Source organism: Pan troglodytes, chromosome 15 (assembly GCF_028858775.2).
Source record: "Pan troglodytes isolate AG18354 chromosome 15, NHGRI_mPanTro3-v2.0_pri, whole genome shotgun sequence".
NCBI classification, from domain to species: Eukaryota; Metazoa; Chordata; class Mammalia; order Primates; family Hominidae; genus Pan; species Pan troglodytes.
In genome coordinates, this window is record NC_072413.2 from 26,920,477 (window position 1) to 27,049,511 (window position 129,035).

The 129,035-nt window shown below is 37.5% G+C and overlaps 2 protein-coding genes, 1 long non-coding RNA gene and 1 pseudogene across 4 annotated transcripts; 2 read left to right on the plus strand and 2 right to left on the minus strand.

Moving 5' to 3' along the window:
* Positions 1–883: 883 nt before the first annotated feature.
* Positions 884–1,435, minus strand: LOC746338 (transcription factor BTF3-like; annotated as a pseudogene).
* A 52,813-nt stretch (positions 1,436–54,248) lies between these two features.
* On the minus strand, positions 54,249–93,277 carry LOC107968132 (uncharacterized). Of its 2 annotated transcripts, none has more exons than XR_001709073.4 (4): positions 92,736–93,277; positions 89,905–90,047; positions 57,059–57,213; positions 54,249–56,908 (listed from the first exon to the last, which is right to left on the minus strand). It is a non-coding gene; the product is annotated as an uncharacterized LOC107968132 (long non-coding RNA). The 2 variants fall into 2 exon arrangements; XR_001709074.4 differs by lacking the exon at positions 92,736–93,277 and adding an exon at positions 91,930–92,716.
* Positions 93,278–93,792: 515 nt separating this feature from the next.
* LOC107968133 (uncharacterized protein encoded by LINC01551) lies at positions 93,793–119,899 on the plus strand. Its single transcript, XM_054665932.2, has 5 exons — positions 93,793–93,828; positions 94,034–94,298; positions 100,379–100,440; positions 100,940–101,013; positions 119,499–119,899. The coding sequence occupies exons 1-5, from the start codon at positions 93,793–93,795 to the stop codon at positions 119,746–119,748; spliced, it is 687 nt and encodes a 228-aa protein (XP_054521907.2). The 3' UTR covers positions 119,749–119,899.
* On the plus strand, positions 94,316–97,249 carry FOXG1 (forkhead box G1). The gene has a single exon (XM_054665931.2). The coding sequence runs from the start codon at positions 94,860–94,862 to the stop codon at positions 96,327–96,329; it is 1,470 nt and encodes a 489-aa protein (XP_054521906.1). The 5' UTR covers positions 94,316–94,859; the 3' UTR covers positions 96,330–97,249.
* Positions 119,900–129,035: the final 9,136 nt, after the last annotated feature.

Sequence of the window (129,035 nt, forward strand, 5' to 3'; positions counted from 1 at the left end):
GCAAAAAAATACAAGTAGGAGATGAGAATGTACAGTGTGATGTGATATCTACAAGTGGATTCTGAAAGAAATAGTCCAGACTAAACAGTGCACAATCCATTAGGATGCATATATTATGGAAAGAGAGAGTTTACGAAAAAAGTAAAGTTCAGTTATAGGAATTTGTAACAAGGGCAGTACAGCTTTAACAGTTGATTATCTAAATCTCAAGCAAATAAGAGGATTTGTCTTTCATCTTTCTGCAATTCCCAAGAAGAAATCAAAGGAGCCAAAACATTGAGGTCACAAGAGCAGAAATAAAATACTGATCTAAAATAGCTACATCTAGATAGGAAACTATTACCAGAACACGTGAGGTGGTATTAGGGGGCAAAACTAAACACACCAACATGGATTTGACTCCCATTTCCTGTGATTTTGCTAGTTTAATCTTGTCAATGATCTGTCTTCTAGTTGAAATGCTATTTTGGCATTATTTCATGAGGCAGCAAGCTCCCCTACAGGAGTCTACTTTCCATGGTTTTGAAGTATAAACACTGCAATAGGAGTGTAACATCTGACTTAAATACTAAATAATTCTGAACATAATTTTATCTCATACTATTCACTTTTGTTCGAAATTTCAAATGTATGTGTTATTGTTTTCTAAAATTCATTTATATCGTTTAAAGGAGAAATGTCTGAATCTGGCTATGTTCCAGCAAATAATTTTTTTAACCTTTGTTTCAAACTTTATCCCCAGGCTTCTTCGACTTCACTAGCTGCAAAGAATGAATTGTGTATAAGCAAAAATGAAAAACACTGCAGTGTCCAAGAGGCTTGGACTTAAAAATATTCAAGGTCTAGGTTTTATCCGATCCATAAACAATTTTTTTAAAGCAGTCATAATAAAATAGCAGCTCCCAGTAACTTCTGCGAGTTTCACCTTCTTCAGGAATTGACTCAATTCAGTTTGACTCATTCTTGGAAGCCTCATCAAAATTCTCCACAAGATGTGAAACTTCATCACTATCATCCTCTCCAGTAGCAAGTGGTGCTTTTCCCCCAACAGGTTGTTTGGACAGATCTTCAGGCAGTCTCCCTTACCTAGTCAGTCTGTCTGTACCAAGCTGGTTTAAGATGCTGGGTAGCATTTCTGTCAACTGCTTTGTCTCAGCGTGGCCTGTAATGGGGAAAGCCTTCCCTGACAGAGATGCCCAAACTTCAGGGTTGTTAAAGTGAATCACTGTTCCTTGGTTTATAAACATATTCACCTCTTCAATACCAGAGATATTGTTTATCCCTAACTTCTTTAAGGAGAACTAAAGTTTTTTCTTGTCATCTGTTGTGGCTGTTCTATGAACCTTCTTCTTTCTGCGAGCAGTTCCTTTCCCACCAATACGCACTATGCCTGCAGTTTGGCGAGTTTTTCTTGGTTCATAATTGCGTCTTTCATCTTCTCGGAGCCAGTAAGGGTCTAGGTGGGGAATTAGGATGATGCTCAGGGAGTCTGGTGGACCCGCTGAGAGTAGGCGCACGCACGTGGGGATGCAAGAGGGCAGCTAGAGGGGACCAAGTATTTTTTAAACCGAATTAATTTTCAGGTAACGTTGTACGTACATGGTTTATGTTATATCCCGAGGACTCTCAGGATATAAACACCTCCTATTAGGCCCCACCTCCGAACACTGCTGCACTGGGGATTAAGTTTCAACATTAGTTTCGAAGGGTACAAAAACATTCAACCCATAGCAGCCATATACTACGATGTTCTGAGAATTGTTCCTATTTACCTTTCGTGAGCCACGCTGCTGTGGTTGAAGGGGAGTAAGGAAAATCGCCATTGTTTAACCACAAAATAAGAGCAGAACATGAGAACCAGCCTCAGAAAAGTGAGCCCTTTCACCTGAAGGCTGAGCAGTATACAAGATGAAGCTGTAAGAAACACGGGCAGGAGAGATGTGTTGTCCAGGGAGAACTGGGAAGAAAAGGATATCCGAAAGCCTGAGTATTTACCAAAAAAGAAATTGAGTTAACCTGAAAGTAGTGGCATTTTAAGCAAGTAAATGATTTGAATATGTGCGTTGAATTCTTTTGCATGCACTGACACATCTTGCCCCATTCTGGAGAAAAATGAACTAATCCATAATATTGGATTATCAAGACAAACTCACAGTAATCAGAAATCATACCCAGTAGCATGCTTTAGTAAATAATTTTAAGTCTATGTAAAATCAAGAGGTTCCAACAAAGCAAATGGAAGTCTAAATAATCAAACGCAACTCCCCAGGTTCTTCCTTCTCTTCTAGAACGTGAACCACCAGCCCAGAATACATGAGATTCAGAGAGTTCCTGACATAGCAAAAGGGTTTATATCATAAAATATGTCCAGTTTTTCACTCCAGAGTGTTGAAGAGCCTTTGTGCTATTATCCAGGAAGCCATGTCTTAGATCCTGGGTTCTACTTACTATAATCTTTAACCAGGAACATCCTGTTAAGGGCATTTAAGAGATAAAAAAAAAAGTATTTGTATATTTATTCATAGGTCCAATTGAGATTAGGTCAGGTCACCTGTTTCTTTTTTTTTTTTTTCCAAAAGATTTTCTTCTTTGCACCTGTGCAAAATAGATTGCAGGCCAGCTGCTCTAACTCTCTCCCATGCAGTAAGTAGAACTGTTGTAGAAGACTTTAAAAACAATTAATTCCTGCATTAACCCAGATTTGATTCCCCTTTCATGTGATTTTGCTAGTTTAATCTTGACAGATCTGTCCTCTAGTTTAAATACTATTTTGGCATTATTTCATGAGACAGCAAGCTCCCCTAGAGTAGTCTACTTTTCATAAAATTTCTGGGTATTTTTACGTTGATTTGAATGTATATTTTGGAAATCTTAATAATGTCCCCACATGTAAGAAAAAGATTTAAACTGACATCAAGAGACAAAGAGCATATTTAAATGGATAGAAATTCAGTAACTAATTGTTTAATTAAAACCATTTTTAAATATGCTATATTAAGGATAGAAACGTCACCCAAACAAGTACTATGAACATTTTAATACAATGTAGAAATTGGACGGCTTCTACTATCTACATACACAGGATGCATTTACTTTAAGACTATGATGATTTTAAAAGACCTATATGCTTAGAGTTGTTAAATTAAGTAAGGAGCAGTCACAAGCAAGAAAACTGACGTGTGATCCAAGAAACAGATGCTGAAAATGAACTTTAAAGTAATTAAAAGTCTCTTGTTAAATTTTAATAAAAGCATTACATTTTTCCTGCAATATTTGGAATAAGAATTATTAATTCTTGCTTTGAAACAGTTTTTTTCTTTAACAGTATTCCTTATATAATTCTACGTTGTAAATGTTAAAGAAAACTTCACTACTGCCTATTTGGCTATTTTTTGTATTTCAAAAGAATCTCTTGGGATTGCATGTTTTTGAAATATATTTGAACTTTTTTGAAATATATTTGAAAATATATTGTATTTTACCTGAATGCTTAGACTCTAATGTGAAATTATATGATGCAGGGATTTTCTTCAAAATGATCTGGGATAACATAACTCCAACAAGATTTGAAATAAGTTGATAATTATTAATGTGGTTTTGGGGTACTTGAGGTTTATCATATCATCTCTCTACTTGAGAATTTCAACTCCAACAAGATTTGAAATAAGTTGGTAATTATTAATGTGATTTATGGGTGCTTGAGGTTTATTATATCATTCCTCTACTTGAGAAATTTATGCTTGAACATTTTTATAAAAGGCTTTAAAAGTTGAAAGTGGGCTATGATTCCTGTTAGGTACTCTCTTGGTACTTTTGTACCTTCATTCTAAGAAATACCTTCACCATTTATTGCCAAGAATTTTCTTTTTCAGTTCTGATTTAACACTATAAGTTAAAAATATTTGATGAGCTGTTTATCTTGTTTATGAGATTTGGCTTTTTGGCCCATCACTCTGAGTCTCTCAATGCTATTTACAAAAAAGTAATTTCCTGAACACTTCAGGAAAGAGTTTCGGACATTCCAATTTTGTTGTTACTATTTTAGAAAAAGGAAAGAGATTTAAAAACTTGCTCAAGGTCACAAAGCAATTTGCTGTAAAAATCAGCCCAGGAAACCAAAACTTCATGGTCCTGGAAATGAGTTCTAATCATTGAAGGTTGCCTTGATTGAGACTAAATTTGAACTGTTACTTTGATTGAGACAGAATTAGATTGTAGACAGGCCCATGCTTTCCCATGCTAGTGCTCTCTTCTCTGAGATCTTTGGTATTTATGCAGTAATTCAAATGAATCACCTCCAAATTTAAATTGAAAACGTGCTTGGCAAGAACAACAGCTTTATGGATCCATGCAGAAACTTTCTGGGAGTGTTCTCTATCAGTCATAGTCCTATGACTCATATCAGTCATCGTGAGTAATGCCTGTCAAAGTCACCACTGTAGACCCTGGCTGAAAAATCAATGCTATGCACCCTAGTGTGGTAAGTTGCAGCGGTTAATGAGATTGATGTTGTCATATCCATGAGAACAGTTAAGCTCTTACAATTATTTTTAGACCTAATAGGAAGAGTATTTCGTATTCTGGTAGCCATAATTATTCTCTAATAAATAAATGACCAAACTCTGAGTCTATATATTAAGCTTTGACTGAAATACATATTTTTCAGGGCTGATTTCAAGGTCATTTCATTAAATTAGATTTCCCAGGGGAACAGAATGTCAATGTACTGCCCTGAAAAAAAGGTTGAGATATTAAATGTGTTTACATTTCCCCTTTTGCCCTTGATTAACAAAATGTAGTACAGAACATTTTGATTTAAAGTTCATAGTTCATCCAAGGTTCATAATCATGAAATTATTTCATACCTCACTCTGAAAAAGTAAAATGAAATGGTAATTGTCATTCTTATTTAAACAATGTGTTAGATTTTGTGCTGTGTAACAAATTATCACAAACTTAAAGGCTTATAACAGCACCAATTTATTAGTTCACAGTTCTGTAAGTCAGAGGTCCCTCTCAGCATGGTCAGGTTCTCTGCTCAGAATGTCACAAGGCTGAAATCAAGGTATCAGCCAGACTGAGTACTTGTCTGAGGATCTGGGAAAAATCTCATTTCATGGTCATTCTTTGTGTAGACAAAATTCACCTCCTTGCTGTTGTAGGAGTCAGGACCCATTTTCTTGCTTGCTATCAGCTAGAGCCATTCTCAGCTCCCTGAACCTGCCAACATTCCTCGCCACATAACCTCTTTCACCTCCAAGTCAACAGCTATGGGTCAAATCCTTTCATGCTTTGTATCTCTAATTTCATCTTCTGTGACTAGCCAAAGAAAAGGCTCTGCTTTTAAAGAGCTCAATTGATTAAATCTGACCCACATGGGTAATCGCTCCATTTTAAGATCAACTGATTTGGGACTCAGTATGACTGCTTATGACAAATGGTACTGTATATAGATTTAGAACAGTACAAATCTAATTGATTACTGTAAATACAGCCTACAACTACTAAGTACTATCTGTAATGAAGACTATGATAATGGTCCTCCAGATCTCTGTGATATTAATACTATATTTATTATAAGAATTTCTAATTTACTCCTGAAATGAAAATAAATCTGATTGTTTTATTACTATCATTCTCCTTTCTAATTATAGGAAGTTTTTTTTCTGAAAAAGTATTAGATAAACTCAAGGTCTATCATGACTCAAAGATCCTTTGACTTATCAAAGTGGCTCAAAAATAATCATATTTTAAAACTGTCATTTTTATTGTGTTTGTATTGATTAGTGGCAGACATAGTTACACATGTAATAATATCTAAGATGAAATGGCATATCATCATAAAAATTCTTGCCCTTAAGAAATAATGCATTTTCTAGAAAACAAGGTTTTTACCAGGTCCAAAGGAACTAAGTTTTGCATAAGAAAAAAAAATTATTTCATAATTTCTGTATATATTAGAATTTGGTCACGAAAAGTGGTAGGCAAAACTCATTGAGGAGCTGGACCAGAAAAGGTAGATCTAAAATCAAATACAAAATGATTGGTTGAAATGAGTCTGAAATCCAGGGTCTCAAGCCAAGACAGAGATAACACCCAAGATGCCAAATCAATGAATCAGAACCAATATCCAAAGATACAGAATGTGCCAACACCTAGTTAAAAATAGAGTCTGCATACCAGTAAGGCTTCAAAAGCAAGGATCTTGACTGCGTATAAAAAGAGTAATATTATAAAACCATAAATCAGTTTATTCTTAAATTCTTCAAAATCTCCCTATTGTACTTAGAATAAAATTCAGGTTTCTTGATGTATCTATCAGGATTCAGTTGGTAGAATAAGAACCACTCTATAAATATGTTCTGTAAGGATTTAATTTAGGAATCAGGAGTTTACACAACTGTTTCAGGAGCTGGGGCTGCATGAGTCAAAGGAGCTGCCATTAGAGGATGGCGGCTGACACCAAAGCATGGAACACTAATATTCTCAGGAAACTTTGTTCATTGCCTTGAACAAAATGCACTAAATTTTTTTATATTGATCTCATATTCCAAGACCCTGCTAAACATGTTAATCAGTTATAGTCATTATTTGAGTGGTTTTCTACATAAGACATCATATCATCGGAGAATAAAGACAGTTTTATTTCTTCCTTTTCAATGTATTTAGTACCAACCTCAAACGTTACTTGCTTTATGAGTCAGTCCACTTTTTATATAAAGGGCCAGGTAGTTAGTATTTTTGTTTTTGCAAACCATACATTCTCTATCACAACTACTTTGCTGTTCAACTTAGCTGCTGTATTGCAAACGCCACTATGTAAACAAAAGGGTTTAACCAAGATACAAAGTAAATATTTACAAAAACAGTGACAGACCAGATTGGATCCATAGGATATAGTTAGTTGACTCCTAACTTATTGCACCCACTAAAATCTTATTAAATGTTGAATAAAAAGGGGGAAAAGGTGAAAATCTTCATTTCTAATTTTAGGAGGAAAGAATTTAGTCTTTTACTAGTAAATATGAAATTAATTGTAGGTTTTTGGCAGGTGTCTTTTATTGGGTTGAGGAAGTTCCCTAGTCTTCCAAGTTTGCTGAGAGATTTTTGTTGTTGTTGTTGTTAATGGGTGTTGGATTTTTTAAAACTTTTTCTGTGTCTAATGAAATAATAACATGTTTTTTGTCTTTTATTCTACTAATATATTGTATCAAATAAATTGATTTTTGGATTTTAAACTAAACTTGAATGCTGAGATAAGTCCCATTTAATCATAGTATATCATCTTTTTTTAATATGCTGATAGATTTGGTTTCTAATATTTTGTTGAGAGATTTTGGTCTGTGATTTTCTTTTCTGTAACGTCTCTCTCTGCCTTTGGGAGCACAATAATAAAACATGGCAGAATGAGTTGGGATGTGAAGTTTGTGAAGAATTGGTAAAATTTTTCTTTACATATTTGATATAAATAACCAGTAAGGCATCTGGACCTGGGAATTTATTTGAAAGAGGATTTATAATTACTAAGTCAATCTTTAATTGTTATGAGTTTATTCAAATTTTCTATTTCTTCTTGTGTTAGATTTAGTAATTTCTGTCTTTTTAGGAGTTTTTCCATTTCATCAAAACTTATATATTCATAATGTCCTTTATAGCCTATTTAATTTCCATAGGATTCTATGTCCCTTTTTCATTCCTAATTTTGTCAGTTTCTGTCTTCGGTCATTTATTTTCTTGATTACTCTAACTAAAGTTTAACAATTTTATCTTTTCGAATTTTGGTTTTATTAATTATCCCTATTACTGTTCCGTATCCTATTTTATGGTTCTAATTCATACTAGTCTGTATCATTGCATTCCTTGTACTTGATTTGGGTTAAATTCATGCCTTTTACCTAGTTTCTTAGGGGCAGACAAATTATTGATTTGAATTTTTTTCTTTACTGATATATAAGGTGTTTCAAGCTATAAATTTCTCTAAGCACTGGTTTAATCATATCAATTAAATTTTGTGTTTTTATCTTCATTTAGGTCAAAATATTTTCTATTTTACCTTGTGATTAATTCTCTGACTCATGAGTTACCTAAAAATGTTTATAATTTTACAATATCTAGCAATTTCCCCAATATTTTATTTTGTTGATTACTAATTTGATCCTAATGTGTTCATTTGATTTGAGACCTTATTACTGAGATTTGTTTTAGGGTCTAGTATATGGGCTATTGTGAAGGGTGATCTACATGTATTTTGAAAGAATGGTTATTATCTTGTCAATCTATGGAGTAATATATAATTTGAGTTGCCAAGATTGTTGAAAATGTTGATCAGATTTTCTGTATACTTTCTGATTTTTGCCCAGTATTCTATATTAATTTTCAGATTTAGGAATTAAATTATCCAACAATTATTATTGAATTCTGTATTTCTCTTTTTAATTATATTTGTGCTTTACTTAGTTTGGGGCTATCTTGTTAAGTGTGTATACACTTATAATTGTTATGTCTTTAAAATATATTGGCCATTTATCATTAGGTAATATCCTTCTCTGTCACTAGTAATATTCTTGTCTTAATGTCTATGTTGTCTAATATAAAAATAGCCACTCCAGTTCTTTTATGGTGACTGTTTAGATAGTGGATTTTTGTCTTTTTCCGTTCTTTTACTTTCTACCTATTTGTGTTTTTAAATCTATTATGTGCCTCTCCTACACAGCACATAGTTGGATCCTGATTTTTTTATTCAGGATGACAATCTCTGCCTTCGAACGTGAGTTCTCAGCCCATTCACATGTAATGTAATTATTAATATGGTTGGATTTATTTATTTATTTATTTTTGTTATTATTACTTTTTGAGACAAGATCTAACTCTGTCACCCAGGCTAGAGTGCAGTGGTGTCACCACTGCTCTCTGCAACCGCCACCTCCCAGAATCAAGTTATCCTCCTTCCTTAGCCTCTCAAGTAGCTGGGACTACAGGCTATGCCACCACACCCAGCTAATTTGTGTATTTTTTGGTAGAGACAGGGTTTCACCATGTTGGCCAGGCTGGTCTCAAACTCCTGAGCTCAAGTAATTCACCCACCTCAGACTCCAAAAAGCTGGGATTACAGGTGTGAGCCACCACTCCTGACCTGATATGGCTGAATTTACACTTGCCATTTCATTCATGTCTTGTTTATTCATTTGTTTCTCTGTTCCTCCTTTTCTGCCTTTTTTTGTGCTAAGTAAAAATATTTAGTTTAACATACTAATATATCTTGATATATTGCTACATTTACTTGTCATTTTCTTAGCAACTAATCTAATTTAGTGACATCATAATCTGCCTGAGAATAACAGTAACTTAATTCCTATAAAGCAGCAGTCCCCAACATTTTGGTACCAGGAACCAGTTTCATGGAAGATGGAAGACAATTTTACCAATGCGGAGATTGGAGATGGAGGTGGGGGGAGGGTTTCCAGACAAAACTGCTCCACCTCAGATCATCAGGCATTAGTTAGAACCTCATAAGAAGCCTGCAACCTAGATCCGTTGCATGCACTGTTCACAATAGTTTGCGCTCCTGTGAGAATCTAATGCCTTGATCTGCCAGGAGGTGGAGCTCAGGTGGTAATACCTGCTCACCTGCCACTCACCTCCTGCTGTGTGTCCCAGGCTCTTAACAGGCCGCTGTCTGGCACTGGTCTGCAGCCTGGGGGTTGGGGACCCCTGCTATAAAGTACAAAAATTTTGTTCTATTATAGTTTATTTTCTCTCCCATCTATTGCACTGTAGCTGTGTAGGTAAATATAAGTTCTTTCTTAAACTTTTATTTTAGTTTCAGGGGTACATGTGGAAGTTTGTTATTTAGGTAAATGGTGCATCACAGAGGTTTGGTGAAGAGATTATTTCATTGCCCAGGTAATAAACATAGTACCTGATAGGAAGTTTTTTGATCCTCACCCTTCTCCCACCCTCCACCCTTAAATATGCCTTGGAGTCTATTTTTCCCTTCTTTGTGTGCATGTATACTCAATTTTTCACTCCCACTTAGAAATGAGAACATGCAGTATTTGGCTTTCTGTTCCTGTGTTAGTTTGTGTAGGATAATGACCTCCCACTCCATATTGCTGCAAAGGACATGATCTTGTTCCTTTTTATGGCTACATAGTATTCCATGCTGTATATATACCACATTCTTTTTATCCAATCTACCATTAATGGACATTTAGGTTGATTCCATGTTTTTGCTATTGTGAATAGTGCTGTGAGGAACATATGCATGCATGTGTCCTTATGGTGGAATGATTTATGTTCCTTTGGGCATATACCTAATAATGGGATTGCTGGGTCTACTGGTAGTTCTGTTATAAGTTCTTTAAGAAATCACTAAACTGCTTTTCACCATGGCTGAACTAATTTACATTCTCACCAGCAGTGTATAAGCATTTCCTTTTCTCCACAATCCAGCAACATGTTATTTTTTGACTTTTTAATAATAGCCATTCTGACTGATGTGAAATAGTATTTCATTGTGGGTTTGATTTGCAATTCTACAATGATTAGTGGTGTTGAGCATTTTTTTTTTTCATATACATGTTGGCTGCATGTATGTCTTCTTTGAATAGTTTCTGCTCACATCCTTTGCCCACTTTTTACTGGGGTTTTATGCTTGTAAATTAGTTTAAGTTCCTTAAAGATTCTGCATATTAGACCTTACTCAGATACTGATATGGTTTGGCTGTGTCCCCACCCAAATCTCAACTTGAATTGTATTTCCCAGAATTCCCAGGTGTGGGAGGGATCCAGGGTGATGTAATTGAATCATGGGGGCCCGTCGTTCCCATGCTATTCTTGTGATAGTGAAAAAGTCTCATAAGATCTGAGACTTTTATCAGAGGCTTTTATCAGGGGTTTCTCAGGGGTTTCTGCTTTTGCTTCTTCCTCATTTTTCTCTTGCCACCACCATGTAAGAAGCAAATTTCGCCTCCCACCATGTTGCTAAGGCCTCCCCAGACATGTGGAAGTATAACTCCAGTTAAACCTCTTTTTCTTCCAAGTCTCAGGCATGTCTTTATCAGCTGCATGAAAACAGATTAACACAGTAAATTAGTACCAGTAGAGTGGGCGTTGCTGAAAAGATACTCAAAAATGTGGAAGGGATTTTGGAACTGGGTAACAGGCAGAGGTTGGGACAGTTTGGAGGGCTCAAAAGAAGATAAGAAAATGTGGGAAAGTTTGGAACCTCCTAGAAACTCGTTGAATGGGTTTAACAAAAATGCTAATAGTGATATGAACAATAAGGTCCAGCCTGAGGTGGTCTCAGATGGAGATGAGGAACTCATTGGGAACTAGAGCAAAGGTGACTCTTGTTATGTTTTAGCAAAGAGACTGGTGGCATTTTGCCCCACCCTCAAGATTTGTGGAACTCTGAACTTGAGGGAGGTGATTTAGGGTATCTGGCAGAAGAAATTTCTAAGCAGCAAAGTATTCAAAAGGTGACTTTGGTGCTGTTAAAAGCATTCCATTTTAAAAGGGAAACAGACCATAACAGTTCAGAAAATTTGCAGCCTGACGATGGAGTAGGAAAGAAAACCCCATTTTTTGAGAAGAAATTCAAGTTAGCTGCAGAAATTTGTGTAAGTAGCAAAGAGCCTAATGTTACTTCCAAAGACCATGGGGAAATATCTCCAGGCCATGTCAGAGACCTTCACAGCAGCCCCTCACATCACAGGCCTGCAGGCCCAGGAGGAAAAAGTGGTTTTGTGCGCCAGGCCAAGGGTCCCCGTGCAGCCTAGGGACTTGGTGCCCTGTGTCCCAGATGCTCCAGCCATGGCAGAAAGGGGACAATGTAGAGCTCAGACCGTGGCTTCAGAGGGTGGAAGCCCCAAGCCTTGGCAGCTTCCACATGGTGTTGAGTGTGTGGGTGCACAGAAGTCAAGAATTGAGGTTTGGAAACCTCCACCTAGATTTCAGAAGGTGTACGGAAATGCCTGGATGCCCAGGCAAAAGTTTGCTGCAGGGGCAGGGCCCTCATGGAGAACCTCTGCTAGAGCAGTGTGGAAAGGAAATGTGGAGTCAGAGTCCCCACACAGAGTCCCTACTGGGGCATATCCTACTGGAGCTGTGAGAATAGGGCCACCATCCTCCAGACCCTAGAATGGTATATCCACTGCTTGCACTGTGAATCTGGAAAAGCCACAGACACTGAATGCCAGCCCATGAAAGCAGACAGGAGGAAGGCTGTACCCTGCAAAGCCACAGGGGTGAAGCTGCCCAAGACTATGGGAACCTACCTTTAGCATCAGCATAATCTATAAGTGAGACATGGAGACAAGGAGATCATTTTGGAGCTTTAAAATTTGACTGCCCCACTGGATTTTGGACTTGCATGGGCTCTCTAGCCCCTTTGTTTTAGCCAATTTATCCCATTTGGAATGGCTGTCGTTGCCCAATACCTGTACCCTCATTGTAGCTAGGAAGTAACTAGCTTGCTTTTGACTTTACAGGCTCACAGGTGGAAGGGACTTGCCTTGTCTCAGATGAGACTTTGGACTGTGGACTTTTGGGTTAGTGCTGAAATGAGTTAAGACTTTAAGAAACTGTTGTGAAGGAACGATTGGTTTTGAAATGTGAGGACATGAGATTTGGAAGGGCCAGGGGTGGAATGATATGGTTTGGCTGTGTCCCCACACAAATCTCAACTTGAATTGTTTCTCCCAGAATTTCCGTGTGTTGTGGGAGGCATCTAGGGGGACATAACTGAATCATGGGGGGCAGTCTTTCCCATGCTATTCTCATGATAGTGAATAAGTCTCACAAGATTTGATGGGTTTATCAGAGGCTTCTGCTTTTGCTTCTTCCTCATTTTCCTTTGCCGCCACCATGTAAGATGTGCCTTTCACCTCCTGCCATGATTCTGAGGCCTCCCCAGCCATGTGGAACTGTAAGTCCAATTAAACCTCCTTGTCTTCCCAGTCTCAGTTATGTCTTTATCAGCTGCATGAAAACGGACTAATATAGATGTCTAGTTTGCCAATATTTTTTCCCATTCTGTAGGTTATCTGTTTACTCTCTCGATAGTTTCCTTTGCTATGCAGAAGCTCTTTAGTTTAATTAGGTCCCATTTATCAATTTTTGCTTTTGTTGCTATTTGCCTTTGGCATCTTCATCATGAAATCTTTGCCAGGTCCTATGTCCATCATGGTGTTTCCTAGGTTATCTTCCAGGGTTCTTATAGTTTGCAGTTTTAAATTTAAGTCTTTGATCCATCTTAAGTTGATTTTTGTACATGGTATAATGAAGGGGTCCAGTTTCAATCTACTGCATATGACTAACCAGTTATCCTAGGACCATTTATTGCATAGGGAGTCCTTTCTTCATTGCTTACTTTTGTCAACTTTGTCAAAGATCAGATGGCTGTGTGGGGCTTTATTTCTGTGCTCTCTATTCTGTTCCATTGGTTTATATGTCTGTTTTTGTACCAGAACTATGCCACTTTGGTTATTATTCCTCTGTATTATACTTTGAAGTTAGGTAATCTGATGCCTCCAGCTTTGTACATTTTGCTTTGGATTGCTTTGTCCATTAAGGCACTTTTTTGGTTGCATATGAATTTTAGAATAGTTTTTCCCTAATTCTGTGAAAAGTGGCATTGATAGTTTGGTAGGAATAGCATTGAATCTGTAAATTGCATTGGGCAGTATGGCCATTTTAACAATATTGATTCTTCCTATCCATGATGATGGAATGTTTTTCCATTTGTTTGTGTCAACTCTGATTTCTTTCAGCAATGTTTTGTACTTCTCCTTGTGGAGATTTTTCGCCTTCTTAGTTAGCTCTATTCCTAGGTATTTTATTTTGTGTGTGTGGCTATTGTAAATGGGGTTGCATTCTTGATTTAACACTCAGCTTGGATGTTGTTTGTGCATAGAATTGCTACTGACTTTTGTACATTGATTTTGTATTCTGAAACTTTGCTGAAGTTGTTTATCAGATTTAGGAGCTTTTGGGCAGAAATTATGGGGTTTTCTAGGTAGAAAATCATATTGTCTGCAAACAGAAATATTTCGACATCTTCTTTTCTTATTTGGATGCCTTGTATTTTTTTGTCTTGCTTGATTGCTCTGGCTAGGGCTTTTAGTACTATGTTGAATAGCAGTAGTGAGAGTGAGCATTCTTGTCTTGCTCCAGTTTTCAAGGGGAATGATTCCAGCTTTTGCACATTCTGTATGATGTTGGTTCTGGGTTTGTCATAGATGGCTCTTACTATTTTGAGGTATGTTTCTTCAATGCCTAGTTTGTTGAGAGGTTTTAACATGATGTTTAATTTTACTGAAAGATTTTTCTGCATCTATTGAAATGATCATGTGTTTTTTGTTTTCAGTTCTGTTTATGTGATGAATCACATTTATTGATTAGCATATGTTGAAACAATCTTGCATAAAGCCTACTTGGTCATGGTGGATTAGATGTTTGATGTGCTGCTGGATTCAGTTTGCTAGTATTTTGTTGAGGATTTTTGCATCTATGTTTATCAAGTATATTAGCCTGCAGTTTTCTTTTTCTATTGTGTTTCTGCCAGGTTTTGGTATCAGAATGATGCTGGCCCCATAGAATGAGTTAGGGAGGAATCCCTCCTCCTCAATTTTTTGGAATATTTTCAGTAGGAATGGTACTAGCTTTTCCTTATACATCTGGTAAAATTTACCAGTAAATACATCTGGTCCTAGGCTTTTTCTGGTTGGTAGGCTTTAATTACTGATTCAGTTTCAGAACTTTTTATTGTTCTACTCTGGGATTCAATTTATTCCTGCTTCAATCTTGGGAGGTTGTATGTTTACAGGTATTTGCCCATTTATGCTAGGTTTTCTGGTTTGTGTTCATAGGCGTGTTCATAACAGTAGGTCCGAGGGTTTTTTGCCTTTCTGTGGAGTCAGTGATAATGTCCTCTTTGTCATTTCTGATTGTGTTTATCTGGACCTTCTCCCTTTTTTCTTTTTAGTAGTCTAGCTATGGTCTACCAATCTTATTTATTCTTTCAAATAATCAGTGCCTGGATTTGTTGATCTTTTGAATCATTTTTCTTGTCTCAATTTCCTTCAGTTCAGCTATGATTTTGGTTATCTTGTCTTCTGATAGCTTTGGGGTTGGTTTGCTCTTAGTTTTCTATTACTTCTAGGTGTGATGTTGGGTGCCTAACTTGAGATCTTTCTAACTTTTTGGTGTGGGTGTTTGGTGCTATAAACTTTCCTCTTTATGCTGCTTTAACCGTGTCCCAGAGAATCTGGTATGTTGTAAATTTTTTCTCATTAGTTTCAAAGAATTTGATTTGTCTTAATTTTATTGTTCACCCAAAAGTCATTCCAGAGCAGGTTGTTTAATTTCCATGTAATTGTATGGTTTTGAGTGATTTTCTTAGTACTGACTTCTACTTTTATCGCGCTGTGGCCTGAGAGTGTGTTTGGTATGATTTCAATTCTTTTGCATTTGCTGAGGATTGTTTTATAGGTGATTGACCAATTTTGAGTATATGCCACGTGTAGGTGAGAAGAATCTATATTCTCTTACGTTTGGGTAATGAGTTTTGTAGATGTGTGCGAGGTCCATTCGGATAAGTGTTGACTTCAGAGCCTGAATATCTTTGTCAGTTTTCTGCCTCGATGATCTGTCTAATTCCGTCAGTGGGGTGTCTCCCACTACTATTTTGTGGTTATCTAAGTATCTTCTTAGGTCTCTAGGAACTTTTTCATGAATCTGGGTGCTTCTATGTTTGGTGCATATATATTTAGGTTTGGTCCTATTGTTGAATTGAGCCCTTTACCATCATGTAATGCCATTTCTTTTGTCCTTTTTTTTTTTAATCTTTGTTGGTTTAAGGTATGTTTTTTTTTTTTTTCTGAAATTAGAATAGCAACACCTGTCTCATTATCTTTTTCTATTTACTTGGTAGATTTTCCACCATCCCTTCACTTTGAGCAAGTTGAGTCTTGCTCCTTTATCCAACTGCCCACTCTGTGTCTTTTATTTGGGCATTTAGCCCATTTGCGTTCAAGGTCAATATTGATATGGGCAGATTGGATCCTGTCATCATGTCATTAGCTGGTTATTATGCAGACATGATTTTGCTGTTGCTTTATTGTGTGAATGATATATGTACTTAAGTGTGTTTTTGTGGTGACCACAGAAACTCTCCTTTCTATATTTAGCACTCCTTCAAGGATCTCTTGTAAGTCAGGTCTGGTGGTAATGAATTCCCTTAGCATTTGCTTGTCTGAAAAGGACCATATTTCTCTTTCGCTTATGAAGCTTAGTTTAAGCAGATAAAAAATTCTTGGTTGGAATTTATTTTATTTAAAAATGTTAAATATGGGCCGCCATTCTCTTCTGGCTTGTAGGATTTCTACAGAAAGGCTCACTGTGAGCCTGATGGGGTTCGCTTTGTAGGTGGCTTGCCCCTTATATCTAGCTGACTTTAACATTTTTTTCTTTTATTTTGACCATGGAAAATCTGATGACTGTGTGTCTTCAGGATGATCATTTTGTTAGTCAGGGTTCTCTAGAGGAACAGAACTAATGGTACATATATCTATTGATGGATTCTCCAATTTATTTACTCTTTCTTCTACCATCTCAGAGCTGCTGTTAAGCCCCTCTAGTAAAGTTTTCATTTTAGATATTATGCTCTCCAAAGAGAGAATTTCCTTTTGTTTTTTTAAATAGTTTTAAAAATAAAAACTATCTTTATCAAGATCTAGTTATTAAACAAGTGCCATCATGCTGTCATTCAATTCTTCAATTGTTTAAACTTGTTTTTCTTTAATTCTTTGAACATAATATAATAGCTCCTTTGAAACCTTTGTCTTTTAAATGCATCATCCAGGTAAACTCACAAACACTCTCTAATTTTTCCTTTTTACTGATTATGGCTGTATTTTTCCATTTCTCTCCCTTTCTCATAATTTTGTTGAAAGTGAACATTTCAATCAAAAATGTATCATAAACACTTCAGATTCAAATATTTCCCTCCTTGGGGTTGTAGTTATTGCTGTTTATTTGTTTAGCAACTTTCCTGGACTAAATCTGGGAAATATGTCTCACTTGCAGTGTGTTACTACTTATGCTTATATTTAATTTTTTTAATTCTGTTTTAATTTTTAAGATTCACTTCTTCTGCACTAGCCCCATGTTTCCATAGATTAATGGTCAGGCAGTTATATGTCATAAGCTGTGCTCACTTTTATCCAAGAAAGCCTTCAACCTTCTTTCCAAGTATATGAGTGCTGGTTAGAGAGCACATTAAAAGTTCAGAAGTTTTCAGGGACACTCCAGGTTTTACTTTCCATCAGGCCCTCTTGCTTTTTATCTGTGCATGCAGACCACCACTTTTCAGATATGTGAAAAGTCTAGACCTTGTTCAGTCTCCCATGCACATTTACAGATTTCCAGTTAATTGAAGATGCAAAAAAGTATAACAAGCCCTCCTACGGCTACCTCATTTTTTGGTTCTCACCGTTAAATTTCTGTCTAGTTCACTTGTCTTCTGCTTGCTGCAGCCATGATGATGATCTCAGACTAGCAGAACTATTGGCCTTCACTGGTGCCTTATCATCAAAATCACTAATTTTACTGACAACACTGCTGAGCATTGGACTTTTCACCTTCACTCAGAAAAGAGAGGCACCTCCAGCGGTGAAGCTTCTGGTTTTCCTGGCCTTCTCCATAACGGTAAAATTACTGCACCATCCAAACTGAGAGGAAAGGGAATAGCCCCAGACAAGAATGAGACTGATTCTCACTGTATTTACACAATGTTCAATAATTTTTCATGAATTCACACTTCTCACTTTGTTGCCTTTGGTAGATTTCCAGTTATGAAATGGTTGTTTTTGACAATCTGTCCAATTTTATAGTTACTTTTTGAGGAGAGAATTTGCTGATCTTGTCTTTGAAAATTCTGATCTAAAGATCAGAATTTGCTGATCTTTCTATATCTGAGATGGAACTTTTAGTGTAGCTCCTTCTTGTGCCATACTAAAAGTTCCACCTTAGATATGACATTTTTATCTAAAGTCAAGGGCTATCTTATATTTGTGTTGCTGCTTTCAAGCAAAGTACTTCTATGTTTATGGTTTGTCTTCACTTAAATAAGATTCTTAGAGGAAGTAATTTCCAGTTCCATTACCCAGTTGAATGAGGACAACTCAGTAGTAAAAACAAGCACCAATTATCTAAATGAAAAGTTCAAGCTGTGAACTTATCTTCAGGGCTAAATGCAATGATTTGAAGAGCAGTCATGAGTGACAAAGTATACAAGCAGGACAAAATAGATACTCTGGAGGTGCTTTTATGTTGTTCACTATAAACTAAAGACAGATAGATTACAGATAGACAATATATGTATGTATAAAAATAACATCTTATGTATGTGTGTATTTATAATATATAATCATATAATTTACTCAGACTATAGCTGGGATTGAATGCAGGTCATTGAATTAACTGGAATAAGTTACTCTGAACAGATACAGTGATTTTATTCTTGAAACAATTATCAAGTATAATCCTATTAACTGAGAATATAGCATGTTTAATATAGTTTTGTTAAACATTGCTGATGTACATTTATCACAACAAAAATGCTGCTCTATAAGAAGTAGATAACGTTATATGGTTAGCAAGACAATTAAAGATTTACAGTAATTTGATATTTTTTAAATGAAAAGCAACTAAAAATTGAGGGAAGTAAGCAATTTGAAAAATCTATTACTCTCACATATTGCTAAGAATGTGGGAAAATCATGAGACCTCTCTATATGCTGGTGGAAGAATAAATTTTTACATCCACTTTAAAGAGCATTTTAGCATTATCTAATGAAGTTTTTTAAAAGCACAACATACCACCCATAATTCCATTTCTTCCAGGGAGATAAATACAAAGAAATCTCAATTAAACTGAATGAACTATATCTAAACATATTAAAACAGACAGATTTAAAACTTAAGTGGGAAAAAATAAGTTGTAGAAAGATATTAAGTATGTTTCCATTTATACATTTTTAAATGTATATTGTTTATGGGTATGAGCATAAGATGTTAAGGTTTAATAACAGAGAGTGGAGGAACATAGCTCCAAATTTATAATAGAGGTTTACTCTCAAGGAGGACATAAGAAAAATATAGCATTGAAAAGAAGTAGAAAGGGAACTTCCCATTTGCCAGTAACGTTTTATAAATTAAGAAAAAAATAACCTGGATTAACTCCCACTGATAGTATGGAGGTGTGGGTTATATTTTTTCATGTATATTTCTGTATTTTTTAAATATCTAACTTTTTAAAATGTGATAAGATAATTTTGAAAGCAAATGGCACTATAAAATAAATGACTCTTTGGTGTACCCTTCTAAATTACCAGCTAATAATACCAACTAATACATTTCCAAGGTAGTGCCTTAAGGAATATTAACAGGTGATAGAAATTTTAATAAGCCCATCTATACCAACTCTTCTCTAGCACTTATATTAACACATTACTCACATTTAGCATGTAACTATTTAAGACACTCCATATGATGCAAAAGGCATTTACATAGAGAGCCAATTAAAGCAAAACTTGACATATTATTTCTTTGTTAAAAATATGCCTTCACCACAGTTTAGGAGATCATAGGTTTCTTTTATTCTTTCACTATTTCCAAATAAAATGCTGCACTAAAGTCAGCACACTTTTTGGCTGACAATTTGCCTTCAGTGCCCATGCCTCACCAAAGCCTACCTTACCCTATATACACCTTATTCCATAGCAGTACCATAACCCTGGATAACAATATGTTTACATCCAAAGAGTTGAAAAGGCAATTTAAACACTTTAGATAGATTAAATAACAGTTTTTTGGCTTTAAAGCATGCTTATTTTTAACCTGATCTAGGAGTCAGTAGACCTAAGTCATAACTCTGGATTTCTAGTTTAGAAACCTGAGCTGATTTGGGCCTTGTCTCTAAGGGGGATGGGGGAAGAAGCAGAAGAACAGGTAACTTTAGTTCCCTTCCAGACATAAAATACTTTTCAAGTTATCTGGACAAGTCATTTAACATGGCTGTGCCTAAAGTTCTTTATCTTTAACATACTAGCCAACTTACCTAGAATGATTAGTGTAAAATTAAGAGATAACACATAGAAAGCGCGTGGAACAATGTTTCGCATATGACAAGCGCTTAGTAAGTGTTAGCTATGATCATTAACATCATCCTCATCATCACCATCACCATCTCCATCATCCTCACTATTTGTGTTATATCATTAAGAGTTTTCTATTGCTGTTGTTGTTTGGTTTGTTGTTGTTGTTGTTTGGTTTGTTGCTGTTGTTGTTGTTTGGAGATGGAGTTTTGCTCTTGTTGACCAGGCTGGCAGGCAATGGCGTGATCTCATCTCACTGCAACCTCCACCTCCCAGATTCAAGCAATTCTCCTGCCTCAGCCTCCTGTGTAGCTGAGATTATAGGCATGTGCCACCACGCCCCACTAATTTTATATTTTCAGTAGAGATGGGGTTTCGTTATATGGGTCAGGCTGGTCTCAAACTCCTGATCTCAGGTGATCCACCCACCTCGGCCTCCCAAAGTGCTGGGATTACAGGCATGAGCCACAGTGCCCGGCCACACTGAGAGTTTTAATAACCCAAAAACTTAGTTTTATAAAAATCATTTGAAACATTCACTTATTTATTACATCTTTCAACATATTAATCTAACTACTTTAAACTTTCCGTATTTTTATTTAGATAAGGGATGCAAATCCAAAGAATAAAATATTTATGATAGCAATTATAACAAACATCCTTCAATTCCTCTGTGGAAAGAAAAACCAGAACATAAATGCACAAATGTATTCAGTATGAAATGATAGTGTTTCACTGGTATGCTTCCAGTAGAGGAAAATAAAGTTATGAGTAAATGGACAATGAAATATACAGGACTGATCCTCACTTAATTCATCAGTTTTATGTTGCTTAACCATTTATTTCACCTTTATTACTAGAACTGTTGTCATGTCACTTCCTATAAAAGAACAAATTTCTTCCATTTTTTCCCGTATTCACAAGTAATCTTCCCTTCATTATCTCAAATAATAATTAGAGGAAGAAATGATATTTCTATAAGAATGTTCAACCTGACCAAGTGCAGGAGCCAGAATCTTTCAACACAATTGACAAAGGACTACAATCCATCTCCTTACTGTACAGTTTATGCTACTTATAATCTGTGTTAATAGGATTGTTTCACTAAGGCTCATTTAGTTGTGTGGCAGAAGCGTTTACTACACACTGCAATCCATGTGAGCCCCACCTTTCAGAGCCCTCCTGCAGTTTGACAATACTATTGAACTAACTCTGGACAACAGACTGTGTACAAAAATGATGTGTGTCCACTCCAGACTGAGGCATTTAAAAGCCAATGTATAGCCCTTCTGCTCCCTTTCTCTGCTGTGGCAGCAGTGGAATCCATTTATTGAGAAGGCAAAGTCACAAGATTAAAACAGCCTTGAGCTCTAGGTTTACCTTTAGAAGGGAGCTATTTTTGATAGCTGCAGATCCTATGTAAGAGAGAAATTAGCTTTTATATGTTAAACCACAATAATTTTAGGTTTGTTTTCCTTTTTTTTGTCTTTTTTTATTTTTTGAGGAAGGGTCTCACTCTGTTGTTCAGGCTGGTGTGCAGTAGTGCAATCACTGCTCACTGCAGCCTCAACTTTCCAGGCTCAAGCAAGAAACCCCACCTCAGCCTCCTGAGTAGCTGAGACTACAGGCATGTGCCACCATGCCAACTAATTTATTTTTATTTTTTGTAGGGACGGGGTCTCCGTATATTGCCCAGGCTGGTCTTGAACTCCTGAGCTCAAGTGATCCTCCTACCTCAGCCTCCCAAAGTGCTAGGATTACAGGCATGAGCCACCACACCCAGCTAGGTTTGTTTTCTTAACAGAACATAGTTACAAAGTAGGGAGAAAGATTCAAGCTAGCAGAAGCACAAAAAAGACTTATGATAAGGACACATGTACATAGAAATTAGAACTGAAAAGTCATCAGTCATAGAAGTAAGTTCTCAAAATCATTTGTAAATCTGTTAATTTCCTTCACACTTATTTCAAGGCCCATAGAAGAAATTTTGAAGTGCTGTAAGTGGCCCTTTCCACAAGCTGCCATTGTCATATACTTTATGTTCATGTCACATACTTTATGTTCATATTTATGTAGATGACATGAACTAGTAGTGTTCCTTGAATACCCTGGATTAGTCACCTTAATGAACTTATGGTGGAACATTGCTATGGAAAGGAGAAAAGAGAATTCAAAAAATATCCTTTCCCATCTCTTCCTCTTCCACATTTAGGTATGGATTGGGAATTAGGACCATTAAATGTAATACAGATATAATATGAAAAAAATAAATGAAAGAAAATAGATTAGCAGATTACATAACTGTGAGTTTTTCTTATATATTATTCTACCTACTAAACCACAAAAAGGATTTGTGGGTGTTTTAATGCTTTCTGAAGATTACTTAAGCACTAACATTAAAAGTAAGTGTGTGTTGGGGTCAGCAGTAAGTTATTCTATTCTAAAATAACTTCAACAATTGTCCTTTATAACTGTTCTCTGCTATAAATCCTAATTATTAGTTGTCCTATAATTCAATAAAGGTTTAAGAGCAAGTAAAGTTGTCTTTAGATTTCCAAATTAGTATTTGGCGTGATCTGTTACAGTTCACTTTCGACCCAGATCAAAATTTTCAAAATATGATATTAATTTTACTTTTTCTATTTTTAAAATTTATTATATTTTGAATAAAAGGAGAGAGGAAGAGCATTAGATCCCAAAGACATATTATTTTATGTACTAAGAGGGTTTATATTGTGATGAATATAGTGCTCTATAAATTTTTAATGGGTTACAGGCTAATCAAATGACAAAGATTATGCTTTCTACAAATTTTAGTCATTCTACATGATTACTTTTAATTTATTTTAATAATATGATGTCATAGATATGTGGAGAATTCCAACTTCTAGTCTTCAGAAAGAAGGTATTTCTTGCATGATTAAAGAACAGCAAAACAAAACAAAAAACTTCTGAAGACATTTCTACTGGTCCCTTTAGCTAGGAGAAAATGTGTACAATCAAGAGTACATGTAAACATCAAAAGATCTTCAGCTCAAATGACACCTAGTTTTCTGCCAAGATCAATTCTATAATCTTCAAGTCACAATTTTATTCTATTTGAAGAGGGCAGTGCAAAGCACAGTTTGTCTAATTAACATCCTTCCCTAGTTTGGCTCTCAATACTGCTGCTGTCAATTAGCACTTCGATACCCATCACCTCTGCAGGCTCCAGCTAAGCCTAGCCAGGTCCTAATCCCACTGCTCTCCTGAGGACACCGCTCTACTGTGGCTGCCCCCACCATCAATCACTTCAAATGCTTAATGTTAACCACTAAGAGTCACAAACCCTCTGTCTCTCCGAAAGAAGATATTTCTTCTTTAACAAAATGGTTCTTTTCATACATTAAGAGATATTACTCCCTTTTTATTTGGCACCTGAAATGGTAACATTACCTTTTCAGAGTCAGATTTCCCCAGATAATGAGGTTTTATCACATCCACAAGGTACTGGACAAGAAGCATCTCATGTGCCGCCATTTTGTGAAGCATTCTGTTTTTCTTGTCAATACCAACACCCAGAAGAAATCCTCAATCTTTCAAGAGCTCTCTTGTTAAATGATGAATGAACAGGCTTCATGTTAATTCATTGCTTTCATGTTCAGGAAACTAGAAAGTTCCTTCAGAAGAAAACCATCTTGTTACCTTCTCCCATGTGATCATTTGGCCTGTCATAGTTTTAAAAGTCTTTACTATGACTCGTTACCTATTCAATAAAATTTCAAGTTTAAGATATTTATAAGTCATTGTGAATTTCATCCACTGTCATTAAAATTTTTCAAATGTGGAAGCCTTGTCAAGCTATTTTAGGCTCACCATTGTGTTCCCTATGGTTTTTATGAGGATTATTATTATCATTATTATTATTTATTTTTTGAGATGGAGTCTCGCTGTGTCTCCCAGACTGGAGTGCAGTGGTGTGATCTCAGCTTACTGCAACCTCCGCCTCCCAGGTTCAAGAGAGTCTCCTGCCTCAGCCTCCTGAGTAGCTGGGACTACAGGCGCATGCCACCATGCTGTGCTAATTTTTTGTGTTTTTAGTAGAGTCGGGATTTCACCGTGTTAGCCAGGATGGTCTCTATCTCCTGACCTCATGATCTGCCTGCCTCAGCCTCCCAAAGTGCTGGGATTACAGGCATGAGCCACCACACCCAGCCAAGGATTATTTAAGGTAAAGGAATGTGTGTTAAATATGCCCTAGCATGCAAAAAAAAATCAATATTAGTTATTACAACTTATTATTATCCCAATCCTACTTCATTTGTAGTGTCAGATTCTACCTATTATAATCTATATCTAATTTAATATCAATTAGATATTTGATAAAACAAAAAATACTTTTAATTTTATTTCATGATTTCTTTTAAATATAAAGCTTTAAATGAGCTAAAAACCTAATTTATAAAGCATTTATCAAATGTCTACTGGTATTAACTAAATTATCCTTAAAGTTTTATTAAATTATATTATTTCTCTCTTGTAGTAGATTGAATGGTAGTCCCCCAAAAGATGCGTCCACTTGTGAATGGTACCTTATTTGGATAAAGGGTCTTTGCGAAGGTAATTAAATCAAGGATGTTGAGATGAGATCATTCTGAATTAGGATGGACCCCAAATCCAATGACAAGTTTCCTCAGAAGAGTGAAAGATGTGAAGATACAGGCAGAAATTAGACTAATGAACCTCCAAACCAAAAAATACCAAGGACTGCCAGCAGCTAGTGGAGAAACATGGAACAGATTCTCCTTCGGAGCTTCCAGAAAGAATGAGCACTACCAATACCTTGATTTGAGACTTAGTCTTCCAGAATTATGAAAGAATAAAATTACTGTTGTTCTAAACCACCAAATTTGTGGTAATTTGTTACATTAGGCCTAGAAAGTGAATACATTAAATTCACGTCATTAAGTGTATGTCTGTTTATTTCTAAGGGTCAGATTTTTTTATCTACCCTATCTGTGAGTTTATTATGTGCTTCAGTGAAACAAATAAGTGAATTATTATTAATATCATTGTTGTTGTTTTTGTTATAGCTACATTTTACGAAGACTAACCATAATGCAGATACTCTATATCCATGCTTTATTCCCTTAATATAGACAATATTATCCACATTTTACAGATAAGAGAACAGACTCAGAGAGATAAAAATAACTTGCCCAAATTTACACAATTAGTGAGTAATAATCAAATTTCAAACACAGAGCCATCCCTCTCCAAAACCTCGGTTCTATAAAGTTTTCTCTTTTATCAAATGAATGATGCCTTGATGTAAGTGATCTACAGCAACTCCTAGATTTTCATGTTTAATCTGTGATGTGCCCGTGAATGCAAACAGCATGTTGCACACTTGTTTCCCCTCTAGACCCCAGCCCAGCTTTTCAGCCCGCCTCGTATCTGTTCTCCTTGCACAGCAACCTATCTGCAAAAGAAAACTGACCCAATGGTATCCCTAACATCTCTTTATTCCCTGCTCAGGGCCATTCTATGCTCGGTTAATCCCATACGTGCACACTCTTTCTTTCCAAATATTTTTGTTTGTGACAAAATAAAAAGAATATCCTTTCATGGATCCCCTGACCTCCATTTCTTCTCTAATGCTTATTCTTCCTTCTTAAGTTAACAAGAATGTAACTAAGGCTAAAAGAATTCTAGCTATCCAACTTAACCATGATCCAATCAGGGCTATGGTATAGCTGAATTGTATCCCCTCCAAAATCCATATGTTGAAGCTCTAGCCCCCAGTATTTCAGAATGTGACCTTATTTGGAGATAGAGTCTTTTAAAAACATTTGTATAAATTTAAAGGGTACAAGTGTAGTTTTGTCTTTGAGATAATTCAAGTAAAATGAGGTTACCAGTATGACTGGTGTCCTTATAAGAGGAGATTAGGACACAAACATGTGGCCATACAGAAGAAAGACTTTATGAGGACACAGTGAGAAGGTGACCATCTGCAAGCTAAGGACAGAGATCCCAGAAGAAACACCCTGCCAACCTTGATCTTGGAATTCTAGACACCAGAACCTTGAGAAAACAAATTTTTGTTGTTTAAGCCAACCAGTCTGTAGTATTTTGTTATGGCAGCCCTAATAAACTAGTACAGGCTAGAAGAATTCTAACAATTCACATGTTTTAAGGAATATGAGAGTTATGTTAGAAAATGACATCAAATATATGTGTAAAGAGATCATATCTATCTTCAATGTGTAATATCTATAAAAGTGTTCAAAAATCTCTTTCAAAAACTCCACAGATTTCTCTATTTAATTCTGTAAACAAGTTCACTTCCCTTTGAGCACTAAATTGCAAAAAAAAAGAAATGAAATAATTCCTTATTCAAGTTTAGACTTTAATTTTAATTTATGTTTCTGACTTAAATTGTTTTCATCTATTTTCTGTTTGACAAGATTTAACCTACATTGTGGACCAAATTACTTTGTGAGTTGGGCTGAAAGATAAAAATCTTAATTATAAAAATGTTTATTTGAAAAACAAGCTGTGAGTTTCAAACAACCAATTCAACATCGATTTTCCAGAATATAATCAAATGTAATTTGGGATCTACCTTATATCTTAGTATGCAAAAAGATGTATATAAACTTATAACACCTTAAAAGTATGCATAGTATATCTTAAAAGCATATTAACCGTGCATAACATGACCATAATTTTTATTACAGGGTTCCTAGATTTCCCTTTTTATTGGCACTCCCTTGAGATAAGCACTAACTGTTAAAAATACAATTCAGGCCCGGCATGGTGGCTCACGCCTGTAATCCCACCACTTTGGGAGGCCGAAGTGGGCAGAGCACGAGGTCAACCTCGTGGGCAGACCATCCTGGCCAACATGGTGAAACCCTGTCTCTAGTGAAAATACAAAAAAAATTAGCTGGGCGTGGTGGTACGTGCCTGTAATCCCAGCTACTCGGGAGGCTGAGGCAGGAGAATCACTTGAACCCGAGAGGTGGAGGTTGCAGTGAGCTGAGATCGCACCACTGCACTCCAGCCTGGTGACAGAGAGAGACTCTGTCTAAAAAAAAAAAAAAAAAAAAAAAAAAAATTCAGTTAGAGACCACATTATTTAGAACGATGGTACTTTGCTATTTATTTTTACTATTATCCTTTAACTTATGGTGATAATATTGTTCTCTGACATTTTTTTGTCAATCTCTCATCATCTACTACAGCTTTTAAGTTGTCCATCGAGATGTTTCCTGGTAAGATAACTGCTGATGTTACCTGAACTCCTGAATAGTAAGGGCTGAATTTACATTTTACTGTTTAATGCCTGGATATGTGTTTTGTTTCATGATTGATCTGTGGCATAATTAAATACCTAAATTGCTTCAAAAGGAAGTTGCTATCATTGGCATTAGTTACTGAGAACTGAATTAACCTAGGTGACATATGAGCACACTATCCCAGCTGCCAAAAAATTAACAGTGTAAAAGCAAGTCTATTTCAAATGATGAAGAAAAAAATCCCTCTCTATATTTTCTTAAAATCTGTCATTATTCACACATGTTTATAAAAGCCTCCTCCTTACTGAGGTTATTAATCTTGAGAAATCAAAAGGCAGAACATCATGCAATCAAAGCGTGGAAAAGATATGTTCTTATTTCTCCTCTCTGTGATTATTATTTTAATAGACACCTACCATTTTTGTCACTTTCCTTGAATGCAGTCAGATTTCACTTCTCTGCTATCATCATGTTGTGTTTTTAAAAGCCACATATTGATTTAACTTCCATGCACTACAGTTTTCAATGGTGGTGGAACTCTTCATTTATCCTCCATGTTTTACATTAATGCATTTACAGCTATAGAAAATGGAACTGCCACAATGGTAATAATACCTGTCTCTGAATTATCTCAAAAACATACTTGTGTAACTAAGAACAGGAGAAAATTTATGTTCAGATAATTGACATTTAAGTATACAGAATGCAAGACTACCACTATTTACAAGTGGTTTATTACTTTCTTTCCTAAATAAATGTAAAGAAGTTTGTTAATTATATACTGCAAATGTGGGAAAGATATTCTTATACCTTTTGAATGTCCCCTTTTCTCTATAATTACCTTTAAAGTAAGACAAGCATCCTAGTACTTCCTTAGTTGTAATAAATGCATATTCTCTAATACATTTTCCATACCCTAAATGCATCACTACTTTTTTAAAACTTAGTAATCAGAAATACACTTTTCTGTTCTAAGAGTTTCATAAGTGTAGGGGTTCGAATGTGTTAAGTTACATTGTAACTCTTTTCTTAGACTACACTTCCTATACAACAAATAGTCACTGACAGCCTACAATATAAAAGGTACTATTCTAAAGACTTTAATGAACTTGGAGGTAATTGACCTTGTTCCTGCTCTCTGTGGCAGCAAAACTGACACTTTACATTGCTATCACTGTAAATAATAATGTGCAATCAGGCCGGGCGTGGTGGCTCACGCCTGTAATCCCAGCACTTTGGGAGGCCAAGGCAGGCAGATCATGAGGTCAGGAGATTGAGACCATCCTGGCTAACATGGTGAAACTCCATCTCTACTAAAAATACAAAAAAATTAGCTGGACGTGGTGGCAGGTGCCCATACTTCCAGCTACTCGGGAGGCTGAGGCAGGAGAATGGCATGAACCTAGGAGGCAGAGCTTGCAGTGAGCCGAGATTGCACCACTGCACTCCAGTCTGGGCGACAGAGGGAGACTCTGTCCCCACCGCCCCCCCACAAAAAAAAAAAGAAGTGCAATCATCCCACAGCCAACAGTAGGGTGTGCTGGGCAGATGAACACCGTACTTTGAGACAAACTAAAAATAATAAGTACACTAACTAGTTCTTCAGAATGAATGGGATCTTCAGCACTTCCTATAAGTTCCTGACTTCCTATAAGAACAACTATATCCCTGACTTTAATAATGCTAATGTCTGAAGATACATAATTGTGGAAATGGTGATCATATGATAAAATTGTTATATTTTCCATCATGAACAACCTAATAACATTTGGTAACTGGTAATCTGATAGGGTTTATTGTTTTATTTTGTTTTTTTTCTGTAAATGCTTCTTGCACTTTTTACTCAAAGAGCTAGTTCTCCTAAAGTCTGAATTCAGAACTGAATTCTAAAGTAACCTCCACGTACTGAATTATGGACAATCCCAGATACATCAGAAACTCAGAATTCTGTTTACCTGTATAACAATGTAGCATATTAATGTTAAAGAAAAAAAAATTTATGACATTTGTTAAAGATGGAAGGCAGACAGTATTCACGGAGTGTCATGGCCAGTAGGTGTAGGGGCCACTGCAACAGGGTCTTGCAGTGGAGGAGAGAGATTGGACTCAACTCCAGCTCTGACAAAGACATGTGGGGATTTACAACCAAGAAGTAAGATGGGGTCAGTGGATGCAAAATTCCTGAAACATCAAGGATAACTGGTTTCTGGCCAAGCTGACTCGATAGAATTATTGCTGAAGGCAGGCCAGGTTGATAAGGTATTGAGGGTGGTCAGATACTATAGGTGAAGGATTTTCTTATCCAAATCCATATGATTACCATTTCCACATAGGTAATTATTGAACTGGCTTAGTGGGATTCTTGCCCAAACCGGGTTCTACAAGGACAGAGAGGAAAGTCCAAGTTCAGGCCTCACCAAGCAGAAGACTCAGAAGAGACTGACTAAAGTTTTGGTGAACAGAGACTGTCTTTCTTGGTCATGCACTAAATATGTGTGAAATTGAGAAAGAAGAGGACAGTTACGTTTCTACTAAGAAAGAACAAATAATTACAAACAAATTAACTTAGGATTTAACTCAAAATGTCTGAAAAGTGAAATAAACCAGGAGAAAAACTCAATAAAATTTAAAAATATACTATAGTTATTAGAAGCCAATAAAGCAATAGAACTATAAAATAAAAACCAGGGTCTGATTTTTTGAGAAATCAGTAAACAAACATCTGTTAAACCTGATTAAGAGAGAGGAGAGAGAAGATGCATACATAACTAGAGGAATGAGAACATTTCTTAAATCATAAAATGATAGTAATAAATAAATCTTATATGAAATCAGAAATACAATGGCATTTTCTTAATATTTCAGAAGTATATAAAAATAAAAAGTAAACATTGTTCTTAATAAAATTTTGAGACTTTCTGACTAAAGTCAGGATTAACAGCAGGAGGCACCATTATCAATACTATTCAACAGTTTTCTCTGAGGACTTAATTGATGAAGAAATAAAGGAAAATAGAAAGTATTTTTATAACATAGGGGTGAAAGTTTTACCGTAATCATTATGTGTGGATTTCAGGATTTCTACCTAAAAATCCAAAAATAAACACCAGCCGGGAAATTAACGTAGCCAATTAAAAAAAATGTTAAAAAATAACTTTAATACATACTACAAATACTAAAAACAGCCATTTATGGAATCGAATTATGGTAGATACTGTTAAGTGTTTCTCACTTGTGTCAAGGTTTGCTATTCTAGTACATAGTAGTGGCTTCCAGATACCCATCTATAACACAGCCTAAAAGGGCCAGGAAATTAACACTCCTGAAACTCAGAAAATGATAGACAGCAGCTGGAATATAAATAGCCTAGCTTCACATTCCTCTAGTAGGATACCTGCAGTATTTTATGCGCTGCTTTCCAGATTTTTCAACAAAATTAACTCTGAATTGCCTATAGTAATAACAGACTCAAAAGCACACCGTTTATTAGCTTCCTTTTCTTCCTTGTCTCACTTCTTTCCCTATCAGTGCTTCCTGGGATCAACCCCCAAATAACCTATTTATACTCAAATTCTTATATCTTGGTCTAATTCTGGGAAAACTTGATCTAAGACACATAATAAAAGACAGCTGGACCCTGTGAATTAAATTCTGGAAATTAGATCATTCTGGTCAGATGGTTAAAATGATCCCATTGCCAATAGGAAGCAAGGTGGTAGTAACCCATGGTGAGCTGTAGTAACAAAATGTCTAAGAGTTATACCTATATTGAATTGGGATGAAATACAGGATGAAAGCAATGGTGTTTCTTAGCATTGCAGAGTTGATTGGCTGTTTTTAACTGTCATTGAAGCCAGAAAGAACAAAGTGACCAGGTACAGATGGAGCCACTAACCAACTCAGGACGCAGTGTACAAGTCAAAAGGCATCCATAAAAGCATTTAAGGACATCCTCACTTCCTATAGCCAAAATGCTAACTGTGCTGAAAACCCAACCTGGGAACTGATTTTAAAAGTAGTAGAATTACAAAGAGGGTGAATTCACAACCAAAACAAGTATCTTATGCTAAAGTCATGGAACTCACAGGGAAAGAACAGAAAGGAATAATATAGAAAGAGAGGGACTCTGAGAACCAAAGTGAGAATATTTGGGTGGATACACTTGAAAAATCAAACACCTTGGCTTGAAATGTCTAGTCGAGAAGTGCCCATTCCTCTTGCCTTGAGGAATATGTAGCCTGCCCTTGGTTGAAGAGGATGCCTGAAAATATTATTCTCTCTCATCTCATCAAATACCCTACTTTCCCATTTTGCTTCTAGGAAATAACTAGGGACACGTCTCCAAATGACTCAAAGATGAAATACGATCTCTGCTATGAGGAAAAAAAAAATGTTTCCCAAAATCTTCAGGGTCTGGCTAATAAATGCTAGCAGAAACTGAGTTGAAAATGGATCCAACTGAGTGGGAAAACACAATTGGAAATGCATCTAAAGAATATTGAACAAAGTGGGAAATGGGAAAGAATAAAAGACAGAGTTTACTAATAATTTGGCACTCTCCTGTGACTCAGATATAATGCCTGGGCAAACACAGCTGAGCTGGGAAAGCTCCTTAAAGCTTCAAAGAAAAAAAATATGACTAATGATAAGTGAAGTGAAGATGCAAAAACCATGTTGGCAGAATACTGAAGGAAGAAATGACTCAGAGATGCAGACAGGTAGAAGTGAATGTAAAAGATAAGACCAGAGAATCTTCCAGCTTACTATGTTCCCCCAGGAAGGCCCAAAAGACTCTTTTCACTAAAGCTGTAAGAAATGTACTAGAGAAGGGAAGGTCATAAGTAGCTATCCTTTGTAAGCCAGGGTCAATTAAAGGGGAGTCTGCTACAGAAATGGGCTCTGTAGATTCAATGGGAATATAAAAATTTGAAATAGCAAAGTCAAGGTAACAGTATTTAACCATCTAAAGCAAGGTGGCAAGGGAAGACAAAGCTGCGGGACATACACTACCTGGTTTCAAGACATACTACAAAGCGGCCGGGCACGGTGGCTCATGCCTGTAATCCCAACACTTTGGGAGGCCGAGGCAGGCAGATCACCTGAGGTCAGGAGTCTGAAACCAGCATGGTCAACATGGTGAAACCTTGTCTCTACTACAAATACAAAAAAATTAGCCAATTGGTTATCCACCCAGATATTTTCACTTTAGTTCTCAGAGTCCGTCTCTTTCTATATTATTCCTTTCTGTTCTTTCCCTGTGAGTTCCCTGACTTTAGCATAAGATACTTGTTTTGGTTGTGAATTCAGCCTCTTCATAATTCTACCACTTTTATAATGAGTTCTTAGGTTGGGTTTTCAGCCCAGTTAGCATGCTAACTAGTGGTGGCGTACACCTGTAGTCCCAGCTACACAGGAGGCTGAGGCAGGAGAACAGCTTGAGCCCAGGAGGTGGAGGTTGCAATGAGCCAAGATCTTGCCACTGCACTCCAGCCTGGGTGACCAAGCAAGAAGACTCTGTCTCAGAAAAAAAAAAAAAAAAAAGACATATTACAAAGCTGCAATAATCAACATAGTGTAGTATTGGAAAAAAGACATGCATATAAATCAATTGAACAGAGAGTCCAGACACAGATCTATGCATATATAACCAATTGATTTTTTTACTAAATTTTAAAGGCAATACAAATAAGAAAGGATAGCCTTTTTGGCAAATGGTGCAGAAAAATTCAGACATCCAAAGTTTTGACATATGTAAAAGAATACATGGTATAATATATATATATATGTATGTATACACACACACACACATATATATATACACATATATATGTTATATTACTAAATGATATATAGTAGTTTTATACTACATGATATATAGTAGTTATCCACAGGGGAAATGCTTCAAGATCCCCAGTGGATATATGAACTGCAGACAGTTCTGAAATCTATATATACTATGCTATTTTCTTAATGATACCTACTGACCTAAGATAAAGTTTAATTTATAAATTAGGCACAGTAAGAGATTAACAATAATAACTAATAAAATGGAACAATTATAACAAAATACTATAATAAAAGTTATGTGAATATGCTTATATGCTACCTCTCTCTCTCTCTCTCAAAATGTATTATTGTACTATACTGCAGGTAACTGAAACCACAGAAAGCAAAACCATGGATAAGGGGGTAGTACTGCATACTTCAATCCCTGTCTCATGCTATATACAAAAATTAATTCAAATGGTTCACAGTTGTAAAATCTAAAACTATAAAACATAAGATAAAAATCCATGTGACTTTGGGTTATGCAGATATTTTTTAGATACGATACTCAAAGCACTATCCTTATAAGAAAAAAATGATATTAAACTTCATCAAAATTAAGAGCTTTTGAGCCGGGTGTCGTGGTTTATGCTACAATCCCAGCACTTTTAGGAGGTAGAGGCAGGAGGATCGCTTGAGGCCAGGAGTTCAAGACCAGCCTGGGCAACACAACGAGACCTTTGTTTCCAAAAAGTAAAAATAAACAAGAAACTCAGCCATGGTGGCACATGCCTATAGTCCCAGTTACTCGGGAGGTGGAGGCAGGAGGATGTCTTGAGCCCCAGGGTTTGAGGCTGCAGTGAGCTATGATCACGCCACTGCACTCCAGACTCTGTCTCAGAAAAAAAGAAGAAGAAAAAAAAGAACTTTTGCTCTTTGAAATTGTTAAGAGAATGAAAGTAGAAGCCTTTGAATGGAAGAATATATTTACAAATCATTTATCTGATGAAGAATTTGTACCCCAAATGTATGAATAATTCTCAAAATCCTAAAATAAAAAAAACAACTCAACTTTTTTAAGTGGGCAAAATATTTTAACAAACACAGATGGCAAATAAGCACAGAAAAATACATTCAACATCATTATTTATCAGGGAAATTCAAATTAAAGCCACAACCACACACTGATTAGCATGAGAAGAAAATATTAACAATACCAAGTGCTGGTAAGAATGCAGAGCAGCTGGAACTATCATGCCTCACTGGTGGGAATGTAAAATTGTACAGCCACACTGGAAAGTTGTTTGTCAGTTTCTCATCAAGTGAAACATACACTTGCCATATGATCCAGCAATCCCACTTATGAATCTCTATCCTAGAGATGTGAAAACCTTTGTTCACAATAAAACCTGTACCTGAATGTTTATAACAGCTCTATTTATAATTACCCTAAACTGGAAAAACCAAATGTCTCAAAAACAGAAAATAAAGAAATTATGGTACATTCCATAAAGAAATAATGTACTATTCCAGATGTGATATCTCTACTAGAACAGATCATCTCAGCTTCTAACACATAATATGTGACTATTAATTCTCAACTACATTATCTTCAATCCCCAGCAGAAAGAGGGACCAGGAACTATTCCCATTAATTTGAGACAGACAGCAATGTACATTATCAGTTTTCCCCTAGAGTTACATTGACTCTTTAGCTCTCTATTATACCATAGGCATTAATCATACAGACATTCTGTGGAACTTCACTCTGGTACACAATATTAATGATATTATATTGTTGGGCCTGGGGAGCAGAAAGTAGCAAGACATCTGGATGACCCGGACATATATGCACTAGAAGACGGAAAATAACCCCAACCAATACTTAAGAGAACAGCCATATCAGTAAGCTTCAGGGGTTTAGTTGTCTGGAACATGCTGGATAAAGAAGAATTTATTGCAAATTTGTACCTCCTGTCACGAAGAAAGAGACAATGCTACTGGTAGGCTTCCTTGTACTTTGCAGACAGCACTTTTGGTACCTGAGAATACTACTTCAGTTCTTTTACCATTTTAAAGAAACAGGTTATCAGCGGGACCAAAAGCAAGAAGGGGCTCAGCAAAAATTCAAGATGCAGTATAAACCGCCCTGAATTTGAGTGGTCTAACCAGTAGCACACTTGATGTTAGAGATATCTGTGGAAATAAATGTGTTGGATGGAGTCTGTGCTAAGCAACAGTAAGAAAGTCACAGATAAGTCCCCTACAATTCTGGTGCAAGGCTATGTTTTCTACAGTAAAGAATTATTCACAGTTCAAAAGGAACCTTGTGAAATGTACTCGGTCTTAGTAGAATTTAAGCACTTTTTTTTAACATGGGATAACAAGTAAATAGGCAGCCAGGGTGATGAGTCAGAAGCACATTACAAACCCACCAATTCATAATGTCGAGCAGGCAAAGCATCAATTCATCATACCACAGGAAATTTTCTTTCCAGGGTTTAGCTTGAGCAGGACAAAAGGACACACATAATTTAAATGGATTGTCCTAGACACCCATTTTACCAATTTTTTTTTAACCAATGTCCCCCTCATCTCGCACCTATGACTTCATGGGAAATTTCCAACAACTGGCTGACAAATGAAGAAACAACTCAGGCCTGATTCATGGATCAATCAGCTCAATAAGCTGTGCAGACTAAAAATATACTCCTCCCACACTACAGTCACACTCAAAAGTGATGCTGAAATACAACACTGAAGAGAAATTTTCCCATTGGGAAGAGCTTTAAAGGGTAAAATTGATCATCGGTTTGGTGAGAAAGATGAAGTAACGTGAGGTAAAGATATATATGAACTCCTGGAATGTGACAAATGGCTTATCTGGTTGTTTAAGGGCTTAGAAAAATCAAAATTAAAAGATCAGAGTCAAAGAGGATTGCAGAAGAAGCATGTGGATGGACCTAAGAGAATGGGCACAAAGTGTACAAACGTTTGTGTTGCATAGCAATGACCCTCTAAGAACCTTCATCTCAAACAACCAATTGTATAAGATTCTTCTAGTGAGGCAGCTTGCCTCAATTCTCAGCCACCCCATGGCACAGTAGATACAAAAGAAAATATATATTCAGCTAAAAGTCACTAGGCTCAACTTTTAGTCCCTTGACTAAGTAAATGGATTCCCAAGAAAAGTTCCAATCTTACTAAAGATTAATGACATTAAAGAGTGTAAACATTTTTATTAGGAATTCTAACACTTTACTAAAAGTATGTTATCAATTATAGCATACAAGCAGGTTTTATCATAGACCAAATTTGGATCTTTTTTCTTTAACAGTTCTTTTTGATCTAGGCTACCATTAATAATCTCTCTTGTTCAGGTAAGGTTTGTCTCATTGCATTTCTACACTAATGTTATTCATGGAATTGTGGTGTAATACAGGACTTAGAAAACTAAGGCTGGCCAGTCAAATGCAGCTAATTACCTGTTTTTGTAAATAAAGTTTTATTAGAACATAGGCCTGAATATTTATTTATAAATTTTCTGTGGTTGCTTTTGAGCTACAATGGCAGAGTTGAGCAGTTATAAAAAGAGACTGTATAGTCTGCAAAGCCTAAAATATTTGCTATATGACCAACTACCAAAAAGGTTTGCCAACCCCTCCTGTAAAGCAGAAGTAAATTAGTGTGAGCTTCTTTATACATGTCAGTGTAAAATGTATCACAAAAATAGCGTAGTGGCAGAGAGGAGAAAATAAAAATATAACAGTATAAGATTTTTACACTGTACATGAAGCTTTTGATATTATTTAGAGGTAGAATGTGATAAAGATACATATTGTGAACTTCAGAGCAACTACCAAAACTACAGATGAGTTATAACTAATGAGCCAACAGTAGAACATGAAATTACAAACAAATTAATTAATCCAAAGATACACTAAAGAAGAAAAAAGAACAAAATATAGAAAGAACTACGAGGTGGAAAATCTTTAAAAATAGCAGATTTAAACATAACCTATTAATAATTACACTAAATACTTAAATAATTACTGCAATCAAAAGAAATAGACTGTCAGGTTGAATTAAAATGTTTTAAATAGTCAAGAGTAAAGCAGCAGCACAGTGGTGTCAGGAAGACAGTTCTCCAACTTTATTCCCTCCTTCCACAGAAATTCAACTAGCAACCAATCATAGGCAAGAATACCACCCTGAATATCTCAGAACACAGGAGGGAGGCTAAGAAACTTGCTTGGACCACAAAACCAAGAAAAGCCACAGCCAAAGAACAAATAGAACAATTTTCTTTGACTGTGTCACTGCTCCACCCAGCCAGCAAAGCATCACACACAGAGAATTTTTCAGGACCCACAGTTTCTACAGTGGGAAAAGTGAATTAGAGGCAGACATTCAGCATGCCCATTATTCTGGAAGTCACTGCAGGATGCTCACTCCTATCTCGTTCCATGAGAATACTTGAAAGTACTGGCAAGACTAGACCAGCAGAGGTCAGTTAAAAACAAACAGTAGTGATGGGGCTCACAGCAACAAGTGTGCAGTTCTCAGTGTTTGCCTTGTGCATTCAGGCCAATGGAAACACCATACCAAGGAAACTAGCCAACAGTATTACACTGTAAGAAACACAGTCTACAGGTCTTCCAAGCTCAAATCTTGGCCAGCTTCTCTGAACAACCTAGGTGGTCTCATTGAGTCTTTCCCAAGTTCATTCTAGTCAGCCACCGCTCCAGCCATGGAAAATCGAAGGATGCTAGCCCAGTCAGCACCAGCTGCAGGAGTCCCGGGCTTAGGGACTACACAAGATGATCTGCTCAGAATTTCTGAGCAGGCTTACTGTTGAGAGACATTTCTAGACAAAGCCAAATTGCAAAAACTGGAATAAACACCTAATTCTTCAATAGCAAACACCAACAAACAACCACAAGGAACAATAAGAAGCAGGGAAACTTCCTGTAACCAAACAGAAAAAATAAGGGACCAGTAGTTACTAACCCTAAAATTAAGAAGATGAGTGAAATTACTGACAAAGAATTCAAAATAGCTGTTTTTTAAAAGCTCTGCAAATGTCAAGAAAACACAAAGAAACAATTCAGAAATTGATCGAGAAATTTAACTGAGAGAATATTAATTTTAAACATATTAGAGGTCAAAAATACAATGAACAAAATTAAAAAATGCAACAGAGATCACCAATAGCAAAATTGATCAACCAGAAAAAAGAAAATGTGAACTAGAAGACAAATTATTTAAAAATATACAGGCAGAGTATATCTTTTCTAACCACAACACTATAAAACAAGAAATCAATAACAGGAAAACCTTTGAAAAATTTACCAATACATGGAAAATAAACAACGTGCTCCTAAACAACTAATGAGGCAATGAAGAAATAAAATGGAAATTTTAGAATGTCTTGAGACAAGTGAAAATGGGAAAACAACATACCACACCCTGTAAGATACAGCAAAAGAAGCAAAAGAAGTTCTAAGTGAGTAGTTTACAGCAATACATATCTCCACAAAAAAAGAAGAAAGATCTCAAATAAACACTCTAACCTTGCACCTGAAGGAACTAGAAAAACAAGAACAAATTAGGCCAAAAATTAATAGACAGAAGGAAATAAGGATGAGAGCAGAGATAAATAAAATGGAAACTAGAATAACAATGGAAAAGATCAACAAAACAAAGAGATGTTTTTTCAAAAGATAAATAAAATTAACAACTTTCAGCTAGACTAAGAAAAAAAAGTGACCATTCAAATAAATAAGATCAGACATGAAAAAAGAGACATTATAAATGATAGCACAGAGAAACAAAGGATCATAAGAGACTACTATACATAACTATATACCAACGAATTGGACAATCTAGAATAAATAGGTAAATACCTAGATACATACAACCCAAGAAGACTGAATTATGAAGAAATAAAAAATCTGAAGAGACTAAAAACTTGTAAGGCAATTGAATTGGTAATAAAAAAAAAAACTCATAAAAACAAGCCCAGAACCTGGTGATTTCACAGCTGAATTCTACCAAAACTTAAAGAATAACTGATGCCAATTTTTCTCAAATTCCTCCAAAAAATGAAGGGAAGGAAATATTTCCAAACTCATTTTATAAGGCCAAAATTACCCTAATGCCAAAACTAGACAAGGACACACAAACACACACACAAAAGAACTGTTGGCCAATATCCCTGGTGAACATAGATGCAAAATTCTCAACAAAAAACTGGAAAACCAGAATTTGCTGTTGGCTATAAGGTAAGCACAATGTTGGAAACTCAGGAAAACTCTGTCCAGCAAGATTAAGCTTAAAACTCTGCCCCTTGACCGGGCGCCGTGGCTCACGCCAGTAATCCCAGCACTTTGGGAGGCCGAGGCGGGTAGATACGAGGTCAGCAGATCGAGACCATCGTGGCTAACACGATGAAAGCCCGTCTCTACTAAAAATACAAAAAGTTAGCCAGGCGTGGTGGCGGGCACCTGTAGTCCCAGATACTCGGGAGGCTGAGGCAGGAGTATGGCATGAACCCGGGAGGCGGAGTTTGCAGTGAGCCGAGATTGCGCCACTGCACTCCAGCCACATAGAATATAGCCCCATCGGATGCCCCCAGGAGACCTACCACCAGGCCAGCTGAGCAGCCTTGTTTCTGTGTCTCGGGCCTGAGAAACAGCCCTGCAGTTTCTCACCAGGCCTGTAAGTGGTCCCACAAGGCTGCTCCTAACATGCACGCACACATGCTGGCTGAACAACAGCGTGCCTGTGCTTTCAGTCAGAGTAACAGCTCCATGGCTCCAAGCCAGACCTCAAGTTGGCTAACCCACTGTATACGCACATCAACCATGAAAAAGCAAGAAAATATATCACCTTCAAAGGAAAACAATAATTCTCCAGTAAGAGATCCCAATCATAAGGAAATACCTGAAATGCCAGAAAAAGAATTCAGAATAACAGTCTAAGAAAATTCAGTGAGATACAAGAGACTACATATAAATAAATGAAATCAGGAAAACAATTCATGACTTGATGATTCAACAAAGGGATAGATATTATTTTTTAAAAACTAACAGAAATCCTAGAGCTGAATAATTTAATATTTAAAATTAAAAAAATCTATTGAGAGATTCAACAACAGATTAGATCAAGCACAAGAAAGAATTTCTGAACTTGAAGATTGGTCATTTGAAATAACACATGCAGACAAAGAAAAAATTAAAAAGAATGAAGAAGATTTACAGAATTTATGAGACATCATTAAGCAAACAGACATTTGTTTTATGGGCACTCCAGAAGGTGAAGAGAAGGAAAAAGTTGAGGAAAACATATTTAATAAAATAACAGCAGAAAACATCCGAAGCGTCAGTACAGTGATGAAGTAAAGAAACTCAAAGAACCGCCCAGAACCTAAAACAGGTCCTCTCCAACATACATTATAGCCAAATTGTCAAAGTCAAAGACAAAGAGAAAATTTTAAAAGCAGCAAGAGAAAAGCCTTAAGTCACATATTAGGAAATTCATATTAGACTAACAATAGATTTTTCAGGAGAAACCTTACAGGCTAGGAAAGAATGAAATGATACAGTCAACGTCTTGGAAAAAAAAAAAAAGCTATCGTCAAACAAGAATATCATGCCCAGCAACACTATACTTCAAAAAATGAAGGAGAAATATATCTTTCACAGACAAAAAAAAAAAAAAAAACACTAAGGGAATTCATTACCACTAGACCAGTCTAACAAGAAATGCTCAAGGGAGTCTTACATCTGGAAATGAAAAGATGATAACCACCATCTTAAAACATGATAAAGCAGCCCTATTTGTAATAGCAAAGACATGGAATCAACCTAGTTGCCCACAGAGGGAGATTTGATAAGAAAAACTTGGTACATATACACCATGTGATACGAAGCAACCATTTTTATGAACAAAATCATGTCCTCTGCAGCAACATGGATGTGGCTGGAGACCATTATCCTAAGTGAATTATCACAGCAACAGAAAACCAAACACTGCATGTTCTCACTTATAAATGGGAACTAAACATTGGGTACACATGGACATAAAGATGACAACAAGAGACACTGGGAGCTCCAAAATGGGGGAGGGAAAGAGAGTGGCAAGGGTTGGAAAACTACCTATTTGATACAATGTTCTCTATTTAGGTGACAGGTTTCATTGAAGCCCAAACCTCAGCATTATGCAATATATCCATATGACAAATCTGCACATGTACCCCCTAAATCTAAAATTTTAATAAATAATAAAAATAAAAATGTGAAATTATAAAACTCACTGGTATACTTAATATACAAAGAAGAAACGGAAAGGAATCAAAACTTATGACTACAGAAACCACTCAGCCACAAAACTTAACAGTAAGTGAAGAAAAAAAGAAAAAATGATATATAAAACAACCAGAGAAAGTCAATAAAATGACAGAAGTAAGTCCTCATCTACCAATAATAATTTTGAATGCAAATAAATTAAATTTCCCTTTTAAAAGATGTAGACTGGCTGAATGGATTTTTTAAAAAAATTAGATCCTGTAAGAACTCACTCAATATCACAAGAACAGCATGGAGGTAACTTCCTCCATTATTCAATTACCTCCCACCAGGTCCCTCCCATGACACATGGGCATATGGGAATAAGACGAGATTTGGGTGGGAACACAGCCCAAACATATCAATAAGCATATTATTTATTTCTTTTTAAGACAAGTGATATAACATTATGCATATTGCCCACAATGTTTAGGTAGTTTAACAATATACATGGAATTTTGTTCCATTTCAATATATTCATTTGATTCATTCAGTACCTTAAGTGCCTTCATTAATTTAGTACCTTCATTTCAGCTCCTCATTTTTTAAAAGCTGAAGGGTATTATAGCATACTATATAGATGCAATAAAATTATTGTAGCTCTTCTTCCAAAAACAGAAAGAGACCCAACTAGAAAATTATTTTCCAGGTAAATGTAAACGAAAAACCAGCAGGAGTGGCCATTTTTATATCAAACAAAACAGATTTCAAGTTAAAAGCTGTAAAAAGAGACAAAGACATTATATAAAAAAGAGATCAATTCAGCAAGAAAATATAACAATTGTAAATGTGTATGCACCCAATACAACAGTGCCCATATATATAAAGTGGATATTATTAGATCTAAAGGGAGAGATGACCCCAAACAATAATAGTTGGGGACTTCCCCATCCCACTCTCAGCGTTGGACAGATCATCCAGACAGAAAATCAACAAAGAAACATCATATTTAAACTACATCATAGAACAAATGGACCTAACAGACAATTACAGAACATTTCACCCAACAGCTATAGAATACACATTCTTTCATCAATGCATGCAGCATTCTCCAGGATTAACCATATGTTAAAACACAAAATAAGCCTCAAAAAAAATTTAAAAATCAAAATCATATCAAGTATCTTATCTGAGCACAATGCAATAAAACTAAACATCAATGATATGGTTTGAATTTGTGTCCCCACCCAAATCTCATATCAAATTGTAATCCCCAATGTTGGAGAAGGGGCCTGGCGGGAGGTGATTGGATCATGGGGGTGGATTTCCCCTTTGCTGTTCTTACGGTAGTGATATGAGTTCTCAGGAGATCTGGTTCTTTAAAAGTAGCACCTCCCCTTATCTCTCTCTCCTGCTCCAGCCATGTGAAAACGTGCCTGCTTCACCACTGCCTTCTGCCGTAATTGAAAGGTTCCTAAGGCCTCCCCAGCCATGCTACCTGTACAGACCATGGAATGGTGAACCAATTCAACTTCTTTTGTTTATAAATTACCCAGTTGCAGGTATTTCCTTGTAGCAGTGAGAATGGACTAATACAATCAATAACAAGAGGAACATTCAAAATTGTACAAATACATGGAAATTGAACAACATGAACTCTTAAAATACCTTAACACAAATGAAAATAGAAACATAACATACTGAAAGCCCTCAGACACAGCAAAAGGAGTACTATGAGGCAAGTTTATAGCAATAAATGTCTTCATCAAAAAACTAGAAAGATTTCAAACAAACAACCTAACGATGCACCTCAAGGAACTAAAAAAACAAGAAGAGACCAAACCCAAAATTAGTGGAGGGAAAGAAATAATAAAGATCGGAGCCAATATATGCACAATTGATACTAAAAAATACAAAAGATGAATAAAATATGGAAAATATATATCATGCAAACACTACCAAATGAAATGAGTTACTACATTTTACCAGAAATGTAGACTTCTGAACATATAATATTTTAGGGGAGAAATACAGACATTATATGATGATAAAGGGATTAATTCAACAAAAAAATGACAAATTTCACAGTGTATCACACAAAGCAGAGCTTTGCTATTTTCTTAAAGAGGGCTGTAGAACTGAAAGAATAGAAAACATCCACGAGAAAACACCAATACTCCTCTCTAGGCCGGGCGCGGTGGCTCATGCCTGTAATTCCCAGCACTTTGGGAGGGCGAGGGGGGCGGATGACGAGGTCAGGAGATCGAGACCATCCTGGCTAACACAGTGAAACCCCGTCTCTACTAAAAATACAAAAAATTAGCCGGGCGTGGTGGCGGGCTCCTGTAGTCCCAACTACTTGGGAGGCTGAGGCAGGAGAATGGCGTGAACCCGGGAGGCGGAGCTTGCAGTGAGCGCTGAGATCACACCACTACACTGCAGCCTGGGGGACAAAGAGAGACTCCGTCTCAAAAAAAAAAAAAAAAAAAAAAAAAAAAAACTCCTCTCTCAGTGATAGATAACATAAGCAGACAGAAAATTAACTAGGATACAAAAGACTGGAACAACAATATTGTAACCCGGATTTAATTGAGGTTCAAGTGCACATGGAACTCTACTAAGGTAGAATATATTGTGGACTATAAAACAAGTCTTAACAAATTTAATAGAATTGAAAACATGCAAAATATGTTCTAAATTCACAAAAATTAAGATAAAGATAAATAACAAAATATACCATTAAATATCCACAAATACTTGAAAATTAAATAGCATTTTGAAATAATCCATAAAAACACAAGAAAAAGAAAATATTTTTAAATACATGGAAATGAAAATACAACATATCAACATTTGTGTGATGAAGTTAAGAGAAAGTTTATGGAACGTTTTTATAGTGTTAAATGATTTTATAAGAAAATAAGAATTCCAAATCAATAATCAAAGTGTCTCCTAATAAAAACAATGAAATAAGAACAAATTAAATTCAACATAGGCAGAAGAGAACACTATCAACATGCTCAGAAATCAGTTAAGTAGAATATATAAAACAATATGTAAAAATGAACCAAAAATGATCTTTGAATAAAATGATACAATTGATAAAGACGTAACCACTCTTTAGAGGGAGAAGAAAATAGAGAGCGAGAGGACAAATTACTAACAGCAGCAATGAAAGAGGAGACATAAATACAGGTAAATTTGATAATGTAAAAATGGAATCCTCGAAAGATACAAACTAAACAAAAGACCACATGCATCATGATTCCATTATATGACATTCTGGGAAAGAAAAGTATAGGGACAAAATTATAGCAGTTGCCAGGGCTTTATATTTTGGGAAAATGATTAACAACAAAGTTAATCGCTTTGGACTGATGAAAATATTCTACATCTAGACTTTGGTTGTGGTTTATATGAGAGTATAGATAAAATTACAGTACATCTGAAAATGGTGACTTAAATAAAAAATCCAACGAAAATGCACTGTCATGTCTAGATGTGATACTTGGAACAGTGGAAACCATCCTGCCATTCTAACGGAAACACATCTGAGAAATGTAGTTACATCCAAAGACGAGAGAACTAAATGGGAGGAAGAGTCTGGGTTGTTGATATTTTTGATGCAATTAATTAGCCAACCCTGGAGCTGGTTGGAGCTACTCTTCCCAAGGACTCCTTAATATACGCCATAATAGGTCAGGCACAGTGTCTCACACCTGTAATCCCAGCACTTTGGGAGGCCGAGGGGGGAGGATCACCTGAGGTCGGGAGTTTGAGACCAGTCTCACCAACATAGAGAAACCCCATCTCTACTAAAAATACGAAATTAGCCAGGCGTGGTGGTGCATGCCTGTAATCCCAGCTACTCAGGAGGCTGAGGCAGGAGAATTGCTTGAACTCAGGAGGCAGAGGTTGTGGTGAACCAAGATCATGCCATTGCACTCCAGCCTGGGCAACAAGAGCGAAACTCCATCTCAAAAAAAAGAAAAAAAAATATGCCATAATAAATTTCCCTAATTCTAAAATATGTATCTAATCAAACTTAGAGAGCATATATTAAAATATTGCTTACACAGGAATGATTTTGCCATCATAATTTGAATGAAGAACAAGTACATTTACATGTAGCCAAGAATACATAAGTAAAAACTATTGTGTGGTTACCATGTGTTTCTGCTTTTCTGTCAATACTCATTTTAATTTCTAAGAAGATAAATTTCAAATAACAAAAGATTATTTATTGATTGCTTCAGCTTAGAATTAGCCTACCTTAAAATTAACTATGAATTTTGGAATTATATTTTAAGTTCAAATAACAGCACAATAAAGCCATGTGGATGTTATTAATTTATTAGATAAAAATAATACTCTAAGATTTTACTCTGGTGATGCAATTGAAATAATATTGTAAGTTAATGTAATTGGCAGCATTGCCCAAAGTTTAAAAGGACTATTACTTTAAACAAAGACAGTGTCTGACATTTATTTCAGATGAAAACAAATATTTACATTATTTTTCCTTTCTTTACATGTAAATAGCCTTAAATGTTCTTAAATGTAATTACATGTATACATGTAAATATATATCTATATTTGTATGATATTATTATATTTGTATGTATACATTTATATACATATGTTTGTAGGATATTTGTTATAAGGCATTGGCTCACATGGTTAAGGAGGCTGAGAAGTCTCATGATTCTACCGTCTGAAAGCTGGAGACCCAGGAAAGAGGAAAGCTAGTGTTACAGTTCTGGGAACCATAGGGCTCATGATGTTGGTCCCAGTGTAGGGCAGGAAGAGACTGATTGATATTTCAGCTGAAGCAGTCAGGTAGAGATACGAATTTCCCCTTGCCTTTGCCTATTGTTCTAGTCAGGCTATCAACAGATTGAATGTACATGCGTGTGTGGATTGGATGTGTGTGTGTGTGTGTGTGTGTATCTGTATGGGACATAGGTAAAGATATAGATATATCCTATTGGTTCTGTTTCCCTAGGGAACCCCAACTGACACAAAGACTAACTAATAAATGTAGAAGAAATGACAGAACTAGAAAATCAGAAATAAATAACCAACATAGCATTATTAACTCAGCCCAGAAACATCTTTATCAGATAGTCTACAAAAATAGCTATCAAGTTCTTTTTCCCTGTACACAATGCTATTTCTCACATCAAGATGTGAACTAAATATAACTTGTTTTACAGACAGAATACACTGGAAGTAATGTTCTGGTACAAAAAGTAATGCTCTGGTATAAGAAGCCTTGCAGTTTCCACCTCAGTTTCTTGGAATGGACACTCAGAACTCCCCTTCTCTCTCTTGCTCTTCCTTTCTCTCTTCTCTATTCCTCTGTCTCAGAATTTAGGCACATGATATAAGAAGCTTAAGTTACGTGGAGAGGCTATGGTTGAAGACCTCTGGCAGCCCCAGGTGAGCTTTCAGCCAACAGTCAGACCAGTCCGACTCAACTTTAGATCTGTATATGTCAGTGAGCACCTTGTACATTCAGCCAAGACAAGTCTTCTGATGACTCAGGCCAACTTTCACTTGATTTCAGTATTATGAGAGGCCAAAAAGGAATGATTTAACTCACCCCACTCAACCCAACAGACCTGTGCAATAAGAATAACACAGCACCACTCTAATCTATCAAAAATGCATAACCTGAATCCAATTATATTGAAAAATGAGACAAACCTAAATTTAGAGATATTCTATTAAATAATTGACATAAAATTTTCAAAATGTAGAAGTTATGAAAGTCTAGGGAAGACTGAGAGACTGAGTTTGAAGAAGATTAAAAAATAACATATGATACCAGCAATGAACAAATGGAATTGGAAATTAGAATTGCAGTATCATTTATATTAGCACCAAAAAATGAAATTCTTTGGTAAATCCAACAAAGTTTGTACAAGATCTATATAAAGGGAAACTATAAATCTCTGATGAAAGAAATCAAAGGAGAACTAAATAAATGGAGAGATGTTGCATGTTTATGAATAGAAGCATCAATATTGTCAAGATGCCAGTTCTCAAAATTATCTGTACATTAAATGCAGTTTTAATTGAAATCCCAGAAAGGTATTTCGTGAATATCAACAAACTGATTCTAAGGTTTATATGGAGAAACAAAGGCTCCAGAAGAGCCAACACAATATAGACAAAAAGAAACAAAACTGGAGGATTAACACTACCTAACTTCCAGACTTACTGTACAGTTATTGTGATCCAGACAGTATGGTATTAGAAAAAAAAAGAGACAAACAGACCAAGAGAATAGAATAGAAAGCCCAGAAATAGGCCCATATAAATACAGTCAACTGATCTTTGACAAAGAGGCAAAGGTAATACAATGAAAAAAATATAGGTTTAAAACAAATGGTATGGGCACAAACTGGACATTCACATGTTAAAAACAAATAAATCTAAACACAGACATTATACTCTTTACAAAAATTAATTCCAAATGGATCACAGACCTAAATTGTAAAATGCAAAACTATAAAACCCTAGAAGAAAATACAGAAGAAAATCCAGATGACTTTGGGGGTGGTGATGATTTTTTAGATACAAAATCAAAAGTGTGATTTTATGAAGAAAATAATAAATAAACTGCACCTCATTAAAATTAAAAGAATCTGTTGTGCAGAAGACAAAGTCAGCAGAGTGAGATGACAAGCCACAGACTGGGAGAAAATATTTGCAAAAGACTTATTTGGTAAAGGACGGTTACCCAAAGCTCAATAGTAAGAAAGCAAAAAACCTAATTTTAAAAAATGGGCAAAAGACCTGAACAGACACCTCACCAAAGAAGATATAGGTGGAAAATAATCATATGAAATGATACATTATTAGGGAACTGCAAATTAAAACACCACTGAGATACCACTACACATCTATTGGAATGGTGAAAATCCAAAATACCAACAACACAAATGTTGGTGAGAACAAAGCGCTACAGGAATTCTCATTTGTTGCTGGTGGGAATGTGAAATCATGCAGCCACTTTGGAAGACAGCTTGGCAATTTCTCACAAAATTAAACATACTCTTACCATATGATTCAGCAATTGCACTCCTTTGTGTCTATCCAAATGAGTTGGAAATGCATGTATACACGAAATCTTGAACACAGATTACAGCCACTTCATTCATAATTGACAAAACTAGGAGGCAATCAAGATGTCCTTTAGCGAGTGAATCAATATATAAACTAGAGTGCATGCAGACAATGGAATATTATTCAACACTAAAAAGAAATGAGCTATCAAACCATGAAAAGACATGGAGGATACTTAAATACATATTACTAAGGGGAAAAAAAGCCATTATGAAATGGCTACGTACTATGTAATTCAAACTAAGTAACATTCTGGACAAGCCAAAACTGTGGAGACAGTAAAAAGATCAGTGGGTGCCAGAGGTTAGGTGGGAGGGGAGGAGGAATAGATGGAGAACAGATTTTTGTGGGCGGTGAAGCTATTCTGTATGATATTACAAAGGTGGACACATGTCATTATACATTTGTCAAATATCGTAGATTTCGCAGTACCAAGAGTGAACTTTAAGATGAACTATGGACTTTGAGTATCAATGCAGGTTTATTGATTATAACAAACGCATCACTGTGTTGCAGGATCTCAACAGTTGTAGCACAGGAGATTATGGGGGGAGGATGAAGGTACTTGATAATTCTGTACATTATGTTCAATTTTGCTGTGAAGCTAAAACTACTCTAAAAACAAAACTATTTAATTTTTTAAAGTGACAGTTAAATGAAATATACAATCTGTCATTGAACTTTTTGTTACTGACATTGGCAAAAAAATTGGAACTACAAATTAGATGATAGTGATGTTTCAATGGTTTTTTAAAATTTTTTCATTACTGTGTTGGTAGAAGAATGTCTTTGTAAGGATTACAGAATGAAGTATTTGGGAATGATGGGGCATAGCATTGATAATTCACTTTAAGTGGTTTAGATAAAACATCACTTATACTGGTCTTGCAACTTTTCTATACACTCAGACTTATTTCAGAATAAAACTTACTTTTAGCATTTTAAAAAGTAGAAAATGAAATATTCCTTAAGGCAACACTCTAGCCTAGTCTAATATTGTATAGACATCAGATAAAATATAAGGAGGCAACACAGCCAGAAATTTTGCAAAAATTTTAAAACATTAGCCAGGCATAGTGCACGCTACTGTAGTCCCAGCTACTTGGGAGGCTGAGGTGGGATGATCATTTGAGCCAGGGAGGTCAAAGTTGCAGTGAGATACGATCATGCAAGTGCACTCCAGCCTGGGCAACAGAGTGAGATCCTGTCTCAAAAAAAAAAAAGAAAAGAAAAGAAAAGAAAGAAAGAAAGAAAAAGTTGGGGGTGGGTCATATAACCTGGAAAAATGTCTCCGACAAAAAAGGTTATTTTTTCTTTAAATAATTCAAATAAAAATATTGTTAATGATGTAGTGTTTAGGCTAATATGCTGCATTCTTGTTGTTTGTTTTGTTGTTATGGTTAATAATTTGACCATACATTACATATATTCTTTTGTATGTATCAGATATTACATTGAAAAAAATCTGGGATATGTCCCTCTAAAGTACGCACTGTATTATATAAACATAAGAATAAAGAATCTCAGACAAAATTAATTGGCAGCATCCTCCAGTAAAACACAATTAATGGTTTTAACTTTTAAAACCACATCAAGTTTCCCTAGTTTTTTGTTCAAGTTGTTCAGTTTAGAGCTTATGAAGTTACAATTTCTTCAAAAAGGGTAAACAAATATACTAGCTTTTTTACTATAAAAGAAAAATAACTAATTACCAGTGGCATCTGAAAAATGAACAAAAAATACTTGGAAAATAAGTGGTGTCAGTGTTTAATAGCCAATATGAAATTTAAGTACATGCACAATGTAGAAGCAAAAAGAAGAGCAGAAATTTTTAAAAATAATTTGATATTTCCCAAAAAAGCAAAAAGGATTTATCAACTGAAATGCGACTTTTTTTTTGAATTGCCACATGTTTCTTTTATCATTAGTACTGATTTAAATAATTGGAATGTGAAAATAATAAGAACAAGTCATTTTGTTAACTATTGTGTCTTCAGTGCCTAGAAGAGTGCCTGAGCAAATATTCAAAAACATATTTTGATTGAATAAATAAATGCATCACATTTATTATCTGGGGATGAGGGACCATAATCTTTTTGCTACTTAGGGTACCTAGATAATCACAATCCAGGCCTGGCCACCAAAATATACTGTACTCCATTTCAAGCCTCAATTTTAAAAAAATCTGAAATGGTCTTCTTTTTTATTTACAAAATTAACATTTAGGTAGGTGAAAAATAATTCCACTTTTCATGGACCTTACTCAATAGTATTTCCATCTTTGTTCTTTCACAAGTTAAGCATTAGGGCTTACAGAGACAGGAACCAGAAAGATGTGAAGTTGATATGTTCATTCCTGCCACATAGATCAAGCATAGTATGATTGTCTTTAAAGAAAAGAAATGTAAGTTACAAGGTGCTGAGGCAGTAAGGAATTGTGGGAAGAGGGGAGAGGGACAAAGAGGCAGGAGATTTTTAATCATAGGCTTTAATTTAAATCAGAAATTTCTGCTGAGAATTCCTTTGATAATTGCTTTTAATTTCTCTATCATTTGTCTTTTATGTTTTTAGCTATGTTCATTATGGGTAAGATTTTAAATTTAAAATAATTGTGCATACTGAATTCTCTATTGCTTCAATTTTCATTTCATTACATGCCTTTAATATTATAATGAACAACGTATTCTGATGCATCCAGTTATTAAGGAACATTTGACTAGTCAAATACAACTTTAGAAACCTTAGGTTCTATTATTTTGGTGTTCTATTTTAATGCATTCTTACAGTTTTTTATTATTTTTATTATACCAGTTTTCAGATCTAATTAACTCTGCCAGCACAATAGCTTGTTAAAATGCTTTGAGACAGTAAACAGTAGAAATATATCCTGTATATATATACACAAATGGTTTGATTATTTTAAGTAAAGTGATTGGATGTTAATTGCTTGCAATGGGTAAATTCATTCAAAACAGTTAAGTCTTCTGTGTTTATTAAAAAACTACAAAATCAAAATAAGAATGTTGGAAGCTCCATATGATGCTACTCCATTCCTAAAATTATTCAACAACAAGCAATGTATTTTATATTGTACTCAGAAGGATTGTAATCCAATTTCTAGTAAAAAAAAAAAAAATCAGGCCTTGTGGTGTCTCACACCTGTAATCCCAGCGTTTCAGAGGCCAAGATGGAAAAATTGCTTGAGGCAGGAGTTCAAGACTAGCCTGGGCAACATAGTAAGACCCCATCTCTACAATTTTTTTTTAATAGCAATGCATAGTGGCATGCACCTGTCGTCCCAGCTACTTGGGAGTTTAAGCGGGAGGATTGGTTGAGCCCAGAAGTTTGAGACTTCAGTGAGTTATGCTCGTACCACTGCACTCCAGACTGGGCAACAGAGCAAGATTTCATCTAAAAGAAAATCAAAAAACAACAGAAAATCATGTTTTATTTCTAGATAATTTATTGATATTGGTTATCTACTGCATTAGGATATAAGTTCAGCCTAAATTTAAAATGGCTTATACAAGATAGACATAATTATGTAGGCTGATACACTAGGTCTTCTGTTTAAAACTTACCAGGTATCTAGGCTCCTTATTGTTGTTTCTTTCTACCAGCCCTAAAGTGTCACACCTTTCCTTTGAAAGCATTGGCTGGAAGTTGTACACATTACTTTCGTTTATATTCCCATGAACAGACCTTGATCATATGGCTACACCTAGTTCTAAGGGAGGCTGCCAAGTAGTCTATATGCAGAACAGCCATGGCCCAAATAAAGATCGTGAGAATAAGGAGCAATCTCTGCCATAAGAAATGAATGCAATAAAAGCTCACAAATGTATAAAATTACAATCCATGTAGAAGTCCATTTCACAGCTATATAATTAAGAATTTAGAGCCTCTATGTTAAGGAGTCATAACTGAATTCCAAAAGGGAAGTAATAGAGAACATTTGAATTTTTTTCAATATGACTTTGAATATTTTACAAAGTAATACAAGTTCAGTGGAGCCAAACTTTACTAGAACATGCTACATGCATAATTTATCATTAAAAACAGAGGTTTCATTTACTTACACTCTTTCCTGTGTTGGGCATTGATGATTACCCAGTATTCTTTCTTCCTTTTTGCTCTTCCCTTTCCTAAATAACTCCAACTTAATTCACCTATACACATGAGAAGCCTCCCTGCCACATACACACACACACACACACACACACACACACACACACACACACTGGGCAAACACAAAGCCATCTCACATGAGAAAGAAACCAGCCTTTGTATAAACTGTTGTTGCAGACAGCAGAGTAGAGAGGCTGAAAGAACTGGAATGCTCGATGACAAGGTTAAGCTGCTGAATCAACTCACCTTGATGCCATCTCTGGAAGATAATAAATTTTCAATCACTTGCTTCACAAACATTCTAACTGATATGTACATATTCTAGATAACTTTTTTCATTACTTTCAGGAACACTGAACAATATGACTTCTAGAGTTCAGATAAGCTATATTTACAACTCTGAAATGCAAAATTTTCAAAAAAAAAATCAAAATTTCATGAAACAATCCCATATACATTTTGAATGAGTTTGGATAAGACTAACGTGATACAACTTAAGTTTAAGATTGAGCAAATCAAAATATTTTAATTTTTAAAATATAGGTTTCATTAAGAATTCACTAAAACCCACATAATTCCTCATCTAATAATGTAAGAGTGTGACTCTCTGAAGTTCAGTTGAGTACAAAATCAATGGCAGATGCTTGTTTTTCCAGCCCTAGGGAACTGCTAATATGTGTTCTCCTGCTAATATGTGTCTACTAACACATTTTTAAGACTTTTTTTTTCCTTTTTGCAGCAGCTGCAGCAGCAGCAGTAGTAGCAGCAGGCTTATCTTTTCCATAAGAAGAATCTCGGAAGCTTATCTATTTTCACCAGGGCAGAAGTACTGCATTTTTCAAATGGAACTTCAAATGTTCTCACTTCGCAACAGAAATTATTCTTAAAAGGTCTTGAAATAGATAGATTCCATTGTAAACAAGCTGTTATTTCCCTTACTTAAAGAAGAAACCATTGTACACCATTTGACTGATTTTTTTCAACTTTCTTCCTTTCATTTCATTCTTATTCTTGATTTGATTATAATTTATTATATTTTATATCACAAGATATAAAAATTGTCAGTGTTAAGTTTTTAAAAACAGTAAAAGGGAAAGATGTTTAAAACCTCTGAATAAAAAATGAAGTAATATTAATGTGATTCAATGTCAATTGCTTGAGTAAAACAGATGATCCAATCATTTATAAACAAAATATATTTTGAGTTAAAATAATTCTAACAGAACAAAATAAGGCCTCCTAAAGGAATGTATAGAGACATGTATTGGCTACTTATAATTTCAGGGAGTACATACAGAGTATTTCTCAACTCATGGCAATTCATTAGAAATGGGTTCCCTACATATTAAATACTAAATGCTAAAAAAGCATTCATACATTCTATTTAATAGCACAAAGGCCAGCAAATCATACAAATGATTAAAACAAAATAAAAATTTGATATTACAGCTTTTCATTTCACAAAGCATAGAGAAATAGAAACTGCGGATGATAAATGAGAAAATTATGCGTCTTGTTTGAACATATGGAAAGGTTAACTTTTTCTTTATTAAAGTTGTAAATAAATAAAGACTATTAATACATTTCAAATAAATTAGTAGTGTTTTCCAAAATCATCACAATAAGATACCAATAATAAGCAGCTGGTTAAAAGCATAAAACCAGAATGCCAGGGTTCAAACCTTGGCTCTACCATTTATTGACTGTGTGCCTTTAGTCAAATTAATGAACGTCTCTAGACCTCAGCTTCCTCACCTGCAAGAAGGAATGATGATAATAATAGTAGATAGTTCATGGGGCTGTTACAGGGATTAAAGAATAGATATAGGTAAGTATGTAGGAAACTATATGTGCTCAAAAAATTATTAGTAACTTTATATGCATAAATTTTTTAATTCACTCTCTATATATAACAATGATCAATTAAAAGCATACTTCCATGTTTTCTGTTTCAACTTTTAACAGTCATACAAATATATAATGATAAATAATTCTTTTAGAATGACTGTTAAAAATAAAATTTAAAACTTCAGTCTGTTTTCTTACCTGTCTAAATGCTTATTTCTCCAGCTATATGTTTTTAAAGTAATGATTACGCTAGTGATATTCATGAAGTATAAATGCAGTTCAACTAGGTGAAAATCTTTTTGAATACATTTATTACATTTAATATATGTAAGCCACTTACTTGGCCCTTCATAAAAAAATAATGCTTACTATTTTCAACCAGTATATGGGTCAGATTGTTTTTAGACAACTATTTCTCTTTGAATTAAATAAGCAGAGAATTCATTTGCATTTGTGACTTAATTACATTTATTCTGCTCCCAAAATTATAAGTGTTAACTTGCTGCAGTATGTCCACACGAGATATTTTACAACCCATTTGGAAGTCAAATATTTTTTCACAATCAACAAACATTTACTGCATGCCAGTCAGATTTAGGACATCTCTTGGGCTCCAATCAAATTATCCAAAGAACTCAGAACTGAAAGAACATCAGAACATGTTGGACAACTCTCTTCCTTCATAGGTGAAGAAATTGATGTACACAAAATGACTTAAATGCAGGGAAGAGCCAAGATTACTGAATCTAGTCAGGGAGATAATTCAGATTGCAGGCAGATGCTTGGTGTTTTCAGGGTCCCTGTCTTTAAGTTATGGCCAAGTTACTAGAAAACTGGCCTCTCTGTAGAACAGTTAATAGATTTGATTTTAAAGGCATTGTTACAGCCTTTTATAAAGTTGTATTGAAACCTGCAGAAGGTCATGTCTTCAATTCCACTAAAGATTACAGCACTATTAATAGACAAAAAAAGAAAATTGGTGATATCCATAGCCCTTTCTAAAGTTTGTGATGGAATCATTATGTTATCCTGATTAAAAAAAAATTGCTCTCCTTTGGTCAATCTGCCCCAGCTATTATCTGAGAACATCTAATCAAAAAGTGCTGGGCGACATGTTCTAACAAGAAAAGATGCAGTTGTGAGTTATTAACTGTTGGTTGACCCTTTATTTACAGTAAGGAAAAAAACAAACTGCAGTAAGATATTCTTTGCAATAAGATATCCTTGAATTCAGGCATATTTCTTGGGCACTGGCAATTTTAAACTTTTAATCAATAAGGATATTTGTATAATCTATCTTCATTTTACTTTATGCTCATTGACAATTAGAGAACAATATTTTCATAAGAGCAAAGAAAAGACTTATTATTCTACCTAATGAATATATCTGTGTAGATGTCAAACCCTAGAATTCTATAGGAAATTTTACTTATTTTTTCCATTCCTTTTTTAATTAAAATTTCTGATTAATTGCCTTAATCTCCAATTCTCTTTGTTGATATAAATTCAACCACAGAATAAGCAGAAATTTAGGAGTACTGCAAATGAAGAGAATTTCCATGCCTCCTTGACTCCAATTTGACAAAACGGTTTTTTTTTATATTTCTTAAGATCTACTTATATCAATCCAATTATTAAAAATAACATGGACACCTAAATACAAATTTGGCAAAATATTTATATTCAAATAATCTTAATATGAACATAATTATTTTGTTACTCTCTCTTCTTTTGCCACACTAGAAGGATAGTATACCATTCCCATCTCTCACAGCACATTTTAAAGATTAAGCTCTCCGGTGCAAAAAAAAAGGTAATATCTTTGGTGGTAATAATTCAGATTCTAGTTTCAATGAGTATCAATGTCAAATATGAAAAAATAATAGAAGGAAGGTGGAGTTTAAGACAGGATGTGGAGTTCATTCCTCTGAACATGAAATAAGAAGGGTCTAAGGAGGACCCAGAGCAGTAGGAAACTTGCTGCTTATTCCTGACAGAATTCCTGAAGGAAAGACCCTGAAATTGAAGAGAAGAATGGCTGTGTGGTCCAACTGAGAAGGTTGGACTAAAGGCACAAATCAGCCAAACTGAGTTGATTGCTGGATTGACCATTGTTCTTTGGCCTAAGAATAACACAGAAGCAGCAATAAGCTGATAGACCTGAAGGAGCCATTCTCTCTGGCATTCAGTATTCACAGACGATTAATGGCTTGAAATTCTCCTACCTTCAAACTATGGCACAATCCTCATTGAGGCTTGGGAAGAAGTTTTGTTTCATCGTTCACTGGCTGTTCAGGCTGTGCTGCAGGACAGAATATTACATGAGTGTAGCCAATGTTAAAAGGAGGTAAATGCCACCCAGGGGGTGACAAAAAACTGTGTATGATTCAAGGTCTCTGAGAACAAACAACACACACTCCCACCGGGTTCAAGAAGTGCAGCATCTACTCACAGTAAAAGAGGAAAGAGTGCACTAAATCCATCCCTTTGTAATGCATCTGTCTCTCACGGCTAGCAGACTCACGCCACAGCCCTCATGGGCAGTGTGGCTTTATATACCCCACTTGGTGCTGCAGTGGAAGGACCTCGACCTCTCCTCTATGGTATCTGAAAAAAAATTGTGGGGAGAGGACATGTCTGAGGACTATTGAAACACCCACTTAAGCAGAACAAAGAACTACACATTGATTCTGAAACAGCAAAAGATATTCCCACATAAGGCCATAAGCCCAGTACTTCCTGTGTGGGCCCCCTTACCTACTGGTAAGGAAGGGTTCCATGCCCATTCTTATGTGGCCCAGTGGGAGTGAAAAGACAGCACACAGGAGAATGTCTTTCCCAAAAAGCTTCAAAAAGCATAGCTTTTGAATTGATATGCCATCATCAATTTAGCTCTTCTTCTGAATAAATTTGATGTCTCCTGCTGAAGTTGAAACCTAAACACACATTCGGAGATAGCTGAAACCAGTAACGAAATAGTTTCCCTCTCTAGTGTTTTCATTCTGGTATTTGCTTTTACTCCTTCTTCTTTACAATCAGCTTCCCCAATTAAAATTTAAAATCCATTCTATTTTCCTAAATATCTTTAACCAGTGTCTGTTCAAAGTGCATGACTAACCTTTATTTAAATGTGATGACCATCTACCTCTATTTTACTTCTTTCACAAACTTCTCTACATCTTCACTGCTTCTACTTCCACTACTTTTACAGTCACTTTTACTTCTCACTAGTTCTCCTTGACATTCTGAAATCTGCTTCGGTTGATGTCGATGGAAGCTAATATGTCAAAAAAGACGTATTTGTACAAAAAGGCCACTGATTACATACACCCACATATCCTAAGAATGCTTTGCTTATTATCAGTGACTCTTTATAACTATCTCTTTTTCTCATTCTTCCTTCGTCATCCTGTTTCTGCTAACCTGTTGATTTTCAAAATGTGTGTGGACACACACACAGCTACACACCTAGACACACACACAGCTGTGTACCTAGACATACACATACACACACATCGAACCAGTTCATCCATTTTGACTTAGTGATTTACTGGGACTATTTTTATATAAAAAATTTTCAAGACTAATCGTGAATCATAAGTGTCTCTAAACTTATAGGTGCACAAGCTCACACAATTTTATAGCCATCTAAGCTAATTGCTTGATAGACTGAATTCAGAAAATAAATGGTTAAAATGCTGGTAGTTTAAAAATAGTTTTTTTTACTTTATTCTAGGCTATAATGATTATTTGGAGAGCCTACCTATGCTGGTGGCAGTTACTAGTTATCAATAATTAAGCCCCTTTGGGCTATAAGGGATTAACCACTTCTTAACTTCCCCTGAATCATTTATCTTGAACTCTTTTGCTCTACGTTTCCTTTCAGAAAAAAAAAAAAAAGTTCTCTTTCTATCACAGAGCAATATTAATCACATAAGAATAGAAAATCTTCTCATTAAAGCTCTGAAGCTCATTAGAGAAGTTTAAGTTATTCTAACAGTTCTCTGATATTGTTGTATCCATGTAATGAAGAGCACTGACTTCCTTGCCAGTTAATTGTCTTGTAGGAGCTGACCTAAAAACTGAAGTACATGTTCTATGCTGTGAGGAGGATAGAGTTTTAGCTGATTTTATTAAAGCAATTAATTAAAAATTTATCTGCCAAAATACTATTCTTCTCTTAGTGCTGTTACATTAGCACATACTTGTAAGCATGTTACATATATGCTCCGTTTTAATACAACTGATGTGTTTCTGAAAAGTCAGGGGATGGAACTAATCTGAAGTACAGAGATTTCAGACTAAAGGAAATCTACGTAAAATACTTTGTTGACTGAAGCATCCCGAGGTAAACAGCTATCCCTTAATGCGCGCTTTCTTGTAAAATCATTGTGGTAGCACAAAAATAATAATATTCTATAAAGCTGAAAGAATATCAGCAAGACAAAAGCTAGAATGTCAGAAAGGAAAGGAAGAAAGCAAAAAGGCAGAAGAAAGAGGACACACAGACTTGGCAATGTAAGGATAGGGACAGGGGAAAGAGAGAAACTCACCTTCAGAAAGCAAGCCCACCTAAAACTGATTAGCAAGGAATTTTGGAAGTCATCTGAAGCAATGGTGAGCAATGAAGGAAGCCATTTAAGAAAAGGAAAAAGACTCCCATATTATCTACAAAGTAGAATGTTTACAAATGAAAGATTTCCTCTCTTATGTAGTCCCTGAAGTAGAAAAGGTATTCATGACGCTGAGTATCAATTTTAAAGTTGCAGGTCTCTCAAACTAAATAGTAAATAGTATGACAAATGTTATTCATTTTTTACATTCCATGGGAACTGCTGGATTAAACAACCTAAACAAATATAATTTTCCACAAGCTTTTACTTTTCAGAGTTTACGTATGTTAGCATGTATCGTGAATCTTCAACAGAAAGATAAAGCATTTCTCGAATGTAAACCACATAAATTTTTGCTAAAATTATTTCCAGGTATTAAAGATCAGAGCACCAAAAATTACAAACAAAAATTGTACTTAAATATAAATTAAAATGATATGAAGCATAATGACATTAGGATAGTGGAAATAATTCTGTACAACAGCCTGATTAAATTTAATTTAAAATTTCAAGATTTTGAGTACTAGTGGGACTGGACATAAATGGCTGGTGTAGAATAAAATGTCTTTCTTGACAACGCTATGGAGAGGAGACAAAAGGTGCTATGTGCCAACTAGAAAAAGCAATAGTCTTTATTACTTCACGGGTTTCAAAGCATTAAGAAACATGCAAACAAATTAAATCTATAAGGCTATTTGATATCTTCAGATTAAAATTTATGGGAAGGTTATAGTCACAAGTTTCAATAAGCTAGAGCAGGAAAAATAATAGATAGAAAAGGCTTAAATCCCAAGATGTGCCAAACTTTTGTAGTTTGCTTAGCATATCCCAAAAATCAGGCACTTTATAAAATTTTCTGCATTATTTATAATGTATTATTGCTTCATAAAACACAGTTCAGTATCATGATATACAAGCTACATTATGAAAGCCTTAAACTTTGCAATTACCTAGACCAGATCCTATTTTAATGAACATGTGCCAATGTGATTTGTGATGTTAAGCCAGACTTCTTGTTAAAAACCCAGGTTTTGACTTACACAAATAATGGATAGTGAATTAAAATAAGGAAATTTGATAAGGAGCTAAGGGGTTCAGTTTTGACTATGTTGGTCTGGAGGTTCCTGTGGGACATTAAGATGGGGATTTTCAGTAAGCAGTTGAATGTTCACATCTGAAATTCAAAAATAAGTTGGTCTAAAGATAAATATTTAGAATTCATTAAGAATTTATGGTAACTGAAACGAAGGAAGTAGTGAAGATCAGTCAGATGGCCTGTTCAGATGGGCAGTATAGAGTGACATGAGAAGGCACTAAGACCAAAAAAAAAAGAAGAAAAAAAGAAAAAACCTGAAGAAGAAAAACTTATTTAATTCTTAGTCAGGGAAAGATAACAATTCTGGCTCACGCCTATAATCCCAGCACGATGGGAGGCCAAGGGGGGAGGATCACAAGGTCAGAAGATCGAGATCAGCCTGGACAACATGGTGAAACCCCATCTCTACTAAAAATACAAAAATTAGGCAGAGATGGTGGTGCATGCCTGTAGTCCCCAATACTCGGGAGGCTGAGGCAGGAGAATTGCTTGAACCCGGGAGGCGGAGGTTGCAGTGAGCTGAGATCATGCCACTGCACTCTGACCTGGTCAACAGAGCAAGAATCCATCTTGAAAAACAAAAAGAAAGAAAAAAAAGAAAAGAATTCTTTATAGAATAATGACTTAAAGCAGCCAGGCATAGTGCCGCGCACCTTTAGTCCCAGCTACTCAGGAGGCCGAGGCGGGAGGATTGTTTGAGCCCAGGAGTTTGAGTTCAGCTTAGGCAGCATAGCAAGACCCTATCTTTAAAAAAATGACTTAAAGCTTCTCTTATATGAAAGTGCAGCATATTATTGGCTTTCATTTCAAGTCCATTTTCTCAGTACTTACAAATAACATACACACACGTGACATACACAGACACACACAAATGCAGACTTTATAATTGTGGTTATGATGTAATAATATCATAATAGCAATAACTTTTATAGAATACATAATATGTGCCCAGCACTGTGCTGTTTTATATACAGTAAATGATTTAATCTTCATAATAGCCTGTTCCAGTTATTTTTTAACATGTAATAAACTACTTCAAAACTTGGTGTCTTAAAACAACAACCATTATTTTATGGTTAATGAAAGTGGGTCAAGAAATTGAGTTGGGTTATAATGGGTGATACTAGTTCTACACATGAAGTCAGCTGAGATCACCAGATGCTATTCACCTGGTGGATGGGCTGTTACAAAGGATACCAGGAGGCTTAACACACGTGTCTCATGCCTTGCCTGGAATGGCCAAAAAGTTTAGCTCAGCTAGTAATGTTAACCAGAGAATCCACGCATGGATCTCCAGCATGAGATCCCATGTCTCATGAGTCTCAGAGTAGTCAAACTTCTTATATGATGGCTAAAGGTTCAGAGTAATCAAACTTCTTATGTGGAGGCTAAAGGCTCCAACAGAAAGATTTTTAAGAGCAGCATTCAAAAAGAGATCAGCAAAAGCTTCAAAGCTTCATATGATCTAGCCTCAAAGGTCTCACAATATCACTTCCATTATTGTTTACTGGTTAAGAGTGTCACAAATGCCAGCCCAGACTCAAAGGGATGAATACTAGACTCCATCTTTCAAAAGGAAGAGTAGCAAAGTATTTATAGCAATCTATATTCTACCACAGAGCTCTATTAGGTATATATGAATATTATCTCTTTTTATAGATAAGAAAACTGAGTCCACTGTGGTTAACAAATTGTCAAGATCTGTTAGTCAATAGCTAAACCAGTATTTAAAGATGGCAATTCTAACTCCAGCGCCTTAGCTCTAAACTGCTGTTTTAGAAATGCTTGATTGTGCAGCTTATTCAAGGAGCTATTTCATTTGTTAATCACTAGATTCAATGTAATTAGTAAAACTATAAAATCTTTGATAACTTGAAAGATATAAAGTAATTTTTAAAAAATATTAATGTATACAGAGCACTCATAGACTTAGCAGAAAATACAAGACTTACTAACACATAGCCCTCAAGAAGTTTATAATTTAGTGGATGGCATGAGAGGTATAAACAGTACAAAATAATTAAAACAGTGTGTGACACAAGTGCTGTAAAATAACTATACAAGGTCAGAGATGGAAAACATCCGAATTTGCTCTAATCTTTATAGAATGTGCTCTCTGCCATGACTATCCTCACAATTCACCACTCAGCCACACAAACCCTGTGAGGTTCAACCTCAAATGCCATATCCTACTGGAGGCATTTCTGAATTGCCAAACTGTGTACAAGCACTCTCTCCTTTAAACCTCTATTGCACACCGTTTACATTTATCTCAGGGTACTCTTTTACCACCTTATACACACTTGCCCTTGTCTAATCTCTCCTCTGTTCTCCAGCTCATTTGGCTTACATTTGACTCTTGTTTAGCCTGTATCCTAAAGAAAAAGAATTAATAATTACTTACAAATTAAAATGACAAAGAGTTATTGGACATCCACTCAATACTTATTTACTGTCTACTATACGCAAGCACTAGAAAATAGCAACATTAATAAAATGGCCAAGCATTTACAGAGTTGACAATATAGTTAGCTATTAGATCTAAATCTAAACATTAAATTTCAAGGATTCACAGCAGTAGAGTTATTGGTAGTCATGATAATGTCTTAAATCAAATTTAAAGTATAAAAAAATGTACCTAATACATTTTCTTTTTTGGGGGAGGATGGAGTCTCACCCTGTCACCCAGGCTGGAGTGCAGTGGCGTGATCTCAGCTCACTGCAACTTCTGCCTCCCGGGTTGAAGCAATTCTCCTGCCTCAGCCTACCGAGTAGCTGGGACTACAGGTGCATGCCACCACACCCAGATAATTTTTGTATTTTTAGTAGAGACAGGGTTTCAGCATGTTGACCAGGAAGGTCTTGATCTCTTGACCTCATGATCCTCCCACCTCGGCCTCCCAAAGTGCTGGGATTACAGGAGTGAGCCACCACTCCCGGCCCCTAACACAAATTTTTAAACTTCATTCTTTACAACTTACAAGGACCTGAACATTCAACTAATCTTACAAGCAGGGCCTATTTTTTGTCCAAGTAGGGGTAAACCTCTTCCCTCATCATACAGCCATGTTGTTTGCAATTTTTTAAAAGGTAGAACTGGTGAGTAGAAAACTAAGTAGTAGCTCAAGGGCTGAAAATTAATGGTAACATTTGATTGCTAATAGCTTCAGAATATCAACAGTAGATCAATATCCTTATTAACACATATAACTTAAATCCTATTTTACTTATTGTTTGAATTTGTCACCACTACATTTTTCATTAAAGTGCCACGAATGAAAAAAATATATTTCCATTAAAATGTTTAGCACAGATTTATAAAAATTAAATTTCACTATTTCCAATTCATGATGATTTTGTTGATGCTGTCCTTTATTTAAATCAACAACAGTAATTTTCTAATTTGAAATAAAAACCAAAATATTCAGGGAATGATGTACATCTTTTGCACATAATACGCTTTTATAATGGTCATGATCAGCTCTATTTTTTCCTCTGTAAGCCAGCCAGAACTCAAAGTGACCTACAATGGAGAGAAAATTCACAAATTAAATTCATCTTTTAAACAAAAATCTTTTTGTGTTCATTTCCATAGTCAGTAGACCCTCTCACAGCCACCTCAAGGATTCTGCTAGCTCATTTTCAAAAATCTCAACAACAAATTCAGCCGGAACAAAATATAAAATGATTATAAAGTTTAAAAGGTTAATTTTTTCACAGATAATTGGGTTTTAGCAAGGTACAGCCTTAAGCCAAGATAAATAATTTCTAGTAGAGAAACTTAGACATCAGCTAGTAAGTGAGCATAGTAACAGGTGAAAAGGGCCTTTCTGGATCTGCTGGAGACTTGTGACATACAAAACCCGACATTACATCAAAACATAAGTTTGGTCCTAATAGAAAATTAGAAAATAATCACTATCCTACAAGAATGAACATTACTCTCTTTATTTTAAATATAGTATACCTAATATTAAATTGTAGTTGAAGAATTATTCATTAACAATAAAGGCAGCTTTGTTTAATTTCCCTAGTAAATTCCCTGTCAAAGTTATCTGTACAGGTTATTTCAAAAGAAGACACTTTATAAGCTATTTAGTAAGCAAAGCTTTTTGAATCTAATTCAAGAAAAGGGTAGATTAAAATGTATTCTGATCTACTAAGAATGTATTTTCCCTTGCAGAATTAGAGGTAGAATCTGGCCCTTTTCCTTCTAAGTGAAACTGACTAGAAACAGATTCACAAGGCATAGGTAAATCACAAGACAGCTTTAATATTGGTCCTATTTTCCCGAGACCAATAAGTTGAAGAAAATAAGAATGGAGAGACTCTTATCCAATAAAAGATTATTATTTTTCACAGTATAGGCAGGTGTAAAACACAGTCTACAGAAAAATAAGGGTGGTATTATTCCTCCAATTTAAGGGTCCATTCAGAAACCGTATCAATCTTTATCCTTTTCACAAAGAAAAGACTGCACATCATCAGGAAACTTGAATAGGGTCAACAAACAGCACAAACCATAAAGTGGAGAGTATTAGTTGTCTACCAAAAGATACTCTCCTTTTATTCCTGCATGCAGGACTAAATGGAATATTCCAGCCTCCTTTTCATAGTGGACTTCTTTTCTCCATGGAATTTAATGTGATAGGTGTCCCTTATGGACCTAAGTCTTAGGACCATGTGTATGCTTCCATGTTATCTTTCCCCTTGTCACCAGCTGGAATGGCAGCTGACCCTGTCTCTGCCATGCAGAAGATGACAGTCCTAGAGGATAATACTGCAATCAATGGAAAGAACCTTAATTCCTGAATAACTTCATGGAGCAGAATTGAACCATTCAATTTGGATTGTTATGTAAAGGACAAAACCAGTTCTATCTTCTTTAACTTACTGAATCATTGTTCCCTTTGTTACACCCTAATTCAGACTAATACTTCCTGTTAACTGAAACTGTCAAAGAAATACCATCATCAGTACTTCCTTTCATTATCCTTGATCAATATAGGCCTGGCTCCAACTGGGAGTGGCCCAACATTCATATCTCCAAGTATAAGCAATCTTTGAAAATGTACAGCTAACAGATATTCCTACCAATGTAGCCCAAACATGGTAGAACAGCAGTTGTACATAATTAGGTTTCATAATTCCACTTTATATAAAAATTTGGAAATCTCTTATTGCTTAGGGGCAGTCTGGTGACCAACTTTTTAAAAAATACTTATTAGAAAGTAACATGTAGCATTTTAAAAAATCATCTAGATCTTTTTCAACAGGAAAATATACATAACCAGTCTAGATTTTTTTATTTTATTTTAGGGTTCACGTGACATATAGGTGAATTGCTTCCAAACTAATTGATATTTCAGGAAATGCCTAGCTTTTCTTTAATAGAGTAAAATGTCTTTTATTACCCAATTCAAGCTAGCTTGAGATAATATTCTGAGAAGTAAAAATAATTTGAATTTATATCCAGTTATAAATGATTGGTTTCAGAAGTTTATCTGAAAACAGTTTTTAGTAGAGGATAGAGTGAGAGAAAAAGTAAAAATGAGACAGGTATTTCTTCAGATGAAATGGTATAATTTATCTACTATTCAATTTTGTTAGGATTGGTTGGCTCCACTGCAAATGAAATAGTAGTAAAAAGAAAAGAAATCAGCAGATAGTTGAAATAGCCAAAGAAGGGAGCAACACAGCATTGTTAACAGGAGATTCGTGATTACATCTACAGGCTAGAATTAGCTAAACATTGAGTATACATGGACACAAAGAAGGGAACAGCAGACACCAGTGCCTACTTGAGGGTGAGGTGAGAGGAGGAAGGTCGGAAAACTACCTATCGGGTCCCATGCTTATTACCAGGGTGATGAAATAATCTGTACACCAAACCCCCATGATACACAATTTATCTGTATAACAACTCCATATATGTACCCCTAAACCTAAAATGAAAGCTTTTTAAAAAATCAGCTTTATATGGAGGCAGTTAACCACCTTTTATGTTTTTTCTAGGACTTATGCAAGGAGCTCAGTTTCTTCCTATGAAATTTATCCCACTTGATCTTTGATAGCCGAAATTATTTTGTTAAACTGACAGTAATCCCGGATATTTAACATCTCTAAGCCAGTTTTCCCGTCTGTAAAATAACAAAAAATAACACCTACAATATAAATTCATTTTAGGGTTAAGAAAATTATATATGTGGACTGTCAACAAAATTCTTAGCATATATTGATAATTTTTTTGTTTTTCTTTTCATTCTTTTAACATTACATAAAATGTAAAGATTTTCAGATACTTCCTTTGCCTAAGCCAGATACCAAAATCCAACAAAATATTAATAAATACATTACACAATTACTACAAATGCATCAGCTTTGTTTTGCCAAATTTTCATTATTATAATAAAGGCTTAACATTTGAAGTATGCTTACAAATTTATGCCACAATCTTTAAAAGGTTTTACAGATGCAGAAAGTGAAATGCAGATTCATTAAGAAACTTGTCCAAGGTCACACAGCTGGTAAATTGAAGAGCTGGAGTTTTTACATAGGAAATCTAACTCCAGAGCTCATGGAGGTCAATTTTATTGTCATAATAGTCTATCTGGACATAAAATTGCACAGCCCTAATTCTATATCTGCTATCTCACAGTTCTTACAAAGATCCACTCGGCCGGGCGCGGTGGCTCACACCTGTAATCCCAGCACTTTGGGAGGCCAAGGCAGGCGGATCACGAGGTCAGAAGATCGAGACCATCCTGGCTAACACGGTGAAACCCCATCTCTACTAAAAATGCAAAAAGTTAGCTGGGCGTGGTGGCGGGCGCCTGTAGTCCCAGCTACTCACAAGGCTGAGGCAGGAGAATGGCATGAACCCGGGAGACAGAGCTGGCAGTGAGTGGAGATCGCGCCACTGCACTCCAGCGTGGGTGACAGAGTGAGAATCCGTCTCGGGAAAAAAAAAAAGAAAAAAAGAGATCCACTCTACAGCTGGATGTGGTGGTGCCCATCTGTAGTCCCAGTATTTGGGAGTGAGACTGTAGTGTGCTATGGTCATGCCTGTGAATAGCCACTGCACTCTACTAGGCAACAGAACCAGTACTCACCTATTAAGTAAATAAATAAAAGTCTGCTCTGAACCTACGTCTTTATAATCCCCTTATTACACACAGCCTTCTATTCACAATTATTTTTGTTTCATCAAAATATTGGCATTATTATGTTTATCAAATATTGCCACAGTTAATCTAAGAGTCAACTTTCTTAGGGTAAGTATAATAAAGGAGATGTTTTTGAAACTATTAAACTTCAGAACTGAAGGGAGTTAAAAACAAATCTGCAATTTTACTTTTTGCTTCTAAATTGGGCATTACCCTTAACCAATTAGAACAGATTAAACAGCAAGGATTTAAATCTCAGTTACTCTGCCAAGCCCATCATCTTACAAAATTAACTATTTAAATGATGCATTTTATGGACATCAGCTCCACAAAATTGTAAGAGAATAAAGTATTTTCTTATATTTTCTTAATGAACAGGGACATTTCATTAAGACAAAATATTGCCTTAATGAACAGGGACATAGTACATTAGGCAAAAGTAGACAGAGACTAGGCTTTAATTATAAGCTGTCCCGTATTTTATTTTAGCTTTTTTAGGATTATCATTCTATTATTTTCTGGATTTCATTACTCATTTTGAGAAGAAAGGTAACACTCTTATTTTGCCTTTATTTGCTTCTTTGAAGGTAATATATATTGTTTGATTATCTGTTGGCTGTTTTTAAGGTTGCTTTTTTCCATCTTTGGTTTTTGGAAGTTTTATTGTGATGTGACTACATGTGGTTTTCTCTGCCTTTATCCTATTTGGCGTTCTTAGCATTTCCTGTCTTCATATTTTTACTCAATTTTGGAAATTTATTCTGTAGTATCTCTATTATTTTTGCCTCATCTTCTCTCTGATCTTTCTGCTTTGGATCAGATCCTTATCACTAACATAAATTCTTTCAACAGGCTTCTAACTGTCCTCCTGGCCTCTAGTCCTTAAATATACCTTCTTTACAAGATCATACTATTTTCACAATTAGAACATTCAGTGCCTCTAAGATAAAAGTCCAGTGTCCTTAGTAGAGTGTATCTACAAGACCCTCCATGATATGACACCTAGAAATTATTTCAGCAGGCTAGGCACGGTGGCTCATGCCTGTAATCCCAACACTTTGGGAGACCAAGGAGGGTAGATCACTTGAGGACATGAGTTCAAGACCAGCCTGGACAACATGGTGAAACCCCATCTCTACTAAAAATCCAAAAATCCAAAAATTAAAAATTAGCTGGGCATGGTAGCGTGTGCCTGTACTCCTAGCTACCCTTGGGGGCTAAGCAGGAGAATCGCTTGAACCCAGGAGGCAGAGGTTGCAATGAGCTGAGATAGCACCACTGTACTCCAGCCTGAGTGACAGAGCGAGATTTGAGACTCCATCAAAAAAAAAAAAAAAAATAGCAAATTGTGGCCCTACTGTTTCTAGTTTGTTACTTTAACCCTAAAACAACCTGTTGCTGCTTATAGTTCTGAGTCAAATTCATACTAGGTCTTAGCGATACATCTTATCTCTCCTGAGACAGCACTAAAATAAGAACATAAATGCACAAAAATAGAATTAATACGTAACTAAGAAGAATGTAGGAAAGAAGTTTTCAAAAAATGAGGAATAATAACAGATTTCTAACAACTGGAAAATGCAGAACAAACTACCAAATGGAATTAACAGTAAAGATCTAGAAAATAAAGTAGAGAACTCTGCTACAGTGTAAAGCAGAAATGCAGAGTCAGAAAGCATGAGGGAACAGATAAAAGACCTATAGAAGTGGTATGGACGCCCCATATCTGAGTAATAGAAACCCAAAAACAACGTGAATACAGAAAATGGAGTAGAAGAAATCAACAGAGAACTGATAGAATCAAATTCTTCCAAGTTGAAAGATATGAGAATTTAAAGTGAAAAATGCCAAGTGGAATGTAAAGACCCCTACCCAGAGATAACCATAAAAGCTTCCAAGATTAAAAACAGGTTATCTAAAAATAAATGAGTTATCCAGGTGTGGCTTACACCTGTAGTTCCAGCTACTTGGGAGGCTGAGATGGGAGGATCACTTGGGTCCAGGAGTTCAAGGCTGCAGTGGGCCATGATCACACCACTGCATTCCAGCCTAGGGGACAGAGTGAGACCCAGGTTCTATTAAAAAAAAGAGAGAGAGAAAGGATTAGTTTAAACTTATCACCAACACTGAATGCTAAGAAAATAGACCAAAACCTTACAGTTTTTGAGAAAATATTTTTGACGTAAAAATGATATACCCAGTTCAATCACACGCATACAGATACACACACATACACACACACACACACACCAGAATAAAAGCATTTGCTAATATGGTATGTATTTACCACATACCTTTTAAAGAAAATAAATAAAGAAATTAAAGAAAATAAAGAAAAATAAGAAACAAAACAAGAAAAAAAAGAAGAGAATAAAGAGAAGAAAGAAGAGGAGAGACAGGAAAAAAGTGTGGGTCACACCCAGGAAAGCAATGCAGGATATTCCTGTATGGCAGGAAGGATGGATGGTGTCAGGAGGAAGGCATGTGAGAAAAGACCTCCATTTGAAAATCACTGGGAGAATGTGTGAAAAACGCAATAAAGACATGTTACCTCTTTAAAACAATAATGTGCTAATATAGTGAAGCCAAAAAAGACAGAGACAGAAAGAAAGAAAAGTTGATGGCTAACCTAAAGAAAATAAAGGAAGAAAGTTGTGTAAAAGGCTATGATACAAATGGAAAAAAATTAAATCTCTGGCATGGTTTTAAGCAATTGATAGTGAGAAAAGAGAATGTATTCTGTCATAGCACAATGCATGACTCAGCATAGTCATAAAAATGTAAATTTCCAGACTTAATTCATGGAGAAAGGGTGAGAGATTTGGTTGCTGTTTAATTTCAAAGTACAAATTATAATAGTCTTAATAAAATAAAAATAGGCTAGCTAATAAATGGTGGGAACTAAGGGAGGTAAAAGGTGGATGAAAGAGTGGGGATGATAATATCTCATAATGTGTTAGGGTATTACTATTGTCACAAAAGTAACCTGTGGAAGTAATGAAATGATAAATAACTCTAAACCACCCAAAATAAGTATAATATAATTAGTATCATGAAGGAATCACAAAAAGAAATGCAAACGAAGTATTTAAAACTCTAGCCTGGGCAACATGGCAAAACCCTATCTCAACAATTTTTTTTTAATCAGCCAGGTATGGTGGGCTGCACCTGTGGTCCCAGCTAATCAGGAGGCTGAGGTGGGAGGATCAGTTGAGCCATGAGGTCGAGGCTGCAGTGAGCTGTGATCGCACCACTGCACTCCAAGCTGGATGACAGAGTGAGACCCTGTCTCAAAAAAAAAAAAAAAAGAAAGAAAATTTTAAAAAGATATTTAAAAGAGTTCACAGCCAGGAATCCAAATAGCTGTTGAAGAGAAATAGTTCTGTTATTTTTATCATAAGCTCTTCTAAATTATTTGATTATTATTATGTTTTCATGTATAATATCGATAAATTTTTAAGATAATTTTTGAAGACAGAGATTTAATGACATTTCTTCCATGAAACAATCTGAAGACTCAAGTGGCTTTCTTCTGTACTTCCATAGAACCCACCCAGTACATACCTCCAGTGTGGCACTGATTTTATGCTATACATATGACTGTGTGTTCATCTCCTCCACCAGACTCTGAGTCCCATTGGAGTAGGAACTAAATTTTATTCAACACTCTATCTTCATCACCTCGTATAGTATCTTGTACAGAGTAGATAATGATTAAATGTTTAGTTAATGAGTAAATAATCAACCATATTGCACAGTCTATATTAAAGTTAATATTTAAATCCATTATGGGAATTAATAGATATTTATCAGATACACTACTGAATTCCTTCTTTACATCATTGCATGTTTTAACTTTCTAATAACAGTATAATGTGATAGAGATAATGTAAAGCTACATGTTTCCAAGCCACCAGCATTTTATCAGACACCCCAAACTTGAACCATTAATGTAATATTCAAAATTCTTCACAACTAGATTTTGAACATCATTCTGAAGTTGGTTACAAGTCCATCTGGTTTTAAATCAACTTATCATGTTCAAAAATGTTAATATCTCTCACTAGCTCACAGCATGACACTATCAGCTTTAATTTGGTATTATTTCATAGCAATGTTGCAATTAAAATTTGGTCCACATTGATCAGTAAAAGTTAAAGGGCTAAATGAATTAATGGAAATAGTAAAAGGGCAAAATATTAATATGATGACACATCCTAAATGCTTAGAGTGTAGAGAGGCACTGTTATTTTGAGATTATCCATGTTGATTTGCAGAAGAACAGAAGGAGAAATCTGTGAATAGAACTGAATTTCAACACACAAAATTGTATGTCAACATTTTTTAAAATAATTACTAAAAATGATGACCACAAGTGAGTCTCATTATAGATGTGAAACTTCTGACTAACAGACCTAACAATGACTAATGACATTACAAATAAGCTGTGAAGAAAATGTACAGCAGCTGTATTAGAACTATGCCTTCCAGGTTGGTGTGTGGATTTATCTCAAAACCTAATAAAAAACCATGACTCATTCTCTGTTAAAGTGCATAAAAAGCTTTAGACACCATATCATATCAAGTAGATAATTTTTTAAGTTTAAAAGATTTTTCTGATGAATTTTATTTGAATACATAAGAAACAATATAACATTCAAATAATTCAACATATTTGAATAATATATGGCAACTTAAGATCAATCAAAGCAGTTGGTGACAGGGAATATTCTTATCTTTGGAGGGTTTGCCTGACTTTCAGAGTTCCAACATAAACCCAATCCAGAAATAAAATTAGAGAGTCTTAACATTTGCTATTTATAAACCTCCATTACTTACAGTTCACTTGCTCTTAAGAATAAATTTCAGGGTTACACCTAGCAGGTGTTTTGAACTCCATTTTGGATAGACGGAACATGAGAGAGGGTAGAATAAGAAACCAATGTCAAAGTTATTAAGTATTAGAATGAAGTATAGGATTTGGGTCTTTCGAAGTTCTATAGTCTTTCTACTAACTGCTAATTTCCAGCTCTTTTCAGCTACTAAAATACACATATCCTATCAGGTCTCAATTAGGAGTTATTTTGTAAAATACTTAAATGTGTTATGAGCCATGATTATAGCCTACCTGCATTATAAGCATCAAAAGCCCCTTTTATTGTCAAACTGCAGTCCATCAACCATTAGTAGTTGGTAAATAGCTTAGTGAGTCTCAACCAGTAAATTTTTAAATAGAATATAATAGAATAGAAACTATCAGAGTGTATCACAAGTAATAAGGGTATTTTGGAAAATTTTTGTTTCAGCTGTGTATGTGTGTATGTAGATACATGTATTTGTGACCTAGGTCATGATGTGTGTTTCTTACTGTGGGTTGAGGGAAGAGCATACTGAAAACTACCACTCTAAGACAGATAACAAGATTAAGAACTTAGGTCAAGTTGGAATTCGTTTACCAAAGTGGTTAATGGGTTACTCAATAGAACTGAGAACTTCACAGGCAGTTTTCAATGAAGGAAGCCTGGGAAAAGAGAAAATTACAGTGCATGGCTGCTGACTAAAATCCTGAGAAGAAGATTGCAGTGGGGAATGTGGAACAACCATAGGGCAGCATGAGTTGCTGAGGACTAGAACTGAGGAAGCTGAAAGCAGTCACACAGAGAAACAGTGATTTGAGTTAGCAATAATTTCACCTCTGTATATTATAAAACTGCGTCAGCCGGGCGCAGTGGCTCACGCCTGTAATCCCAGCACTTTGGGAGGCTGAGGTGGGTGGATCACAGTACGAGAGATCAAGACCATCCTGGCCAACATGGTGAAAACCCATCTCTACTAAAAATACAAAAATTAGCTGGGCGTGGTGGCGCACGCCTGTAGTCCCAGCTACTCAGGAGGCTGAGGCAGGAGAATCGCTTGAACCCAGGAGGCAGAGATTGCAGTGAGCTGAGATCATGCCACTGCACTCCAGCCTGGCGATGGAGCAAGACTCCATCTCAAAAATAAAATAAAATAAAATAAAATAAAATAAAATAAAATAAAATAAAATTATTAAATTAAATTAAAAACTGTGTCCAGGGATCCTCTCTTTATGCTTACCTCTGCATATCTAGATATAAAACAAAGATGTTACATCTATATAAAAAGCAAAGATATTAGTTCCTGCCCTTGCCTCCTTCATAAGTGTACCAAGGGATAGGAGCTATGAAAGTGCTTTGAGTTGTTAAAATAAGTCATTGTGATGGGAGTTACCTGCAGCTCATGAGGAGCTAAAGCTCAGGATCACTTGACCTCTCTACTTTATACAGCACAGCCTTAGAGTCATCAGAAAGCCAGTTTTAAAGAAAAGCTTGTATTAATTTATTCTAATAATTTACCATAGTGCTTGGTAGGTCTTCAATTTATGCTTTTCACTTTTCTCTCCCCCTTCTCTCCTTTTTCCCCCCTTTTTACCAGCTTAAATTCCATGACCAATCATTGCAGTGACTCCTTTTTGCATCCCCAATTCCCTTACCTGTCTTGTTCAGAGTCATTTGTCTGAATCACAACCCTGGTTACATATTATTTTCTGTCTTGCTAGTTCTGAAGGCCCTGCAACTAACATGACTTAGGAAAACATACAGCATGTAAACTGGTTTCATTTACATTCATGACCATGCATTTCATATATGTCCATAACACTGTCTGGCAATCATATTAAATTTGCCTGGTCTTTTACTCTCCCACTCTTCTTGATGGCGTTTTCATGCCTAATCTTTCCTACTCATATTTCAAGCACTTCCATTATCATGCTCAGTTTTAGCTTGCTTCCTAGTCCATTGAGAAAACTGAAGTAATCAGAAGAGAATACCCACAACCTACAGAATCCATGTACTTTGCTGTCCCCCTGGAATGAAAGATGACTATCAGTACTCCCATCTAAGTCCAACCCCTTCCAATTTGGGCACTTGATCCCATCTCACTTCCTTCAGCAATTCTACCCCTTCTCTCCTATGCCATCAGATTTTACTTTTACCTCTCTACTGTATCATTTCCATCAGCAATTAAACATACTTTTCTCCCATTAAAAAAACCCTCTCTTGGCTCCACCTCCTCTCTAGCTAATGTTTCTTCTCTTGCTTCCCTTTCCACAAACCTGCTCAATAAACTGTCTATACACTATCTCAAATTTTTCTTCCCATTCATTTTTAATCATCAACCAAGAGGCTTTTACCTCCACCATTCTAACAAATCTGTTCTCCTCATGATTACCAATGACCTTCGTATTGCTAAATCCAGTCAATCTTCTCTTCTCATTTTACTTGGCCTATCAGCAACATTTGATGCAATTGATCACCAACACTCCTTTCTTTAGCTAATCAAAAGGTTGATTATTCAGATTATGATGGATGTATCTGTCCTATAGGAGCTGAGAGTGACCTTAGTTGAGAGGCAGCAAGAAAACAGAGGCCACAGTCCTACAACCACAAGGATCTAAATTCCATCAACAACCTGAATTCCAGATGAGAACCAGAGCACAGTCAATACCTTCATTTCAGTTTTGTAAGTCTTTGAGCAAAGGACCCAGGTAGTTTGTGTCTAGACTCTTGATCTGACCCACAGAAACTGGAAAAAAAATAAATTTATGTTGTTTTAAGCCTTAAATGTGTAGTAATTTGTTAGGCACCAAAAGAAAACTAATACACTCAGTGATCTCCCCTGGCTAACATATTTGAAATTGCAAGCACTTTTTTTGCACTTCTTATCTCATTTATTCTTCTCTATTATATTTTTCATGATACTAATGTATTTTGTTATGGTTTCTCCATCAGTTGCAGAAAAGCAAAGGTTTTCATCCATTTGTTCGCTATCTTGTTCAACTACAGTTTCTGGCATGTAGTAAAAGTTCAACAAATATCTCTTGAATGAATAAAACTAGTATTAAGTACATGAATAAGACATAATAGTATTTTTCCTCAGAATACTCAAGTTGATCATTTATATAATTTAAAAAACTAGGTATACAAAATTCTTAGCTATATTTCATATTTAGTTAATAAAACTTTACTTAATATTTAACTTATTTTAGATATGTAAAATACTAATATTAAAGTAATAAAAATCATTTTGCATTTGTAAATTTGAATACTTTAAACAGTAATAAAAATGTTCAATCTTAATTTTGGGCTTACCATTTGCCTGGTACACTTCAAACTATATTCCTTATAAATTTAACGCATTTTATCCTCAGAAAACATTATGAGAGAATTAGCATTATTAACCCCATCTTATATCAAATAAAAATAAAGTACAGAGGTTTAATAATTTACTCAAGTTCACATAGACGCAAAGTGGTAGATTCAAACCCAGGTTTTAAGTTTCAAGTTCATTACATTTTCAATATCTGAATATGCATAAAACTTACATTTGTGTATAACTAAATATTGTAAATAGGCTAAAAAGACCAATAAAAACTATAAAAGATATTTGAGCCAGATGACAAACGGTTAATATTTTTATCTAGAAAAGCCCTTAAAATTAATAACAATAGCACAAAAATTCAAATAAGCAATGGACAAAAGACAACAGAAAGATCATAAAAAATGAAATTTAAAATGTAATAAATATTTGTAGAAACTTCTTTCAATCTTGCTGGTACATAAAGAAAAGTACATTAAAGCTAGTTATAGGTATTATATTTCTCCTTTTAAACTGGCAAAAGAAAATTTTAAATTTGGTGAGGGTTCATTAAGACAGATACTTTTTTTTCTTTTTTTTTGAGACAGAGTCTCACTCTGTTGCCCAGGCTGGAGTGCAGTGGTGCAATCTTGGCTCACCGCAACCTCCGCCTCCCGGGTTCAAGTGATTCTCCTGCCTAAGCCTACCGAGTAGCTGGGACTACAGGCGCGTTCCACCACTCCAGGCTAATTTTTTCTATTTTTAGTAGAGACTGGTTTTCACCGTGTTAGCCAGGATGGTCTCGATCTCCTGACCTCGTGATCCACCCGCCTCGGCCTCCCAAAGTGCTGGGATTACAGGCGTGAGCCACCGCGCCCAGCCAAAACAGTCACTTTTATAGATCACTGCAAATGTACACTAATACAATCTTTGTTGCTGTTGTTGTTGTTGTTGTTGTTGTTGCTGGAATCTCGCTCTGTTGCCCAGGCTGGAGTGCAGTGGCACTATATCAGCTCACTGCACCCTCTGTCTCCTGGGTTCAAGGGATCCTCCTGCCTCAGCCTCCTGAGTAGCTGGGATTACAGGCATGCAACCCTACACCTGGCTAATTTTTGTATTTTTAGTAGGGTTGGGGTTTTGCTGCATTGGCCAGGCTGGTCTTGAACTCCTGACCCCAGATGACCCACCTGCCTCGGCCTCCCAAAGTGCTGGGATTACAGGCGTGAGCCACCATACCCAGCCACAGTAATGCAATTTTAAAGAAGTACAATTCACCAGTATATGGTAAATGTTTATTACAAATTCATACTATGTGATCCCTCCCCACCAAAAAAAAAAAAACCTTGCCCTTAAAAAATCTATTATAAATGATCAAAGTTGGAGAAAAAGCTTATGTGCAAAGATATATATCTCAAGTCATTTTAATAATGAAAAATTAGAAACCACCTAAATGTGAAGCAATGGTTAATGGACAGTGGTTAAATTGTTTATCATTATCCATAGGTTAATATAGATATTTGTAACTATAGGTTTTAAAAATAGTTATGTGGAAATGCTCGCAGTATAACAATAATGAACAAAAGGCTGAACACAAAATATACCCACAAGATGATCCAAATTATTTAGAATATAGGTTTTACTTTAACAGATGATTTATGTTTATTTTCTTCTTTATAATATACTAGAAATTTTTTACAGCAAGTCTGCGATATATAAAATCAGAAGTAAACAAAAATTAAAGATATTTCAAGAAATGTGTTAATAAATATAAACATTTCTAACTCATATAAGGATAGGTACGTCATATTTTTAACCCTGTGCTGACCTACATGGTTCACTGAGATGGTGTCATTTCTGCCTAGCAGAAGACATCTGCATCATAAAAACAAAACTGGAAAGTTCCACACAGAAAAATTATTCACGGCAAGGATGAAGCTTCTCACCCAGCAACTCAAAATCAGTTTTATATTATAGGGGTTTTTTTTCAGAATTTGGACTATTTATTTAAATACAAACATATTACTTAGAAGCTGTGTATCTGTAACTGCCACTACCACTTGGTTATTATTTGATTAATATTTTGGTTTCTTCCAAATCAGCTGCATTTTACCTAGGACAAATACCCATTTCAAATAGACCTGGTAGTGAAAAGAAAATCAGGTGATTAAACCTCCCTAGTTATGATTGGTAGTTCCACCACATAAGAAAGGGAAAACTTATTCTATTTGGTCAGTGGTATCTATCAGAGTTTATCTGCAGAAAAAAGCAAAAGACATAGTAAGAGAACAGAATAAAAACAAAGAGAAAAGTAAAGATAATAACCAGAGACCATCGTCAATAGCAGCAATAGCAAGGACTTTAGTGGCAGCTATTACAGGGGTGACAAAGTGATATTCCAACCACAAGGCAATTCAACAGGAGAGATTGGTATAGAAACAAAAGACAAAACGTCTCTTCAGCTGAAAGGTTCAAACACTCATCTGCATCAAACACTTTCATATATCTACACTATATTCACAAGAAATTTATGAATTCATTAATAAATAACGCATCCAATATTTATAGCATGCATGGTCCCTGTATAAACTCTAGTTATGCCTCTTTAACTTTACTACAAATGTTCTTAAAAACATGGAATCGCGGCCGGGCGCGGTGGCTCACGCCTGCAATCCCAGCACTTTGGGAGGCCGAGGTGGGTGGATCACGAGGTCAGGAAATCGAGACCATCCTGGCTAACACGGTGAAATCCCGTCTCTACTAAAAATACAAAAAATCAGCCGGGAGTGGTGGCGGGCGCCTGTAGTCCCAGCTACTCGGGAGGCTGAGGCAGGAGAATGGCGTGAACCCGGGAGGCGGAGCTTGCAGTGAGCCGAGATCGCGCCACTGCACTCCAGCCTGGGCGACAGAGTGAGACTCCGTCTCAAAAAAAAAAAAAAAAACATGGAATCGCTACAGTACTTGGGGTACGAAATAGATATGGAAATGTTACATTCCCTTAAAATGTATTTTACCTATTTACTTGTTTAATGTCTATTTTCCTTAACTGGGAAGTTAGCTTCATAAAGGCAGAAGAGGTTTTTGCCTCCATTATCCAATGCTATATTCTTAGCACCAATAATAATGTCTAGCATACAGTATGTGTACGCTATGTATTTATTGAACAAATGAGAAAGTTTACAAGTAATTCATGGATTTCATATGATTCTCTATATCTTGTTTACATCAAAGACAAAATGTTTCATATTTCTTAAGACTAACTACAACATGTTCAAAAATTTGGTCTATCAGCTGAAGTGTATCTCAATTTGATAATTAAAGAAAAAGTTTACATTTTCATGTAAGCCCTTCCAAATACTCCAGCACACATAAGTGAAAATCAGATATTCTCCTTCATGGCCCATCTGCAAACTTGTAGAAAGTGAGAACCTGAGGCATAAGTGGACGTGAATGGGCCTGGGTTCTATTTTTCCATGCTATAAAAGCCATAAACAGTGTGGTTAATGATGCTCCCATATCTGACTTGAAGCCAGGGTACGGTGGATTCGTGTAAATGCTGAAGGCTAGCTAGCTCTGGTGGCTGAACACCAGTTGAGGGCAGCAGAGAGCTACTTGAGAGAAAATAGATCCAGGAAGGCTTAACAGCTCTCAGCTGAGAGTAAAGTGCTTGGCTAGGACCACAGTGTGCTGCTGAAAATGCAGCCGCTTGGAAAACTAGTCCACAGGGTGGCCAGCAAGAATGGAGTAACCAAATGTATTAATGCATAAAGCCAAAAATCCAGGGAGATGGGTAGGAAGCAACACCAGAGAACTCACAATAATTTGGACTCCCATTTCACACAGTTCTCAGGAGCCATTGATTCGGACAATCATCTTACTCCAGAGCTGCTGAATCACAAAATGTCTTAGATTCCCTCCAACTCTAAAATCTTAGTTTCCAAGATAATTAACAAAAATGTTTAGAGTACAACCTTTTTTCCAAAGATTATCCTTCCTGTAGAAAGAATATAAAATTGTTAGTGTTAAGAGGAGAAAATCATACATGAATGAGGAGTAGCAAACACAGACTAGGGGTCCCAAAATTCTTTAAAAGTTGAGATTTCTCAAATATATGCGGTGGAATCCTGGTGAAGTTTAATGAACAGCCTCAGCCAATCCCCTTGTTTCCCAGTGTGAAGGCTCCAACCCTAAAAATGACCAAGTGTAAGTTGCAGCCTGTCCAAAGCCAGGATTCACACTCCTTTTCTGTGTCTTCCTAGTGGAGTGATCTTAAGCAAGTAATTTAGTCTGTCTGGGTCAGCCTCCTCACTTCTAAAATAGAATAATACCTGTGTTTATGAGGTCTGTGAAAAATCTGCAGAATAAAACATGTCTTATGAACTTCATACAGCATAAGGAATTTTAAATAAAAGTCCAAGTAGTAGGAAGACTAAGAAGTTTTCTAGGGAACAACAAAAAGGCATCTAAGAAAGAAACCTTTGATATATTTAGAATTTTCCCTGTAACAAACTTGTTTGTTTCTATCAACCCAGGTCAATGTAGATATGATACTCCATATACATACATTTATACATATATGTGTGTATATATATACACACAACACACACACGCATGCATGTGTGTGTGTGTGCGTGCGTGGGTATGTGTGTGTGTCTTCAGCTTCCCTGAGGTCTATATTAAATGCTGAGCATATTTGCATCACGGAGTGATATTTGCCTTCTGTGAACACTCTTATTGCTAAAAGTGTGTAATGATGTTCCTAGTCAGATTGAATTTGGAGACATTTTACTGCATCCTCCTGAAGAAATTTATTCACAGGGACACAGAAGCAGAGAGAAAAATGTGAGCTATCTGCAGCCAGAATACTTTGGCTCTGGTTCCTAAAAATAATAATAATAATAATAATAATAATAATTAATCATCACCATGAGGATATGGGAACATGTTAGAAAACTTGAATACAGCTGCCTCAGCTTTGTGTTCGGTTTGGTCCTATCTCACATTATGATTTTTCTGGATGGATAGCAAGGGAGAGCTGAATGCATGCCAATGAGTTAGTAAATGGTGACTAGAGTGTCTGAGATTTTTGTTATTTTTAAAAGCAGAAAAAGGGAAAGAACAAGACAGGAAGATAGAGAAGATGGAGGGCTGGCTCATCAATTCTCATTTCTGATGAGATGCCTAACTAGAGAACTCAGGAGTGATACAGAAGAGTTGCAAATAACAATGAAGACACCAGAAGAGAGTCTTCTCAAATGAAGGTTGATGATTTATTGACTTAAAAATCTTTTGAATTATAAGGGATAGCAGATTCAACTTTCTGATTTTGTGCATAAGAAAACTAAGGTTCAAGAGAAGTGTTGTGACTACCTCAAATTCCCCTAAGTGTTAACAACTTGTATATTTATCTTACTATTCTAGAACTAGCTAGATAGCATGCCAGTGACCAAATTTTATAGTAAAATCTAGGAAATATTGGCGAAAAATAAAATAGAGTAAACAAAATTGGTTTCCCTTAAAGTTACAAAACATGAAACCATATAGCAGTAGTCATTAGCTGCTTTGCTATTAGGAAATTAAACACACACTTCAGCAAGTGCATGCACAAACTACACCCACGCACATGGCCAGCTTACAGTCACAGGGAATGAGAAGAGGTCTACTCTCTCTCTCTCTCTAACATCTTAAATGCCAAGCAAATGCTGAAATTGTTATTCTGAAAAGTTTGGGGCTCTGCAGTCTACCATTGCTAAGATTTTTCCTGTGCCCAGATAGTTCATTTAATCTTTGCTGTAAGAAGAAGAAACAGAATCCATATAGACATAGGAATTCCATTTCTTTGAATTATAAAATATTTTCAGCCAAGGTAATATAGACAGGGCATATATGTGATTACTTAAAACATGGTGTTATTTTTAGTATGTTCCCTGCTATTCACTAGATAATTATCTCCAATCAAAGTGGTTAGTTCAGATAAAAGAAAATATCAAAATTTTTTTTCAATTTTGTTAAGTATTTGTGTAGAAACATATTTAGTGATAATTTGGAAAATTAGGTAAATAAATCGCAACCCCCCTCAAAATAAAATTACTTTTTAGAACTAGTTCCTTGACATGAAATTTAAAGCATTGGAAGAATACTCATAACAAATTTTAATAGCCCTATGTGCAGATTTGAGGTAAAAACCGTTGTCTCTCTATGTCTTATTACCATAATCAAAGCTTAGAATTTTTTTTTTATTATCAAAAGACTACTGTGTGCCCGACAGACAGTCAAGATTTATTAGAAAAGCCTCCATGGCTCTCCCCTCCAAAAACTCAGTAAACTATCCCACACCTTCACTGCTACTATTGAGCATTATGGGCACTAGATGTCGCTGCTGCTGTTAGAATGAGATTTTCTTCCTGCTTCCCAGCCCCACCTCCCCAAAAATTTTTTCTAAAGATTCTTATGGTTTTTAAAGTTATATTTTAGTGGTAGCGTTGTTGGGAATTTGATGAATGAATGATATTTTATATATTAGTGATTGCAGGTCACTTATTTTCCAGATTAAGAAAAAACTGGAAAGATGAAGTAACTTGCCTAAGGATCCATAGGAAAAGAGTGAGAGCCAGAGTCGGGAAAACAGTTCTCATGTCTACACTTCACCAGCTTTTAAGAAGTAAACGTGTTCCAGCTGTGAACAATGACGATATTCATCTTTTTAAGTCAAAACCCACTGGGTAATATTTATTACCCTTTAAGTCAGTTTCAGTTTGCATTGCCCCTGATGGTCTTCTCCTTGGACACTAGGTATGTATTAATCATGAGCGCAGATGATTTTCCCAGGCTAAATTTACTTGAAAGAGTAAGAAGCCTAACAGACGGTCATTACCTAAGTTAAGGTGATTCCGTGCTCCAGAAAATCTCCCCATAGAAGAAAAATGTCAACAAGCTCAGGAGACTCTCCCTCATAAAGTTATTAAAACTAAGCAAACATACACAACACCCACACACAATCCAATACAGAGGAGATCCCCAACCCGGCTTCCCTGTCAATACAAAAGAAAGCCAGTGGAGTTTTCTTCAGAAGCCTGGGGCTAGGAAGGGTGCAGAAGGACTGTGAGGGCAATCCCCAACTGCTTTCACCGACTAAGGTGAGGAGAAAGGAAAGTCATGACTGGGGGAAAAAAAAAAAAAAGAAGAAGAAGAAGGCAAGTTAACTAAGAGAGGCAACCAATCTACGCTGAAGCTTCCATAGTCCTGCTCTCTAGAGAAAACCAAAAATTCACCACCCCGCTTGACGGATTGGCAGGCAAGAGAAAGGGGGGAAACTTCACACACTCGCTTAGAGTTGTTGGACCCCTTTTCCAGTCCCCATCTCAAGAAAAGAAGAAGGGGGCAGGGAGGAATGGACGTGCCCTGAAAAGAAAAGAAAAAGGAGCCAACATTGCAGCTAGCCTTGGGAAAATCTCCACAGATGAGCATTTTTGTTGCGTTAAGTGGCCGGCATTAGCAGCCTAAACACGTAGGGGAAGGCTAACATCGCCGTTAATATAATGCGGGAGAGGAATGATAGACCTGGGAGTTGAGAGTGGAAGCGCTAGTTTTGCATAAAACAAAACAAAACATTTCTGAGGACTTAAGCTCCTAGGGGGTTGGGTGGAGTGAATTTAGGGAGCGCCTCAATCCATAGAGGAAGCATGCACCGGGGCATCAGTTTCAGAGGCTTATTTTAAAAATATATATTTATTTCAGCTGCCTTAAAAAATAATTTCACAGTCAGAAAAATAGCTTCTTAGACCATGGTTCTGAGGTCGTCTCTGGGAGGGAGAAGAATCACCTCCGGGATGTCTTTCAAACTCCAGCATTGGGACTAAGAATTGACAATTAAGGAGGTTCTGGAAGTCAGAATGAAAATGGTCACCTCCATCACCTTCACGAGGCTTCATTTCTCTCACATTTAGGGAGGTAGATGAGATACAGTTAGACGCACATAGGGATAGTGAGAGAGAGAGGGAAAGGGAGAAGGAGAGAGAGGAAAGAGAAAAGGGAAGAAAAAGCAGGGAAAGAAGGAAGGAAGGAGGGAAGGAGGGAAAGAGGGAAGGAGGGAAAGAGGGAAGGAGGGAAGGAGGGGACAGGAAGGAAAATTAGAAGAAATGAAACCCAACTGAAGTCTTATGATTAATAACTTTTTTTTTTTCAAAACTAAATCAACTCTCTCTATCTTCCTCGCCTTTCTAGGAAATCCTCAACTTGAACAATAGTCTAAGTGCCCTAAAGCAATTAAAACAAAACTTTGGAGGAGTGGGGCGGGGAGACATTCCTGGAGGGCCAGAGCGGGGATCGCAGCAGAATCTGCAGCACTGGTGTTAAGGAGAATTTGAGCGCTCGAATGCTGTTGTTAAATTTCTTCCCAGAGCCCCATGCTCCCTCGTTTAGCATCTCCCTTCCCCAATAATTACTTGAGAGGATGAGCTCGAGATTGAAGAGTGAGGTTGGCTTTTCTGTGTGAGGAGCCGATAGGATCCACCAACACTAAAATCCAAAAAGGCTCCTGGTGCTTGCGAGTACAACCCCAAATTCTCTCGCACACTGCCCAAGTTTCTTGAAACTCGGAGGCTCAGCTCAGTGTAAAAACATGGGGGTTCTCCTGAGTCGGTTTCCCTGACCACAGGGGGACCCCTGCAAACACGGCCTCCTCTTTAATACCTTTGTAACTCAGTTCTTCAAGCAACCCACCTAGGAGAATAAAAGGACCCACTGAGCTCCAATAACTGAGTAGATGATTAAATAAAGCCGAGATCTCAGATCTTCGCGTTTGGGGTGGGGAGTGGGGGCGCTGGGGAAAAGTCGGGAATAGCCCCGCGGTACCTGGGGATCCCAGTTGTTTTTTCTAAGAAAGCCCGGGGTTAAAAAATGCATTGGAATGTGGCGATGCCTCCATCAGCCGTCACTTTATAAGTCCCCAAGTCAGGCTGCTCTAGACCATTGTGGATGAAAGTGGATTGTCTCTCCAGAACCAAATATTCCCTGACCTGCTTCCCCAACGCGCCCTCACGCTTTCCTGGGAGAGCACAGCGCTGCCGGAGACGCGGCGCTTCTGTCAATTGTGCAGAGCAATTACTAAGAAAATATTGTGACGATGTTGTAGGGCGAAAGGGGACGTGAGGAGGAAAGGGAGGGGGAGTTAGTTTGGAGAGCAATTTGCAAAGGAATATTAACTTTGATTCCCGAGGTCACCGCGGGAAAAGGGGTTCTGGGCTGCAGAGCTCTTCCTCTAGGTGGCGGACTTTGGCACCAAACAACCGCTAGATGAGCGCTGACTTCAAACACAGGATTAAGCTTCTTGCTGGTTAAAAATAATAACAGTAATAATATAGAGGTGTGGGGCTGTTTTTACCCCTTTTGGATATTTATTTATTGCAGGGAAAAGTCATTGATTTTCCTAAGCAAACTGTGTTTCTCCTTCACTTGGTGGAAAATAAAAACTGTTTGAATAAATAAGTTATTTCTGAACATTTTGTTGTCAAAGTGTTAAATGTTCCCGTCATTTTTATTCAAACACTAACATGATTACAGCCAATTATATATTCACCAGTGTTCTTTATTTTAGAGTAATTGTACTTGTCACTAATAAAACAGAGGCATAATGGATCGCTACTGTTCTAGATTTTCAAGCAATTTTGTGTAATTTGATTGAATTATACATCTTATCTGCTACTTTTTTATTTTTATATTTGGGGATCCTATTTTCTTGAAAATTGCAGCTCTGTGCTTGTTTTGTTGTTTCTCCAGTAACGTACACTTCGGTAACACTGATAAATAGAAAGAGTCCCTTTGAAATGTCAAAAATCAGCTGTTTTTTTTCCACACCTCCTCCCTGCTCTTCAGCATGGGGAAGACCTGAACTCTGCGCAGCAAGGGAGTCTGAGCGAGTGGGTGCACTTCCCAGAAAAGTTCAACGTCAAGATAAATTCCCCATTGGCCCCAAAGGCAGTCACCTTCCTGCCTGCAGTCTTTGGGGGCTCTGTCTTTTTCCTGTAATGATACTGTTGGGTGTCTGGGGCTTCAAACATGCTAAGACAAGTAGACCATGGGTTCATTTCATGCGCAATATGTATCAAGGGAAAGAATATATACGGCGGAGCTAAAAGATAAACTGTATTTATTACTCCAATTACACAAACCCCAAAGGTCCTACCTACCAACCCACCCCCCACCCCGACAATTAAAACAATTATCTATTTGCCTATGTTCTTTTGGTTCCAAATATACGGAAAGAACTGGGATCAACACTTTCTCCCCTCCCCCCCTTTTAAACCATTTCAATCATTGTTTTAAAAAGACAGGGGGAAAAGATGCACACACCTTCCCATTGTTCACATATCAGAACAATCAAGAAATAAATGTGACAGCAAGCAGACAGACGATATGATATGATCTTAAGGGACCATCTCCAAAACTGAAGGAGCAGAGAATGTGTAATTCTTTTCCCAGTAAATCCTTCCAGTTCCTAGGACAAGACTCAAACGTCCCGCTAGGAGCTGCAGCTGCGAGATGGAGCCAAAGGCTCTGACAAGTGGCTTGTGTATGACCCAATATTTATCAATAACAACAACAAAATCAAGTGAAACCAAGGCTGCGGATTTTGAAATGCTTCTGCAGCCCTGGCGTGGATATGCACGTGAGCGAAGTAAAAGTCGCTGGAGATGAGTTGGCTCCACTTGTCCGCCCTGGGGAGCAATCCTGGGGCAAAATCCAGTGCTAATTGATCCCAACCAGCCACATTATCAGCTGTAAATGTTCAAGGGGACAAAGAATGAGCATTGTGTACTAAAGATACTCCAAGCATTTTTTCAAGTAAATAGGGACGTGTAATCAGTAGCGTGTGTATGAATATAAATAGGAAAAGAGAATTATTTTAATTAATTAGGAAAATAATGTTTCATGTGTAATTCCAGAATTCTCTAGCGTCTCCCACTGTCCGACTGTTTTGTGATTGGGACTTCCTCTAGGAAAACCTGCGGGCCCTGTTTTGTGTTTCGAGCGGGAGAGCAGACACTCAGCTCAAATAGAGGCCTTTCTCTCGTCTTTCGGGGTGTTTATTCTACGGCCAAAAGGTAAGATGGCCAAGGCAGCGATCTGAGCGTGACGTCTGGCCCCGCGGGGGGCCCAGGAGGCCCAAGTTGGGACAGCTCCGGAGCTACCCCGGTGCCCCTCAGCTGGGGGAGGGCGCGCGGCAGCCGCCTGCCAGCCCCACAGGCTGCTCTCCAAAGGAGCTGGGCTTTTTCAGCGTTTCTGTTTCCTTGTAGCCTCATCTATCTTATCTAACAAGTTCACGCTCCGGGAGAAAAGAAGAGGGTGAGAAAAAAAAGGAAAGAAAAAAGAAAACCTCTTCACCGCGGTGATTCATAGTTCCTAGGCTCCGGAGCCAAACTTGCCGACCCAGCTTTTTTCTCGAACATTACTTTCTCTCCTACGTGCCTTAGGACAAACCCAGAAGGAAGACACTAAAATTGCCGAACAAGAATCTACGATTGTTTTAAAAATACAAGTGACCCCCCACAGACACCTTTGATGTTGTTGATTCTGACACAGAGGAGTCGAGTTGTTTTGTTTACACATGCTAACGGTAACTTGCTCCTGCTGCCGCTCTACGCGTAGCTTACTCTGTCCTCTCCTCTCCTCCCCGCAGGCGACTCCTTCCAAAGAGCGAGAGAGAAATACGGGTATTACTGTTATCCCCCACTGGGTTCAATACCCCTTACATGTAATTGAATATTCGAATTAACGTCACCTGCATGCACCCCAGTCTTCTAACTCTGAAATGTGCTTTATAGCAATACAGACTTGAAACCTTTAACTGTTTTCTATATCCCCGCGTTTACCGTGGCAGATGACCTCTTAGCCCAAAATTGATTTGGTGTGTATCCGGTCTTATGTGCCAAAAAAAGAGATACCTAGGCTGAAAAGGCAACTTTAAGGGGGGACATCTAGAGAGATGACGCCTAGAATCAAGGCCTCTGGCTCGATTGCGTTCGGCAAGCGTCTGCAACAAAGGAGCGTCGGGCAAGCTCGCGGGTATGCGCAGGGAGCAGCGGCGCGCAGACCTGGGAGCCCCAGCTCCGCGAAGCTCCTCGAAGGGAACCCTCGCGGTTACAGCCTCAAGAGGCAAGGCAGGGGAGGGAGAAAAGCTGGACCTTTTGAGAAACGCTGCTCCAACAGATTTTCCATGGCCTCGTGTTGGAGAAGGGGCGCGGGGGAGGAGCGAGGGTTGGGGTAGGAAGACCTACTGGAACGGACTACGGAGAGTGAGGGCCAGGTGGGTGTAAGATGAGCACAAAGTAAAAACTTGCCCATTGGTTTGTCCACGCAGGTTTCTTGAAAGAAGCAGATAGATCTGATTAGTAGATACTACTTTCCCCACGCAAAGGGAGACTTTGGGGTGAAGGGTTCTCTGCGTGCTTCCTGGCTTGCTTACCCCACTCATGAAGTTTTCTCTCCTCTCATTCCTTCAGACCTTCAGTGGGTGCAAGCATTTCCTATAAGATACTTATTAATCTCATATACGGACCTTGAACTGTTCAATGTTTTCCGTGTACATTTAAATATTGAGCGGTGACTAGTTCGAAGGTGACCGGCTAAAAATTGCGAAGGAGTCAGACCTTTCCATCTTTTCTCACACAACTGGAATTTGGGGGACCATTTGGAGGTGTGCTTCAAAAGAGAAGTCTTGGTTCACCCGCCACCCACCCCCACATACACACACACACACACACACACACCTCTTCTCTAAAAGGTCCTGTAACACTTCCAGAAGAAGATTGAGGCATCTACTAGAAATCACATTGAAGCTCCAACTAAGTAAGAACAATGATGGGATAGTTAGGAGTTCCAGCTCTTAAGAGCTCAGCATTTTTAGCCCTGTAAGTTTTTCTTTCAGCTTGATATATAGATATATCTACATATAGATATATATAGTTATTTTCTTTTTTCCTGTTTTGGTGCCCCACTGATGGAAAATCCGAGGTAGTATTGTTTGTGGGCTGGCTTTTGCCAAGTCTCACTTTCTTCCTTATGGGATAGAGCTGGGGGTTAAAACTAAGAACCTGAGCTCTAGCCTCCTTCATTCTAGTTCACCAACACCCCTTCAGCTCTTTGTTTTGTTTTGTTGTGCTGTGTTATGGTTGTTTGTGGAGCTTCCCCTATCTCCTTTGAAAGACTGACTACACCATTTCCTTGGGTAACTAGAGGAAAAATAGGAATCGGCCTCTCAGGGGCACTTCCCCAGGCTGTGTGGGACCATTTCTCACAACTGGATCAGGTCTAAAAATGGAACAGGTCCGCCCTCATACTGTGAGGGACTCAAGTCCTTCAGCAAATCACTCACCCTCTGGAGGGCACTGGCAAAGATCGCGAAACAAGTAAAAGGGTAGTGGACATTATGTTTACAATGTTTACAAGAGATGTACAGAGTATTCGACTGAGAAGTTTTTCCAGAAACTAAAGTCCCTTGGCCCTCTGGTGGTATTTTGTCATGGATCTTTCCACGCCTGGCTCTCCCTTGGCTAATGTCGGGACAAAGCTTCTCCCATGCACATTTTGCTGAAGATCACGGGACTTTTCTTTTGGCTGCGTACGTACTTGGCTTCAGAGAGCCTGGAACACCTGGCAGCGTCACAGAGACTTGCCTGGAGAGTCCCAGGGGTCTCTGTCAAGGCCTTCTCCTCATCCTTGTCCTCTTCCTCCTCCTGCTCCTCTTCTTCGCCTTGGACTTTCTCCCTTTTAAAGTGGCTCCCTAGCTTATACAAGCTAAACATTTCCACTCTCATAGACGAGGCTCTCCCATAGATTTTTTTACTCGAGGTTCTCAAGCAAAATTGCCGGTGCCACAATGTTATGATGGAAGGATGCTGAAATGACAGGCCTAGTAGACGCTTGTCTTAATCATCGGCTTCTTAATTTAGTTTTAGTGCTGTGTGTGTGTGTGTGTGTGTGTGTATGTGTGTGTGTGTACACACACGCGCGAATGTGCGCGCCCCCGGGGACGTTGAGGGTGCGCGTGCGCGCGCTGAGAGCAGCCGCTGACAACCTGCAGCTCCCTAATGAGTGACGAGGCAGGGCTGCTGCAGAAAAGTAACACTTCCCTGGTGTGAAGACCTCTTACTGAGAAGTTTAGTTCACTACTGTTCTCGCAAACCTAATCGTATAACCTGTAACCAAAACCCACAGAACGAGGATACAACACGCTAAAGAGTAACTTCTAATCACTAAATGTTAGCACCATTACCTGCTGTTAGGAAGATATTATAGACGAGTTGGCTCCAGCGAGGGCAGACCTCACCTGCCACAGGATCTCTGGAAATACCTGGATGCCTCTGTATGGGATCTCCTCACTCCCAAACGTCACAAGGTCAGAAATTCTCTGTGCATCTGCAGGAAGAGAACTTTAGCTAGAGCTTGGCGCTGGGTGCCACTCCAAGGACACCCTGTCCAGGGAATGGAGAGCAGAGTGGATTTTAGGTAAATGGGGCCCACCTTCCTTTAACCAGCAGCTAGCAAGAAGAAAAGAGGCGGATCGCTGACTGAAAACAGGAAAGAGGCCCTAAAGAATACTTAAATAACACCGCCAAATGGAAAAATGAAATGTTCTGCTCCCTACTCGGATGAAGTATGCTGTGTAGCCTTGGTTATTAATTAAAACTCCAGAAGGAATAATCTAATTCATTTCCTAACCAATTCTTCCATTGGAACTGCTCACTCTTTACGGGGCCTGACCTCTTTGGGAGAGCTGGGGGACTGCAGACAGAGCAAGAGAGAAGTTTACTGTGATATATACCAGAAAATTACATTTACTTTGACTTCTGCTTTTATTCATTAATAGTACACATTTGTAGATGTCTGTGTGAGAGATCAAGGTTAGATCCATCATGAGAAAAAAATTAGAATGATAGAGAATTTGTTTCAGGTCTGAGACAACTGAATTCCCTCTGTCTTCTGAAGGTAATCACGGTGACTGAGTGGGGCTGAAGATTGGGCTTCCAGTGCTTAGGGAAGAGGCCCGAGGTGGACAGAGGCAGGCCTTCAAATCCAATTTGCACCCAAATTGGCTGGTAGGATATACAAAGCCCCATCCAGAGACTTTCAACTTGCACAATACTCTGTCCAGGACCCCCCTCCCCCTCCATTTCAGATAGTAGCAGTTCTTTAAAAAAGCTATTGCTGAGACAAACACGGGGTGCTGAGTAAACAGTGCATGTTTTGTTGAACAAGCTATATATATATACATATATATACACACACACATATATATGTGTGTGAGTATATATATATATATCACCATCTCGACATAAAGTGCAATTGAAATTATTAAAAGGAATTAAAACTCACTTCTTGCCAGATTACAAATAACTTTTGTCATTAGGAAGAATAGATTTTTAAATATTACATTAAACTATATACTATTTATGCCCATAAGAATATCCTATTTTGAGAGACTTGCATTCATGCAATCCTTAAACTATATAACATAGCCTTAATTTGAATGAAAAACATTTTCCCAGTCAATATGAGCTCCTAGCATATAAAATCAGATTATTACAGTGCTCATTAGCAAACCCCAGTTTTTGCTATTTGAAAGTAAACAGAAGAAAAACTTATTTCCACCTGCTAAAATTTTATACAGGATTACAAAACAATGCACGCTCAGATTTGACCTAAGAAACACCTTAAAACATTAAAAATTCATCAGTCAGAGCTGGTGTTGTATTGAAGGAAAGCTCCTCCAGTTTGCTGCTGAGCTCGGATTTGAATAAAATGTCCAATGTTAACAAACAATACCCACGTTTGGCACTTTGTGTATTAAATTGATCAAACAGATTTTAGGAGGCACAATGCACAATTTGTACAGACCTGATTGAGTTAATATAATATCAGCAAATTTTACATCGAAATGATTCTGTTTCTTTTCTTTGTGTTTAAAACCAGCACAGATTACAAATTTTAATGATCTGAAAATGTTTGGTATACAAAATCATGCTTATTTCAGTATTAGCAAAAACACAAGAAATTTTTCAACACAAACACCCAGCTGTGTCTATTTTAAAAGCAGTTCAATGACAGCTTGCACTTATGAGCATGCAATCAGCTAATTTCGTTTTTTTTTTCTTCTGTGTTAATCAACACTTTCCTTCCTGCATATCAGAGTACAAATAGTATAGTTACTCCACATCAGTAAATGTTTACGTAACCTGTCCTTTCCCAAGAATCCGGTTACACCGAATCATTTCACGCTAGACCGACTACGAAAACGTACCGGGCCGTCCACCTCAGAGGGAGCCCTGTGTGCCATTATAAGTGGTGGTGAGAAGGGGGGCTGTAGGGGGAGAAATTGGGAGGAGTAGGTGGAGGAATGGAGAGACAGAGGAATGGAGGGTGGGGGGAAGGGGTGGGGGGAGCTAAGGGAGAAGGAGGGAGGAGGGAGGAAGGAGAGTTGAGGAAAAGTAGGAAGAACGGGCCTGAAGAGGGGAGAAGAGTGGGAGGAGGAAAAGTGAGTAGGAAGGGGAAGGCCCACAAATCTCTCCAGCCGGTAGGCAAAGCCCATTAGCTCACCCGGCCCTGCGAGAAATCCAGAGCTTGGAAATAAATGTTTGGGACCATGTCACTATCAACACTGATTGTTGGAACCCTTGAATTTTTCCACATGTAAATACAGTTTGTTTTAAAGTGAGAAGACATGTAGACATAGGAAAAAATACATACATACAGTGGAAGGACATTTGAGGTTAGTCCAATATTCAAAGCTCCTTTGTGGCATTCCTAATAGATGCATATTTAAAATTCACTAGCTATTTGTAATTATCTATTATTCTCTCCAGTTTCCTCCCCCACCCCCCAACCTTTTCTCTCTTTCTCTTTCTTAAGACTGGGGGTGGGGAGGATGGAATAACCCCCTATTATCCTGAGTATTCATCAACCGCATTCTTTATGTTACAATTTAACTTTAGGATCAAGCATAAGCACCAATTTTCCTTCCTTCGTTTTCTTAAATACCAAATCTGCCAGATATCTTAATGAAAGTTTATCCAAGTGAAGAAATGCTTACATTTTGTAATTATTTACCTTCTAGAGGAAGGAAAAGGTGCTTTTCATTTATGCTTCTCCACCTCCCTCTTCTCTGGGGCTACATCCTCCGTAAAATGTGGTATGTTTCGTGCCCATGTGGGATGAAACAGCCTTTGATCAATGTGCTCCCCACTAAATTCCAATCCCTGGGAAATGCTGGGCCTTAGCCCTGCCCCTGGCCACGGGATCCTTTTAAAGCCCCGGATTCGCAATTTCCCCATTCACTTCAACCTCCAACCGAACCTTCCCAGTTCCAAAGCCCAAGAAGCTGGGACTGTGAGATCCACGTTCCCAAGGCTCCCCGGTGCTTTCCAGCAGCACTCAGGGTTGGCAAGAGCTGGCTTCAGTATACTGTTATTTCAGGAATGAGGCCCGCACAAAATAAAAGCATTTGAGAAACGGAAAGAAAAAAAAGGAGTGAAAATAGGAAGGCTTAAAAAAAAAACCGGAAAGAAATAGACGCCCACCCTTATTTTCCCTCCAATGTCAACAAGCAAAACGAAAATATTTCCAGGGTGATCGCTCGCAGCTACCCGCTTCCAATTCGGATTAGAAGCTGAGGCTGGAGCGGCGAGGAGAAAACGACATCGAGTCACCCCGCGCGTGAGCGACGCTCTGGAGCAGGAGAGAAGGAAAAGGAAGAGACACACGTATATAGCATGTGTTACCTGATTTATTTCGAGATTGTTTGGTACTGTTTTCTCTCTGGGCACCTCTCATTTCGGAAGGCCATCAGAGGCGCCCACTACTGAGCGGCCCCGGCCGCCGCAGCAGCACCCGGAGCCCCAGGCCCGGTTTCCCCGCGGCGCCGGAGCCCGGAGCTCGCCGCCGCCCAGGCCTCAGGAATCGAGTAAGTAACCCCTGTTTGGCCCCGCGCTCCTCTGCCCACTTCCTCCTCCTCATCTCATCGCTCCCAAAGCTCTCCCACACCCTCCTCCCCCGAAGTAAAGGACACCCCCGCACACACGCCAGCGGTGGGCCTTCTCTCCCCCCTTATCCAAAGCTGCGCTAGACTATTACCTACAAAGGGCACAATTTTCCTGCTGGCTCAGAAATGCCAGACACTGGCCTGCAGGGCCGACTCGGAAAAGTAGTGCCTCGCCTCTACCTCCTCCATTTCCTGCCCTCTCGCATCCTCTCCCTGCACTCCCACTCTTCCCACTACCACCACCACCCCCGCTTTCAAAAATAAAATTGGATACAAACTTTAATCACTAAGGACAAATATTGACGCTTAAACGAAAATGACCCAGTACAATGAGAAGGAAGCCGGAAATGTGAGCTATTGGCCCTAGGAGGGGAATTTCGGTGGAGCGGAGCCGGCGGGGTGGAGGGGGTGGCGGGGGCGCAGGGAAGGGCTGCGGCACCGCGTGCTCCCGCCGGCGTATCCCTACGCGGCTCCGCGCGGCCTCGGGGTCCGAGGCCCGCGGAGAGGGGGAGGCGAGCGCCCGAGGGGGCGGCAGCCGGCGGGCGGGGCGGGGGTGGGTGGGCCCGGCCCCTCCGATTGGTCGACGGCGAGAGAGACGCTCCCGCACGCCGCCAGCTCTGATTGGCCCAGCGGTAGGAAAGGTTAAACCAAAAATTTTTTTACAGCCCTAGTGTGCGCCTGTAGCTCGGAAAATTAATTGTGGCTATAGCCGCCTCGATCGCTGTCTCCCCAGCCTCGCCGCGGCCGCTCCGGGACGCGCCCGCCCGCCGCCCGGCTCTCCCCCCCTTTGGGCTGCTGCTGCTGCTGCTGTGACTGCTGCTGCGAGAGGAGGAGGAGGAGGAGGAAGCAGCAGGGGGGGGGAGCGGGGGGTGGGGGGGGAGACCAAGAAGTACAGTTGGGAGCGAGGGAGCTTCACCCCCGGGGCGGTGGTTGTTTCTTTTTTCTTTCTTTCTTTTTTCTTTTCCTTTTTTTTTTTTTTTTTTTCTAATTCCTGAGGGGTGGTTGCTGCTTTTGCTACATGACTTGCCAGCGCCCGAGCCTGCGGTCCAACTGCGCTGCTGCCGGAGCGCTCAGTGCCGCCGCTGCCGCCCGCGCCCCCCGCGCCCCGTTCGGCACCCACCGGTCGCCGCCGCCCGCCGCGCCGCTGTCCCGCTCCCGCGCCGCCGCCGCCGTTTCCCCCCGACGACTGGGTGATGCTGGACATGGGAGATAGGAAAGAGGTGAAAATGATCCCCAAGTCCTCGTTCAGCATCAACAGCCTGGTGCCCGAGGCGGTCCAGAACGACAACCACCACGCGAGCCACGGCCACCACAACAGCCACCACCCCCAGCACCACCACCACCACCACCACCATCACCACCACCCGCCGCCGCCCGCCCCGCAACCGCCGCCGCCGCCGCAGCAGCAGCAGCCGCCGCCGCCGCCGCCCCCGGCACCGCAGCCCCCCCAGACGCGGGGCGCCCCGGCCGCCGACGACGACAAGGGCCCCCAGCAGCTGCTGCTCCCGCCGCCGCCACCGCCACCACCGGCCGCCGCCCTGGACGGGGCTAAAGCGGACGGGCTGGGCGGCAAGGGCGAGCCGGGCGGCGGGCCCGGGGAGCTGGCGCCCGTCGGGCCGGACGAGAAGGAGAAGGGCGCCGGCGCCGGGGGGGAGGAGAAGAAGGGGGCGGGCGAGGGCGGCAAGGACGGGGAGGGGGGCAAGGAGGGCGAGAAGAAGAACGGCAAGTACGAGAAGCCGCCGTTCAGCTACAACGCGCTCATCATGATGGCCATCCGGCAGAGCCCCGAGAAGCGGCTCACGCTCAACGGCATCTACGAGTTCATCATGAAGAACTTCCCCTACTACCGCGAGAACAAGCAGGGCTGGCAGAACTCCATCCGCCACAATCTGTCCCTCAACAAGTGCTTCGTGAAGGTGCCGCGCCACTACGACGACCCGGGCAAGGGCAACTACTGGATGCTGGACCCGTCGAGCGACGACGTGTTCATCGGCGGCACCACGGGCAAGCTGCGGCGCCGCTCCACCACCTCGCGGGCCAAGCTGGCCTTCAAGCGCGGTGCGCGCCTCACCTCCACCGGCCTCACCTTCATGGACCGCGCCGGCTCCCTCTACTGGCCCATGTCGCCCTTCCTGTCCCTGCACCACCCCCGCGCCAGCAGCACTTTGAGTTACAACGGCACCACGTCGGCCTACCCCAGCCACCCCATGCCCTACAGCTCCGTGTTGACTCAGAACTCGCTGGGCAACAACCACTCCTTCTCCACCGCCAACGGCCTGAGCGTGGACCGGCTGGTCAACGGGGAGATCCCGTACGCCACGCACCACCTCACGGCCGCCGCGCTAGCCGCCTCGGTGCCCTGCGGCCTGTCGGTGCCCTGCTCTGGGACCTACTCCCTCAACCCCTGCTCCGTCAACCTGCTCGCGGGCCAGACCAGTTACTTTTTCCCCCACGTCCCGCACCCGTCAATGACTTCGCAGAGCAGCACGTCCATGAGCGCCAGGGCCGCGTCCTCCTCCACGTCGCCGCAGGCCCCCTCGACCCTGCCCTGTGAGTCTTTAAGACCCTCTTTGCCAAGTTTTACGACGGGACTGTCCGGGGGACTGTCTGATTATTTCACACATCAAAATCAGGGGTCTTCTTCCAACCCTTTAATACATTAACATCCCTGGGACCAGACTGTAAGTGAACGTTTTACACACATTTGCATTGTAAATGATAATTAAAAAAATAAGTCCAGGTATTTTTTATTAAGCCCCCCCCCTCCCATTTCTGTACGTTTGTTCAGTCTCTAGGGTTGTTTATTATTCTAACAAGGTGTGGAGTGTCAGCGAGGTGCAATGTGGGGAGAATACATTGTAGAATATAAGGTTTGGAAGTCAAAATTATAGTAGAATGTGTATCTAAATAGTGACTGCTTTGCCATTTCATTCAAACCTGACAAGTCTATCTCTAAGAGCCGCCAGATTTCCATGTGTGCAGTATTATAAGTTATCATGGAACTATATGGTGGACGCAGACCTTGAGAACAACCTAAATTATGGGGAGAGTTTTAAAATGTTAAACTGTAATTTGTATTTAAAAAGCATTCGTAGTAAAGGTGCCCAAGAAGTTATTTTGGCCATTTATTGTTTTGTCCTTTTCTTTAAAGAACTGTTTTTTTTTCTTTTGTTTACTTTTAGACCAAAGATTGGGTTCTAGAAAATGCACTTGGTATACTAAGTATTAAAACAAACAAAAAGGAAAGTTGTTTCAGTTGGCAACACTGCCCATTCAATTGAATCAGAAGGGGACAAAATTAACGATTGCCTTCAGTTTGTGTTGTGTATATTTTGATGTATGTGGTCACTAACAGGTCACTTTTATTTTTTCTAAATGTAGTGAAATGTTAATACCTATTGTACTTATAGGTAAACCTTGCAAATATGTAACCTGTGTTGCGCAAATGCCGCATAAATTTGAGTGATTGTTAATGTTGTCTTAAAATTTCTTGATTGTGATACTGTGGTCATATGCCCGTGTTTGTCACTTACAAAAATGTTTACTATGAACACACAGAAATAAAAAATAGGCTAAATTCATATATATCTTGATACTTTTGTCTCTTTTATTAAGTAGAGCTAATTTTTTAAAGACCAATCAACTTATAGGGAATTCAAAGGCTTTTTCAGCCAAACTAAAATTTAAACTGCTCCTTTAATTTGAACTGACTCTAAAAATGAAAATAGTATTTTTCCCTTTGTGAACAAATTTTACAAGGAGCAGCCTATTTAATAAACACTAGCTTTAAACAAAGTATAGGCTTTTCAGCTGATACCTGTAAGTTTCTGTGGATATACAGCAAAAAGAGATATAATTTAATTTTCTGTGCATAGCTCTTTACCCTGTGTTTATTTCCAAATCCGTTAATAGAATGCCATTTATATATTTTGTTTCAGGTATATTGTTAATAGAGCTTGGCAAATTATAAATAAATATATGTATATGGTTAGATAGAAGTGACTATAATGCACACATATGTAATATATATAGACACACAGAGCCCTTCAGTTCAGGTACAATTTGCGCTATGAATGCTGCAAACATTTTTGTTTAAATATTTGTATTTATACTTTCTAAGTCAGCATTTATTTTTGTGGCTGTTTACCCACAATGAAAGAGTTCTAATAAAGATGTGCTGAAGTTGCAATATAGATTTTGCTGAAGTGATCACCTGTTTAATGACTTGCAGATCAATGTTTATATTTTATTTTAAAATTATAACAATTTAGAATTCTAGATATTCAGAAGTAAAATGCCTCTTTTTTAATTTTTACAATGTAGAGGTATTTATTTGATTCCCTTTTAAATGTCTGTGTAATTCAATCTAGAGATTTGTTCCTTTTGTTTACAGTCATAATTTTAACTTTCCATATGCATATGTATGCATATACTGTATATGCGTATATATGTGAGACAAAATGAAAACATTTTTTGAATTGTTTCAGGCAGCCCAGTCGCTATAATTGCAGAAAATAATTAGAAAACCCTAGTAAAAGGTTTAGTAACTAATTGGATCCTGTGGTGAATCTGTGGAGGACAAGTTGTTCATTTGTTACAATTGTATAGTCTGAAATGTGTTCTGCAGTATTGGAATAAGCTGGTTACTTCTTACAATGGGCCCAGTGAAAAATAATCTGGCCCTAAGATGTTATCAGCAAACACTTAGAGAGTTGCTCAGGGGGAGGAAAAAAAAAAAAAAAGCCTAAGGGAGAAGCAAGCTTACTGGAATAGATTTGAAACCGAAATGCTGAATACTTAATATTGGAAAATAGAAGGGGGTGGACTGTGGAGTGGAGAGAGGGAAAGAGAGAGAGAGAGGATCTTTATGGTGAAAAAATAATTACCACCAAAAAGAATGCATGAGAGAGAGAGACATAAGGTGAATGATAGAGAGAGAGAGAGGCCTAAGAAAAATATATAAGGGCCAGGAAAATTAAAAGAGCTGGAACCAAATATACACAAATGGGGAATGGACAAAAATAAGCCAAGACAGCTAGTTTAATTATCTCCTTTAAGCAATTAGACATGATTTTATTTTCTCAGTATAAAAACAGTTTCACCAGAGGTCCAAATTTTCTTGAAATTTAAGTTCTTCAGAATGAAGCATAAAAATATTTCACAAAAAATTATTGTGTTAAAAGTCAAATTTATGGCTGATATTAAAAATAGTAATAAAGTCCAAGTGAATGGTTTTATGCAAAGGAAATCCCCATTACACATTTTGAACCAAAATAGCTCAAAGAGAGACATGTGTCCAAGCTGAAAAAAAGGTGATGATTTATTGTTTGCTTTTGCCATGGATTTTATTTGTGGAATAAGAATGTATTATCACAGGGGAAACATAGAATTTTGCTTACCAAACGTTAAAAAGAAAGTTGAACTCTTGTGCTAAGGTAAAGGGGTATAGATATAGAAGAAAGTTTTCCTGCATGAGTATTTTTTTTGGCCACATTAAATAAGTATACTTATTTGTATTTATAAGTGTTTATTTGGGTGACAGATAAATAGAATTTTAATGGCAAACATCATACTTTGAAGTCAAGAGTAAAACTGATTTCTTTGAATTCATAGAAACGAAGTATTGGAGTGGGAGTTCTGCTTGGACCCATGTCCAAATTACATATAATGGATATGACTAGAAGTTTGTTAGGTGTACTAGACACGAAGGTGGATATATGGAGAGAGAACTTTGTAAAGGCTTCCTGAAGCCCAATATGAACATCTCATTTCCCTTGATCTATCCTATCATCCCTCAACTTATCTTCTCAAAAAACACATGACAGTCTGGCATGGCATATAATACATTTTTGCATCGAACGGGTTGTAATGTTGTGTTATTTGTTGTCTCCAACTTTGACCGTTAAAATTAGTTTATGTCAGAAATACACTTCAAAACTTTTGAGGATTATTTTCTTTCATATTATAATTGTTTTTAATAAGATGAAGGTTATCCTTTGTGAAATTTTGGAACTGAAACTGATCACAACTTAAAACTTGAAATCCCAAATTAAAGTTTATTTCCAGGTTTAAAGTATTTTACTTGAATTTGTCTGTTGTAAAGTTAACAAAAAATATTAATATGTAAAACACTGAGAAAATGATGTAATTGAACTAGAGGAGTTAAAGTATTATTTCAAATATGTTTCTTCAGCCTGTTACAAAATTGGGAACCAAGTGAACATGAAGTCTAGAACTAACAAGGTTTAATACAAATATCCTTATGGTCATGGAAGCCTTCATGTAGTTTATGTGACTTGCATAAAATCAAAGACAGAGAGGCAAAAATTTAGTCTCATAGTGTATTGATTTTAATATATATTTAAGTTGGTGCATATTTCACCCAAATACGTGGATAAATTCAATATATTTAGAAGTCTATAGAAGTGCAGTTTTTAAAAAAGTGTATTTTCTACAACATTGCTGAGGAATTTGCATGCACTGGGAAAATTTTGGTTTTGAGAAATTAATTTTATGAACAGCTAAAGTGGTTGGTTGTGTTTGAGACTAAAAGCCTGTTGGAGAATTAGACTAACAAAGGGTGAAGGTGAAGATCATTAGAGGTTTTAGAACTGGCTGAGATGGGTTGCTGGGGTTGTGTAACTGTGCCTAGAGGGCGGGGTTCCTGTACATTCCTACTTCACCAGATAACCTGCCCCCAACACCACTTCAGCTTCTGCCAGACAGATGGAACTCTCCAGCATGAAAATCTGCGCAGCCATTCCAACAAGCAGGGTAGGTGAAACTTGAATTAAAATTCTCCCCTCTTTATTTTTCTACTTAAGGCCAGATCCTGGAGATATGGAAAGAATAGAGGTCATCTAGATTCTCTCTTTTGGGCACACACGTCTGCATTCTTCCTAAGAGCTACCTACCTGTAAGAGTTAAAAGGTGCTAGAGATCTTTCCCAGTTAGTACTTCATGCTAGATTTTCTTTTGCGTGCATTTTTTTTTTTAAGATTTCTTTTCTCTATACCAATCATTCCCCTTTTCTATTCTCCCTTCAGGGCCCTTTCCCCTCAATCACCAGCAGTTAAAATAACCCACCTCAGATTTTGGCTCCCAAAGGCATCCATTCCCCACCCTAGCGGTCAGTTCTAGGGACCTTATCCTGAGGATGTAGGCCAAGGGGGCTCCAGGCTGACAAATAGATGATGTATTGTTATGTTTTGTGCCTCTTGTCTCCCTCCCGATTTCTACTGTGTTTTGTTTTTGTTTTTCCCCACCACCTAAGGCTCTGCCTGAGGTTGTCCGAAGGATGCCGAGGAAAAGGATATCAGGACTGGAATGGCTCTTACAGCAAGATCCGTAAGTGAAAGTGCTTTTCAGAGGGGAAGGGGCAGGGTAGGGAATATGTGTAACTGACTGCTTTGGACTGAGTTTTAACGCCTGACTTTGGGGTCCTGGCCTTAAGTGTTCATCTTTTCTTAGAAAATGTTAGCAGGCTCGCTACCAACAGACGTAGCTGAAAGGATGCATAATTTTTTTCCACGTTGACAGAAATCACGGTGAATCCCCAGGTCAAAAGGATGTAGACACGGCAAAGGAACATGGAGAGAAAACGAGAAAAAATTATACGGAGAAGGGGTAGTGGGAGACTGAAATAGGTCCTAAAGTGTAAATTAATTCATTTCGTGGAAATATGATTTCTGAGTCTTATGGTTGCTACAGGAACTTCCGGGACGTTCTTAACGCTCAAAGACAGGTTTATTAGCTATCCTTATTTCAGTTAAAGCTCTTTGCTCCAGAGCCAAGAACCTGCTTCTCTCTAAAGTTCTTCTTTGGATCGCCCTTCTCTATTTGCACACTAACATAGCCAACCTTCCCCAGAGCTGGCCCTCCGCCCCCAGCTCCTTGGCCTGGGTCACACCAGGGTCCCGGTCGGATTTAGCTGGGCTGCTCCGGGTCGGGTGAGGCACTGGGTGCGTGTGGGAGTCTTCTCTTCTGTCTCTTCGAAAGACTAGGGAAATGAACACCGTTCTGGGCTTGACTTTGTCCCTGCTGGGAATATCCCAGTTCCTGGCTTTGGAAATCTCAGGCAAATAATTGATTCTTAATGCACACTTAGGAGACGTCGGTAGTACGCTCGAGAGCCTCTCTGTCCCAGAGTGGCTGAGAGCACGCGCCAGACACAGGTTGGCTCGGCCCGAAGCGAATTTGGGACTCTCGTCGCGGTGTCCTATTAATTAGCTTTTCCCGGCGCCTCAAGGACTCCGGGGTGAAGATGGAGAGATGGCATAATGGCGGGACTTGAAGTCGTTGTGGCAGGGACCCGGCAGCGTTGTTTTCTCGGGTTTTGAACCGGTGTGGAGAAGTAACTTCAGCTGCTGAGTTGGGGCCGCCCTGGCTGCGCGGTGGCGGAGGAGGAGAGGAGAAGCGCTCTCGGGACGTTGCGGCGGCGATCCCCGCAGAGGGTGAAGCCGGGCGCTGCGCAGGGAGCAGCAACATGAGGGCGCTCTTGCCCAGGACAAGCAGAGCTGTACGTTTGGGTAGCTCATATTGGCTGATGCCAAGAAAAGTGACTTCAGAACCTTGGCTGGCGCGCTTCCCTACCTTTTCCCTTTCTTCTTAATCTTCTGTGTGCCACCACCTCCCCCCAACCTTTTTTCCCCTCCCAAAGTTGTTTCCTTTTGTTTACCCGGTGCGGTTTCAGATCTCAGCACTTCTCAGCTAGTAGATAAAATTATTTGCTCTGTAATGGACATCTCTTCTCCTCTCCACTTGTTACCCCACTCGCCCTTCGCTTTCTACCCCATTTTGCTTCTCTCTGCCCAAGCCGGTGGTCCAAGGTGCAGGGGTCTCACAGGAAAACAGGTAGCCTCGGGGTGGGAATTCCCAGAGCACTGAAGGCGCCGGTTGTTGGCCAGAGGGAGGCCGGGACTCCGGTGGGCAGAGTACCCCGCGAGTGCGGAGATTCTCAGGCTGTAATCTTCAGTCTGGGAAAGGCGATGGGAAGGAAGGGCGATGCAGAATAGAGGTGGTCCACTTCTGACTCCCCCCTCACCCGCCCTCCCCTGCAAGTAAGACTCAATTTCTATGATTCAACACCGCCTTCACCAGCTCCTCTATCAAACCTTGAGGTAGGCAGACATTCTGAAAGTGTTGTGATCAGAAAAGGCATTTAAAATGATAACAAATAACTCACAAATTATGTTTGTGAGGGTGGGAGGGAAAATAAAATGCCCCATGTTTTTTTCGTGGTCTGTTGCTTAGCACATGTAATCTTTTTCCCTATCTTCGGTCCTATCTTCCCTATCTTGCAGAAAAGCCGCATAGGAGGAAAGCATGTTGAACATTTACAGATTTGAGATTCGTGTTGGAATGAGAGGGAGTGTTTAATTAACAAACATATTTGGGTGTTCATTTTCGGCTTAGGTTGAATTTGCCTACTCCGCTGGCACTCCCAGAAACTGGAGTCGTCGCTTTCAACTTTATTCCTCCTCATCTCTTCCTATTGTCTCATTCTTTGAATCAATGCGTTTAAGGTGAAAACGTATCTTCCTGCGTAGACGTTTTTGATTCCATTGATTGAGCACGAAGACTAAAATCTGTAATGGGGTTATGGAGACTTGTCTCTCAGTTCTTTCATTTTCTCATTGCTCTGAAATTTAATGACCTGATCATTGTTGTTTGAAGTTAAATTATCTGTTAAATTAGCCCTAAATAATAACTGATGATATTTTCCTTTTGGATTCGGTTGCCCTTGAATTCTTGGCCCTGGATGGGAGAGAAGTCGGAGAGAGTGTTTTGTGATACAATATTATAAAGACAATCAAAATCAATATTTGTGTGCCAGTGATATCACATAGGAAAAAATCCCTTTCAAAGTAGCTGAATTTCATAAAGAAGACATTCTTTTAAAGGCTTGTGCTTGAGAAGCCTGGATTCAAGAATGAATGTAAATAAGCATCTTTGTTGATGAAGAAAAAATATGAGCACTGTATTTTCATTACTCTCCAGAATCTAAATATTCAAACTCATCACATACTGGTGCTTGCTAATCTAAATCAATTCGGCCTTCCAGGGATACATATTCTCAAAAAGAAAATTTAACTTTTAGCAAAATCTAAAACATTGTTTTAGATGTGAATTTCTAGAAATCCAAAGTATATTTATTTCTTTGAGTCAGATACTAGTTTGTTTTGCAATCATTACATGAAACAATATTGAAACAATGCAGTTTTTGTTCTCCTTGCTTGCTTCATGGTGCTTCCATATACAAGTATAGGTGTGAGAGCTTCCATAGTGTACTGAGGAAATGACAACTTATTTTTTTTTAACAAAAGGCCCAAAGAATCTTTAAACCAAAATGTACTACAGTAGTTGAAAAAGATCTTTAAAAATAATAAGCACTATTGTGTGTTTTTCCTATTAAAATGTGCTGAATGAATAATTAGAGTCTGGGATAAAGGTTGAAAAATTCAGAGCAAGAATTAGGTGGTAATTTTATTATTTGATACTTTTACAATTTATATAATTAATGATGTCATTTTAAAGTTTGGCAAAGCTTTCGCAGAAAAAACAGTACTCCTCCCATCCCATCAGAAATACACTAGAAGGAATAAAGTAGATTCAGGTAGAACTGGCAGAAAGAATTTTTTTTCCAGTAGTAGTAGTATTAGTGGAGTTGAAAAATATACTTTTAATTATACATTGCAAGCTCTGATTGCAGGTTAGAAAGCTAAAATCGATCATTCCTACATCAATAGTGTTGTCTATTACTACATTGATTTGTGTTTATTTATGCAGAGACTTTCAGTTATTTACTTACATATTTCAGCATCTGCCTCTTGATTATTATCGTGGGTTGCTTTTAATGAAAGAGCTTATATAGGAAGCGAAACACACTTGACAGATCCATTTTAAGTAAACCTGATAGTGAATTATGGCAACCCAAGGAGATTATGAAATTACTTATTCATACTTGCTTTTTAGCAATTAGGAATCTGTTTCTGATTAAAACCTCATGCTGCTTGAAAACTCCCATTCTTTTCTTCATACATTGTATTGATGTGCTTCAATAAAATAGAAAAATAGATGATTTTGTGATGTCAGATATAATAGAATGAAACTGCTAAATGAGCTTGGTTGTCTTTTTCCATTGGCATGATGAAGTTACCCTCATAACAATAAGCTGGCCATTGGGTTTATTAATGCTGTTTATGAAAAATCAAGTAGCAATCATTTGAATATAGACATGTGTTTTAAAACATCTATTAACTCTAAATTATGCCACGGGTGCTTAGGCTGAATGAGACAATCTGGAGTTCTTGAGTATACAGTTTATATATATACTCATATTTTGTATTATTTAGCATTATGTGTGATTATAACTTACAAAGATAGACATTTCTCTTGAACTAATATCTCACAGGAATGTTATATATCAGAATTCATTTGAACAAATAGGAAAACTAAAGACCCCGTAATGTGCCTTTTATAAGCACAGAGCAACAGTGGGATATCGAGATGCGTTAATGTCTGTGCCTCTCTTATCACCATTACAACATATTGAAAGATAACTTTAAAATTGAGAGAAAAAAGTGACCTAATTTATTGAGGGCTATTTAATGCTCATGTTATAGGACTTTTATTGAAGTCTGGAGGAGTAATTCTTTCTTGTTAACAGTGTGGATACATTTAGCAAATACTGTTAACAGCCCTATTCTTCATCTTTTGCGCCAAGCAACCACCCCCAGTCCGTGCAGGAATATAACATTTTTTTTTTTTTTTTTTTTTTTTTAGAACGATAGGGCCTTGGGAGATGGAAAAGGAATTAATCTTCTCACCCTGGCGAGTTTTCCAGAAACTACTTATCCTTAGCGTCAGCGCTGTAAGAGGTGGAGCCGCTCAGTCCCGCGGGTGGCTGCAGACAGAAGGTGGGCGAGTCCTGGGACTTAAAAAGTTTTGCAGAAGGTTGAAAAGAGGAGCAGAGGGAGAGTTTTGAGTTTATTTATTTTATTTTCCTTTTTTTTTTTTTTTTTTTTGTCTTGTGCCAAGCCCTTGAAGTTAACGTAGCGACGACGTGGTCCTTGTAGGACCAAGCATTCTTGGCATTCTGTCGAGATTGAGATTCCAGAGCATCGGATGAACGGGACTTATAGCTAAGGCGTACTCACCCACCCCTCCCTTCGTCTTTTTACGCACGCAGCAACTCGTCCTCACGTGCATAGGGGTAGTGGACAGTGTTGACTTGAATTGCTGTCCCTCGTTCCAAGCCTTTCCTGTGAATGAACCCGAAAACACTCGACAGGTCGTGAATAATCGTTTTAATGAGTGTGCAAAGCGTGCGACGGGGTGCACCGAGCTGTCGGGTTAAACAAACAACTTGTACCCTGACCAAATCCGATTGTTAAAGTGCAAAGTGATGTCAGTACCATTTCCATTGCCTTTCGGAAATCCACAGATCTGACACGCGGGAGTCCAATTTTCCCCATTAAAGAAAAATAACAATATTTTTCGACCGTGTATGTGATCTTCTTTAATATTAATCTGAGCCAAACAAAACCTCATTTGGAGAATCAGAGAATTAGTCGTGTCTCTCTCAAAGAACAAATTGGAAGAAAGGAATAAGGAAAAAGAAATCAGAACAAATATAAAATGTCTGAGGGATAATTTCTTCTTGATAGCTCACATATCACTGCTGATCAATGTTGTAAAAATCTTCCTTTTATATATTGCTTTATAGCTCACTAAAGACGGATGTCAGGTTACTTGTATCTAAACAACTGGACTGGTAATTTAGTCTTGTACTAAGATGGAATTTGTAGACCTGTAAGGGCTTTTTCTATCAAGCATTTAATGAAAATATTTGTTGTTTGTATATTAGCCTGTGAGAGAATAAAGGTATAAGTAGTTTGCACATTTGTGCTTTCAAAGAAAAGAGTTTGGAGGAAAGTAATGGAAAAGGAACCCTATTTGGCTATTATCTAAAATCATAACAAAAAAATACAAATGAGATTTTCACTGATTATACCCTCCCCCTTTTTTTGCAAAACTGCACTGGAAAATATTTTCTTTCTCATTCAGTAAGAAGACTTATTTGAAATCAGTCGCATGTTCTCCCTTCCTTTTTGATTCTTTTATCTTCTTTCATAATTCCAAATATTAAATATCACATGAAGATTATGAAAAAACTTCAAAAGATTTTCATAAAATCTTTTACACATTCCCTCTAAAAAATCTGTGGAAAGAAGAAATGTGTAAAATATTTCCCCTACCAGCATTTTTTATATAGTCACAATTCAAACAAAATGGCCATGATGCTTGGAAATCAGTATTCTAGTGCCACAGATCTAGCTTCTTCAACTCAGTAACAACATAGGGAGACCAAAGTTTATATTTTTGTTGGATTAAGTATTATATAGTACATATTTTCTATATGAAAGACAGAAAATATATGATTCCCTGCAATCTGCAAGGTTATTTGTTCTCTTTTAATTGTAATCCATTTGGAGAAATGAAATTTTAGGGATATAGTACACTTGAATGTGGAAGCTCAGCATTTACTCACTTAACTCCTATTGGCCATAATGTTATCTACATATCTGTGTCTGTCTGTTGTGACCATCTACTTCACATACAAATATGTCTATATACAACTGATAGCAATTAAGAGAGTTAATTCAACTAAAACATACAGCTGAGGTATTTGATAGAGTAAGCAATTTTTAATGTAAGTCATTGTAGTTATGTTATTGTGGTTGCTAGTTTTTATACATCTGTCAATTTAGCACCAATTGGATAAAATGGAAGAGACTGAAATTCAATTTCCATCATCAAAACTTGGAAAAGACAACCAGGGTTTTAGGACAGTGTTTTTGTTTATTTTAACTGTTCTCTAGTAAATATCCGTATCAGATTATCAATTCAGAATATCCTTTATTTTGTAGGAAATTTAACAGAAAAATTAGTATTAAATCCTAGGGGCTTACAATTTTTAATTGTTTTAAATATTTTTGGGTAGGCCAGACTGTGCAGTTTTTACCTAAACAGATTTCTTCTCTGTGGGCTGGAGTTGAGGAATTTCAGGAGTCACTCAAAGAACTGCATCCATTTCTGCTTTAGATACACAAACAGCAAAGCTAGAGGGTATGTCTGTTTTTGTGTGTATATATGTAGTTAAAGAACTATGCTATCAAAACATTAATTATATTTGAAAGAGAACAGAGCATGTTATGAAGAAAATTGCAATATTGAATTTATATTCCACAGAATCTGTCTGAGAGGGCTGAAATTGTATACCTGTCTTATATGATGCACCCTCTTCAGAGAGGTGCCTAACAAGAGCAAAGAGATGAAAGAGTCAGACTTGGAGGGGAGTGATCTTAAATGTTTGGTTGGTCCTGAGCAGAGGGAATCCACATGAAAATGCAAATCACATGAAGAACATACATGGGATCTTTGTTCCCTGTCAACAAAAACAAATAGAATTTTTTTTTCCTCTATCAAGCAAATACAGAATAATCTTAGCTGAATTTGGGGGAGGGGGAGTGACTGAATGACTAAGAAAATTTCAGTTATCATATTTTTTTATCCCCAAGTCCTATTTATTTCACAGCTGCCAAATTTTATGTCCAAAATTTAGGTTCTTTTCCTCCCAAATCCTACATTAGTATGAATCATCCCTGATCATTTTTAGTTTTTGGCTTAATTACTAGTTTTCAGCTTTAAATTACCAATAAACTAATTAATCTGACTAATCTTTCTAAACTTCTGTTGAATAGTATAATAGCTGCAACAACAACAAAAATAAATAACAAAAATTACAATAATGACAAAAATAAACTGTTAATAATAATAATGCAAATAATAGCAGAAACAATTTTAAAATAATTTATCTGGCTGACAGGATGAAGATGTAATCCATTTCAGTCTGAAATTTGTGGTTCACAGCTGCAGTCAGGCATTTCTCTGATTTCTTGTTTCACTGGTTAAATGGATGATCTATTCCAACCCAAGTTTCCTAATAGAGACTCCCTTGGTCTAATATGGTAGGTCTTTTTAATGGCACTGAGTATTTTTGTATCCACTCCCCTTTATTGCTATGGACATGCTGCCCTGCAGATGACATTCCCAAATAAACCAACCTTGACGGGGGGTGGGGACGGGAAACTGGGTGCGGAGGCAGACATGTGAAAGGATTCTTGGGTAGAAGGACCAGGTGCCTTCTGACTGGAGCCCTGCTGGTGAGTGGGCAAGTTGTCCTATTTGGGAAGCAAGTTCACAACGCTGAGGAGTTTGAGAAGGGCTGAGTCACTGAGGTTCCTGTGAGTCCAAAGTGATCACTGGCCCTAAGGAAGCCAGCCCATAGGGCAAGACATAAGAAGTAGGAATTAGATCCCCCAGGATGAACTCTTTTGATTCCTTTAGGGATAGAGAGACATAAAGAGGATAATGAAGTGAAGGGAGTATACCTGGAGGGAAGACAGCAGGTTAAAGATGTTAGTAACTGGTGTTGGTCTGGCAAGTAAATCTCAGCCCATTTCTTCAGGAGAAGGGAAAAATGCTTTTGTGAGCTGTAAACTTGCCAAGGTTTATTGTTTAGGTGAAAGAACAGCCATCAGTTCCTAGGACTAGGCTTGAAAGTATCTGCCAGCGAGTCTGTGTCTGCAGTAATCCAACTCTCCTCTCAGCCCCATGTTCTTCCCATCTCATGAACCCCCAGGCACCACTATCCCCCCAAAAAGAAAATGAACGAAAATTTAAAAATGGATTGGGAGGGAATTAGACTCAATATTTATCAGGAAGATATTGAGGTGAAAGCAGGTTGTTTTATAACTAACTTCCTTCTTTTGTGAGAGGGAAAAGAAAGCTGGTTAGGAGAGGAAGGGTGATTATGGAAGAGAACAGAGACTGAGACAGAAATTCTTTGGCAGTCCAGCAGCTAAGGCCAAAGGGAGAAGGATCTTAGCTATAGAAGGACAATTTTAGGTCAAGGAAGAGTAACCATTGAACATATTTTCTTTGTTCTGTTTTCTTGAAAAGTAATATAGCCTAGTAATGTATGTAAAAGCAAGATCTGTACACCTTAAAAATTATAAAGAGAAAGGCATAAATATCAAAAGCAACTTTTATCCTTTAGAAAATTTTAATGAAGATATTGTCTTCAAACTTACATATACACACTATCCCAAAACCAAACAGTAGTTGAAGGAAGAAAGGGGGGTGGGGGGGAAAGGATACAACTTCCCTGCTGTAGTACCATGCATCTGTCTTTTCACCTTTCACGGCAGGGAGGCTGAACAATCCTCTTTCATTTCATTTCTTCCTAGTCTTTTCATTGTAAAAAGTATGAGAAAAATTCCAGCTCATGAGAATATTATTTCACTAAAGATCAGCAAAGAATGAGGAGCTTTCATTTCTGATGATAAATTCTCTGAGGTGATGTTCAGTCTTATCTCGCCTAAGTCTGCAATGGGAGAAATGCAGCTCTGGCTGTAACTATGTATCAATCTATTCTTCAATGATACCCCCAGGCTTTCTCACTGCACTAATCATAACTACTAAATTCACTCCAACTCTTCTGGAAGTACAGTTCTGCAACTTGAAATCAAACATGAGCTTTCCATATAAAATGAGATTCTAATTAAAATAGTATTTTAAGAAAAATACTGTTATTATGATAGTTTCTTCTTTGTTTGAATTGTTCCTTTGATTAAGAAACAATCACTTGTTTCAATAAGAAAATGAAAAGAAATCAGCACTGCCAGTAAATGTGGCCTTCAATCCTGTTACATTTACTCCCGACTGGCTTTTGAGAATTTATTTTCCAACATTTTGGTTTTAATAGTATATAACTGAGAACCTCCAACTCAACAGAAAATTGCATAACTAAAATAAATTGTGTAATACTTTTGTCATGACAGAAAAAAAACAATAAAAGCAGTTATTTCAAAGTAGTAAGTCATGCAGACACTATTACACATGCAGAGTTTATGGACCCATTTAACAAAATTAATATGCTTCTATATCGCAGTATCTTAATGACTGTTTAGCTAACCAGATACTTAAACCATATATTTAAATGCTTATGCACCTATATTACATATACCATGCTGCATATGGTTCAAATATGTATGTTCTTTACAGAAACTGAAAGCTGAACAAATAGTAGTATTTCTAAGTTTTTGATTACTCATAATTGGGATTTACATGCGATCTATAAACACTGAAGGAAAGCCAGAACCACTACATTTTGCTTAGATTACATTATGAATCAAATAAAGGGTTCTTTCTGTCTTGGGGTGTGCAAGAGTGAGGAATTTAGGGGTTGATAGAATTAAGATATATTTTTTTTTTCAGTAAGTCAAGATGCAGTAATTTTCTTCTTCTAACATTCTACTACTAAGTAAAATAAACATATACAGTTTCAAAAGCAGGAGCCGTAAGCCCAAGTCAAGAGATGATATTTCAGAAAAGATATTCAAATGAAGCTCAATAACATTTTTTCCAACAAAGAAAATTTCAAGGCAGATACAGCCAGATCTGTTGCACAAGTGGCAAAGCAAAATATTTTAGTAATGGGCTGTAGGGGGATTTAATGGACTGACACTCTGAATATTTAAGAGTAATATTCCTTTGAAGAGAATTGCATGATCGTCTATCAAGCTCCTTAAAAGGGGTGAGGGAAGGAAAGGTTTGGAGGGTGGATTATGTCCAAGCATCTCAGCTATTGCTAGTGGTGAAAAGATATGACCTGGGTAGAATGGGAAAGGTTTTGATGACATGAGAGGATCTGCAAGAGTCTATTGGCCCTATCATGTTTATTCTCTTTTAGGTACACATTTCAAAAACATATCCTTTCCAACAGGCTCTCGTTTGCAGTCGCGGCTTCACAGACAACAACCAGCTTGCATTCAACTGTGGTCCAATGCATCAGTCTAGTTTTAAGAGGAAAACAATGGACAGGAAAAATAAAGTTGCAGTCTTATCAATGAAATTCTTATTCTCAGTTGGAGAATAGGGAAAAGGGAGGCTCCAAAACAGGGTGATGGGAGGGGAATAATAACTCTTTAGGTGAGTTTTGGGAAAATGCTAAGTAAAATGCTGTTCAGAAATTGGGATTAATCGAGCAGTTTAAATACAAATCTGCCGGAAATTGGAAATCGTGCTCTGTGCGAATGAAAATGAAAGACTTTATGCATATTCTAATTTTCTCTCTTTGGCTGCTATTTTAGAGGAAGAGACTTCTTTTGCTGATGGTGGGACTTTTTTGTTCTGCACAGGAAATGTGTAAATGAACACAAATGTTTTTTCTTTTGCCTTTCCATTCCTCTCTTCCATTCTCCCCTCCCCCTTTCAACAATCTGAAGTTGTTAGGGTCCGCAGTTCTGCCGCCACCGATCCCAGTGTTACTTCCCATTCCCAGGATGTTAGAGGGCAGGCAATGTAGGCAGGACAGGAGAGTTAGGGCTCCTCTGGAAATTAGACCTTTGGAAATCAATGCAGAGTTTCTATTACATTTCTGGACATTCAGAGAGCTAGAGGATGAGAAAGACTCTTGGTTGAATATGATGAAAAATCATCTAGATGAAAAATCGTCTAGAAAGTCACTTCCTCTCAAACCGAATTCTCAGTGACAACTAGGTGGAAGAGAGCTTAAAAGTGATTTTATAAACCACGCTGTGAAAACCTACTGACGATCAGTCCCCTGTCCAAACACTTTTCCTCCCACTCCTTTGGGAACATACAGGGATGGTGTATTTTAATTACATTAAAACCAGCAAGAAACTCTTGTTTTATTCTGATGTAAATCAGTCACCTAATGCTGAGAAGGACTGAAGTGGCTCATATGGTCGTTCTGTGTTTTGTAGAATACGTAGGGGACTCCTGAAATGTGTGGGATGTAGGTAGGGGCGGGAGCGACTCTGTGGGGAGAGAAGGGAGAAAAAGATTGAGAGAAGGAAAGAGAAGTGTATTTGCAAGGCAGGCTGACAATTTCTCAATTAATTTGGGGCAGAGACAGAAAGACTGCGAGTTTCTAGCTTCTTTTCTATACCTCAGATAAAAAACTGAAGACAACCTTATTCTAATAACTCAATTTAAAAAGAGCCCCCCTGCGTACGTCCCCGCACCCCTTTCGCCCCAGCGGCCGCTCACAAAGCGCCACCCGCGCCTCGGGCGCCCGCAGAGGCCGGAGCCAGTTCTCAGCCCTGATCGCCGCCAGCCGCCCAGGCTTCGGGGAAGGAGGGAGGGGAGAATAATGCGCCCCTCTTTCAATAAACGCCACTGCCAACCACTCCAACAGACACACTTTCGGTCCCCCGCCGGAGCTCCGGTGCCCCCGAGTGACCGCTTTCTGCGATCGCGTCCGCCGGGACCCCGTCCCTCTTTCCCCTTCAGTCTTCAGGGAGGGGGCGGCGCTCTGCATTAGCGGGGCAGTTCAGCAACCCCGACCCCACCCGCGTGGCTCCAGGCCCAGGGGTCCGTTCACTTCCCCGTCCGGTTTGGGGGACGCCAATTCGCCTAAGAAAACCCTGGGAGAAGAGCGCGGACCCTTCACTACAAACCTCACGTCAGGGTTACAGCCACATTTAGGAACCTCTTCGGAAAAGCTGAGAAATCACTGTTTTGCAAAAAGCCTTCTGTACTGTGATGGGGCTTTGTGGTGAGAGGAACCTCTGAGAGGCCTCGTGCGACTTGAGTTTAGAGTCACGCCCTGCCCAGCGACATTCTCCCGCGCACGGGAGAACCTGCACTTCCGGTCTCCAACCCTCGCGGGCCGTGACTCTTCCCCTCCCCCGCGCCGGGCCCTGCATTTCCGGCCCCCTTGCTCTCCTGCACTTCCGCCCAGTCACATGGATGATGGATAGCGTTGGGAGCTGTTTTCTCTATCTTCCGGGTGGCTGCTGGGATCCTAAACTTGTTTCTTTAATTTCTCTTTAAAAATTGAATGTCCTTTAGTTTTTTTCACTTCCTTAAATTTGAGGGTCGAGAAAGCTAGAGGTGGAGAGAAAAGGCTCATTGAAGACAAATCTTTTTTGGCTTTTCAGATCCCTTGCCCCTTTCTGAATTCCCTGTACAAATTCATACCAGTAACTGAGATTTAGGCCTCCAGGGCCTAGGCCAGTGTCTGCACTTAGTAGGCACGCAATACATGTTGAAAGAATTACTGGATAAATGATATTCTGTCTTTAGGCATATTGTGCCTAGGGTTAATGGGTATCTTCAAATCAGGTGACTTCTGTTTTTGGCTGAATTTAGTTGAAAAGTTGATAAATACATGGTTTTTACAGGCACTTAAGTGTTATTTATTTAGGGACTCCCCAAAACAGGTGTGGGGAAAATCACCAAAAATTGTTGGAAAAATATATATATAGGGTTTTTGTTGTTGTTGTTTTTTGTTTGTTTGTTTGTTTTTTCTGATACATGGTCTTGCCCTGTTGCCCAGGCTGGAATGCAGTGGCGTGATCTCAGCTCACTGCAACCTCTGCCTATCCAGCTCAAGCAGTTCTCCTGCCTCAGCCTCCCAAGTAGCTGGGATTACAGGCACCTGCCACCATGCCCAGCTAATTTTTTGTCAGAGGGGTTCTCACTATGTTGCCCAGGCTGGTCTGGAATTCCCGACCTCAGGTGATACGCCCACTGGACCTCCCAACGTTTTGGAATTACAGGCCTGAGCCACCGCACCTGTGCTGAAAATATTTTCTTGGACTTCTTTCTACATATGAGGTAAAGTGCTGTGATTTTTAGGTTTTTGAGTTTTATCAACTCTCACCCAGGCTGGAGTGCAGTGGTGCCATCTTGGCATACTGCAACCAACCTCCGCCTCCTGGGTTCAAGCGATTCTCCTGCCTCAGCCTCCTGAGTAGCTGGGATTATATGTGTGCACAACCACGCCCGGCTGATTTTTGTGTTTTTGGTAAAAACGGGCTTTTGCCATTTTGGCCAGGCTGGTTTTGAACTCCTGACCTCAAGTGATCCTCCCGCCTCAGCCTCCCAAACTGCTGAGATTGCAGGCATGAGCCACTGTGCCCAGCATTTTGCTTTCTTTTAAAACAGCTTTATTTGATAAGAGGTCAAGACCTTATGAAATGAATTTAAATTCTCGTAGTGAATTTGAGGCAGAAACGACGACTCCTCTTTTATTTTTCCTGCTGCTGTATTATAGTTTAATTCACTTCCGTGTTGTCTTCTGTCTCATTCGGCAGTTCTTGTTCTCTATAATAACTTTTGTGTTTAAATGCCAAAAGAATTTTTTGGTAACCAGTTAAGAGTTGTGAAGTTGTGAGACTGAATTCAGTTGCTCATCATGTTTTAAATGCATATCTACTCAGCACTGGTTGTGTAATCCACAGTCTGTTCCCTAGAGCATTTAATGACCCACGTTCATTGACTGTAAAATACTCAAAATATATAACCAGTGAGCTAGTAATCATGACAGTGATTTGAAATGTTATAGTTGCAAGTCAATATAAAGCATATTTATTAGCATCATTATTAAGAGGTGTCAGAGGGATACAAATAAGACCTGCTCCTACCCTCTGGGAACTTACAATCTGGTTGGGCAAAATAATGAAATGTAAATTGATAGAAACAGCTACTAACCCATATTCGGTGTCTGGCATATTGAAGGCATTCAGTAAATAATTACCTCACAATAATTGCAGTCCTGTCATTCTTATAATAGAATATGATATTGATAAGAAGTAAAGGAAGGAATAATTAGTAAAACTTTAGGAAATGAATTTGTCCTGTATATGTCACACGTGGAGATTGGAATATGCAAGTTGATTGTGTGTAAGAAGAATAAAGGGGGCATAAATAAAGATGAGAAAGACGTTTGATGAGATGGAGTTTGGTGGTAAATTGAAGGAAAACTTAAAGACCATTCAGAGGAGTTTCTACTTGATAGTAGAGGTAATAAAGACCCATGGTGGCCCTACGAGCAGAGGATGACATTACTAAAATTGAGTTTTATTTTAAAAATGATTCTAGGCTGGGCGCTGTGGCTCATGCCTGTAATCCCAGCAATTTGGGAGTCCGAGGTGGGCGGATCACCTAAGGTTAGGAGTTCGAGACCAGCCTGGCCAACATGGCGAAACCCTGTCTCTACTAAACATACAAAAATTAGCCAGGTGTGGTGGCATGAGCCTGTAATCCCAGCTACCCAGGAGGCTGAGGCAGGAGAATAGCTGGAACCGGGGAGGCAGAGCCTACCAGTGTATCTGAGATCGCGCCACTGACCTCCAGCCTGGGCAACAGAGCAAGACTCTGTCTCAATAAAATAAATAAATAAATAAATAAATAAAGATTCTAGCCAGCAACTGAATATAGGGAAAATTGCAGGAGGAAAGATTAGTGCAGTTCTGGAATGGGGTACTGTTAGAGAATGGCTATAGTCAGAGTTATCTTTACGTCCCTTCTCCTCAATTTTTATGCAATTGAAATAGCATTGAAATGATGAAATCAGGAATGAATCTTGCATAGAACAAAAGCCAGAGTACCACTGGAATCAGTACTACCCCCTTATTCTTCATTATTGATAGTGACAGGGGATGTTAGACATTGAGAGAAGGCAACTAACCCCAAAATATTTTCATCACCAGTTAAGCTCTAGATATTTTTTTATTTTGCATTTAGCATATCCACCCATTATGCAATTGCAGTGGTTCTCAACTGGGGTGATTTTTGTCCCTTTCCTCCCCTGGGAGACTTTTCACAATGTCTGGAGACATTTTTTAGTTACAGCACCTCTGGGGCCACTACTGACATCTGGTAGATAGAGGACCAGTGTATTGCTGAACATGTTAAATTCACAGGATGGACCCCCATAACCACAGACTACTATGTCCAAAATGTCAGCCATTCTGAGCTTGGAAAACCCTCAGTTATGGGAATGAAGCATGAGCTCCAACTCTGGAGAGCTGCACCATGAGTCCCAGGTCTTAACTTCTATTATGGCAACAATTTCAATCGAAGAAATGTTTTGCTTAGTGAGACAAATATAACTCTGAATATCCCAGTAACTTTGCCTACCCCTGAGGCCTTAGAAACAAGAAAATCAGAAGGGTACCTGCTTGGATTTTCTACTTTTTATAAAATAAAGTTAGAAATCTTCTTAAGGATTTGTCTTCATCTAAATGTTATTTATTAAATTAATAAAATGTGCCTTTGGAGTTGCTTAGCAACTTATGGAAAGCTTGCTTTTTAGAAGTTCATTTGTTTGTTTAAAACCTGGATAGGTTGCATATTATTAGCTACATTACATAAATCAACAAAGAAATGTACACTGAAAATGGAATAAGATGTTTCAACACATTTTCTTCTCTCCTGTCTGGCAATTAAAACACTCTAATTGTCTGGTAGAATTGCATCAAGTATTTGACAAACATTATTTATGTATGAAACTTCAACATAATATTGAGTATGTAAGAGAACCAAAGGGGAAAAATTAAACAGGTTTGTCATAAAGTATGTGTTTATCTTAACCTTTCTTCTTCAAAAATCTTATCTACTAAGTAGTTTTATCAGACACTAATTATACGCTTTCTGAATAGAATTTCTCCAACACCCTTCAGTGCCTGCACCCTTTAATCATATCTCATTACATCTACCTAATCCATATCTTTTTCGCATTGCCAGGGCTCATTAACAGTTTTAAAAGCCAATCTTGGACATTATCACTCCTCGTAATCGAAATGAAAATAATGCCAATAATGTTGTATTTCTAAAATAAAATGGATTATTTAAATTTTGTTCCGAAGCCATTTCTTCTTTAAATATTAATGAGAAATTAACTTTCAAACATGCATTAAGCTAGCAGGACTGGTAAGATGTGTCTGAAAACCCTGAAGCACCTTTTCAAAGAAGTTATTTTTATAAGCTGTTTTAACAGTGGATCATCAGTCACTTTGAAGGGAAGTGATCCTTGATTAACAGTTGGCTGATATTGTGTTTCCACAGATGTGTGGCAGCAATACAGGTGCTATGCATGAAATAGTACAGGTAATTCACAGGATAAATGCATTTTCTTTTTCTGATGGAAAAAGATGAAATGCTTCTTCGTCTTTATATACTGCCCCCATTTAATAGTTATTGACAAGACAAACCAAATGTGTCACTGAAATAATGAACTACAGGCACTGCGTTTCCCATAAATTTAAAGAAATCATTGGCAATTTGGCTAGTACTTTATTCCTTTTGATTTCCTGTTTTTAAAAAAGAAAACCCTTACAAATCCTCAGTTACATGACTAAAGTAGAGCATCATGATAATGACTTTTTGGGACTTGAAAGTCAAATCTTGTCTCTCAGAATATAATTACATAGGACTAACAAGTTATTCTCTAAAATGGAAGCTTCCTCCACCATTATAATCAAGCTTCAGATTCTTTCTTGAAAGTAATCAGGAAAAGTTTACTGGCCCATTATTTATTTATTTATTTATTATGCACATACTATTAAGTTACAGAGTTCAAAACAACCACTAACTAAAAGTCATTGTCCAAAAGTACAGTTTTTTGAGGTGGTGTGCACCTGTGATCCCAGCTACTGCAGAGGCTGAGGTAGGAGGATCACTTGAGCCCTGGAAGTCAAGGCTGCAATGAGCTATGATTGTGCCACTCCACTCCAGTCTAGGCAACAGAGAGAGATCCTGTCTCAAAAAAAAAAAAAAAAGTACAGTTTTTAGACAAGTATCCCAAGCTATTGTTCATTAGTAGTGGAGACATAATAAAGTTTTCATTCTTCTTTGAGTTATTTTCCCACTCATTAGTTTAGCCAGATAGCAGTGATCTCTTATTTTAAGTGTTTTATCAGCTGTTTCTTCCAGTTTTTCTTTGGAGTATATGTATTTTTTCTTTTAGAATTTTGTGTTTCTTCTGATTTCTCTCCATTAATATGGCTCATCTTGTTGCTCACTACAGAAACTTTTTAAGCAGAATCAAATGAAACCATATAGTTGCTGAGTTTGGTTTGTATTGTCATATCTTTTATAGTTGTACCGTTGCTAATAATCAAATACAGTAATACAATTAGATGTGTAGAATCCATAAGATTTTTTTTTTCCAAGACTTCCTTGGAATTTTCTCTTTTAAATTCCTTTTATTTCCTTTTATTTATCTGTTTATTTATTTATTTTTTTGAGATGGAGTCTCGCTCTGTCACCCATGCTATTGTGCGGTGGCATGATCTTGGCTCACTGCAACCTCTACCTCCTGGGCTCAAGCGATTCTCCTGCCTCAGCCTCCCGAGTAGCTGCGATTACAGGCACCTGCCATCATGCCTGGCTACTGTGTGTGTGTGTGTGTGTGTGTGTGTGTGTTGTGTTTGTGTATTTTTGTAGAGATGGTGTTTCACCATGTTGGCCAGGCTGGTCTCGAACTCCTGACCTCAGGTGATCCACCTGTCTCAGCCTCTTAAAGTACTGTGAGCCACTGCACCTGGCTCCTTTTATATATGTAATCATATTTTTGTGTGTGTGTGGGATAACATTGCACCTGCTCGGTTATGCACAAGTAATTTACCTTTCTTTGCTTTACTGAAATAGCTTGAGTATTCAGACCTTACCAAATTTTTATGGTGACATGATAGACAATACTTATTTAAATAAAATTTCCTTCATTTTATTATCAATTAAATTAACTCTATAATAAAAAATAAAACTTGGTGAACTTAACAACATAGCAAATCACCATAACAATTTTAAAATTGCAAACATGGTATTAATATACCTTAAAATTGTTTTTGCTTTGGTAATCAAGTTTTTATCTTTATTTCTCTTATTAAGAAATTTTGCCTTTTCTATACTGATAATCTTTTTCCTTGTCCTTTTCATGTTGTTATTTTCAGAGGTTTTTCATTAGTCAATACAGTGAAGGCTGGCATGATCATCAGCTTCCCATCCAATAATATCTACTCATCAGTGTGCTGTTGTCAATCAGAGATTTTCAAGTATGAGTTCTCCAACTCAAAGAAAAGTAGCTGGATCCAGGAAGAAAGGCATTTGGGGAGGAACAACGTTCTTTACAGTGCTCATGATGTGTCTCCAGAGAAAGTTACTTCAGCACTAAAAAAACAAACAAACAAACAACAACAATAAACAACTTTCCTCTACAGTATCTTCCAGGGTCTAAACTATTAGACAGGTTCCTAAGTTTATCCAGATCTCTCCTATGTCTGAATTCTTGGTCATCTTCCTTGCCTCTGGCTCTACAGGTAAAGAAGAAATAATAATAAAGGAACAAAAATTATATGTTTCTGTCGGGCTGACTCATTCCACTTTTGAAGCACCCAGTGGATTAGTTAGTCTTATTATTGCATTTACTGTCACCTACACACTTGTTTGTGGGAAGGCACTCCTCTTGGCATTTGCTTAGTTGGAAAAGGGAACACTAAGACTATAGCCACTGGATAATGCTCTTGAAGTTCACGGCACTGTGGCAGCATAAAGCTTGAACAGACCTAGTTTTTTTATTGATGGAATGCAACTGATATAGCACCACTTTTCTCTGACACTGTATATTAGCTTTTAGTTATGAACTACTTCCTTCCAGTGCAGCAGTTGTTGCCTACCATTGGTACCAGTTTAGCACCATTATAAAGAAACATCGTACCTCTTATAGGAAGAATTTGGAGAGTTTTGGTATGGTAATCAAGATGTGTATTGTAATAATTAACTGAATTCTGTGAACACACTGTTTCTACCTTAAGTGAAAGAAAAAGAGAACAGCTGCAATTATTTATCTTCACTCATTTCTCATAGATAGCCAGGATTTTTCAGTGTACATTCTCTTTTCCTGAAATTATTTTCAGTTCTTGTTGGTTCTTATAGATTATAATGAGAAAGGCACGAGCAAGAAATTTGAAATAAAGAACACAAAATGAGATTGCCCTTTGATTGTTAAAATTGCAGATTTAACAAAATAGATCAGCAAAATATGTGCAAAGTTATCTTAACAGATTAATTCCTATCCAGCAGGCTTTAACAAAAACTAATAGAAGCTATTACATATTTACAGAAAAAAAAATTTAGCCATGAAAGCTACTAAAGAAAAGCCAGAAACAGCGTAAGAATGCCCTACTCAAATATGATTCAGAGACGAGGGTGGGGACTTTATTCCACTGGACTTCAGTCCCAGTGACAAGGCCACTACTATTGTGAATTAATATCAGGCTAATTAAACTTGATGTTATTAAATGTTCTATCCATAAAATTTTTCATTCAGAATTCATGTTTTTCAAACAACATTCTGGATTATTATTTAGCTGTCAAAGTAGCTGTGTTCTTAGAAAATACATCAGTCAGGGCTGGGTACAGTGGCTCATGTCTGTAATCCTAGTGCTTTGGGAGGCCAAGACAGGAGGATCACATGAGGCCAGGAGTTTGAGACCAACTAAGTCAACATGGTAGGACCCTGTCTCTATCCCCCTCTACCCCCCAAAAAATTAGTCAGACATGGTAGCACATGCTTGTAGTCCTAGCTACTTGGGAGGCTGAGGTGGGAGGATCGCTTGAGCCCAAGAGTTCAAGGTAGCAGTGAGCTGATCGCACTACTGCACTCTGGCTCATGCAAGATAGGAAGACCCTGTCTCAGAAAAGATTAAAAGAAAATAAACTAATCACACAAATTTCAAATATACTATTTATAATGGTAGAAACATTTTAGTGAGCAATGATCCTGGCCTTTAGTGAGGTTTTTCTCATAACAGTTAATTTGTCATAAATGAATAATTTCTGGGTAAAACATTATAATTTCGTTTTTTCTTTCTTTATTTATTTTTATTTTTATTTTTGAAACAGAATCTCATTTTGTTGTCCAGGCTGGAGTGCAGTGGCACCATCATGGCTCACTGCAACCTCTGCCTCCCAGGCTCCAGTGATCCTCCAGCCTCAGCCTCTTGAGTAGCTGGGACTACAGGCATGCTCCACCACGCTTGGCTAATTTTTGTATTTTTTGTTGAGAAGGGGTTGTGCCATGGTGTCCAGGCTTGACTTGAACTCCTGGGCTCAAACAATCAGCCTGCTTTGGCCTCCCAAACTGCTAGAACTACAGGCATGAGCCATGGAGCCCAACCTGTGATTTCTTTGCTGTGTACCCCCATTTGATGGATAATTTTTTGGCATGTTGATAAACATCAGGGTGTAAAGTATCCAGTATGGGGGGTAAAGCCAGGATTATAATAAATTTGTCAACTTCAGGTTTTCTTGCTAGCCTTTTCTGTGATATACAAAGTGCACATACAACTACATGGGTAGGAGAATTGTTGAAGTAAGTTATCATTGTTCAAACAATAATTTGTTGGAACCAAATATCACCCACAATGCAATTGTCTACCTTAAAAGAATGGCCATAGAGTCAAAAACTTTCTTTTGAATCCTGGATTCACTATTTATTTGATGTGAGATCACCTTTACTTTTATACCATCAATTTCCTCAGTGTAAAGAGTGTATTATTAAAATTCCCTCGTACAGTCACTTCAAAATTAAAATAAATAATTCACATAAATGCTTAGCACTGTACCCAGAGTATGGACATGAATGTAAAATAATGCCTTGACATTTTATCACTAAGAGTAATAATATTATTATCATAATAAGATGATGTTGATTCAGGATATGATTTGGGCAGCAAAATTTTCACAAGGACCAATTGCAGAATACTCGAGATCATATAGTTTCTAGAAATTATTTCCACTCTAATATTTAGATGGATTATGGTCCCGCCTTTGCCGTCCTCTGAAGTATCAGATCTTATATTTATTTTTTGTAATTCTTTATCATTTATAATATTTGAGGAATAAATTAATGAATGAATAATCTTCTAGACTCTCCCAAATCTCTCTCAATGGCTTAATACTATCAAGACTTATTATTCCCTCATATCACATTCCAGTGCAAGTTGGGTGAAGAGTGGGGTGAATCTGTTTCATTGAGTCCCATTTAGTCATTCAGAAACCCTGGAAGTGACTCTGCCATTCTTTAGGGCTTTGGAGTCTTCCAAAGGATACACAACATTGGGTAAGGAGGGAAGAAAGCTTATTGGAGAGCCAGCAGGACAATTCCTTAATCCCATTAACTTGAAGTCAACCACATGGCCCAACCTAATTGCAGGGGAGGTGTGGGAATATAATTTAGCTGTGTATTTTGGAGGAAAAAGAAATGGGCTGGCACAGTAGCTCACGCCTGTAATCCCAGCACTTTGAGAGGCAAAGATGGGAGGATACCTTGCATCCAAGAGTTTGAAACCAGCCTGAGCAACATAGTGGGACCATGTGTCTACAAAAAATAAAAATTAAAAACCTAGCCAGACGTGGTGACATGCGCCTGTAGTCCCAACTACTCAGGAGGTTGAGGCGAGAAAATTGCTTGAGCACGGGAGGTTAAGGCTGCAGTGAGCCATGATGGTGCCACTGCACTTCAGCCTGGGTGACAGAGTGAGACCCTATCTGAAGGAAAAAAAAAATGGGTTTGCTGAACACACAGCATTACTTCTGCCCTACTAATTAACCAAACACTGCCACTAACAAAATTAGTTTTACGATTCTTCTATAAATTTTCAGTTACCTAAAGATGGTGAGGAACTCTTGCCTAGGAAATTAATTTGCACGTAGTTTTATAGAACAATATATCTTATATTAGAAAGTCTTTGTCAACAAGGATTGGAAAGTATCACCTTTTGATAAGTCTTTGTTCTATAGGAATTCTCTGGATAACTTTTTGTGAAGCATTTATCCTACTTCATTTCTACTTAAAGCTCGTATATATGACAGAGATTATATCCTTAAATGAGCATTTCCTTGCTTTTATCATCTTGTGTCATTATCCCAACATTCTTTTATTATAGTTGTTATTGAGAGCATACTTTCAGATTTAGCATAGAGATTAACTGTGAAATAAGTAAATAGTGAATTGTTTAGTTGGAATGAAGTATAAAAGTCAATGCTTTTAAGAGGTTTTTTTTTTTCAATTTTAACTGCTATTTCTAAGTGACTACAATACTCGAAAAGAAGTGGATTGACAATCTTAGATTTAAGATTTTTTTCCATGAAGAATTGCTGTGACGTTAAACTTTACACACAATGTAAACTTTACTATGATACTCCAAAATATGCTTTTTCAAAAGTTCCACTTTACTGATGAGAGTTCCCTATATTAAAACCCTTTCAGCTCATGAATTCTTGGGGTCTTTCCAAATGAAAGACTTTTAATGTTTCCATGACAGTGTTTACTCATTATGGTTAAGGAAAGAGATTCATATTGCCTGCTTATTTGACACTTTGCCTAATAAATTCCAAATAATAACAAATAGCACTCTAAACAATTTACTTATTAATACCAATAATCTGTTGGAGACTCGTTGTGTATATTTAATGGTTTCCTTTCCACTGAGAGTATTTTCAACTATATTGATACTACTTTGTAAGAAATCACTATTTTAATTATTTTCTCATAATTAATATGCATATATGAAACTGGCATTATATTTTGATATTTTTATTAGAGATTAAAATATCCCTTATTATCCATATTTAATAAAAGACGTGTTTGTGATACATATTTAGATACAGTTTTAAATGGCCATTTTAGTTATTAAGTGAAGTTAAAGACTGACTTTTTTTTCAACTTTTATTTTCGGTACAGGGTACATGTGCAGACTTGTTACATGAATACATTGCCTCCAGTCAGTGAGCATTGTACCCAATAGGTAGTTTTTCCATCCACACTCCCATCTCGACCTCCCCACTCTGGTAGTCTGCAGTGTCTATTGTTCCCATATGTGTTCAATGTTTAGCTCCCACATAGAAGTGAGTACGTGAGGTATTTGGTTTTCTATCACTGCATTAATTTGTTTAGGATTATGGCCTCCTGAAATAAAAGAAACAAAAGATTGACATTCTTTAGATGATTATACATTCATGTACATACTTCTGCTTCTAGTGATTATAGCACTATTAATTCTTATATAAAATATTTGTTGTTTTCCAACTGCTTTTTAGTGCATGCATTTTATAATTTTTCATATAATTACCTGTTTGCAAATTAAAGGAGGCTAGAGAGTTCATTGTAACATCATAATTTTGTTTTTTATGCCAGCCTAACCAACTTTAGCCTTTATTAAATAAATAAAAGTTGAAAATGAATGTTCATAAATACATTAGTTATTTAATTAGAAATGCATATTTTTAATTGAACAATTCTGTGAGAGAAAATGTTTGCAAATATACATTAAATAGTAAAAAATGGCATTTTACTATTTTGTTAAGTAGAAATATATTAAGTATGTAGCCACATAAGAACTGGGATAAGGCCAGATGCGGTGGTGCGTGCCTGTAATCCCAGCACTTTGGGAGGCCGAAGTGGACGGATCACAAGGTCAGGAAATCGAGACCATCCTGGCTAACATGGTGAAACCCCGTCTCAACTAAAAATACACACACACAAAATTAGCTGGGCAAGGTGGTGCACACCTGTAGCCCCAGCTACTCGGGAGGCTGAGACAGGAGAATTGCTTGAACCCAGGAGGTGGAGGTTGCAGTGAGCCGAGATCATGCCATTGCACTCCAGTCTGGGTGACACAGTGGGACTCCATCTCAAATAAGTAAATAAATAAATAAAATAAAAAATAAAAAGAACTGGGATGAAATATTTTTGGCCTTATGTATTATAAGCTCAGTGATCTTGCATTAGCTATCTTTGTATATAGCTTTTTGTTGACTATATTGTTTGTATTATACAAGTTATTTTCTTGATATTGAAGAATAGCAGTTGATTGATGAAGATGTGGTAGCATTTACTGAGAAAACAATTTGAGTTATTTTACCCTTTACACAACCATCGTAAAATTTTCATTTTCATCTACTCTAGCGAATGTGAGCCTGTTAAAGAATTTTAAAGTTTTCAGTCTACTTGGACATACAAGTTATTGAATATTCATATACAAAATTATTACCTTGAGTGCTGCATGTTCTGTATGAGATTTTATATCATGTGTTAAGTATTAAAAGGGTTTAAGTGCTCTAGACTTTAAACTATTTTATTTCTTTTGTTTCATATCTTAAATCGGCATTATAAATTCTACATTTTTATCATTAAACTTTTATATTATAGAACATATACATTTCAGCTTAAGGTTTTATGCATATTTGACAAAAATAATTTCAATTCTATAGTAGTTATGCAGAAATTATTTTAGCATTTGAAGTTGTGTGTAATGTAAATGTTAATTAAAATTCATTGGCAAATCATTTAGGATTTTATGTAAGTTGACTTCAAGACATTTTCTTCCAAAACAGTTGTTATATTTCTCCATGTTTCCTGCATGGTGGATTTTGAATTTAGCATCTGACATGTTTTCTCAACTCTAGTTTATAATGAAAACATGTAGGTACTCAAGGGAATGTGTTAAAAGCAAAAATTCTATGATCCTTGAAAGGTAAATGACAGCGCTGAGGTAGTCACATCTGGATCAGAAATGTTTCATTTGTTTATCTAACTAAACAAACACAAATAGAGATAATTAGGATGCTAGCAATGCATATTTTAACAAACAACTTATGGCTTTGATTAGGTCAGAATCCAGTTTTTGGTTTTTCTTTATTCCCACAAATTTGTAAAAATGAATTGACCTTCAGCATTAAGTGGCTTTGAGTGATTACAGTAAATCTATTATTTTCTATGTTGAAGTCTGAAGATAAAATTAATTCCTGGAATTCAAAGAATCATGTACATTATATATTTAAATATATATTTTTATGCATACACACATAAACACACACACACACATAATCATATACGGTATAGTATGCCTAATTATTCAATTTACCTCACCTTATTTTTATTCTTATTAGAATTGTACTAACATGTTTCAGAATTGCTAAGCTTTAGCTGTGAAAAATCAGTCACACACACAAAAGAAAAATGAATCTCTTGGTAAAATCACAATTGTTTATATTTAAAATAGGTTTTTAGCATTATAGTGAACTGTTAATTGACTTTTAAATTTAGTTTTGCATGTAGATTAGTAGGTTGAAGAAGAAATTTTAATGTAAATAAATATTTTCTAAATCTTATTAGTTTTCTCTCTTAAAAGTATTTTTTATATCCTGAAGACAGGAACTTAAAATATTCTGTTTACATTCTGATCATATGGCTCAATTTTAAATTAGTAAAATCATATTTCTTGCTGAGTTGAAATGTTTTTTTAAATTCTAGTCAAAAGCTTTTTATTAAATTAATATAATCATACCCTCTTGTTCAGTTAGGAGTAAAGTAGTTGTTTAATTAAACATGATATTTGTTTATAATGTAGTGTTTCAGAAGTACTAGTTCAAAAGATAGGATAAGGATTTATATCAAATGTTTCAATCTGACAAGTAAATTACATTTCTTCCACCATAAAAAGGTAAGCAGAAAACTGTAGCAGCAATGAAAAGACATATTCTTACTATCTAGTGATATGATATGCACCAGTCTGCAAAATATGACCTTTTCCACTTTCAAGATTCAGCCAAAGTTTTTACAACCACTATAATAAGGATCTTAGTTTTGGCTTTTAGTACTTTTAATATGATGCTAAAACTGCCATTCCTTTTATTAGTCAACTCAGAAGACAAAAAAAGAACAGGATAGGTTTCTGTATGAAAATCTGAATATATTAAAATCTAAGTTATTACACAAACATGAAAAATGGTAAGTCTCAGTAAATTCTATGCTCAAGAATGAAACATACAAAATGGCCCCCATTTGCCAAAGCAGAATCAAGAGGATAATGTACATTTTTAATAGGTTTTATTTCAATAAGTGGCCTTTGTTGTGATTTCTCCTTTGCACCTGCTTTTGCCTTTATACCAATTACCATTGCTGTTACATCAGTAGAAGGTATTCTCTTTAGTTAAACCTAAGAAGTGAAAAGACACTCAATAAGAATTATATATGTAAAGTAAAATATTTATATAATGATTAATTTGCATGGAAGTCTGGATAATCTAAATTTGATGGAATTAGAAAACAGATTTTATATTTTGACTATTTTTGATAGAACAAAAGCGTTACACATTTTTAGAGAACGATTTCCTGTATTTGGTTTTCCCATTGGAATTAGAACACTGTACAGAAAAACTAAAAGGTTACAAAAAGTTATACATAAATTTGTACTTTATCAGAACAAGACAAATTGATGTTACTATGTCACAAAACATAAACAATTGGACTTCCTTTTTTTTCCCCCCGCCCTGAGACAGTCTTGCTATGTCACCCAAGCTGGAGTGCATTGGCGCGATTTCAGCTCACGGCAACCTCTACCTCCCGGGTTCAAGCCACAGCCTCCCAAGTAGCTGGATTACAGGCACCCCCCCACCACACCTGGCTAATTTTTGTATTTTTAGTAGAGACGGGGTTTCAACAGGTTGGCCACGTTGGTCTCAAACTCCTGACCTCATGATCCACCCGCCTCGGCCCCCCAAAGTGCTGGGATTATGGGCATGAGCCACTGCGCCCCATCAACAATCTGACTTTCTCATGTTTGTTCAAAGTTTAGCTATCATGAGCTTGTTAAACATGTGTTCAAAATTGCTGAAATATTGCCTCCCTGTTCTATGAAATACAAGGTGCGTATAAACCCTTATTCCCTCAGTCTCTAATTGATTCTCTGTGCATTTCTCTCTTAGGTTTTCAAAATTATTATGATAGAAATATTGATATAACTAATGTTTATTTATTTTATTTTTAAACTAGTATTTATTTAGCGATTATTAAGTGCCAGACACTTACGTATGTTGACTATTTGGATAAATTTGGCCACTTCTTTTAGCCAAACACACACAGACAAACACACACACACACACACACACACACACACACACAGTTATATTCACAATACACTTGCATTTTATTAAGTAGGTTAAAATTATATATAAAAGAGAAATTGGGGACCAGTCCTTTTGAAATTAAGTTAATGAACAGGGATGTTAAAGTGTAGTAAAACCAATCTGGTATTATTTTATGTTGGCAGTTTTATTTTTTCTCCCCTCAGTGAACCACAAAGAAAGAAGATGGGTATGATTTGTACAGGGGTGAAATAGGTTGTCTGTCAGTTGGGGTTAGGCGACAGTCTGTCTGCAAGCCGTAAGATGATCTGCAGAGCGCCAGAGGAAAGCAGGCAGGATTCCTGGCTTGTAAGAATAGATATTGATCTACCTTAGCCACCTAAACAATGCCTCACCTGTTTGCCTTGTCCATACCTTATTTTACGCAGTCTAATGCTTGTTTTGTTTGACTTTTCTTTTATTTCTCTGGATCTGAGCTTTGATACACTTTGGGGAGTACATAAACATAGTGTTGTACTTGAACATCACCATACTTCTGAGTCCTCTGGTAGTTTAAGACC

Coding starts and splice junctions, on each gene's coding strand:
- FOXG1 (XM_054665931.2), top strand. CDS start 94,860: ATGCTGGACATGGGAGATAGGAAAGAGGTGAAAATGATCCCCAAGTCC.
- LOC107968133 (XM_054665932.2), top strand. CDS start 93,793: ATGCCAGACACTGGCCTGCAGGGCCGACTCGGAAAA. Junction 93,829..94,033: donor TGCAGGGCCGACTCGGAAAA/GTAGTGCCTCGC, acceptor TATTGGCCCTAG/GAGGGGAATTTCGGTGGAGC. Junction 94,299..100,378: donor CAGCTCTGATTGGCCCAGCG/GTAGGAAAGGTT, acceptor ACACCACTTCAG/CTTCTGCCAGACAGATGGAA.